Here is a 110,119-nt window from a genome sequence, read left to right on the forward strand (position 1 = left end):
GTTGCTACAGTGTCTTGTGTTCGAAGATGAGCTGCAAAGGTCACCAGAGAGATCCCCTGGCTTACCGCAGCAGTGCTCCATGAATGAATGGCAGAGGGCAATGCTGTGTAACCCACGTGCTCGTTTCTTTCTTCCACCAAGCGAGAACTGCCATCCCACTATTGGAACTGGTTGTGAAATACACTACCAAATACACTGTAATAGTTGTTGTAACAGCTCTGTTTACTTCCCATTTCCTTTTAAATTAACAGCTCTACTACTATTCAGATTGCTCTCTTTGCTGTGAGCTCTATAATCAAGTTTTGGCTATTTTAAACTTCTTGAGAGTATGCAAATTCTCCAAGCTAAGACTAATGGTGTTAACAGAACTTTGCCACAGTTGCAGGACAACTTGGCATATTCCTGTTTTACAAGGTAACCCACAAGAGCATTGAGTATTTTCACAGCGTGACTGTTGTTGAACTCACGTGGAAAAAAAAAAAGCAACACTGCCACCACCACTCTATTGGTTCAACAGTGGCAAAAAAATGGTTAGAGTACAGCTCCTGTCACACCCTGCACCTTCTTCTGCATCTCCACTTGGTTTGTGGATGGCTGAATTATTAAAGATGAAACTTAAATGCAGTCACTCCAGCAGCAGATCTTATTTGTTCTGCCTCTAACATCCTGTCCAACAACTATAGAGGGAAGAATAACTTACAATTTGTAGCATAAAGAAATGTTGCGTGAGAATGCAGACAACACAGAAGACTCCTAAACATGACACTGGGTCACTCAACATAAACCCTAAGCATCTGCAGATTCAAATCAGAAAAACAAAGTTAATAACACAGCTTAAGAGAACTAGGCATCAGAATAACAGACATGCAGACCAAATCTTTCCTCTTTTACAAATCCCCACCCCCCAGACTTATTTCAGCTCTTTGTCTTTATTATCTGCAGCTTTTAAAGCTAGTACTGCAAACACTTGCTGTTCAAAAACAGCTTTCCATTTTCTGAAGGATTCCTTGTAAAACGCTGCAGTAGATGCTCATGCAAGTCACTGGCTATGAGTTGGCAAGACCTAGCTGCTTCACACTTTCTCTTGTAAATACTGGCATTAATTTTTACCTAAATTCTTACCTCTCCTGGTAGATATTTGTTCTCTACAAGACGCTGCCTTATTTCAATAAAATTGTTGTGGCCTTGTTTAACCAAAAACCTCCAAATCTATGAAATAAGAATGTGACAGTCCCAACCATCACCACAAAGCCTGCCAGCTACGCTCTTTTGGACAGCTGTACTTGTTTGAAGCAAACCTCTTCCTCTTGTGTTTGCATAAGGTTTGTCTTAATTAGGCGATATTACAGTGACTCATGTTGGGCTTTAAGGGACTGCTGGAAACAGAACAATGTGCAGTAGAAAAGGAGAACCCAACAGTGTTACTGCACTTACCATAAATCCTAAGGACACGCCCCCATTGCTTCTAGCTATGAAGGTAAAAGCAAAATTATAGAAAAAAATGTCTTTAAGGGTAGAGTATAGCTCTTAGACAGTCCTCAAGGATAAAGCAAAGGGAAGCATGACACAGAGAATGGAAAACGAGCGGAGTAACCATTAAAATCATCCTTACTCCGTCAAAAGTTGATGTAACTTCTGGTAGCCCCTTTCCAAGGCCAGGCTCACGGGCGTAGCGCCTTCGTTGTTGTGGATGCTGAGCGCTCCTCTTCCTCCCGGCTGCTGGAGCAGAAACCATGTCAGCCGCAGCAGACCCAGCCTCACCGCGAAATGCATCAGTGTCTCCCGAGGGATGTTCTCTGGGAATAAAGAAGGAAAAAGAAATAGGAATTTGCAGGCTGCAGTCGAGGTGAATGCCATTTCCCCACATCCTTGCTACTGGAGACAAGCCATGCACACGCCGAGGACTGCACAATGGCTGGCACGAAACTGGAGGTGCTGACAGCCAAAAAGCCAAGGAACCTAAACACTGCAGCACCTGGAAAAACACGCTCAGCACAAGCTGGCTGTGAAATCCAGGAGAGACCAGCGCCTGAAAGCAAGGGACTAGCTATGGTGGGACTGAACGTGCGCAGGACCTCTCGGGGTAAGACTGAAAGACCACAGAAGTCAACGTGAAAAGAACGGCTTCATGGACAGCCACGACTACCACAAAGCTGCTCTATAGAGCCCGGCATGTTCGGGTGGGTTTTTTTTATACATCCAACCCCTTTTTTTCCCCCATGCCCAGGACCAGGTTTTAGGAATGGACGAGTTCTGTTATTTAACGGGACACTGATTTGTCCCAAGGCATGAAGAAAATGAACTGCAAGTGAAGCACATATGCAGAGCGGTTATAAAAGAGAACAGTTTAGCCTCTCATATAGACATAAAAAAGTGAGGGTTTTGATTTCCTGGTTTCACTGTGCCTTAGACCAGCTTTTCTCAGCTTTCCACAGTAGCTCTGTAATTCTGAGTAGCAGCATTTATAAACTAGTAATCTCCTCTGCTGCTTTTTATGTTTAATAACCGTGACCTTCTAATTTGGTAAAAGTCACTCTTGAGCCTAAAGCTTTCATCTCGGAAAAGTGTCCCCCTCCTCTAAAAGCTGCAGCCCTACAACTTTGCTCTGAAAAGCTTCAACCAGAAATGGGCTCCAGATGCACTGCTGAAATACGGCACTTGCAGATCAAAGCGTGGTACTTCTGTAGGGAGGGCAAAAGCATTTGGGTTAAAAAAACTGCAAGAAATACAAATTTGTTCTTTTAATTAACAAACGATTTCAGTATTGACTGGCAGCAACAACAACAAAAAAGCACCAGCTGGGTCTGCGTAAACAACGCCAATGAGCACGCTTGGTATACCTTCAATATCATAGCGATGATTTATTTGGGTATTAATTTGGTCGCCAGCCAAACCTATACAGTAGGTTTAAAAATACAAGTGTATAATGCGTCTAAGATTTAATTAAGTATTTTTTCTCCAAGAAGCATGCCTCAAGAGAAATCATCTCTTCAGCGGGCTGTTGTTTTTCTTGCTCACTTTCTTAAGGGACATCATTAAGACCTTTAGTGAAGAACGAAGCAAGAAGGGGGAGTTCTGCCCTGCCCGACACACAGTTTTTCCCCACTTTTTGGATCAGTTCCTGAAGAACTAATCTGTATTCAAGAACCAAAGCTTTCTGGCATCATCTCTCTTCCATATGACTCCAAATTGGGTTTCTGGGCTACAAACCAAGCCTTCCTCCCTAACCTCCTCTTGATTACCATAAAGCAAAACCACGCTGTCCTGAATACACGAGTACGTCTGAATGGAGGTTCCAGCTGATCAGAGGAAAAGGGAATAGCTGAGCTCACTAAGAGACAAATTCTCAGCCTGTGGGAGAGTAATGACAAGGATTTTGGTGTCAAGTGCTATAGAGTGCAGCGCTTTAGAAATAAACAACCAACAAGTTAGTTAATCAACAGCTGCCAGTCTTGGCCTTAACGAATAATGAAAAATAACACACCCTACAGATAAGACATAAGGGGAAAAACTACAGATGAGGTTGAAAAAAGGAGGAAGTGTGGATACAGGTTGTACTTAAGTGGAGTGAAAGCAGATGCCCAAGGTTTCACTCAGGGAACTTGTACTTGCACAAAATTCCTGCATTAGTTGTAGGAATAAACTGGCAGTCAGCTAGCGTAATTAAAGCAACACAACTCTTCCTGCTGCGGATGTAGGAAGCACAAAAGCACTTATGTTGGAGCAAATGACTGGTGTCCAAATAAAGAACGCGTTGCACTGGTCTGACCGCATCTGTTCCAGCAAGGGAGCTCCTGCTCTAGCTGCTTTGTTGGAAGGGGACATCATCTTCCTTGCTGAAACGGATACCCTCGCACCAAAACCGAGCAGGGCAGACCTGAAAAGCACAAGCACGGACTCCCAGGTCAAAATCCTTCCTCCTCCTTCAGCTGAGAGCTGCATGGTTAGGCAGCAGCAACTTTTACACCCCAACTGACAGTTCGCCAGCAAATCACACACCAGCTGCAGGCCTTGAAAGGTGCTGGCAGCTGCTCATCCCACCCCTGCTCCAGCTGGGTGCCCCTCCCTACCTCCTATTTCCAGAGAGGAAATGCCCCTCCCGATGTCCCGAACCTTCACGTGAGTTAAGCTGCTCATTTGACTGCACTTTTTGAACATCCCACCCTTTTCCCCATTCTTTTAAAACAATCTTCACTATTGTCAGACTAGTGGTTGCAGGTGGCTGGAGGTGTCTACAAACGCGACTGAACGGTCGTGGCACTGCCCCAATGCCTCTGAGCAACAACGGCGTGCACAGAAGACGTGTACAAGACATGGCGTGTTGCCATCCCGAGCGTACTAAACACACAAATTCACTCTCCAGGCCCAGCTGAAAGGATCTGCCTGACATATAAACTGGCCCGAGGCCATCCTGACAGATGGGCATGGATGATGGCAGCACAGAGACGAAGTACTGCGCATACAACAACTGCGGGGCCCTGGGCAATGGCTTTAGAAGGTTTTGGAGTGTGCAAAACTTGCACAGCTACAGTGAAAAGGCATGTGCCATCTGGGGACTGGATTAACTACTAACATACAGCGAAAAATACATTTGCCTGTGTACGACATTGCTCAGAACAAGCCAAGAGCGGGTCTGCATTGAGCATGGGAGTGCTGCGGGATGGAGAAGGGAGGGAGCCAGGCAGCATCCCTACAGCCACCCTACCTCTGAAGGGATGAAGCTCGTACCACAGGACATTGGAAATTCAGCCAATGATTATAGTGTCCTGGCATGGTGTAAAATGCCTTCTCCAGCTATGGAGAACAACAAAAGCTTTAACAAGCAATAGCCTGAGCTTTTTCTCCTACCGCACGTCAAGCATGAGCTTCTCATCTTAAAATGGCTGTTCTCTGAATGTCAACAAAAAGGTTCTTGCAATTAGGAAACTGTGGAAATACAAGACACACGATACTGGAAAGGCCAAGATTGTTTTTGTTCCTTTCTCGTTTCCTAGTAATAGGCAAGAGTTGAAACATATGATTATTGTCCCATAATGGCAGGGCACTCTAATCCAGCTGGCAAAACAAAAGACTTTAGATGTATTATTTTTATGTATTTTTCTTTGCAGCTGTGACACATGAACAGACGGTTTATCTGGGTAACTAAGGAAAAAAAATCTGTACAAGAACATCAAATGTACTTTGCTAACTGTAAAGGATTAAAGTTTAAGGTGCTATTATCACTAAACAAAAAAGCATTGAAGAGGGAAAAAAAGCAGTTTGGGTATGACACATCTGAGAACACAAACTGTTCCTTAAGTAAAAACTTTCATTTTAATCCTGGTTAAAGAACAGTAATAATAATAATAAACTATTCCTTTTTGAAACCTGCTGTTTATTTAGAGTTAGGCACACCAAACTGCTCACTTTGTCCTCCAAAGCCTGAGACAGCTCATTGAGGATGAGAAAGCCATGGACGGCAACAGCTCCAAGAATCTCACACTCATCTTCCTGGGACAGTGACCTTCACTTGTTTCTCAGATGAAATCACGTATTCTTGGCAATTCTGAAATCCACCATCAAATCTGGCCTCAGAACTTTGTTCTCTTTGTTTCTGGCTGGAAATGTTCTCAGTGCTCAGCTCAACCCTCGAGAAGCACAGGGAGCAGAGAGCAGAAACAAGCTGTCACTTTATGCCGAGGTCCTGCACGAAGGCTTGAGAGACAAGTACCAAAGGAGGGTCAAGGCGAAGACACTGTGTTTGGAGTTTCGAGTTCAGTTAATAAAACGATGTGCGGGTAATTCTTTTTTAGTCTTATAAACAATACATTTTTCAAAGCACACCAAAGGATCTTCGTGTCCTCATTCCCACTAATATCTAAGGGAACAGAAACGCTCTCCTGCCAACGATTTCTCAGCCACAGACCGAGCAGTACATTTCAGACACTGGCTGAGCAAGAACAAGCATTTTCTGCTTCACATTTTCCACTGCAGAGGGCATTAAATTTAGGTATGGAAAAGATTTTTTTTTCATCATATCAAGTGCTGATGAACAGAGCACTTTGTGCGGTAGGCTCAGAAAAGGTCATGCCGATTTCTAATATACAGTCCTCTATCAGAGGGCAGAGAGAAAGGTGGGAAGCAGACTGGAAAGAATACAAAACCCAAAGAAAAGAACGCTGGTAACTATTACCCCGAACGCATTCAAGAAGAAACTATAAGAGGAGTGCAGGAGATGAGCAGATTAAAGCTTTATGTCAGAGAAACATCTTCAGCCACATCTCCGTAACATGCTCCAACAGAAAAAAACGTTAGCTCCTAATAACCAAATTTCATTTTAGTTATTTCTGGAAAGCTTTAAAAAGCCTTTTTTAGGCTTCTTGTTTTTCTCTTTTTAATGAGGCTTTTTTTGTTACTTTCTCTCTTCAGACATTCTCTCTTTCTGTATTCTGTTGGGATCTTTCTGATCTCTCATCCTGGTGGCCTGTTGCATTGCACACTACAGTCCTACTGGTTTTGATGCAAAGTTATCAAACCTGCAACGCAATCCAGACTATTCCAAACTGGGGCAAAGCAACTTCTTCTCCACCGACCTCCTACCTGGTGAGCTCGCGGAGCTTTATTTCTTAAGGAACGCGTATTGCACAGGGATGTTTATTATTCAGCGCTTCTGGGAAGCCGTACGCATTGAAGACGTCAGCAGCTGCATTCCTAAAGTCAGGGAGATGCTACGGGTTTTATCTAGTAAGATGGCCTCCCGGTTATCCGCCCGCATCTAGGGCTATCTCGCAGCTCATCAAAGGGCCGGCTTCTCCCCGCGCTCCCAGGGGAAGGGCTCGCTCTCCCGGCCGATCGTCACAGCGCTCCGAAAGCACCATCTTGAAAAGCCCACACCGCCAGAATCGTAACCACGGGTCTGGATTTCACCACTTATTTTGATGACTAAATTGACGGGACAGTGTTTCCTAAAAGACATTTTGAAAGCGATCTGTTTACTACTGATAGCTAACTCAAGGATTAAGCTCTGTAAGCTTTTCATACCTGAGCCTTAGATCCTCCCTAATTTTTTTCCTGCCTTTTTTCCCTACTGCAACACAAACAAGCCATAATCATTAGTTCTATCTCCAAATACTGTTTTCATTTTCCAGTTAGTTTCTGTTTAATAATTTAAAATAGAAAATTACAGTCCTGTATTTATACTGCACATACCCTCAGAATACATATTAAATTTTGATTTCTAGATATAAAGTGTAACCATCTGTTTGGTTTTAACAACAGCCTTCCAAATGTCACTGGGAACAGTAAATAACCCTACCCTCAACAACAGTAACGACCACGTTCTTTAGAAAGTTGCGGTGCACTTGCAGTAATTAAGACTGACATGATTATACAGCACCTGAAAGTAATGCTGTGTTTGGAACACCATGGTAACAAAAGCAATCCCTAATTACGGATAGTCTGAGATACATTTTTGGATGCCATTTGAGTTCCCGCAGGTTGACAGAGAATTAAAAGCAAAGCCCAGGAAGGGACGGTGCAGGGCTGGGGGTAGAGCAGAGCGCTGACGACACCGCGGACCCGGGGCAGCAGCAGCACGAAGGGAGGAGGCTAGATACCCGTGCCCAAGGGGTTCAAATGCTCTCTGGATTTGGAATGCAAAGCCTTCACCTGCCCAAGCAAAAGCCCTGCCTGGTCCCTGCAAGGCAAGGACATGCTGCCGCCCCAGTGACACGGCACCGGGTTGGTTGGACTCGATGATCTTGAAAGTCTTTTTCAGCCTAGGTGATTCTTGGGTTTCCTCCATCTCCTGCAGTCTTGGCACGTACCAGGCTTTCTTTCACTGTTCAGATCACCTAACCAAATGGTCGTGAACCTTCTGTCTGCTCCCTGATGGCATCAGGGAACTCAGGTGCTCCCACCCCTGGCTCAGTACGGGACCTGTACTTTCTTCTCCCAACGTCCCATTATTGGCACAACAACAGCTTAGCATTCCCTGTAAAATGTTTTGTATCTGTGGATAAACAGATACTTAATGCAGAGTTACTGCAAGTCTTTCTGGGGTCTTTTCCTCTAAACTAAGGATTGAAGGCTTCTCTGAGGTCTTCTGCAAGTAGCAGGTGGGAGGCTGCACCCCAAGTATCCCACACTGCAGGTGGAGCTGTGGAGAATGAGGAAAGTAAGAAGTGGTGATTGGGAAGGCAATTTAGAAGTCAGATGTACAACATCCTGAGACCAAACCAAACAGCAAAAACATAGCCAACAAATGCTGCTACTGGAAAAGGACCAAAACACCACAGCTCCCTTCTCTGCTTTCTAGTCAGTTCCTTCCACACAGGACCAGAGCGTTGATCAAAATGCCCCAAAACCCAGCTACACCCTGTGAGAGCAGCTGACACGAGGAAAGCTTGAGAATAGGCTTTATACATAGCCGTGTATTTTAATGAGGAAACTACTCCATAAAGAAATTGTTAGTTGGAAACCTTATTCAAGTCAAACCATGACCAAATGAGAAGGGTAAGGAATTAGAAACAAGAAATTTGGGTAAGAGTATCATCTTCCCAGAGAAAAGCAAACAAGGAAAGCTGTAAGGTGAGACCACTGATAAACAGTTTCAGCAAAAGGATTCTGTTTTCTGAACTCGCTTTTCCATCAGGGATTCACGAGGTCCAACCACTGCCCTCCACCACACGAGCATCGCTGTCGGTCGCTGGTAAGACCAGGCTGGGTATCGCACTCCACGCTCCGACTACTGAACAAAAAGCTTGTCATCGAAGTCCAAGTCCTACAAAAACAGTCTGGGGCTAAATGTGGCACAAAGGGTTCATTCAGAGCTTACTGAGGTCCAAATGAATCCACTTTTTTCAAAGAATTTTAGGTGATGAACAAGGGAATGTGGTAACAGATTATTCTAGTCTTTTACATTGTACCAGAGCAGTATAAATTAATTAATACTGTTTTTGAACAATGTTAATCAAATACAATAAAATTACCGTATAGATTAATCAATACTGCTGAATGCATGTAATTTGGGGGCAGTTTCCTTTTAAGCAACAAAAACTTTTGCTCTTCCAGACCAGTGAAAATAAAACCAATGAGAATACTGCAAACGAACATATTGGGTTTTTGACAATGCTCTGATGACAACACAAGAAGAAACGTTGATTTTATTTTCAATTTATTTCAATGAAAATGATGTTTAAAGAGATGACAAGAAATAAATGTAAAGAATATCTAGTGTGAAAGACTACTGGGATTACGGAGACCAAACAAACTTCTCTTGTTGAACAGCAACAGCTAATTTAAGTAGGTTACGGACAAAAAAAAAAAAAAAGAAAGGTGTTCCACTGGAATGTTTGCAAATGTCCTCTAGCAGTTTTAAATAATTTTAGAGGTATTTTTAACCCGCAGCTGAAACAATGTGTTCTTAGCAATTTGGCTATAAGAATGCACCATGCCTTTAATCTTACGCAATGGCAAACCCTTAAAGAATGAAGGCCTTGGTCTGGCAACCAAAACATAAGCAAGCACACGATTCTTGCATAGCTCTGGTGCAGAGCTATCCTGCACTTTTCCTTATTAAGTGTTACTTCTAGCATCCTCTCTGCCCTTTGGGGTGTGACAGCACTGAACTCGCTGTCCTCTGCTGGAAGACTTAGGAGTGGGTGAAGGAAGCCCCTGCCCGGAGCCATCCCCTCCCCAAAAACCAGCACCGAACCGTGCTCAACCCCGGAGCGTGTACCCAAGTTCATCCTGCAGAAAGGCCACAACCTCCTACCTCTCTCTAGACTCCAGCCCTTCAAAACATGTCCCTTTAAACATGTTTTATAGCAACGGCCACCTCCGAACAGCGCTTCCCCACCACGCTGCTGTGCCCGGAGAGCTGGCTGAGGCTCGCCGCTCGCTCCTGCTTTCAGAGGTTTTGCTGAACAGCGGTGTTTTGTTTGCAGCCCACAAGAGCCCATAGAGACATGCCAGCTGAGAGGCAGCGCGAAAATCTTTCACGAAGGGATCTGACATTCTCTTTTGTTCTCATTTCTACAGTATTTTCTCCTCCGAGAAGGTTACTTGAAGTATCCGGCAGTGACATTTAGCAAAATGGGAAATATGAATCAGGGGAACTGTTGTAGGTAGTGAGGCAATGCAGGACGGGCTGGCCCACTGTAGGGGCACAGGCCAGAGCATGCAGAATTGTTCTCGTGCTCCCACAATTTCAATCTGTGCTATGCTTTTTACTCTCCAAACCCCAAATTAACCCACAAGCACCACCAGAGAGGGGCGTTGTGTTTCACCACAGAGCAGCTTTTCCTAATGCAGTTCTCCATCATGAACCAGAGACATCTCTTCCACCTCGTTCCACCAAATTAGGGTTATGTGACCAAAAGGATGATTATACATACAAATCCTTCCTGTCACAATCACAAGAATTCCCCCAAGTTCCCCGTGCATAATTAGCTCACTGAAAACGAACCACCAGATAAATCTGCCTCTGGACAAAAAGCTGGTCAGGGGATGAAAACCAGACCAAGTCATAAACAAACTGCCCTTACACAGTTACTCGTGAAAGGACTCACTGCAACGAACATTTTAGAGCACCAGCACTCTCAGATGGAAGTTGCGTTTCCTGCCATGGTGTCTGTTCCCTCACACGAACGCATGCCTGCAGAAACCTCGCACGCGGTGCCAAAATGCGCAGCTCCCCCACCTCACTGTAAGATGTAACAGATGCTCCTCGGGTCCATTAGCATTCACAGCCCCACACCATTGTGACTTTCAGGCACATAAGTGTATGCTGAGCAAATCAGTGGAAACCCTACGGCCTGATTTCCCTAAGTACTGATTTTCCTAAGAGTAACCGAAGTCAAAAAGAAAAACTAGATCTCGGCCTTCCTGCGAAGTCAGCAACACTTACCAGCTTCAATGGAAATGTTCATTAATTAACAGCGCTTTGCCAGTCTTTGACTGTGTTTTCATCACTTAAACAAAATAGAAATGCCTGTGTTATCACAACTTTTTAAAATGCAAAAAGAAACATCAGGAAAAAACTACCAAGTGCTTATCTCCTGGTAAACAGACAACAGCGTTGGAATTTCTATCCAGAAACCACTAAATATGATCACATCTTTGAATGTCTCCTAACACTGCTTCAGCTGCCTGCCCATGCATTCATGTTTACAAAAACAGTCAGAGGAAAAGAAAGCGGAAAAAAAAATCCTGCAGAAAACCCCGTCAGGGCAAGCAGAACCGCAGCCTCTGTGCTGAACAAACCATGTCCCATTCCTCTTCCAGTGCTTGTGCTGCTGTATCCCATAAAAGATAGCGGGTGCCCCACAGCCATGTTCCTTATGTGAAACTATTTGCCAAAGTACCCCCAAAATTTACAGCAACAATTTGTACGCACCGGAACTAGCCCCACAGTGCCCCAGTATGCTTCCTTAAAGCTCTTCTGTGACAAAACCAGCAGATCTCCAAGGCTATGGACATGCTATGGGGGCATATCAAATGCTCCCACTCTTCTGCTCTGCAGTTATCACAGACTTTGGGCCAGCACTGACCTTTATTTATAAGCTCAGTAGCCCTCACTGCTGTGGTTGAGGGCTAATATCGGTCAGGCTTTCCCACTTCTACTCTCTTTTATTTGCAAAATTATCCAGGCTCACTTTGGGGAATATCTGTGTTCGCTCAGACGGCCGTACAACCAGGGATGCTGCACAAAGCCTCGGGGTGCTTGCACACCAACTGTGCTGCCCGCAGGCGGCCAGCCAGCTCCTCCAAGAGACATTAGATGTGTTTTGCACACATCGCATCCCTTTGCACCTGTGCTGTAAAACCAACATCCATCAAAGTGCCGAGGCTGTGTCACAAGGCTAATATTCCCCAGGACATTAACGTCCCTACACAGACCCATTTCTTTCAGGAAATCTGAGAAGCACGATGCTGATGCATGCATAGCACCGCAAAGACACAAAACCCCCACCGGGCTGTGTGTTACAACACTGACCTCTTACCACAGCATGCCCTGTTTTACAGCAGAAGACACAGAGGAAACATCGGTGCCTTCTGCATTTCAGGGTGTCTGAAGTGCAAAGCACAGGATGCAGAAGATGCAGTAGGATACAGGGTACATCATGTCCCACCTCTCCGCACGAAGACCAACGCATATTTTGAAAGTCATGTGGATGGCTCCCAAAGCAGATGACTTTTTCCCTCTCCTCCCAGCCCCATCTCACGCGTGCCCCCATGCTCCTCACCGTTCAGGGACTGGTCTGCTCCCAGCACGTTCCATTCTGCCGGCAGCTTCAGGTGTCGAAATGCCAAAGCCACTTTCTCATCCAAAAAGTCCACGTCGGCAGCGGGTGGTCTTGACCGGTCCAAGAAGCGGGTGAAGATGAGTGCCTGCTGGTTCCCCGCGCAGGTGGCCAGAAACTGGGCTGCGTCGTAGGCTTCATCCTGGATGAACTGGAAACTCTCTTCTGCCACGACCAGAATGGGATGGCCTTCTTTGGAGGCACAAAGTACCACCTTCACCGTCTCACAGCAGTCATGGCCTGCAAAATAAAACCAAGGGAAATGGTATAGGAGAGAGAATCACACATGTTCTTTATATTAAATCAGATAAGCATGAGTTATTGAGGGTCACAACTCTATATTAAATGCTTTCTTGGGAGTTTACATATATTTGCAGAGACAAGTGTTTCTTGTAGATCTTAAAAGGAAAAGATGTGTAATTCCTCTCTTTTTATTTGTTGCAATATAAATCCATAAATACCTAAGCAGCTCTGATCTGACCAGACTATTTTTGATCAGCTACAAGTAAATTCAATTAAAGATTTTGCCAATGCACCAATGGAAGTTATGGTCCAACCAGCTAGATTACGCGGTCAGACAAGATTTTCTTTTCCAGCTCCATAGGACTCGGGAACTCACCAGAAACTAGAACCCAGGTGCTGTGAAATTGCCTACTCCAAAAGCTGTCCCAGCACTTGGCTCGGACGACAACCACCGCGACGTCACCTAACGCACAGACCTACAAAGCAGCGATCACTAGGAGAGCACAGCCTGAAAGACAGAAGTAAAACTAAGCTGCTTCTGCTAAATAAAAACCTGGAAATGGCCACTTGCCATATTTGCCAAACGAGGCGGGTGGAAGCTCGGTAGCTTTATTTAATTAGGGCAGGTGAAGCAAAAGAAAGGATATCTTGGCGTGGCAACAGTTTTACTGACCCAGAAGCTTGAAAAATAAAGTTTAGAGGGGAAAAAAAATCTTTCAGCGATTTAAAAAGGAAAATATACTATGTGCCCAACACAGCCAGCACTGGCAACTGTCAGACGTGCCCCTTCAATAATAAGGTTCGTGCTTCAAGCCCACCGTGCGGCACAGCTCCTTGTTCCTGTGTCAGCCTGACGTCAGCGCTGTTTTTGCCAGAACAGCATGGACCCGTCGCTAATTACTGGAACAGCTTCTTTTTGCCCATGACCTCAGCATCCTACTACATTCATGAAACCCGACTTAATTAAATACAAAATGACGATTTATTTTTAAAGGCTTGAAAATGCTATTTAAGCCCCTATTTGTGGTCAGTGGGAAAGTTTCCTTCTTGTGTCAGGGCCCTTCGCCGTTGATTTCACTGACAAAAGGAAAATATGTCCCTAATCTCTGCAGCCATTCAGCCGACCTTCCAAATCTGTTGAGGCTCTTGGCACCCGTACAGGTTTGTCTGCTGAAAGAGGCGATCCTGAAGTTAATTGAAAGGTCAAAACTGCTATTAGGACACTGCGGGCAGCACCAAAATTGTCCGAGATGAGGCTGTGCGGCTTCCTAAGGAGAGCAAGTGCAGCTGGAACTGTATCAAAGACAAATGACGTGAAAGCTGAAGGAATAGACAAACTAGCACTGATGTTACAACTAAGAGTAAGGGTGAGAAGTCCTTTTTTTGCTGTTCTTTGGAAGCTGTGGCTAAGCCTCACTTGGAGAAAAGCACGGGATGCGGTGAGTCCTCGCATCCTAAAGCAGCGAGGACTTGGAAATATTGGACACGTGTTCAGAGTTCAGTCCGTCACCAGCTGACAGGACAGGCAGTGGCAGAGACCTCGGTGGCCCAGAGGAAGTCCATGCACGAACTCTATGCATGAACACAGCAGAAACCTTGAATATTCAAGGCAGAAGGTGCAATTTGGGGGGAACTACCCTTTAATGCAGTTCAGAACTATACATCCCTCCCCCTATACCTTCTTGCTTTGCTCATCTTCCTTTGAATATCAGAATAAAGAGCTAGTAAGACTTACTGGCGTTGTTTAAAGCCTCCACAAAACCCCGAGCTGTACGCAGCCTGAAGAGCACCGTGCTATCCTACGAAAGCTGACTCAAGGGCTGTGAACTTGGCTCTCCCTCATGCAAAGCAGTGCAAGTTCGCTAGAATGCGAAGTTAAAAAAAAATCCTAATAAAAGATTGCCTAATAGCATGAGAAAAGCTAAACCTTTGATTTTTATTTTTATTTTTTTAAACTATTTTTCTCTATTCCCCTAGGAATCCCATCTGCAAAACACCCTAGAACACAGCCACTCTGCCAGGAAGCCGGCTGTCCTTCAGGACTGGAGCTGGAGGCAAACACGGCCACCTAGCAGTCACGGAGAAACACATCAGGACGGTCCCTTCCTTGTGAGGAAGCCAAACAACCCTTGCGTGGGGCAGCAAGAGCTCAGTCATGACAACAACTGGAGAAACCTCAGTCAAGAAACGTGGTCTCCTTAAACGGGCCCAGGTGAAACGCCAGGCTTGCAGGAAATTTAAGGAAATGCAATTTAGGCTCCTGCAAAATGAATGCAGGAGCATTCAGCGTGACACAAGCAGAGGTGACAACCTCTCCTAACTCCCACCAGCACCTAACGCAGCCTTGAAAGCGAGGTGACAGAGCCGACAACCCGGGTCTATCTGATGGGATCAAACGAGCATCCCGCTAAACCCTGGGGAATGCTCTTCTGAAGGGCAACCCCTCGTGAAGCTTTGATGTTCTCCTTCCCCACATCCGAGGAGATGTCAGGCTCGGGGGGGAAGAGTCTGGGACAGGTTCTGACTTTGGCAAACAGTTCAAACGAATGAGGAGCAATAAATACGATTGCTCAAGAGGTCTCTGCCCCCTGCTTTGAAACAGCTACAAGGGACGTCGTAAGCAAAGGGCCCGAAGAGCCGAGCGCGCACACACGACCTTCTGCATGACCCGCTGGTGCGGCCGGGCTTTGTCCACATCAAAGCCCTGCTTCCTGCGCCTGGACCAGCAGCTGAACTTCAACAGCCCCTTTTCCCAGAGCACATCGAGCAGCGTTAAGGAAAAGTGAGCTCAGCTTTCTGGCACTCTCAGGAGATAAGTGGTTATCATCTGCGGAACAAGCCCAAAGCTGTTTTTACGAGGTTAAGTAACTTGCCCAAGATCAGAAAGAGCTCAGGGCAGTGCCGGAACTGAGGCTATTGCTCTGAATTGTCTCCTTTCTGCTCCAGCGGGCAGACAGTGGGGTTTCCTCCTAGCATGGGGTGCCACAAGCACCAGGGCGCCGGCTACCCGCCGCTGCGCTCCCCTCCAGGAGCGGAACAAAACCCTTCTGACTCACCACAGAGGTGAAAAACCCGGGTGCGTCAGGGAGAACGACGAGCCTATTTATAGGCTGTCTGTAAAGGTTTGCCTTTTAGAAGGCTGAAAAACGCAGGGGGCTGAATAAATCACGCACGTGGGTGCACCCACAAATTGCAAGAGACATCTCGGAGCTTTCGAGCGCGACTGGGTTTGCAATGCTGCACAACGCTGACTGCCTTCCGTCGCCTCCACAAACCTGGACCCCTGGCCAAAACAGCAAAAGCAAGTGGTTAAATCCTGAACACGGCCACACTGTTATCATCCAGCAATACTCCAACCTGAATTTGAACTCCTCCAACAAACATGGCAGTGGTTTTACCATGCTGATGTCTCAGGCTACATGCTGTTCTCTTCTTCGTACAGTTTTTGCCACAGTACGAAGTTACATCATTTCTGTGCTAGCCTAACCGTGACAAAAGTCAAATCACCCACCCCCTAATTCTTCCTCTATTGCATTTTACCCCATTTCTCCTTCTCCTCCTCGGTTTGTTGCTCCAAATTTAGAAGCACTCGACTACTCGGAGCTGTTCTTAGCCGTGCCAACAAACTGCAGGAAAAACACAGAAATTTTAAAACTTTCCACTCTATGCAGCAATGGGCGCAGCGGTTGCTTCTGTCATGATAAAGTGAATTCCTCATCTTCACATAAACCCATACTTTAAAAATTGTTTAAAGCAAGACAACAGCTCTTCAATTAAGGAATTCCTTCCCGGGCCACTCGGTGAAACTTGCTTTGGGCAATGCACAACAACAAAAAGCGAGGAACGCGGGGTTCTGGCCTCTCTGTGCTCATCCCTGCTCAGATGAGATGCCTCGGTCCGATAGCGCTGCCTCATCAACGCAATAACGTTGCAAAACAACGAGGAGGATAAAAGGCGGAGGTTGGGAGCTGTGAGGGCTTGGCAGACAGGTTAATGTATGGTCACAGACCTGGCCGGCCAAGGGACACCCGTGTCATTGACCTGGGGTGTGGTTGAAAGGGTGGCAGCGGGACCCTCAGCAGGCTTCTCATCATTAAACAAGGCACACATGGAGACGAAATACTGTCGCTGCTAAACAGAGCTCTTACTAAAACATGATTTCATTTCCCACTGCTCTCAAAGTGGAAATCCTGTCCAAACCTCCTATTTTCAGAATTCACATTTGAGATAGCAGACAATGGGCCCCCAGCCTGGGCGGCTATTTAAAGCCCTGCTGGAAGCACGTGTTTAGGTTTGCCTGGTAGGTGACTAAGGACCAATTGTGCTAATTGCATCCTCGGAGTTACCGTGGTGGGGCTGAGCCTGAAGACATCTCATAAGGAGGTTTAAAAGCAGGACAGGGAAGACAGACAGCAATCCCCTGGAATAGTTTGCGTTTGCATCCACCAGATGTTGCCATCTGGTGGCTCGTAGACAGGCACGTCAAGGGATCTCTCTCCCATGACCATGTGAAAAAGAACTCTTTTCTCCTTTAGAAATCCCAAATTCTGGTTCTGAAAACTAGAGCCTGTATTTGAAGTGCGTAGGGGATTTACAGATATTGTCTTCCCCCTTGCATCACAAGAGACCTTATGAAATACACAGGCGCTGTACCACTGACGGACGGGAGCCTTTTTTTTTTTCCATTTTAAACCCTGTGCTACTCATACGGAAAGTGTAGAAAGATTTTTTAAGGTCCTTTATGCTGCAGAGGTTCTTAAAAATCTGAAGAAGTGTAAGACCCCACACATTACCTCATAAATAATTTCAATGCAGATTCAATCACTTTTTCCTGTGACTGATGTCATCTCGAACTGGCATCATTTCCTTTTAATTGCACTGCCTAGCGCAATTAAGTACACCAAAGAGGACGGACTGCAAAAAAAGTCTTCTTGGCTACACTGTTTTATTCTATTTTAGGTTTTTTTTTGTTTCATAATTAAGAGTATTCTAACATCCACAACTGGTACTGCCAAGTGGTCATTTGTTATGCAAGTTGTTTACCCTTTTGGTCTACCAGTGCAAAGATTGTAATTCATGAAATATAGCTTTTTCTATGAAAAGTCATTTCCTAGTGGAAAACAGAATCTGTGGTAGGAGAGAATAAAGCATGAACATATGTAAAGGATTTCACAGTAAAATAGAGGTTTGAAATGAAAATATTTCCAAACTAATTGAAATTAATTTCAGTTTACCCTTTCAACTAGCAGAAAGGAAGGAAGGAAAAAACAAAGAGCTATACGAATTCAGAACCACAAAAATAAATAAATAAATAAATAAATAAATCAGAACCTGCTTCTCCGCCCGAGCTGCACCCTGGACAGAAAGCTGCCTGGGACTGGGCCAACTGGAGCTCACAGGAGGGTTTTGGCTCTGGGGAAATGGCTGGCAGCTGGGCACTCTTGCAGGACACCTCGTGCCTCTGATGCTTCTCCTCCTCCCCTTTGATATCCAGGCAATGATCCCCTACCTTTTGAGGTCAACCGACGGGAAAAAGCGGTGTAGGTCTTACACCGAACGGGCTCATGGCCATATAATGCATCGCAACAGCATCACACCTCGCAGAATCACCTTACCTATTGTTTCGGTGACTTGGCTTACAGACGTGCTAGTTCCTTCCCTTCCCCGGTCTGATTACGAGCTGCTGCAGCATTGCATTTACAGCACCTACAGTACCTGTCTCTCCCTATTTTGCTCCACTGGGCTCCCCGGTGCTTCCCAGCTACCACTCTTCTAGCACAAAGCCAAACCCGCGCCAGATGACGCAGCCACAGTTGCAGCACGCCAGCTCACAGCACCATGAGCTTTTTTCTGCGAGCTCCTCCAAGTGCGGCTGGGGAAGTTCTCCCCAAATCCACCCGACAGCTTGCTGGTCCTGAGCTGCCCCCGCTGCACACTGAGCTTGGGGCTTTTGACTCATTCGAACGAGGATGAGGTCGCTCTTTTTTTGTTGTTTTGTTTGCCGGACCATGCTTTAAGGCTTCATTTATTTTTGTTTTCTGTGGGGGAAAAACTGCTCCAGAAGCAGAGGCAGGAGATGAGGCTGCTGCCTTGCAATCAAGTTTCACTTCCTTGCTTTGACAGACTTTCTATACAACCATGCGCCACTTGCTTGGCCATTCGACGTCTCCACTACCCTCCCTACCCTGCAGAGATGCTGGGAAGAAAACTGTATTAGAGATTAAGACAGGCTTAGTCACTACAGTAACAAGGACTGCATCATTTCAGCAGCAACAACAGTTTAGCCACAGCAGCAGAGGTGCTATCACTTCTCTGTATCCTTCCCTGCTTACACTTTGTATTTTCTTAATTCACAAAACGCAGTGTCCATGCTTTGGTAAGTAATGATATCCAAACCAGAGAAACATTCAGTGCCACCGCATCTCTGCCTGCCACGCAGATGGACCTTAGCAGGGGAAGTGCCCGATGAGAGTGCTTGAAATAGTTCTGCACAACTACTAAGTACCTCTGGTAGAGAGGAAATCTTCTTAAATTATGGAAAATTTGAACCAGATCATTTGGAAATTGAAGCATCTTAATAGTCACAGTAAAGCAATAGCAAAATCAGGTTTTGGTGCCTTTTCACCAAGGCAAACAGAAGCTCAGTTACAGGATACAACCCGGTTTGTTCTTAGTTTGGCAAAAGAGCAATTGGAAGCACACAAAAGATTCACTGCCCAGTTCTTGCGACTCAGTAGTTTGTTTTGATGTTTTAGTTATGAACGATCAATCAGCTGAGAACCTGTTTCTTACAAGGGGAAGCTATTTCCCCTAAATTCCTGACAGAGCCAATAGCGGGGCAGGATAACCACCTGTAACCACCCATCCCCTCCGTCAGAGCGAGTACAAAACCATGGGTATTATTCCATCCCTTGAGTGATTTCTGAATCTACATTTAGTGACATATTCAGGTACCTTTCTCAAGGCACTGAAGCTGAAATGATACGCACCTAATTACCTATAAAGGATTAACGACTGTGCTGGGCTCCTCTCAACGTCCCTACTAGGAGCTGCTAAATTCTGTTGATGATACAAACAAGGCAGCAAACCAGGACACATCCTACATCCCTGAAGCCTCTTGGGTCCAATCCTTGCCTCCCTTTTTCCTACAGTATGACTCACAATCTTACTGCATCCGTAGTGAGCATTTTTTCCTTACTTTTATGTCACTTTTATAGTCTTTTCCTGTCCAAAAGACTCTCCTACACACGTGCACCTGGCTATCAGAACTCAAGGTGCCTCCGCTTCAGGCTCGATACTTGCGGATTGACAGCTGCATGTGGTAAACTTACACTCCTGCAAAATAACAGCACAGTTTTTAATCGTCTTCCCTGCGCGGGGAAAGGCACCCAAAACCGCACGTGATGTTCGAGAGATGCTCTAGCGACCGCAGCAGAGAGGGGGCACAGCCACCCCAGAAATTCTTGACATGAGCCATGGGAAAACGAAAGCCCGTTCTCTCTCCTTATAAGTTTGTGCAACTCATTAATTGTTAAGGCACTGATCGTGGGAGGCTCCACGGCACCATCCCACGAGCAGCACTGCCAGGGGCACACCATCAGCCAGGGAGCCACACGCTGACAGAGGATACAAGCTAATTACCAAACAGGGTGCAAAATCTAATGTCTTAACTGAACATTTTCTCTGAGGAGAAGTTGCTCCCATAAATTTACAATCTGATATCCTTTCTTTTATTATGAAATAAAAAGCTTTTACTTGAACAGCACTGTTAACTTTATCCATCCGAAGTTTAAAGCCGATGATAAAGACAGGGTAAGGCAGAGGCAGGTTGCTCCACTAATTATATAAAATGCTGCAGTCATTTGACTGCAGTTGTCTGCTTTTCTTTAGGTAAGCCCTTCTGGAAATCAAGAATTTTCACATGCAAAAATCTAGGATGTATTCTGACAGTTTATATTTCCATTTCATTTTCCTTAATTTCTCATCTAAAACCACCTTGAGTTGTTGAGATTTCTTTTTTAAATGTGATTTCCCTTTGAAAGCTTTGCTAAAACATTCTACTTAATTTTGGCACCAGACGTAATCAAATCATTTCCCTTTCTGCTTCTTACACCCCCGTACTTCACCAAAACTACTGGCAAAGTCAGAAACAGAAAAAAAAAATATATCAGTCTTTTGTCTTTACATTAGCTTTCGCAGAACGCCAGCTCCCCTGTAACCCCAGCTCCCTGAAGGACCGCGTCCAAATCCCCTTGGGGACTGTATGTAACTGTGAGGCCTTGGGAAGAGGATGAGAGAAGAACCACGAGGCCAGAGGGGATGCAGAGGAGGTTTGAGGCTGGCTGGTGGAGGGGCTTGGCTCAATTCTTGCAACTCAGCCCTCCTTTCATCCTCCGGAGCCCCGCTCGCCCCTCCGGCAGCTGCAGCATCCCAGGGATGCGCGACTCCTCTTGCGGCACGGAGGTAAAGGCAAGCTGCTCCAGGCCGGGAGGTAAAGGCAAGCTGCTCCAGGCCGGGAGGTAAAGGCAAGCTGCTCCAGGCCGGGAAAAGGACAAGGTTTTGGTTAAAAGCTGCCTGCAGAGTTTACTGGCACAGCACTTGCTGACTGCCCGGGCTCGGGTGTTAAACAAGGGCTGGGCTCCCACACACCGCCTCTTGCTGATGGCTAATCCTGCAGCGAGGTCAAATAACGCCAGCCGTGAGTCACCACAACCATCTCCAAGGCAACTGGCTGAATTTACGATGTAAACACGCGATTACAGACCCACTGCAGGGTGCAGGAAGGAGAAGGAGGAAGAGCTGGGCTGAAATAAGTCATGCCTGTATTAAAATCAGAATAGTCGGTGCCGAAGTAACACTGGACAAACACATCTGTGTCAGCGTGATAAAATGATTCTCTCCTCCCTGTTTGCTTCTCCTCAGCGTCTTCTTCACCACTGAAGGCTTTTTTATTTTTTTAAACTCAGGTAGTTTCTCCAAAATGAGGTATGAGCACAGAAGAAGGTGCTACAGCATGGTAGCTTTACATCTAAGATGTCACCTCTTCCCTCGCTCTGGCTGGCAGGCACACAACTGCCCTTCCTTGAGGTCCCTGCTCAATATTTGTCTGATCTAAACTGCATTTTGGGACAGCAACCATCCTTATGGAGCATCCCACACAACAAAATCACAACTCCACTGAAACTAGGGAAAAAAAAAAAAAGAAAAACCCGCTATAAAACAAGGAACAATTGAGAGCAATTACCTCCCTTCCCTCTGAATCAGAAGCGGAGTCAGATTTCCCACCTATTCCGACTAATGGTGACAAAAAGAGCCCCGGGAGCCCGCCCTAGCAGCTCCCTTAGGTTTGGGGCCAGCAGGACATGGGAAGAAGCAGTGGCAGGGGATGAGGCACGGCCACCAGCCAAGCCGTGGCACAGAGGATGCCCGGGCAAATGCTGTAGGAAAGCATTACTGCTGCCCGGAAATCCCATGAAGTATTCTGGTTCCTTCGGCGGCTGAGGACGAACACAGCATCTTTTCAGTTCCTTTCTTGGCAATTTGGCCGCTCGGGTCCCTGCGGGGAGATGAGGTCACCGCCAGCAGCGCTGCCACAGCCCCAGCGCGCCCCGCGCACACACGGGCTGCGAGTCGCTGGGAGAAAACAGGCGGTGACCTAACCCATTGCACCGGCTTCCAGGAACCAGGACCGTAAAAAGGCTTCTCTTCCCAAGCAATAATAACGACCCCGACAGCACAGAAAGGGGACGGAAACGAGCAAACGGGGTGGCCAACTCTTAGCCGCTAATCGCCAGGAGGAAACGTCGTATTTCATTAGCAAAGCCCTGCGCCCAAATTGTGCTTCATGCACATCTCTTAAAACAAGTCACTAGACAGATTTAAAAATAAATAAATCACAAAACCAAGCGATACACTCAATCACATCAGCTATCCTGCATGCAGTGAAAATGTCAGACGCTTTTCTCACACTCGGATCAATGTGCTGCATAGCAACAAGTCAGAAGGAAAGGTTAATGGCAGGGACCGCAGCCTGGAACATGCCCATTCCCACGGTCCTGAAGTCACCGAAGGGAAACGCCGCGCTGATTTGCTTTGTTTTGCTTTAACTGCACGAGGGCTTAAAAAGAGTGGTGGGCTTTAACGTGAAAAACCACTCTGTCTGAGCTCCCGGAGCTGGAGGGATGGCACCAAGCACCGCGTGTTTGATTGCCCCTGCAAGAGAGTTTCAGAAGTGCTGTGTTCGAATGAACTGCGTGGCAACGTTTCAGGGAGAAGGGCTGTGTTTCACCAGGCCTATAGTAAAGAACATCACCACGTTAATTAAGCAGATCCTAAGCACAGACAGATCTTAACGAGCTGCACACCACTTGGACAACAGCATCTCTAACCTTGTAAATGAGTCCTCCAGTATCTTGCTCGCATTTAAAACCTGATGTTTTTTACTGTGTGTAAATATAACTTTGTATTTTCTACAACAGAACTCCATAGTTACACATTCAATAACTGCCACCTCACAGTCATGTAATTCTAGTGAAGTCAAGCAAGAGATCTTTAAAAGGCAAAAGCAGTAATCCAAACCACACATCCTACTCTCAATGGATGTGCAAATGAGGAAGAAGATGACCAAAACAGAATTACATTTAAATCCACTTGAATTAACCAGATATCGTGGATGGATACACTGGTACGCAAAAGAAGGCAATTGTTTACCAGGAGAAATTGTCTCCAGGCTCCCAGGATTAATCTTCCTTGTGCTTGTGCAGTGTTGGACAGTTGACCCGGTGAAGACCAAGTAGAAAACTACATCATCTTCAACTTTATCTTCCTCAGTCAGCTGCACAGTAATAACAGAGTCACCCTAGGAAAAAGAACAAAAATATACATTAGGTTTACATTCGCAAGAACTGCATGAAATAAAACTTCTCTACCCCCAAGGCTGCTGCTTTCTGTTCCTGCACTCCTTTCACATGACTTGGGGCCCACCCTACTTTTCAGATATGCAAGTCAGCCTTAGCACGCCTCTTAGCCGGACTGTCAAGCATTATAGCCAGCCAACCAGCCAGCAAATATGTTGAGCACAGCTCTGGGAAGAGATACGTAGAAATCTCCGGGGTATGTTCAAAATAGCAACTTAACATGGGGAAATCATGCCGTTTCACTGAAGTCTGACAGACACACACCCCGCACTCAGTCTTTTATAGGCACAGACATGGATGGATACACACTCACAAATATATGTATATACACATCCCCCCACAAATAGTTGGCTAAGACAACAAAACAGGGCTAGCAGCCTAAAATTGCTAATCTTCACATAATTTGAACAAATTAATTCCGTCATTCGTTTCCCCTGCCAAGCTAGCGACTGTGCTGACAGCTCCAGTGTGACCAACTCAACCCCTGAATGCATCTCATCCTCCATCAATGAACACAAAGGCATAAAAGGTTTGCGTCTGCTGAGGTTTCTCCACCTGCCACGAGGAGCAACGTGGATGCAAGGACTCCAGCCGACTGTCACAGCCAGGCAACGAAGCTGCACCCAGTGGTGGCTGGCCCGTCTCTGCAAATTGGCAAGGGCAACATTGCTGTAGCATTACTGCATTATTTATTTACTTTATTATTTTTTATTATTACTTTATTAGGCCTGCACATGAGATAAATACTCCTGCTTAACTTCGCAGAGACTTATTTCAGCACCTAAGAGCTGCTGGGAGCAAAAATGGTGTACACAGAGGGCACGTACGGTCATCACTGCTAACCTAGCACAGGATACAATAAATCCACCTGCAATTCCTACACCTGTGCGGACAGCCAAGGAGCAATACCCAACAAACTAAGCTTTCCCTGGGGAAGGGAGAGCAGGGAAGGAGGGTGGCTTGCAGTTCCTCCACCACTAAGTGAAGCATGCTCACTTGATCTGACAACCCAGCCTCTATCTGCCTGAAGAAGAGTTATATAAACTACAAGACACCGTCAGCAACAGACTGGGAAGTGACCTTCTGCCCCATTTCCCTCAAAGATCAAAACCAGTTGGATGCCCCAGTTTGACACCCCAGCTGCGTCAGCCAGCTCTCGGCCGCCACGCCGTTCAGCATACGGTTACGGCTGCAAATCTGGAAAGGATTTTTGTTGTTATTATTTTTGCAGGTTATGTAATTCTAATTTGCATAGCCAACAGAACACGCATGCCGCTCCGTTTCAAACCTTCTCCTTGAGATCACTCAGTTCATCCCTTCTTTGTCAAACACAATTACTGAAGAAAAACCCAAGGCTTCCAAGCCCCCCCCGTGCACCCATGCTGCGGCAGCATCGCTTCTCACGCTCTGTTTCAAGCCTCGTCCATCGTCTCCCTCCCTTCAGCTCCTTGCATGCCCCCGCAGTTTCCCCTCTCCAAGTTCGTGCCCAGTCCTCCTCCTCCCAGCTGGTACCTCTCGCCAGGGCAGCTTCGCACAGAATACTGCTTTTGATAGAAACGAGGTTTGTCAGGGCAAGTGCAACCAGCCTCCGGTCTTAAATAAAGCTATGGGTCAGTCTTGAAAGGAATAAAACCATGACTTCCAAAAGATAAATGGAGCAGGGAGTCTAGTTTGCATTTCCATGGCTGCGGAGTTAGAAACAGAGGTTTTAGGAAGGTGCCACATCATAACACCAGACCAGACTTCCACTGTCTGCATATATACAATGTTGTATATATTCAGTGTTAAAATAAAAACAGGTACAAATAGAAATGAATCAAGCTTTACACTCAAGCATGACCAGTTCACATGCTGAGCTGAAAACTAAATATCCCATTGCAAGGGAACGGATCCAGTTCTGTGCGGATGTTCAAAAAACAGCTGAAGGTTTAACCTGCAAAGCCTTTGTGCTTTGACTTTTATATCCGTCCTTATTCAAACTGTTCCTCCCTTAAGGCATGAACATACAAAGTACTTAAATGGACTTAAAAATGCAGGTGACATTTAAGGATACTCATCAACAGGGCTGATTGTTTAAAGCAGGGTCTCTTAAGGGGAATTTTTATTTAACTCGGAACCCAAGAGCAGCCAGTCCAATTCCTGTGACATAAAAGCAAACCCGCAGAGCACACGTGTGAGAAGACACCTGCCTGTACGTGTGAACCAGGCATTGCTAGTACTACACTCAAATTCCTTTTAATTTGCAGCATTACTGCAAAAGATAACTTTTATGCTTTGTTATCAATGAAGGAAGCAGAATAAAAAGGTTAATACAACACGGTGCCTGTGTCAACACAGGTAAGAAACCCGAAATCTGTTTAAGCTGAGGCTTAACAAGACTGATGAGCTCCTCAATCATACAGATACCTGAAGGTGCCGAGCAGTCGGACCTCACTGTGAGGGTGGCCCTGCTTTGGGGCAGGAGGACAGACCATGTCCTTTCCAGCCGAGGTGACACGAAGCCCCACCAGCTGGCAGCAGGCAGCTTTTCGGCTGTGTCTCCCCAGCACTTTATGGAGGGATGGTCACCACCACCCTGCTCCCTCCTCCTGCCCTTCTGGAGGACCCAGCCCAAGATCAACGGGAAAACCCCACTATCCTTATTACGACAGCTGAGCATTAGTATTATTTTTCAATTAGAATGTTGTATTGCCTCCAAATATTGTCAGCAAGATGGATAAGGTGCCACCTAATGGCAGCGTGCTTGTTTATTCCCAGGTGTCTTCGGAGCTACCTCCCGGCTGCGCTACGCGCGGCTCAGCTCGCTGTGCGTGACGTGACCGGGGACCAGGAGGAACAAAGCACGAACGCAGTCCTCCCTCGACACACGTTTCTCTTCCCAGCTATTAACAACTTCGCCGTTCGCTGCCAGCTTTCATTTAATTTTAAAACGTCACTTCGAGACAACGTATTTATTCGAAAAGGAAATAGTGCACAGAGCAAGCCTCTCCCTTTCAAACATTTTTGGAGTTCAAGAAAATCGGCTGCAAACGCAGCCAAAATTCCTTCGACCCACACAGAAGAGTTTCCAACAGCACTATTGCGTTCAGCCTCCAAAAACATTTTAATTGAAGTATGTTTACCTTTATTCATTTAATATTATCCAAAAAGTCATCTGTTCAGTATCACTGCCACACAAGGTGGTTATTATAACCCTTCTTTCATCCTGAACGGCTGGAACTGGAAGGTCAGGCTGCCAATATCCCTTTGGTGAAAGTACAGCCAGATCAAAGCCATTCCCTGGAACGCTCCAACAAATAAGAATAATTTAATTTCAAAACTAGTTTGGATCGACTAATATTTACTTGGCTTAAATCCCATTGGAAATGAAAACATTCCATTTTTGTCCATTCATGAAAGAGGTCACCCTTGCCTTCATTTTGATCTGAAAGCCTCTGAAAAAGCATTTTGGGTAGCTGTAACGTGATGCAAAGAGCATGGATGCCGCTCTTTACTCGAAAAAAACATTCCCTTTCTCAAACTGAAGGGGGGAGGCGTACGGTCCGCCTCGTCAGATGACTGATGTCTTGGGAAAACCAGGCCTGGTCCTGGGCTTTAAACCACCACGACACAACTCAAAGGGATGTCGGCGCAGCCCGTCTCAGAACTGTCGGCTTCCTTAAGGCAGCATAAACGCATCTACCTGTAAAAAGGCCCAAATCCAGCTACTGGGTCTGAAAACCAAAACCAGAAAGCGGCAAGGCACCTGCTTGTCAGCACTGGGACAACCGCACCATTTCAGGTATTCATTTTCAAGAGCCACAACTACAAAGGCACCCAGGTTGTGCAAAGTAGGGGAAACGCGAAGTAATCCTGCCTTCTCTCTGAGGGTCGGTTTCTGCGTCTGTAAAGGTGAGTGATTTATCTCCACAGGAGTCCTTACAGATGACATTAGCAATATTTGCAAGTGGCAATGAAGCTGACAAGCTTTAAGCTGAAAAGAATTAAGATCACTTGCGTTGTTAGCTCAGAAATAATATCCGCCTTCTAACAATTGCTTTAACCTTTCTTTGCCACTTCAGGCTCTGGAAATCTGGTTTGGGGGAAGCGGTCACAGAGGGTCCTGTACAGCAGGACCACGAGGGACAGCCCTTGCAAATGCAAGCACTCAGACCTCAGATGAAAAACGGGACTTTAGCTGGCAAGGGGCAGATTTCCCCAGGGGACACCAATTCTCCCGGCTGCAGGTACATTTCTCCAGCCTACGAAGGGGCAATATTCTTAGCTTGCTGGCGAACGGATTTTAAAGTTTCTACCAAATAAAATAAAAAAAAAAAAAGCACGCTCTATTTTTGTATGTGAAGCATGTGATTTCTAAACTTTTTGCTCTCCTCGTTGATACTGGGAATTGTGAAGTGCATTATCTAACCCATTAACCACCCACTCTGACCTCCCTCCACACGAAGTCTAAAAATACTTATGGAAATTAAGCACGTGTTAGATAGCAAAGCTGAAGCACTCCAGCGTTGCTTTAGCTTTCTGCTTTCAGTGAGAAAACGCTAACAACTAGCAACGCCGCATTTGTTCTGCGCAAAAAAAAAGCCAAATTAACCGCTGATTACCGCTGCCATCTCTGGCTGCTTTTTCATGCAGGTAAAACCTAAGCAGTGCAGTCATATTGGACAGAAAAATCGATGTATCGGATGGCTTAGAGATTCACATGCAAGTAAAGAAACCTCTCTGCAATATATTTCCTCCTGCAGAGATGTTGTAGAAGTCAGCGATCTGATGCTCTATTAAAGAGGCTGGATTAGGCTCTGGATTAGATGAGTAAGCGTAACCTGCCACTGTAACAAGTTTTGTTTTGTTTCCACTGTTCATAACATGAATCAAATTCTTGTTGGGTCATTGCTTATTGCATTACGTTAGGACGCAAAAGGAGAAACACGCTTTTGAAACAGATCTTTTTTTCCTTCCCCTCTGGAAAGCTCCAAGCAGCTCCTAACAGAGTTGCTCTGTACCAGGACGACAGACCCAAAATCACAGCTGTGGCTTCTTCCTCCTCCTTCAGGGAATTCAGGTTCATCGGTACCTTCGTTTTTTTAATTCTCAGGTGGAGGTGGTCCCGTTCTTACACCAGCTACAGCTTGCCACAGAATCAGGCTGTAATTGCAGCAGGAGGCAAGTCCCTTCACATCCCTGGGCTTTGAGCTTCCCCACCAATGAAATGGGAATACTGGGTCAAACTCGCCGTGTGTTTTTCATGCAAATGGCTTTTAAAAGAAAAGGTGACTCTTCAATTATATCCCACTTTCTTTGGGAAGCGCTCAGGACCAGGAACAAATAAGTTAAACAAAATCAAAGGGAAGGGCGAGACAATTCCACCTAAACCCAGAACTGTAGGATGCTCTGAAACCAGCTGGAGGACAGAAAACGCAACAACAAAGCCCCTTTAGAAAACGCAGCAGAAATCATCCCACAAGAAAAGCAATAAAATACAACCGTTTGGATCTTCTATGATCTATTTTCATTCATCTCTGCCAGTAAACTGTATCAATGGCTTCAACTCCTGCTCCTGGCAAACCTTTGCCTTCAAAGTGCCACCCATCTGGGCTGAGTAACCCAGCGCATCCCTCCCAGCTGAGGTTACCTCGGTGTGGTGCAAACGTGCTGAGCCCCCCCGAGAACAACATCTGGAGGGGATGCCACAGCACACAAACACATGAACACCTCTACAGAAAACAAAAACAGGCACAGATGCACGGGCTCCCAACTGGGAGGGAGACAGGTGGAACTGGGGACAGGTCCTCCTTCGAAACATCCACCTTTCCTCTCTGCCTGCACGTGGGGCATGTTGCGTGTGCATCTCGCTTCATCTCAAGTGCATTTTCCTCCTTGCGAACGCTGTTACTTCAGGCCCAGGTGCATTTTGAAACACCCAGCCCCTTTTGCAGATGTGGCCATTTATCCCACAACCCCTCAGCACTTGTATATGTAAACGGAATGGAGCAGGGAGGAGGTCGGAGATATGTTACAGGGAGATAAGATCAGTCATTACAGGCGTCCTCAATTTCACCAATATTCATCGACTTGGAGGAGCACTTGCGAGAAAATTCGTATCAAACACAGTCCATTTTGCAGAGCTGCAGGCTCCAGAAACAAAAGGCAGTGCTGTGTCACCTGCCCGAACACGAGCAGCTCTAGAAATGGCTCCTCACGTGGAGATATCCCCCCGATAACAGCAGTGACCCGGGTCAGCAGCGTAAAGGAAGATGGATGTCGCTCTGCCGGAGTGCTGCAACCTCTCTCTCCTGCAGATAAGACCTCCAGGGAAAGACTCCAGAAATAACCAGAATGGCAAAGAGCCAGGTTTGGGATAGGGTTGGGTCCTTCCTCATGGCCAATGGCTGCAGACTCCTTGATCTTAAAGGAGCGTGAGGCAGAGCTTTTATTTTATTTTTATATTTTTTTAAGAAAACAAATCACAAAGGAAGACAACAAGAATGACTTCCGTGGTTAAAAAATAAAAAATAAAAAAAAATCATAGCCTCCAAAGCTAACTTTATTTTCCCCTTAAATGAACAGCAGCGCTATTAGTTGTGCCAGAGCAAGGTTTCAGGTTAGCATCATGGAGGCTGAGCCCCTCTTTGATGAGGAAGACAGGTTTTGCAATGCAGTCTCCTGCCCTTAGGAAAACACAATCGTAGACCGTAACTGCTTGCCCACAGGCCACCAAAAGAGCAGAGCGATGCTGCAGGTTGTTCTGCCAGCCCCCAGAGCAACTCGAGGTGACACCTTCCACATTTCATTAAGGCTGCACCGAGCCAGCCCAGCTCCTCTTCCAGCGTCAGCCACAAAGCCACAACCAAAGCACTGACTTGCACGTGTAAAATAACCTTCTCATCTCCAACATCTTCTCCCCCTCAAGGTGAGGAGGAATAGGGTCCAAAAATAAGTTTAGCTTAGCACACTGATGGATCAAAGATTGACACAGGAGACAAAGAATGGACACGGGGTCAAAAGACCCTTTAGCTAAGACTCTTTGGGTACGAGGAGCACGTGGAAAGACAAGGACAACTACAATAAATGCAGCACCGATAAATAGTCCCCGACCTGGTGCTAAGGGAACAGAGGCAGCTGCGATGGACCAATACTTACAGATATCAGAGGAACTGCTGCTTCCAGGCCCAAGCTGGCTCGTGCAGATCCATCCTGAGTGCAGCTTGTGCTGCTCACCTCAACTGTCTGCAGAGCACACAGCGTTACGGCTGATTTATCAGAGCGACCTCGCAGCTACGCCATGTCCCACGCCACTTCAGGTGTCCAAATCTGCAGCAGGGTTTGTTTGCAAAGAGATAAATGGTGCAGGGAGACCAGGGAATGGATTTCCTACTCCGAACCACTGTGAGCAACACAAACTCCAACAGAATTGGATACACTTAAAGAAGTCCATTATTAGCAGCCCACGTCCTTTGACAGAGCGTGTCTACATCTCCAAATCAATCAGCTCGGTGATGAATCTTTATTGAGTGTCAAGAGACTATTATGGGTATTACACACGCAGTAATACAGGGGATCTCTACAGACTGCCAGCAGAAAATCCATCAAAGTAACAGGATCTCGTTAGCACTGAAGATGACACACAATTTGTCTTTATGGATGTATCTTTATGACACATCACTTAGGCGCACAGAGCCGGGGAAGTTACTAGAACGGGTGGTACACAGCCAAACAAGGTGTATTATTGCTTCAGCACAGGGCTCCACAACCTCTGGAGCACTTCCATCACCAGCTCTTGTTCAGAGCATCCTGAGGGTCTCCACAAGGTGCTGTGCTGGGCAGACAGCCTTCACTAAACTAACCGGCCAAGGGCACTTCTGATGGTTTTTAGCTCACAGGAGGACGTGATAAAAATTAACAATAACATTAACAACAGAATGGCAAAAATCAAAGTTAAGTTGAAAAATAGGCAGGATGAGAAAAGTGTCATTCAAAAGTTTGTTATATACTAGGGAAGAAAATCTAGGGAAGACCTACTCTGATACGAAGAATAGCTGGGAACACGGTTTTATTGTGTGGCTGGAATTGGCAGTATAGTGAAGAAAACACTGATTTATTTTCATTTATTCGAGCAGTTTAATATTGGCCAGGTCATTCATTTAAAACACCGTGTGCTTGCTGTCATGGCCTGGACTGCTGGAACAAGCAACTATCGACAGCAACCCCAAACCCCAGCCACACCAAGCCCCACAGAGCTCTGGTCCAGAGAAGGGGCATGCAGGGAGGAGCACAAGCAGAACACACTGGAGGTCTACCTCTCCTCTAAGCAAGTCTCCATAGCAGAATATCCCCTCTGGTACCATCCAGTTTCCACAGCAAGTGCTGATCTTACTCTTAAAAGAGTTTTTGTCAGAAACCATGGAAACTACTACAATTATTTCCCATAAAAACACACCCAAATTGATGGGAATGTCTTGTTCTGTCCTCTTTCTACAGCCTCTTCTGTTCTTCACTACATTGTAAGCAAACTGAACCACGCGTTTTATTAACAGCAGCTTGAGTGATTGATCCTGCTAATTGCTCACATAACAACCAAAATCGTAGAGCTTGGAAGAAATAGCAGACAGTCTGAATGCATTCAGTGACTAAGAAACAGAAATCCAGCTATTCTCTTGGCATCAGAGAGTTGAAGAGAGTCACAATTCCTGGAAGATAAAGTACATATGATGACACGTTATTTGAAACAATCTCCTATCACTGCAGTATTTTCACAAATAGTCTCGATGGAAAAAAAAAAATCAGATTTGAACACTAACATTTGAAGGCATAAGATAGAAGGACAGTATTTTCCTTGTACTTCAGCATCCTCTACAGTACAGTAAGCCCCTCAAAGAGACACAGCTCAGAGTGCGTTTTAGAGTGCTGATTTTCCTGCCAGCTGTGAAATATCTGCTTCAGCCTTTAAATATCTCACAGCTACAGTACTTGGAGCTACCGTGATGCCTAAGACTTTTTAAAAAGTGACATTCCTTTCTTTTTTTTCTTTTTCCATGAGAGAACAGAGACCATTACAACCATTACCTTATTGAAAAGAACCCCCCAACCACAACTGCTATGCAGAGGAAACTTTTGCAACACTGAGAAGCAGCGCTTTGAAACAGATAGAAATGCAGGCAGCCCTGCAGAAAGCAGCACCGAAAACACGTCCTGCTGCATAGCTGCCACTTGATGGCAGTGCACAGCATCGATCTTAGCAGAGAGCAATTAATCACAGTTTATTTTATTTCCCACTTATGCACAATATGGGATTGCAGGGGACGAGTGCTTGCAAGCGCACCGCATGCGGCACAACTTTGTGAACCAGGGCACTGCAGGTAGAGCAAAGGAGACCAGGAGCAGATGGGCTTTTCACAGGAGATTTGAGAGCTTAATTGAAAGCATCACACCTTCATCAATTCAGCATCTTCAAAAACACCCTCGTGTTAGCTTTGCTGACAAAATTGGCTCAAGCCTAACAGTTCCCAAAATGAATGTCTGCATTTTGTTACAGAAAATAAAGCAGGGACCTGCATCTTGACAGATAAGATAGGAAATTTGGTTGGTTGTCCTAAAGGTGATGTAAGAATATTTATAAGCTATAATAAATATATTCCATTGAGGAAGGGGAGTTTAAGAGCATTTTCATCCTCTTAAACACCAAGTGCTGATCTCCACTGATCAGGAGGGAAGGCACCACAATCAGCCAGCACTGGGCTTGGGATGCAATCTGTCAGCATCTTTCCAGATATTAATAAGCTCATCAGCGACTGCAAGACATAAAGAACCCTAAATTCAGAGCCTACGAGATATAATCCAGTTTTTTGTTTTTTTGTTTTAATTAATTTATTAAAACTCTTAGGGTGACAATATAAGGATCCTTTTTGCATGTTTGCACTGGGGCACAGTTTCAGAAAACAGGCTGAACCAACCTAATAGCACCGCCAAAGAGGGGATTATTGTCTTCTCTACTTTCCCACCCTTTCCCTGTACCAGCTCTAGCATTTTCCTTGTGCAAGTCATATTATTTGAAGATCACACGTAATGCTGCCGAGTAATGGTGACTGAAGGGCAGAACTTCAGACAGCGAGCTCTCTAGACTCCAAGCTAGGCCACTTATTGCACACCAGCACATTCGTACACACTAAACAGGATCACAGAAGCAAAGATCAAATGGACAATTATGGGAGGAGGGCTTGGAACCCAAATCACCAGCATTTTTATTTTGGCTAATAGCGAAGAAGTGCAGAGAAGAGACCTCTGAGCTACAATTTAATCCATGGCTCGTCTCGAAGAAAGGCAATGCTGATGGTCAGGCAGCCTCTTCTCAATTCTCCAGCTAAAACCGTCTGCAGTAAATCCATAGAGGTGACCACTCAAAAGAAGTCCTACACTAACGTTGAACGGATCTTGTGAGCTAGAGGATGCCTCGTCTAAGAGGAACAAGCCAACAGCTGTGTGATGACCCATCTGAACTACACAGTCTTTGTTGGGGTACCTGAGAGCCAAGAAGCAGCAGCTTGCCACAAAGTGATGCCCAGCTCAGGAGGCAGCTGCTGATCCCATTTCAGCAGAAGGGGGGACTTCTGTTGCATGATGTAGACCACAGTTTGGGAAGAGGAGAACGAAAATAATTTGGATCAAGGACTTAAGTAACAAAAAGTCAACAAATGAGGACGAGCAGTTTAGGGAGGATATGATTTTGCCTGCAGAATGAAAACAGAACCAGGAAAGACGCAAAGTGCTCCTCTCCAAAGTCCGTCTGATCGGGTGCCCCAACCAACTTTCTTAAAACCAACCAAGAAGCAGGTTCTTCCACAAGGAACACAAGCAAATATTTTATTTGTAAAGGGTGCTCAGAGGCCTTCCACTCGTAATTCAAAGACACTTTGAAGGTGGGGCAGCAAACTACTTTGTCATTAAGAAGAACTCAAGTACCAACAAATAAAAGACAAGAGGCTTATCAGATCCTCTCACGGCAGCACGGAGCTGAACATCAAGGTTCATTCTCCTCCTGCCTAAGGACCTCAAAAGAAAGTCAGACAGGGCTTCTGTATAGTGCTTTTCATGAGAAAAAAGGTTTCACATTAAAAGCACACTAGGTATATTCCACCTTTTCTGCTGGGCTGATCTCAGATATCTGGGCATTGCAGTGGCTTTTGTGACCGTAGATGTCACTAAGAAAACAAATTCAGCATTAGTAAATTAACTAAAACATAGCTGCCAACCTAATAGCAACGTTTTACTGCATTAGGACTATAAAGGTATTTTATTTTCTTCTTTTGCGCCCTTGGTAGAGATTTCTGAAGAACAGTAATTAACCAGCACATAACACTGCACAAGCCATACCTGGGACTGTCTCAGACATGACAACAACCTGACAGACACCCTTGTCACAAGCCTCAAAGCCGTGTCGTGCTTATTTTCTTTAACCCTTTAATATTTATTCAAAAGAGGGTTCTTCTTAAAACACAAACATCAGAGGTTATCACAATTACTCCTCCTGAGGAATACACATGTAAAGGGCATTTCGTTCTGTGTGAGATATGCAAGTGAAAGAAATTTATTCCTATTAGAAGCATTACTCTTTTCTTCCTGTTCTAGATTAAAGCTGACACACCGGGAAACCTACAGCAATTCACTCATTAACAGAAGAGAGGAACTACTGTACCCAAAACCCAGGTTACGTTAAGAGAGGGTCAGTGCATTCTTGCCGAAGCTTTTGAAGTTCATACTTCATTAAGTTGCACGGCATTTTGGCGTGGAAGTGAGAGCTCTCACCTCTATCAAAACCTTCCCTGAGCAACTCTGCAGGTCGCACAGCTCCCAAGTGGCAGTTTATACAAGAGACTCAGTCCGCAGACCTGATTAAAGACCAAAGTCAATGGGAGCACTTTTATCAATTAAATGTTCGCCCTCCCATACAATCTCTGGGTATGACACATTTGGCTTTGTCACTCCAAATAATGTGGACACACCTTAGACAAACCGAGGAGGAGTGCTGTGATTTAGAGCGTTTGTTCCTTTTAATCAAAAAGGAAAAGGAAAAAAAAAATTGCAGTGATGCATCACCCTTCTCCAGCTGCTAATCTTTTCCACTTCACACCCACTGATCATTATCACGGAGAAAAAACACTCCTGTCTTAAAGACAGATCTAAGGTTGCAGTCTTGGTAGTAATCAAGAGAAGATGCCACTTAATGCTTCACAGCTCACCCCTACCTGTCACCTCAGTCCTGTTCCAGCACTCCCATACCCAACGTTGCTCTCAGGTTATACTACTAAAAAAAAACAACATCGATTTCAGAGTGGCAGAAGATGTGAACGGGTTAAAAGAACGATCAAAAACATTAAAATAACCCTACAGCTAGCAGCCGGTGAGGCTGCTGAGTACTTCTGAAGTAAGACTACCAGGATATTGTATGCAACTGAACTGACCTTGGTCATTTACTCATGTGCGCTCCGTATTTACTGAAGTTTCGTTAGAAATAAGGACGCAGCTTGTGATCCTTGATCCTTCTGTAATTAAATCTCCTGCTGAATACTCTCCTGGCTTCTCAATTAATGCTAACATTTATAGAAAGATCAACATTTTACAAAACTCCTTCCCATTTTCTTTCTCTTGCCTGGATTTTAGCAACAGTAGTATTTAAGCTAACTGATCGATATAAATTATTTAATTTATGAACAGAGAACTTCATTTACAAATCACAACAGTAAAAAGGCCACTTAAAAATAAGGCTCTATTACTCAGAGCAATGCTGATCCCTTTTTTCCTACCCACGTACTCCTTGATGACCTGAATATTCCAACAACGCGCTGACAACAGCTAGGGAGCACTTTGCAATACTCGGGCTGAAATTTTGACTTGTGTTGGTAGACATACAACTTCCATAACAGGGTGAAGGCCAGAGAGGCCACTGCATGTATTTAACCCAAACAAACAAAACTCACCTCCCAGCTTCCTGCCTGCCATTAACACAAGACTTCTGCAACCTTCCCATTCCACCCTGAGCCCTGCCAGGGCATGCTCAGCCCTTCAGCTTTGAGACTCGGGACTTCCCGAGTGCACGAAACCCCAGACAGACCAAAGGCAAGCTTTGAAACACTGTCCATCACCCATTACGTTGTGCTCAGTAGGGTTCCCGTATCAATAGGATGGCGCTGAAGCACAAGAGGGGTGTAGGTAAAGCCACCTTCAGACATAACCTAGTACCTAACATCAACAGGGATGTTCCTAAATGCTGTCCCAGGAAGACAGCCCAAGGACCAAGGACTGCCCAGCCACATGGACTTTTTTTTTTTTTTTTTTTTTTGCACATCCTGCAGTAAAATGCACTTGAAGAAATCAATGTATGTGAAAGATTTTCAGAGAGCCCTTCTTCTACAGAATATCCACAGTTGCACCCCAGACTATGTAAAATATGATCCATACAATTACACACTGGGAGAAAAAAACATCCAGGAGAGCCCTAGCACAGAAAGCAGAGACACTCACCCCAGCCAAGTGACAGTTACTTGTCATAACCTTGACCTGTGCCACTGAAAGAGCCAGGAGATAAAGCTTGGCCCTGTTACAGCCCTGTGCTGTGCTGATTACGGACTGGAGACCACCTCTGGATTAAACTCAAGCTTGTATCACAAAGCTTAGGACCACTGCTTTAACAGGGTGAATTCAACCCTTCATCACGGCTACGTGAACTGCAGCACACCTTTCTGAGGACTTCCCAGCTCTTCTACCCCGATTCTTCAGAACCCCACTGACGGCAGCAGATAAGATTAGAGCCCATCAAGGCGCTTCAGGAAGGAGGAAGTGGGTTTGGGCATCTCCATTTCAGATTCACGCCATGACATTAGGCCACTGGCGTCGTCCTTTATAAAAACAACTGCGTGTTGACAGCCACAAGGCTCAGACGGCTGCTTGACCCTGGCGTTAAGCATCTCGCGCCGCGGTGAACTTGTGCCGTGCTATATCGAGGAACGCCTCGCTGCCCTATCTCTCCTGGCACGAGCTGCTCCGCCTCGTGACTGTGCTGCTGGCACGGCAGGCACAGCACCGAGCCCAACCCCTGGGTCGTTTCAGATGTGGAAGCACCCTCTTCTCCCTCCCCCGCAACGTTTCGGTTCCAAGTATATTGGGCATCTTGGGTTCCCAGAACATCATTCAGAATTGGAAGGCACGAATCTGGGCAATTTGACGATCATCAGATAGGATGAAATGTGCTCTATCTGATAGGCTTCCAGGAACTGACCCGGAGACAGTATTTTTCCACTTTCTCCTCCCAAAAGTAATGCTGCTGTTACCAAACGAAGCAGTTTCTGTAAGACAGATTCTTGTATTATTTCTGCTCACTGGTCAAAGTCTGCGCTTTACAGAGAGCTTTCAGGATGAAATTCACGCAAGATTTAGGAAAGAAAGAAATAAAATCAAGTAATCTTGAATCTAAGCTATTGGTTTAAAAGTGGAAGAGAATAAAGGATGCACTGCAATAGCCCTGGACACAAAAGGGTAAAACGGGGGAAGCGAATTTCCTAAAAGCAGACAAATGTAGGGAGACCCCCTGACACGTTTGTATGGCTTGCTATTTCCCGTCATTTATCTCACAGAGATGAAATTCATCATGGGGGAATTCATGGGACACTATTCTCAGCTGTTTGAAAGCAAGCTGAAGGAGGAGCCTGTACAAGGAAAGTAGAGTTATCACCGCTTTGAACAAGGAACGTGGTGAGGGTCTGCTATCCACCTACCAATAGCCAGCCCACAAGACTGTTGGGTCTGCCTTCTGAAACAGGAACGTACCAGGAAGATACATTTTTTCCTTTATGTTCTGCTCACATCTAACAACTCTCTCAGATGAGCTGTGCTGCCAGTTAGTACCGCCAGGAAAACGGAAGCCGATTTTAAAACGTACATAACATCTACACTGAAAGCAAACAGGAAGACTAAACATTTGTTTTCCAAGGTTGTTGAGTTTTTCTTTTTATGTTTTTCTTTTTCCTCTTCCTTAAGCTACCAGAACTTGTTTGTTTTGAAAGGGAGCTGATCTGCGTATACACCCGGTCACTGGAGGAAGGGGAGAAGAGAAGAGGGAGTCCATGTAGTAATAAAGTTGTCATGAACTTATTCCCATAGCAAAGGAACAGAATCCCAAGTGTCATACAACCATTATTTTCCACTTTGACCTTAGCCAAGTCCTCCTCACCGTCACGTGGGAAGAGGACTTTTAAATCTGCCACTGAAGTATTACACACTGAATGCAAAACCACACAAACCGGTGGGAAAATAAACTAAGTCAGAAGATAAGACTGGGAAAACAAAGCCTCCAGATTAGGTAAGTCATGCACTGCTCAAAAGACGTAAGAATAATTTTATCCTGCTTTCTGCCATTCATATATTTCTGCTGTGGCATCTACAGCACGTAGCTGCATTTAAGTTTCATCCTTTTTTAATAGGCCCCAAGTTTAAATGAAGTTTCTTCAAAGTCACCCTGCATTCAGTATGTTTGTAATTTAACACATTTCAGGCTGAATTGAGTTTCACAATAACACAGAATATGGTGGCCAACTCCAGGAAGGCCATTTTGCCAAAGTCAGATCAATCCACATAATGTTAATCTTGCTGCAGGCACAAGACCTAGTATAGTAGGTAGAAAATACACACTAATACAATGTAGTACAAACTTTCAGCTGGTAATTAGGCAAAATTTGAAAGCTTTCATGAAATTAAAGGTCAATATAATCTACTGTTTACAACAAATGACACTTTCCAAGACACAGCTCAATTACCTGACCTCACAGTCTCCCATTCCAACCCCTCAAAGCTCTATTTGCAAGCAATTTTTCCTCCAAATTTTCCACCTCACACCCAGCTCTACCCATATCAGCAAGGTCTGTGGGCAGGACCACAAACCCCGAACAGCTTCACCGGCAAATCCTGCTCCGTGCATGGCAAGGCACTGCAGAAAGTAAACGGTTACGGCCCCGGCTGGCAGCTTTGGCACAAGTTTCACACACATGCATACACCCCCACAAATTCAGGTCTAATTTGACAGTCCCCATATTCTGCAACAAAGCTGCTATTCAGGAGCGAGAGGAAGCTTGTTCCCTATTAACTCAGCCATCGAGGTTACGAGCTTGCAGGAGGCTGACGTAAGCCATGCCCTGCTGCAGGAGTCGCAGCGCAGCCCAGCTCTTCGCTGCTTCCAGTTGCTCCCTGCCACGTTTAAAACTCTGAGCAGAAAAATATCAGCACAGTGGGCGAGTGCTGCACACTGGGACGTCCTATTTTCCACTCAGGCAGTTTCCTCTTATGGCCTCTTAACGCATCAAGCCATTCACTCCAGTCATCTTTAGGGAAGAAAACAAGAAAAAAAAAAAATAGCAGGGGGATTCCTGCACTACGCAGGCTACGTGACAGCACTACGTGTCAGAAAGCTTCCTGAAAATTGGCTCCTTGAAAGACAGAGGGGCTCTGTAACTTACCTGGGGGTTATCACCGGGCATTTGCAGTACAACTGAACAAACACAAGCAAGGTCTTCGGGGAGCAAAGCGTAAATGAGCAGAATCACCAGCAATGGCCAGGGGAAGCATTTTATGGGAACAGGAGGAAAGGGGAAAAAACATTGAAACTTTGTACTCACATATAATGGAGCTTGCTGTGGATTAAGTTTCATGACCTCAGAACACTGAAACAAAAAAAGAAAAGACAAATTTAAGGCTTTTCTTTGTAAAATTTTAAGTACTTCTCTATAAGCTGCAGAATGTTAAACTTCCAAAGCAGTATTAGTGCCCACACATTACTAATAGGCACTTTTACATGGCAATTTGCTATTTTCTCTCTTTCAGACCATCGAGGTTCTGTTACACTTTTTTTTTCATTTATGCTGACATCAAACAAAGATGATTTTAAAATGATTTGCAGGGAAAAACGCTCCTCATCTGAACCACTGGCCTTGATGGCACTGGAGATACTCCGAGTCACACTGCCTTCCCCTTCGCAGCCTCCTCCGTTCACCCCTCCTCCAAGAAACGCTGCTTTTGATGACAGTTATCAGTCTTTAATTGCGCATCTGTCCATACATCCCCCCATTTCCCACCCAAGAATGTCTGTAAGGATTTTTTAGTTCTCCCAGCTGTGGAGAAGTCCAACTTTCCCCAAATTCATTTGGTGCCCTTTTTTCCTCCCTTCCTAACTGGACTGCGTTTAAGAAATATCTCAAAACAACGTAAAAATCAGACCATCAAAAACACACCTTAAAAATTGAGCGAAAACGTCCAAAATAAACAATGCTTGTGATTTTGCACGAGAATTTTTCACAGTCAAGAACTACTGTTACTCATCCTACCAAGGTGATTTTAGTCCAGAAACTTTCCTCTTCCAGGTCTGCCCCCGGAATTCCAATGTAACCCAGGGCGAGTTCCCTGTATTGAGCTCTGAATCAGCTCAACCAGCGTTTCACTTCCATTAGTTTCTCCAGTCTAGCAGCAAATATTTTCCCTAAATGAAAGTTTTCATTTAATGCGTGCATTAAGCAGTCTGGATCTTAAGATGAAAGAATGCAAAATGATTAAAAATGGATTTTTTTGTTGCTGCTCTTGTCTGCAGTGCTAGTACTGCTCTGCAAGTACTTCACCCCCCTTCCAAGAGGAGACAAAATACCACTCTGCTATTCCACACAACAACACAGGATCTTGTTCATACTTTACTCCCGTCCAAATCCCGCAGTTTGCCTTTAGTGAGACAGAAATCAAACCACAGAAGAAGTTTTCTTAGCTGATTCCAGCCATTCTCGCTCCCTCACACGCTCTCCTTATTTTGCAAAGAAGCATTTTTGCACTGGTTATTCCGAAGCATCCAAGCTACCTGGCAAGCCTGCCCACGGAAACCCCACGCCTCTGCAGAGGTCCTACATCACCGCCAGCGCACAGATAAACATTTTGCAAGTTTCTATATCTATTGGATTCATACTTATTTTCAACCTCAGAAGTCCTTTTCCAACAGCAAAAATGTCTTAAAATGGTTACGCTTGATGGTTTTCCCTGCCTTTACAAAGAATTACTTGCTTGTGAAAATAGGGGACTGATAGCATTTGGGCAGGTGAGCTCCAAAAGCAGCTTCTGTCTGCCTTACAACGTGCTCCTGCTACTCCAGTTCTACTGAGCTCTCACCTAAATAAATAAATAAAAAATAAAGTAAATCACACAAGCCCTGTCTATCTGCCTCATGACCTACCTGAACCTCCCTCTCCTGTTCGGGTTCCCCTGTTCAAGATGACCGGGTTCACAGTATTATCTGCTGAGGGCTTTTATTGTGTCTTACAGAGATTAAAATAGACTTGGAAAAACTCCTTTCTAAGCCCAACTCATGGTTGGATTTTTTACAAAGTCTCATTGCAACAGACCAATTCCCCTCACGAAGCAAAATCAAGCCCTGCAATCCAGCTCAGCAATCTGGTAGTACTTGGATGTGATTTTAAAAAATACATTGCTGCAGAGAGGCAAAACAGTTCTGTCTGGTCTGAGAATGTTTAAAGGGAGTTATTATAAAGCATCATTTTCTCACCATTTCTTTTCAAGTCTTGACAAGTACAAGAACAACTCTTCTTTTTGCTGATAAAAGATACAGCATGATATATCTTCAAAGTCAACAAATCTAAATTTTTGCATTTATAACAACTTTTAGGATTACTCTTTATCCCTGAAATTCAGCCATAACTCTACGCTAGCAATATTACGACTGGCCTTCAATAGAGATAAGGTGCAAGTTACAGGATGTCGCATGAAAAATTCTGGAAAACAGAACACGACAGGCCTGTATTTGCCCAGGACACCACAGGCAAGTTGCATATTCTCCTCCTCAAGTTCCTCTCCATTCCTAATAATTAGTTTTACTACATTTTCATCAGCCATTTTAGTTTCTCAGAAGTTTGCTCAGAGGAAAGGAAGTTATTTTAATGTACTCAAATACATTCCTCCTCCCTTCGTTAGCTAACAGCGTTACCTCTTCCACATCAAGGTCACAGGTATGTTATTGTCACGACACAAAACACCTTCGTTGACTTGCAAGTTACATCCACGCTCGCTCAAACCACCAAATTAACACTCTCAGCGAGGTCACACCTCGCTTTCGACTACAGCTGCTTGCCTTGCTGAGACAAACCCACGGGGAACGCGCCAACTTCTCCCACCCTGCGCAGGAGTCCCACCACCACCCCATCCGTCCTGCCCCGCGTGTTCGCTCTACGCACTCATCGAATCAAGGCTTTCAAAGAAGTCCAACCCGCAGCCTCAGGAAATAGGCAGGAGGGCTGTAAGTGCAAGCCTGGGGCACGCACCGAAGCCCAACACGCCTGCTGAGAGCAGCATTCAGCGTTCCCACTGCTCGTCCCCTCCCTGACGCAGGTTTGAGAAGCAGGAGAGCTGTTGACAGAAGGAATCAGGTAGCTGAGCTAGACTTTTCTTCTCCTTTCTCGCTGACTGCTTCGCAGGTGCTTTAGCCTGCCCTTTTTCAGCAAGGCCAAGCACGGACCTGCGGTACACCAGAACTGATGCTTCTGGCTTGACGTTGGGGATGCAGTGCCATAGGATCGATCAGCAGCAAGCCCCCTCCCTGCTCTCACAGCTTTTGTACGAGGTGCCACTCCAGCACCTACTGCTGACGCTCTTCACGCCTTTACACACAGGAGGAAGCGTAGTTCACGTGCTCCATCCCAAGGTCTGCTCTGCCAGGCTTATCCAAGGTGAGATGCTGATACACTGCACATCGTGCCTGATACATTCAAGCCATTTTAGCTGAAATTCCCAACGTGCAAACTCTGCCCAGCCTCCTTTGATGAAGTTTTTCCATCAGATCACTTTTACAGAGCAGACAACATGCGCATTAATAAGAATTAATAAGAATCTCCCTTTTCAGATCATCGGTGAAAACCAGTAAAAGAATTTTAGCTCAAGCAGACTGAATCAAAGGCACCAAAGACGCGTAGAGCAGAAGGGTATCCCATCGACAGTGAATTTGGTTTCTGTGCTTCAAGTAACGAAGTGAGCTGCATCCTCCAATCTCTGCCACCCGACAGAAAGGCATGTTGTACCGCTCCGTCACCTTCCTGGAAAATGCCTGGCTGCAGCTGAGTAGAGACAGAAACGGGAAAGGGGAGAAGGGCACGGGCAGGTGCACGAGAGGAGAGGATGAGCCGGCGTCCCAGACTCCCCCTGGGTAACCTTATTTTGTGGGAGAGATGGTTTTGGTTGAAATGAAAGCGTAACAAGTCACAGAGTCCAAAAGAAGTGAAGAGTCGATGCCTAAGGAAGTGAGAATACTGACACCGCTCATCAGGAAAAAAGGCGAAACCCAGGACTTCAAACTCATGACCAGTTTTTTGGTTTTTCTTTCCCTTTTTTTTTTTTTTTTTGTTGGTAAGAGAATTTCATAGCAGCAGCAGGGGTCTTGTCAAACAAGAAAATTAAAATTCTGGAATACTAGTTGGCCTTCACATCAGTAACTTTAATAAAATGATTTAATACTTCATAACATACATGTCAGTCCCATTTTTCAAAGGATGCAAACTTAGTTTGCAAGGAGACGAGCAGGTTTGGAAGATATTTCATCATGTTAGGAAGTGCTTTGGCAAAATCATATGAGAAAAACTGAGTGAGAGGTAAGTCTGAAAGACTACTTTGTGTCACCAAAGGGCTACATGGAGCTTTTTGGAGGAGTGAACTTGCCCAGCCAGGGGGTAGGCAGGCAGTCTCTGAAAAAGCTTAATATGATAAGGAAAATTAGAACAAAAAAAGGACCAGCCAGAGTTATTAAACCAAGATTCATAAGGACCCTAATCTAATCAATGAATAAGTTGGAGTACTCCAAGTATAAAATAGAATTCTTTTTTTTTTTTTTAAATGCAAGGCTCTTTGGTGTCAAAAGCTGAAAAGTTATAAAATATGTTTTCTTCTACATTAATTAGAGAAACACATCCTTTGAGTTGATGCCCGCCCTGTGCCCCAGAAAGCAATTCCTATCTTTTTGGCCTGGTAGCACACTTGCTCTATCAGATAATGTTGCCTGCAAAGAGAATACCTGGCCCTGCTGCAAGATCGGGATTTGGGCTGTACAGCAACTGTTCTGGAAGCCAAGCTAGCAAGAAAAGGCAAACGCGAACCCCACCTCCACCCTTGTTTTAAAGGTCTTCAGCCTGCAAAGGTTTGTGTTGTAAAGAAAGAGAAAAATCGCATCCATCCTGCCTTTTCCATCACCAAGACAAGCTCATTTTCTGCAGGCAGGGCACACGCAGCCTGCAGAGCGAACACGCAGACGTATTCTACCAGAAACAATTGTTGCATGTACTCAACCTAAAAGGCTATTTACGAAGGCAGAAAGAAAATGACAATGCCAGTCACGGCCAGCTTGGAAGGGCTCAGCTTCCTCCCCAAACACGATTTGTTACGGTGCTGGAGCAGGCAGACAATGCGATTACTCTAAATGCTGTCTCTTGAGAAAGCCTCCAAAGCCGCGACCGCACGAAGAGCCAAACCATTTCACGTGAGCAATGGGCATTTCGGCGTCAGGCTCCCCACGGTGGGGGGAAAGCTCCGAGCATCCTTTGCGCAGCTCCCACCCAGCACAAGCCCTGCTCTGGGTACCCTCGTGGCAGCCAGCAGCACTGCTGTGTGAGCAGGCTGTCACCTGCGGGGGAATAAAACCATCGGGACTGGTCTGATCCTGCCAAATCTCCAGCAGACGACGTGGTCGCAGTGCCCAGAACACAGCGAGCACCCGCCCAAATACATCTCGTTGCACCCGGAGAGCATCTTCTCAGCTAAGTATCACATAACTGGCTTATGAAAACGTAACTGGAGAGAAGTATTTCCATCACATACTCATCACAAAGATGGATTTTACAACACAGCCTCTGGCACTGACACGTCCCACAGCCCCCACGGCTGCCCAGCACCCAGGCTTACTGCGTCATCCCACGGGACTACGTGGAGATCCTCGATGTTAACGAAAGGAAAGGCAGCCTTCCCATAAATCCACTTACTGAAACATTTATAGAAAGTGAACAAAAGGAATCCATCTGACAGACTCACCCTTTTTTCCTGCCTGTATGATTAATTATCTATGGGCACATTCAGATGTCCCCAGATGTTGAGTTCTTTTTTTTCCAGTAGCACTTGCCTTTATATTCATGCGCCTTCTCACAAACAGCTGAACCTTTGGGATTTCAATGTCCACAAGGTTTCTGACAGGCTTTAGGGCCACGCAGACATTTATCTTGCAGAGGTTCTGGAATTCTATTCCTTTTTTCCCCTCAGGATACCACAGTGAAATCCCTTGTGTTCGCAAATTTTGAAGTAGGACGTGAAATAAAAGTCCAGGTTCAAGCTCATAAAAGCCATAGTGGTTTCAGGCATTACAAAGAACTGCACAGGTCAGTAAAACCGAAAGGTATTGAAGCCTTCTCAAAACAGGAAGGATACCTTTCTGCTCTGTTAAGCATTAAAGAACAAATACAGTGAGTGCTCTTGAGCCTCTTGTAGAGAAATACCGTGTTATTTTGCACAAAATGAAATGGAAGAGGACAAACTGCTGTGCTTGATTTCTGTGGAGATGGTAACATCTGACAGGGGGTGACAAGAGGCACTGAAACCATTCGGTATCCCTGTGGGATCCCACCTCTCCCCTCTCCTCTCCTTTACACACCATGCACATGACTAAATACTCTTCAGTTTTAAGCGTCTGAGTTTTTCAAGCTTTTCAAGTTCTGTTTTAAGCTTTTTTTTTTTTTAAGGCAAACTTCAGTTTTAGATACAGTTCGAGTCTAAGTTTTGCCAAATCTTACCTTAATCTTAATACTTTTTTTTTTTTAATTCTTATTTTAGCGTTTGATTTTAGAAACAATGATCTGTATTTGCAAAGCTTCAACCACACGCTCCCAGCTGTACAAAAACAGCCCCAGCCATAAAAAGCTTGTGGTTGCGGGTAGGAGAGGACAGCCAAAAAACACACGGAGAATCTGATGAAGTTACAGATCTCATGGAAGGCATTTGAACAGATAAGCAGAAATGCAGAGAAAGCAGGATGACTTTCCAGTTGTAACGGGCACTGCATCACAGCGTTGGCCAGGCTGGGAGTCAGAGGAGGAGGTTTTTTTTTTCCAAACTGTAACAGAATTTGCATCACGCAAAAACAGCTCTGTAACACTGCAGCGTAGGGATGCCAGTCCTTGTAAGGACTAAACTTTGTGATTTCAGGGGTCTAGAGGAACACTGCCCTGGGTACCCCAAAGCACATATATCCCACAGATATTTGAGCTGCCCTAGGTGTGCAGATCAGCTGGAAGAAAGCCAGCCACCAGCAGACTTTGGTGGCGTTGCAGTGCCATCGACAGATACACATGGTGGGGTAACCTACAATAAAATGACTTACAAGTACTCCTCAGATCCTCCCTCTTCAGACAAACAACCCATAAGCTGCAAAAGAGTTTAAGGAAACCCACGGATTACGCTCACCATTCAGCTGGACCCATCTGGATGTGATCGGTGCTTGCTGGCACCACGGGCAGTCCTGCCACTGATGTGAATGGGATGGGTGAGGATCGAGGAGCGCTGCACCGCGGGGCCACAACACAAAAATAAAAGCAAGCTTCCAAAACCATAACCTCAGTCAGCAAGGCACCGCGTCCTCACGGGCACTCCCAAACGCTACGGTTTTACAAAACGTTAATTTATGAAGTGCTTAGAAATATCAGGAGGATTGGGCCCCCAAGTGCTCCTGGTGTAAACTACACGAGATAAACAGAGGCAGGAGGAAACAGCAAATGCGGGGCAGGCGGAAAGACAAGCTGGCCACGTGCAGATGAATTCCTGCTGGAGCCCTGAATTTCATGCAAAGAACTAAAACACCAACATATTTTACAGGTTTATTGTTCTCCCCTGGCGTCAAGGAAATCTCTAAACCAGTGAAATCTCCTTTTCTTACGAGTGGTATGTGACATTACCATGCTGTGCTACCCATCAGTCTCCACTTTTTTGTTACAAGATAACTACAATTTGAAAGAAGGACTTTCTTGTTTGGGTTTGGGGGTTCTTTCTTTTTTTTTTTTTTTTTTAATCTGTAGTAAAAAAGTCTGAAAATGGGAAGAAACAACATTAATTTTACTTACATTGTCTTGTCTAGTATTTTTGCTGGGTATCTTCCTGCAAAGTTCAGATCTGCAATAACTCACTCTCACCTGGTGGCGTTGGGTGAAACCCTAGGTTGTTTGCACACTTAGTCCCATTAGCTTCATTCACACTGAAGGGATACCAGGAATCACTATTCATAAAATGACCAACATTTCTAAATGATGTATTAATGTCCTCTAACGTGCGAGCCAACAACAACAAAAAAAAAGAGGGCAAAACCTACATTCGGTTTAGGCAGGAGAAATAAACCAATAACCCAGTTCTTCAACTGTGCACAGGGAGAAATTTGTATAAATAGAGCAGCTGCAACTGCAGTGACTAAAATAAACCTTAAGACAGGAGATGAATGTATATGCTTCCGGGCATTATATTACCAAAAGCAGAATGACATTCCCCGTAGATATACCGATGCATAATTTTACATATCTGGTCAAAAATAGGAGGGTGGAGGAATTAGGCAAGTAACCCATCCAAAGGTTCCTTTGCGAGCACAGAGGTAAGTGAAACCACCAGCAAAAGCCATTGACTGCGGAAAGGAGAAGAGGTGAGGAAATGAGAAACCTCTCCTCAAAGGTGTGGCAGTACGGAAGTTCCCAGTGCACGGCAGTCAGTACTATCGCAGCTGAGTAGGAAAGCGGTGAGCTTAAAAAAATATCCCAGATATTTGTGTACAATCATTTGAATTCATGTAACTTGCTGAAGATTATGTTTTGTCACTAAATTGATTGCTTATTAAAAATAAATCCCTCGCGCAGCATTTCCACAGGTGATGCTGCTTCCCAGCTGCATCCTGTCTGCAAACAAAACCATATGCTGCCACTCAATTACAAATACGGAGGAGTTTCTCTTGGCTGCGAGCGATGGAAAGGAGGTTTAAACGCATTTTGTGTCAGCCTGGCTCTGCTGTCCCTCACCTCCGAAGGACCAGAGGCAGCCCTGCGAGTCGCCCTCTGGAAAACCAGGTGGATGCAGTTGGCTTTAACAGCACAAAAAAAGAAATGAAACTTTCTGATGACCTCCTCCCCAGCAAAAGATTGAAAAAGAACTACAAAATCAGCCCCCTTTTAATTTTTTTTTTTTTTTTTTTTTTTTAAGTTTTGAATGCTGTTGGAGAGCTCAGCACTGTGGCCTTCGCATGCACCAGCCCAACAAACAGAAGCCCGAGAGTTGCTACAGCAACAGCTTAATAACTGCGTAGAGAGCTTGCTGGAACGAAAGCTAACAGAGCGTCACTGATTTAATTGACTGATGATTTAATAAAACGCTCTGGATATAGATTAACTCGCTTTGCTTAATGTAGCTCGGCTTCCTGGTGGCAGGAACGGACCCGTGCTGTTAATGGCCTGAAGCCTGGTCTGGACCATGAGGCTGTGGTTTCGGGTCACCCACCTCCCAGCAACGTGGTTTCCTGCTCCCCAGTTTTTCCAGTTATCCTCCTCCAAATAATGAAGCTCCATACAAAGCTAAGGAGGCTGTACAGACATAATTAGATGTACACACACACACACACACACATATATATATATATCAATAAGCTCAAGCTTTTTCAGTGCTATTCCCACTCCCTTCAGTCAACCCTTTCTTGCTCCAGGGATGAACACCTGGCCGAAAAATTGGGGTTTCAGGACTACATGTCTTCTTTTGCACCACTGATATCTCACAATTGTCAAAAATCATTGAATGGGTTACTGAATTCCTACCCAAACCCTGGAAGCAGATCAAGGAGCGTGGGGTTAATCAAAGCAGCAGCATCCCCCGTGCCCAGCAGAGGAAGGCAGCGATCTCTCCCAGATGCACATCTGGATTCTTCACTGCCATCACTAGACAGAAAACCCGCACAAAACTCCAATCACTGTGGTTATCACCCTACAATCCATATGCTCAATTTCAAATAAATGAAGATACTGTAGAAGCTGAAACAATAGAGTAAAAGGTTTATTAGCTAGCTCTAATTATACAAACTGATCTCATCCTCTTGTCATAAGCCTCTTTCCTGTGTCCGGAATCTATTTGTGCACCATAAAGACCAGCCTTTTGTAAATGTACAAGGGTCATCAGCACAGGGCGATTAATTTCACATTTTACAATACACACATGCTGTCAAACAATTCACTTGTAATAAGATACAACCCTGCCTTCACCTGTCAATTTTTACTTTAAAATACTACTAAAGGCAAACAATAATTAAGATACCGATTCCTAAAATCCAAGCAGCATTTAAAAAGTAGCTACCGTGTTGCTGTAATAAAATAAAAAAACACAGGCCCCATCTTCAGCTCAAGTAGCTACATCCTAATAAAGTTAAGACCTAACAGTTGACTTGAATTAAAGTGCAGCATGTACGCAAAAGCACACGTATGTTTATACTCAAATTAAGTCCTACAACAGGTTCTGGGGCAGCTGTTTCACGTAGGCATGAAACATTTAGCTCAGGCTCAAATATTAACCGCCAGAAATCCTCAGCAGACCTTTTCGATGCCTCTTCAAATGAGTAAAACCCAGCTGATACCTTTTAATGCACTCCGTGGCTTGAATACACGTTTTGGGAGTAAATTCTTAGGAAGTCCTCAAAGATAAACCACGTTTGTAAGAGCTATTACTGACTTTGGGTGCTTAGCTCCTTGAAAAGCCCCAGTTTTCAAAGGAAAAGTAAATCCAGTATTGTCTGCAGAAATGGGGTCCAGCCCCAGGTGTGCCAAGCCAGGCAGCCGAAACAGAGAAGACAGACTGCAGTTGGTTACCTCTGGAAACGGAGACGTGCTTTACAGCACCTACAGTGCCTCCAGCTGCACAGTGCCAGGCAAAAAGCGATGGGAAGGGAAGAGCAGGATTTGGGGAGGATTTTACGCAAGGGCATAAAATGGATAAGCCTGACGGACAGCTGTCACTAGCACTGAAACGCCCGCAGTGGGAGAGCCTTTAGCCATCGAGCCCCAAACTCCTGACTATAGGATGTGGCCTTACATTAACTTTCTCCACCTTACTGCCCTCCAGACTCTCAGTGCTGTGCTATTTTAAGAACTGCACTGAGCAATGATCATTTCTATATTACCCTGTATGGTTTGTAGCAAGGAAAAACAAAAAACGAGTGCTAGAGATGAGCGATAAGACCTCCTCCTCTGTGCTCTGCAAGGCACGGCACTGGTACTGCGCTCCCAAAAACGCAGGCCTGGAGTGGAAAGCAATTCACGAGGCCCAAAGCAGCACGCACATTTTTATGATGACAAATAAGAAGCATTTCCTAGCATGTGCAAAGCAGGTCATTAGCCAGTACATATTTAATAACCTTAAATGCCAAAGCCACAGCTAGAGTTGGAAAAACTGGCATCAAGAGCAAGATCCAAGAGACGCCTCTACTCTTGTTTTGGTCAGAGTTTCAGTACCCAATGTTTTTCTGCACTTTACCTTTCTGAGGAATACATGACTCGCTTTTCCATCTAGGCTCCCTTTTCAAATGCTCCAGCTCTCTACATCGCAGATGTACTCAGGATGTGTGTGCTTGGTCCTTTTTACCAAAAGAAGAAGCCTCACCAGAAAGTCCAGCTTTCCTACTTGAGCCCCTGTGATCACCCCATTCCGTGCTATACAGCACAAAAATGTCTGCCCCTGCCAGATTAAGAACCGTTTCTTCTTAAGTGCTCTTTTTCTTTCAACTAATGCAATTATAAGAACATCCTCCTCTAACAAATACTTTATTTAGGTAGCTGCAGAATACAGTTGTTTTTCTGGAGCATCCAATCTGAGGCACGAATGTCGTGAATGATGTGCGTTTTTCATCAACTCCTAGCAAGTGCTACCCACTCAAAAATAGATTCTACCCAATTTCACCACCTCACCTGGATTCGAGCGTTTCTGCAACTAGCCCACAAGCAATAAAGCAAGCTTTGCTAACTGTCCAGCTTCGCACCTGAAACCATTTCTTCCGGCAGCCTTTACAAAGCAGTCTTTCAGGCTGGCCCCTGAGGAGCCGAATGGGTTAAGCGCCCACAGGTCCCAGCCGCACCAGTAAATCATTTATTACCCCAGCTCAGGGACAAGCAGCTATGCAGAACCGAGAGCCCACGCTGCGCAGCTGTTCGCCAGCCAGGCAGCTCCACGCAATTATGTTATAAGGCAGGATTAAATTCGGGGAGTGGAAATACATCCCTTTATTGCTGGTTTGCTTTTTGGCTTTTGGTTCTTGTTGTTTGTTGGTTTTTTTTTTTCCCCTCTTCAAGTTATGCCTATTTTAAATATTAGAGTTCATTAATGAGAAGTTCATTAAGCACTAACCACTGTACGAATGAAATGAAAAGATGATCATTACAAGCACAATTATGGAAATACTTGACCAGCAGGCAAATTAAAAAGATACAAAAAAAAGGAAAGGCTACGAGGAATAAGGAAAGCCACTCCTAAACTCAAGCACAACTTTTTCCAGGTCCTTCGGAGGAGGCACACCCAAAAGCAGCCGCGATGCAGAGGCTGTTCCCAGGAGGCCAGGTGAGCAGCGCCCGCTGCCTGCACCCGGGGACCGCTGCCGCTGGGCACGGCAGAAATCAGCCCTGGGATGGGTCTGGAACCTTCCCCTGCAGCAAGCGCTGCTCATCCCAAGCTCCCGTGCTCCAGAAATGAACAATAAGCTAAGAGACTAATGGCAAATCAAGCCACAAGTTGCTTCTCGTGTGCAGCAACCGGCATAGTGTATTCCTCCTCTAACCATGCCCCAGCACTTTCAGCTAGCGAGCAGCTGAGCTGATGATGGACTCAGGGACCAGCCCTCCACCGGCCACGTCCTCAAAGGAATTATTTCCCAGCAAAGTACATTTCATTCATAACTTTGCCAAAGACTTATTTTTTTCTTTTCTTGAGATCAGAAAATAGGTTTGACTCCCCTGCCGAACCCACTGAAAAAAGCAAACCAAAATAATCACAAAAAAAACCTTGTCCCCCTAGAGTAACGGCAGTTTATGGTTAATCCACCCAGCTGCTGCAAGAGCTCAGCAACGCCAAATGACTCGGACCCAGCGCTGCTAAACACGCTGCTTTCAAAGCCCCAGTCTTCTCGGGCTCTACCATGGAAAACGTGAGATGCTGCAGAAGGCAAACAGGTTAGACCCAGCAGGAGACAACGCAGAGGAGAAAACTCGCATGCAGTGCTTTTCCTCCCTCCTTTCCTCCCTCAGCAGAGCCCAAGCACCCATTTCCAAAGAAGACTCTCGCAGTTTCTTTGCTTCAGGCTAGCAGCTTTTGCCAATTCAAGGCTTTTTGGAGAGCATGGGTGTAACTGCATGAGTCAGAGCAGCTCCTGACAGTCCTGCAGTAACCGTGCGTTAGCTTTTAGGTCAGATCCATGCCCTGATCTGGTTCACCGCACCGAGAAGTGCTCGGAACTGAAAAACAAGCCCTGGGCACCCAGAGCGCCGCAGCAGAGAGCGCAGGGCAGGGGGCACAGCACCAGCAAGGAGCCGTCCTCACAGGGAAGCCAGCCCTGTGGAGCTGAGCTGCCATCCAGACCAGCTTCCAGGGAAATCCTCGGGCTGTGAATGCCGTAACCGCCTGTCCACCCTCAGGACATGCACTCAGTGCCTTGAAATAACAGGGAAGAGCAGCTGGTGCCCTAAGCATTAAGTGCGATTTTATACCACGACATAGGCTTGATGGAAAGGGCGAGACCATGCAGAACCGCTGCAAGTTCACTTGTGAGAGCATAATTCTTCAGGAACGCCTTCAGTACTATTCATACCATTCTTTTATATTTATTTATTTTCTAGGTTGTGGTTTTGGTGGGTTTTTTGCTTCTTCTGAAAAAAAAATTATTTTATGGCAAAATAACCTGTCGAGCATCCCCTCTTGCTATCAAACAGGTAAGCTAGGCAAACCCATTCTCCAAAACACCTCGCCTCAATGCTCACTCATACCCGAGAGAGCTGCCAAAACATTTGTCCTTACTTGAACTGCATGAAGCAGTACCGTCACTCCAAGATGTCCTTCAGGGCCTTCCCCCAGCGAGCACAGGGCAGGACACGAGGTTCAGCTCCTGCAAAAGAGGAAGGAGGAGTCAGTGGGGTCTGGCAAGGTGGGGGGAGCAGTGAGGCTGCTGGGGAGCCTGGTTTGAGCACCCACGCCAGCCATGTAACACCTAGGCTGATGGGGATGGAAGCCACAGAATAATTTGGGTTGGAAAAGACCTCTATCATCAAGTCTGACCGTTAACCTAGCACTGCCAAGTCTACCACTAAACCATGTCCCTAAGCACCACATCCAGGCATCTTTTGAATACCTCCAGGGATGGTGATTCAACCACTTCCCTGTTCCAGTGCCTCACAACCCTTTCAGCGAAGAAATTTTTCCTAATATCCAACCTAAACCTCCCCTGGTGCAACTTGAGGCCATCTCCTCGTCCTATCACTTGTTGCTTGGGAGAAGAGCCCGATCCCCACCCTGATACAGCCTCCTCTGAGGCAGTGGTAGTGTGATAAGGCCTCCCCGAGCCTCCTTCTCTCCAGGCTAAACAACCCCAGCTCCCTCAGCTGCTCCTCGTAAGACTTGTTCTCCAGGCCCTTCAACAGCCTCAGTGCCCTGCTCTGGGCACCCTCCAGCACCTCAATGTCCTTCTCGTAGTGAGGGACCCCAAACTGAACACAGTACTCGAGGTGCGGCCTAACCAGAGCTGAGTACAGAGGGACAATCACCTCCCTGGTGCTGCTGGCCATACTATTCCTGATACAAGCCAGGATGCTGTTGGCCTTCTTGGCCCTCCGAGCACACTGCTGGCCCATGCTCAGCCGACTGTTGACCAGTTCCCCCAAGGGCCCTTCCCCCCGGGCAGCTTTCCAGTCACTCTGCCCCCAGCCTGTAGCGCTGCATGGGGTTGTCGTGCCCTGAGTGCAGGACTGGCTCTTGGCCTTGTTGAACCTCATCCAGAACCTGCCGATCTCTGCCTTGTGGCCATAATACAGGAGGTACCCATAACACAGGAGGCACTGTCTTCCAACAGCAGCCCCACGCACTGACCTGGCCCCAGACTTCTGAGGGCTCAAAGCATGGTGGCCACTGGCCCACCAATCCGATAAATAAACCCCAGTGTGGATGCCTTAGCCCTCTTACACGAATCGTAACCCCTCCAGGGCAAACTTCAAACTATTCGTGAACCCCCGTTATCACAAGGCATTTTAGAACAGGCAAAAGCACCAAATGCAGGCAATGGCAGGCGATAGCTGGCAGACAAATGGCAGATGAAGCCCAAAATCAAGCAACAAGCCTCTGCCAAACCCTTACAGGCTGCCTACACTTTTCCACAGGCAGATTTCCTGCTTGAGGCAAAGCCTTCCCCTTGCTCCAGCCCCAGGGCTGAGCCAGGTCTACGGAGCACACCTGGAAAGAGCAGTCAGAGTGGATTGAATGGCAAGAGGAGCAAAAGCACCGGTTGTGATTTTGTTTATTAAACACTGTGTGGGAGATTGCATTATCTAAATCAAAGCCATCGGGGCACCTCAGGCCATCGTTTGGTTACCACACCGGGAAGGTCTGCGGATAGGCACCCATCACCCCAACGCAAGCGCGACGCACCGCCTGCTCCTGTTCGACCAGACGGAGGAGACGCTGCCCCTACGCTGCCCTGCCCGGTTGGGAAAGCATCTGTAATCAGGGAATCTCCCCGCCTGATCCAACCTGCCGAGTTCAAAGCGCAATTACAAGCACATCAGGAACAATGGCAGAGCTAGTTACTGGATGGGGAATCAATTGTGTTCAGTGAATTGGCTGGGGAAGGTACAACACTGGGAGATGATGCATTGCAAAACAAGCCTCGTTCATTCATCCATCGCAAGCGGGGTATAACCTGAACGCTGCAGTGTTGGTTGGACACCTGTGCTTTGAGAGCTGGTACTGAAACTTTTATGTTTTCTGCTGGCAGGCTCCTGCTGGGGAACGGGGAGAGCGTTTGGTGAGGCGCTGCAGGGCACTGCCTGCATAAAAGGCGTTTTACCACAAATATACACTTCAGCACTTCATTTCGAATTGGAAAAAGAACAAAGTGTACCCTCTTGTTCCTCTTAAAGCATCGAGGAAAAGAAAGAAAAAGAAGGAGCCCATGACTGTGCAACAATTTCTTAATTCTGGTGTCATACATTTCTAAATTATACTTTTGTGGCAAACTACTGCAGCAGCAAGAACTACCTGAACTCTTCAAACCCAGGCACGGGAAGCAAACCTTCTTTGGATTCATTAACCTGTAAAAAACACCCTCAGAGTCACAAGCCAACAGCCTGGAACTTCCCTCCAGCATTCTTGCAGTGTTACTTGCAGGACCGCATGTTAAAGCACGGTTACGGTTTGATAAAGCAATGATTAACTACGTTAAGTAAGCAGCATTAACCCAAGGCTCCTGCTAGCGAGCCCACGTTGATCTGAGAGGCTGGGGATCAACACCTCTCTCCAAGGCACACGCTACTACAACACAGTGGTTTCACTCGTTTGGGAGACCGACAGCTTGGCTTTCGATACCATACAACACTCGGGCAGAGAAAGGAGGGGTTGTCGCTACTCCTGTGAGCTGGCAAGCAACACGGGCATAGATAATGCTGGTAAAGTACACAGTGAGTCTGCTGTGAATCACTGCGGGCTTTTCATCATATCCATTAAGGAATGAGGGTGTGTATACGGAGACGCACATGCAAAACTCACTTAGATGTTTGTGACTTGGAAAGTATTCGCAAGTGGAGAAAATCAGCTGGTTTCCCAATAAAAAAGCAGCAACACCAACCGTAAAATTCTTACAGGTTGTTGTTTCGTTTGCATTTATTCTGGAGGATTTTTTAGATTAGTATAGAGAGAAGCAAAGAAGATTGAGAAGTCTCATGATACACTTTCAGTTGCGTATGTAAACTGTATAATCAGTAAAGCTGTCCAAATCAAATAATTCATTCCTTAAAGGTTTCTCCTCCCCACGGAAATGCTATGGGATAACTCCTGCATGTGTAAGCACGCTTTTAGAAAGAAAAGGTAACTCCTGGGGAAATGGGCAATTACATATGTAATTCTTTTTTCAATAAAAAAGCTCTTTTCCCAAAAAAAGAGTCTGTTAGCTTCGAGGTGATGTGCATCCTTACAGGCAGAGGAGTCGAGCATCAGCAGATGCTCTCTGCACACTTCTAAAAGAACCGAATGACCGCAACTGCAAACAGTGAGAGACGGAGTTAGCCTGTGTTTAAATCACACCGGAGCAGTCAGCTGGGAAGGGAGAGGGCGGAAAAGGGCAGAGCAAAGGTGGGCAGAAGCAGCCAGCAAGGCCCTCGTGAAGGCAGGTGCTCAGCAGGAACCAAAGCATCCAGACCTCGGGGGCAGTTGCTCACAGCTGGTTCTCTGCAGAGCCCAGCCAAGCGAGCAGAGAACACCCTCCCTGCCAAAACACAGCCGTCACAGAGGAAACCACTTCCCAGCTTGTTCTTTTTTTTTTTCCCTGAACACAAATCTATTCTCTCATTCTGAGAAGCATTACTTGTTTTCTTCTCTGCACACTGATAGTTTTGACACGTAGAACGAGTTATCTCACCATCTGTTTGTAATTGCAATAATGAAGCTTTCAACAAACCCAAAAACCAGCACCAAGAACAGGGCACTAATGGCCTAGGAGATGAACTGCTCGTTATTTTGGATTATTTGATACAGCTGGAACCTTTGGATAGCCAAGACACCCAAACACGGCCAATCCTGCAGCTAAGACACCCAAACAAACCTCTGGAGTATTTCCGAGTTTTGGCTGTCGCGCGTTACAAAACCTCCTCGCAATTTCGTATCAACTGATGTCAAGGAAAGCCCTGCTTCCCCTCCTCAGCTCCCGGCTGCTGGATGCACATCTGCATGCTGCTGCTATCTTGCTGCTTTTAATACACAGCCTATACTCAGCCATCGTGATGTTCTCATTGCAGGACGCCCTCTTCCTGCCTCTGCTGAGCCTCCCAGGAAAAACTGACTCACAAGACCTTTTTGGAAGTTTATCCCATGCTCTGAACCAGGCTTCCTAATTATTTAGGGAAGGGAGGCTGGACATTTCCCACAGTCACATGCTATGGAGCCACCTTGGGAGCAGCAGCTTCTTCTCTTGCTCTACCGCAGGGGAAAGCCAGGCGGGTCCCACCGAAGCCGGAGAAGAGCAGCACAACTCGGTGGGACGTAGCAATTCGCTATGGCTATGGACACACATTGGCAACAGAAATGGGAAAATAAGAATTCCTTTGCCTAAAATCCGCTTTACAGCTGTAAAGGCAATGCGGATCCGCTAACCACTGCCTCACACTAAATTTCTACCAGCACACCAGAGGGCAGAACGCTGCTCATCACATTTACCACCCACACCCCAGGTTCCTCCAAAATTAAACAGTGGATATGTTTTGCTTAGAGGGGAGTATCTGACATGGCAAACTGCATGAAGAAAAGCTAAGAATTTTAAAGTAAGACAAGGTTTCTTTCCCACCTCTTGGAAATCAGAATTAGTGGATTCTAGTTAACGGCTCAGCGTTATTGTTTGCTGTGCACTGCATGCAGTGGCGTGACATATAGATGTGTTTTATTTTCTTTCATATACACTGAATTTTAGCCTTAAGCTCCTTCGAAAGCACTTCCTTGAACCTAATGATAAGGGTAGAAAGATACATATTGCAGGCAAATACCGGTACCTAGCGGCCACTGACACATCAGTACAGCCGTTCTGCTCCTGCTGGCGGTGCAAGACACCAAGTGCAAGCACCGGTCTCTGCCACGGCCCTGGCCAAGAGCAAGGTCCCAGCACAGAGCCCCCAAGGCAGCAGCATCCCTTCGCCAGGCTGTCTGCAGACCCCACAGGTAAATGCCGGGAGGGGACACCCAGGCTCAGAAAATGAAGCGAACCACCCAGGTGTCACCTCTCCACCCACGTGCCCGCACATAATGCCACCCAGCATCCATGTCCCCACGCAGGTGGCTTGTCCCCTGCCCGCAGAGGAGCTGCTCAGGGTGCCAGGCTGCCCGGGTCTGCCAGGCATCACAGGATTACACTGTTTCACTGCTCCAAACAACATGTCACCGGAGCTGCGTAGCACCTAATTATATAAATGAGATCTGTATAATGTTCCTAAACCAATAATGAAAGAGAAGGTCCAGTGATGCAACAAAAATCTGCAACCCGGCGCTCAGATTACAGGCGGGTTGCACAACAGCTCGAGCAATTACGCGGTGAGGCAGCTCCTCAGACTCGTATCGGGGATCACGTTTTCCCGGAGACACCACCTGGCTCCGGCCATGTGAGAAGCACCCACATCCCCGCATCAGCAAGGAAGGGGTGAACGGGGAGCACTCTGTTTAGCAGCAGTGCCATCCGCAGCACAGCACAAGAGATGCTCCAAAGCAAACAGCCATCCCTTTTCCCCATTCCCCTTTGCCAAATTCGCATTCAAACTCGATAGAAACATCCAAAGCCTGTCCAAGAGCAGCGCTCGCCCCGTCCAGCGCCAGGTCACGTTACGGAGCGGGCACCGCTTCCAACATACCCCCGGCAGCGCCTGCTGCTTCTACAACCATGGTGACTTCTGGTCCCAGCTGCAGCCCCGTTTCAGAAAGCATCATCAGCACCGGGTCTACAGAGGGAGATCGCCCAAAAACTGCGACAATGAATGCGGCAATTTAGCCCTTTGATGAGCACTCACAGCACGAGCACTTTATGTGGAAGAGAATGCACATACCCTGAGATTTCCAAGCGTTGTCTTTTTTTTCCTTTTTGTGAACAGGTTCAAATACTTCCAGATAATATTGATCTCTGTTCGTAGCATTGGTACGGCGTAACCGAGAAATCATTTGGCTTGAAGTTTTCTTCTCTGCTATAGTGAGCTTTTATGTCAATAAACACGGTACTGAACTGCAGTTCGGCGGCATAATTTTCGTTCTTCCTGTAAAGTGGTCAGGTGAAAAACCCCGTACCAGTATCAGGGCTGAGAGGCATTATTTGGGCTTTCAAATGTGGTTAAGTGCCGTGGTCAATGCAGGTATTGAATACTGAGGGACTCCAGAACTCACTTCCATGTCTCGCCCACCATCCCTCCTCCGCTCCCTGCCGTCAGGAGGGCACTCGGCAACCGCTGTGGGCTCCGTGGCTGCCAGCCGCGGGGCTGGAGATGAATGGGGCTCTGTGCGACAGCAGGCAGGGCTCACACGCCTCGTTTCAGAGATCGCTGAGGGCTCTGAATGAAGCCTCTGGGCTCACGCCGTGCCAAAGGGCCCGCAGCTTGTTTCTGGGTGCGCTGGCACACGCTGTGCTCCTGGCCAGCCAAGCCCTGGGGAAGCAGCCCGGGCAAGCGGGCGCTGCACAAATATCACCAAGTATGAAGCAGCAAAGCTGGGAGAATTACATGGCATTTGTACTCTGCTTCTTTATGTACGGGACCGTTTCTCCAACAGCATAACTTATCGCAGGGCACTGCTACAAGCCTTTTTCAACAGCAGCAGATCAGGCACTTCACATCATTGGGTGGCTGAAAACTAACAGTGTGCAGCCATGGAGCGCCTTTTCAGGGGGCTGTCTGATTTGCTTTCATGTAGCTCAACTTTTTTTTCCCCCTTCTCCAACAAAAAGACCATTTTCATTCGGTTGCTTTTGTTTTTTTCCTCCCTCTCAGGATGCAGAGCCTTGCAACAATATCTTTAAAGAGCCAGGTCACGGTAACACAGCACAGAAAAGCTGTGTTTTTCCAAGCAGAAAAGCGAGGGCCATTAATAAATTGCATGAGCACATCACAGAGAATTTGCCTGACAACCAAACAGCCCAGTGCTTCAGTAATTCATGGGGAGGAAGTCCAAGCTTTTGCAACCCGCAAAAAGATTTCCAAAACAAGCCTGCAAGCATCCATATAACCTGTGTCCAGAACACTGACATCAAATATTGCCCCAAACCTGCCACTGCCCCGCACTCATGCAGCGAGATTGGATGCTGGCTGTGCCTGCACACAACTCCCCTGGGTTTCCCATGAGGGATGGAGCAGCCAGAGCGTGACCTACTCCTTATTTTCCCTGCAGAACACACTCCTCCCCTTTATCAGTGGTGAGTTGCAACCAGTTACAACACTGGCACCACCGTGACTTCACCGGCATCCTGAAGAAAAACAAACACAAAAATAAATGACGGTAAGGCTGCGGGTAGTCGCCAAACCCTGCTGTGGACACACGGGCAGTTACGCAGCTCTGCTGACACATCTCCCCGTACCTTCCTTGGCAGACTCGCTCATCTCTCCTCCTAACCATCCCCTGCAGCAAGGCATCTTTGGTTAAAGCAATGACGGCAGGTTTTGCTCAACAGACTGCTCCCCCCACCCCTTGAAGTACGGTGGAGTATCTCATCGATCGGTGCAGTGCAGGAAAAACAAAGAGTTACAGCTGACTGTAATTGCCGATACACACCCTTTGGCCACTGCACCTGTACCTGCCTGCTTGTGCAACAGCCTGGGCGTCAACAGCACCAGCAGGCACTACCCGAGCACGAACACAGGAACGCAGCAAAGGCACTGCCCACATTTCCACGTGCTCACAGGGTTTCCGACACGTATCTGCCCATCTGCACCTGTGTCTGTGGTGATTCACCCGCTGCAAGCACAGCCCCGAATCATTTGGATCTCCCCTTTCCCATATTCCTGCAATTGATGCTAATCTGTTTGCACGTTGCCTGCCTTCCCCAGGACTTGTCATGATCCTGCACAACAGTAAACAGGGTTACCTTGAACAAAGCCAAACAAAAAAAACCCACCAACGATATTTAACTGGCCTTCCTGAGCTGAGAGGGACTTGTCAATGGTATGCACTGCCTCTTCAGCACAGCACCCTTATCAGGACCAGGAAAGATACTGCTCCTTGTGCTGTTTCACCTGACCACAGCCAGCTTGAGGCAGCACATTTGATTACCATCTGACCCAGGACTTGTTTTTTTGCTAGGAATAGGGAAAAAGGGACAAAGCAGCACACAGAGATAATAGCTAGAGGGAGCCGAATACAGTTCTAAAGTCCATCTGGCCAACAGCCCATATCACAGGCACAGGCTGTCCTCGTAAACAGGCTGCAGGAGTCATCCCAGACCCACCCCGGGGCAGTCCTGCACACGCAGGAATTACCCACACACACACCACGACGCACACAGCGATGGTGCTGTGGCAAGGCCACAGCGTGTGGAAAGCACCGCGGCTGCCGGGCACACGCGTGATCCTTGCACGGGGCACGCACAGATGCTCGGCAGCGTGACTTACCAAAAAGCTTTAGGGCCACAGATTTAATTATCCTCTGCCTGCTGCTCCAAGAGCATACACCCCCTATTCAGAACCAGAAAGGAATTGGTGAGCTTAGCAGCAACAGTAGTATGCAATAAACTACCATTTCTTGGGAAGGGTACCTGTCCCTAACCATAACCAGACAAACCGGCAGCCAGTCAGTGTCTAAACCACTTGTCTATTTTTAGGACACCACTTTGCTTGGTACCTTGTTATTTTTTTCTGAAGGAAAATGTTTTAAGGCAGGGACCATGCCATGGTATTTAATATTTTTCTTACCTTGGGTCAAATACCTTTACTCTCCGTGTTTTTCATTTGTTGATGCTTGAGTTATCTTTTCCGAGATAATGATTTCACTTTTGTTTCTTTTTTCCCCTCCAGGTGCCCTGCCCTGAACAACAGCAGACTTAAAGGTAGGTATTACTCCGCAGATAACATCTATTGCTAAACACCACTTTTCTGATCTATACTTACGAAGCGCTCCAAGATATGCTCAATTAAAATGCTCACCACGATGTCTAAGGGCACATGCGCTTTTTCCATAGCACACTTAGGACTAGGAAGGTAGATTCATGGCACGGAGAACTGCGACACACAGATGTCAACCCACCTTTTGTGTGCCCTGCACACAAACAATAAGTAATAATATGCTTCAGATATATAGGAAAGTACTGGTACTTCTGCAAACAACAGAAAACAAAGGTACTAGAACTTAATGCCTGTCCAGAAATCTAAACAAAAAATGAGTTTAGATTTTAAGTAAGCATTCTGACAATCTCCACGTCTTCTTGATCCGTCTAACCCACTTCTTAATGTTAGTAAATGCTCATCATGCTGTTTCCCCACAAAGAGAAAAATGCAAGGGGTACACAGAATAGGGCTACACAGTTAGCACTAGAGGTTGCTAGAGATCACAGATAACTGATCACATCATAGTAAGTGTTAGTGTCACAGGTGAAGACAGTCTGCTTCATGAAGAATTATACCCTCACACAGGCTTTTAAAATGCCTGCTTTAGAAGGCAAATAAATCTTACAGCTCTTAGAGTGCCCATGAAAGGCTTAACGCTTAGTGGTGCCTAAGGAAAGCCTGGTGGGCTGAAGGACCCGAGGGCTCTCCCCACGGGCAGCAGGGAAGGACTTTTCATTTACATCTAAGGTCTTGCTGGTGACGCAAAAGTAAGAGATCTCCTGAGAACTTCAGGTGGAGGAAGGACAAGCAGCAGAAGCCGATTAGCTCCCAAGCAACAGAGATCTCTTCGTGCAAATGTCCTGAGTGGCAAAGGGCTAACAGGTATGCATGTGATTAAGAAAGAATGAAAAGGGTGGTGGCAGACAGGGAAAGAGAAAAAACAAGTTGTTTCCCAGAGTTTCTACAAGATTAACATCTACCTACTGACTACGCTTTTCCTTTGGTATGTTACGCTGAGAGGCTGTTTCTGTTTTGGGCCTCTTCTGAGACAATGTTAGGGTCAGAAGAAATTATTAGGATCATTTAAGTTCAATTGCTTCTGTCACAGGCTGACAAATTTCACCCATATTTTCCACTCAAGCCATAACTTCAGGATTAGCCCTGTCTGTAAAGGCTCACAGGAGAGATTCAAAGTTGGAGGCCAAGCCCAGTAACCCCAAAGAACTTGTGTTCAGCAACTTTGCCGAGCAAGAGCTTGGAGTACAGCTGTTTTCCTCTGCAAGTTCCACCTTCCAGCTGCCAGAGCATCGGGAGAGGAAAGGAGCAAAGTGCTATGGCTGGAAACAAAAGCTCAACACGGAGATACAGCAAGAGATCAAATCTCATTTTGCTGCCAGAAAACGTCTGCTCGTGAATGCACTCATCTAGCGCCTTCCAAGCATCACCAGAAAATTAGGGTTGGACTTTCCTTTTTCATCCTCAAGGCTACGGAACAAAGTTGTAAGCCACCCTGGACTAAAAGCTCCCTCCACACCTTTGAAACTTGAATCTACTTTCTCTGACCTGATTTTTGAAAAACCTCACTCTCTGCTGGGAGTAAAACACAGGTTCGTGATTTGTATCTTGCATGCTCCGCCTCTGAAGCTCCTCTGCTGGCCCCAACCATTCCTTAAGCAACTGAGGAAATTAAATACAAAACATTGAACAACAGGGAGGGTCAGAGTTGAACCAACAAAGACAAGGAAATTGCGAGTTAAGCCTCCTGTTTTGCCCTTGATTCACCTTGCTGTGTTCAGCTACTGCTCTGTTCCCAAATTCCTCCTCTCTCCTGCCACCACAGCAGAGTCTACGCACAGCAGAAATTCGGACATTAGGCCTTGATGTAAAATCATGAGAAGTTTAACTGGTTTGGAACTTTACAAAGCCAGCCATATTTAACAACTTCTGATATAGATGGTCTTATCCCCAAAAGGTCAGAGTAAAGTGACTCATCCAACCCCACTGTCCCAGCCCCACTCCCCACCACCAAAGAGAGGGGCCCATTCCCATCCCAACCTCCACACGAAGGCCTCAAGTGAAGCCCACCCACTGCCAAATGGCATTTTCCTAGAGACTGAGGGCACCAGGGCAGGGAAGAGTCCCACCACCCAGTTTTACCCCTCTAAAAACTGGGCACAGGCTAAGCTGGGCCTACAGCCCAGTCGGGGAGATTTTAGGGCAGGGGAAGCATGCTTTGGGGTGCCTGTTCCCTCACTGCTTGAGGGGAGGCTCTGGAGAGCTTGGATAGTGTTTGCCTGGGTTTTTAGCTGGCTGACATCAAAGGAGCTGAATCTCCTCGTCCCACAGTAATCGCTAATCAGTTGCTAAGAAGTACGCACTCGAGGCCGCTGGAGAGCCAAGGCCTCGATGCCTTCCCCATTGCTCAGCAAAGCGTGCACTGCTTTCAAAATAAGCAGGTCACCGAGGTCGGTGGCAATACCGTCCTGCTGGTATTAAACAGGGGATGGAGCTCGCTGCTGGATTAGAAGGGCCAGTGCTCAGCCCCCTGCAAGATTATCTCAAGAAAAGGAGAAGGAAGAGTCCAAGAATAACACAATCTGCTCCTTTAACACCTATGGAAAACTTGTTTTTTTTCTTTTTATTTGAATAGAAGGTACCTGTGTGCACACACAAGTGTGCTTATGTTGCCTTAGAGCAGATTCAACTACGTGTCAGTGCTTCCTTAAAGAGTTTAGAATCAACTTTGATAAGAAAGCCAAAGTTTTATCGAACATATTTACAAAACATAAGAAATCCAAACAGTTGCAGTTCACACGGATGAAGGATCAGAAGTTTCGTAAATCAAAATGTGAGTTATTAAAATACAATAAACAAATGTGTAATGCAAAAGGATATGCAGAAAAAAATTACTGTCTTGAAGGCTATTATTTTCACAGACACTGACACTACTGGAAATACTTGGAGGAATAATTGGGGATTTTTGTTTGTTTTGCAGGGTATCTTACAAACATTCAATGACATAATGCAGTCACAGGCTCTTGAGCAAGACCATACAAACTATACCTATGTTGGCTGTTATTTACTCAGCATTTTAAATCTTGTCACATAAATATCCACCAGGCAGTGAAAGACACTGGTCCTCATGACAGCTACAGGTTAGAAATCAACAGACAACTTAAAAGCAGTCAGAGTAGAAAACTGCAGCACCCTGAAAAGATTCATGAAAGCGATCTTTAGTCTTTTTCATCACCCAAACTCTCATTACAAGCTCATCTGTTTTTTAATTCCTGTTAAGGCTCCTACAGCAGGACAAGCCTCACATCCCACTATCTTACACACAGAAGAATAAAGAGGGAGTGATATTTATCTTCCTGTGAAAAAAAGATTACAACCTGAAGTGTGAAAAAGCAGCAGCACCGGTAAACTGGCATTTTCCCTAATTAAAACAAAAAGCAATGTTTAAAATAGCCTCCAAGATGATGAATTTTCTTCAGTGATAGTATATAATATTTACAGTCATAGTCTGTATTTGCTGCATTTTATTAACAGATTAAAGAAGTTTCATAAAACTGTACAGAAAGGCACTTCAAAACCTGTACATGGAGAACATGTATATATTGCACAAGAGGGAGAGGATGGGCTACATATCAAGAGCTCTTATGAATTCAGGAAACACTAAAAGCATCTTTTATCCTCACTGTCCCAGGGGAAGGATCCAACACTGCACATTTTTTCCAGTTAAGCAGTCATGTCCTTTCTCAAAGCCTACAAGCTTGTCTTCTGACCAGAAGCAGCTGATTGCTACCATGGGGCTTCTCCGGAACGTTTTAAAGAAGTGCCAAACTACCAGCCCACCAAATGACTTAAAAATACAATTCCAAACATTGCTCCACTTCTGTCTTTTAAAACAACAAATCTTCTCACGGCACTTTAAAACTAAAACCCCGAGAAGCTGAAAGCTTAAGAGACAAGACTACCATTCGGGGGACTGAAGATGTGGAAGACGTGCTGGTAAACTGCTCTGGGAAACATCTGCATCACGCAGGGAATGCAAGCCACTTGGAGAATCCAGCCGGGTCCCTGCTTTGCATTTCCTTTCTCAGCTGAATGTACCATTTGCCAAAACTATGCATTTCTCAACGCTTTCCAACCGTAATTCAAATCCTCTCTTTTACTGCTAGACTTATTTTCCCAGAAAGATCCCCCAATCCAGTCCCTGCAGATAGATCTTCCATTGCCAAATCAGAGACGTACTTTACTATTACTACTATTTCCACAAGCATCCAGGGTGTTAACAAGCAGCATATGCGCAGGGATGAGGAGAAGGAGGAAGTGAGATAAAAATTTTTTCCTTGCTATGAAAGTCATCTCGAGCTTCCCACGAGTCTGATTCCGCGCACACTTGCGGTAAGGCAGGTTGTGTTACTCTCTTGTCCAATGGTTGCTATTACTGGACCTGGCAAGGCAGCATGTGACACAGAAAAATGCAGCTGCATTTTTGGCTTGGAAGTCTCTAACAAGCCTGTGAGGCGTGAGCCAAAAGGCCCACATAAAAGCAACGGGGAAGAATGCAGATTCATTCTTCTTTTTATTGTAAGCATGTGTGGCTTTACTGCACAGTCCCGATGCACTTAGGCACAGCAAAACGGGGAGGAAAAAGGACACTTTCCCCAAACAGAAGTCCTTTAGAGTTATGAGAAGGGAGAAGTCCCTTCTGTCAGGTAACTCAGGCTTTATCCACCCCAAAGACCCAGGTCATGTACATACGGGGCAGACATCCTCGGACCACAGAGCACCTGAGCCCTGCCTCTGAGCTACATGTCACCACAGGACTTGGGGTAACGTCTTTTAGTTTACAGAATTCCTCCCTAAAAGCCTGGACACCCTCACCTGAGGTGAGGAGGCTGAGCTCTCCGGCCATGCCATCTGGCACTAGCAATGAAGTCTGCAGTGCAACAATCCTTGTGCCTCAAATTTCTCCATTAAAATATGTCATCGCGCCCTATTTGTTGCTCTTACCTCTCAAAACTGATCAAACGTTTCAACCTCTGGTTTAAATGAAGCCAAACCAAACACTCCTCCTTCTTACCCTGCTTACAACTGGGATGGCAAGCAACGGGCAGAAGAGAGTGTGAGAGCAATCTGGGCTGTGCTCTGAAGAAAATGTCCCAGGACTCCTCGTTATGGGTAGCTCAGGGACACTGGAGGCGAGCAGCTGTCCCCACAGCACGTCGCGCTGCCCACCTGCGAGCAGCCCGGCACCGAGCCAGCTCGGCAGCAAAAGGCTGGAGAGGGCATTGGAGGGGGAAAACAGGGCACCAAGCATTGCCCTTCAGTGCCGACAGGCAGCATGAGCCCGGCTTCATTTCCATCCTCAGGGGATGTTTGGCACTGAGTGGATGGAGCATGAGAGGAGCTAAAACAGAAGTAGACACATGAAGCATCACACAACTGATAGCAGGGCACCTGCCAAAGCACTTGCTCTGCTCTGTCCATCTGCTGCATCAATGTAACTCACCTGGGGAAAGAGATCCATTAGTCCTTTCTTCTCCCCTAAAATAAAGCTGAAAAGCCAGCACCTTGTGTTTCTTCCCTTTTGGAAGGCTCCCATCAGCGAGCCATCTCTCACATCCAACTTCTCTCCCCTTAAAAACTAGCTTTGATCGTGCTGGCCACATGAACTTTCTCCACATCAGCAACCATGACAATTAACTTCTGCAACAGGCTCGTGCCTTTCCTCTCAGGTACGCCATGTTCCCGGGGATGTGCTGCTGGTACAAGGCAACACAAAGCAGAGGTGCAGGCAGCGGTGGCGTGGACTGGAAGCAAAGCACCCTCAGGCAGACAGGAAACACCTACCAATTTCTGACAGAGGATTTTCCAGCCCCTTCTAAGCCAGAGCAGCAGGAGGGAAGAATGCTGAATATAACCCCGAGCATTCTCAGGGCAACAAGAGGAACAAGAGCAACAAGAGGAAACTTTCTCAGACAAACGTCACCAGAGGCATCATGGCTCAAATGGAAGCGGTGAGCAGTCTGGGGGACTTCTAACAGCACTGAGAAAGGTACTCAACATATTCAAAGAGGATGTTAAAATACAAAAATGCAGGTATACCCCAAAGCAGATACGATCATGGAAGCTCAATGAAATCGTACCTCAAAAAAATTCATAGAATTTACAAAGCTGCCATCCTGTAACTTCTGTTCCCTTTGAGCACCCAGCTCTGTTGAGCTGCCGATAAGAACCTCTCAGTTTTGTTTTATGTGAACAAGTTGCCCGCTTCCATCTCATCACCCTCCAACTGTAATGCAAAGGAAATCTGTGAAGGCAGATGCTGGGTCCTTGGGTCTGAAAGGGCCACCAGGAGGTCTCTTTCGGGAGTAGGAACCGACTCCCCCGTGAAAAGGCAATTCCCAGAAACGAACGTGCAAGCTCTTTCTTTCCACTTCTACCACTTCCAGTATCTGTGTACCAGTGCTTCGTTACTGCTGGGCATTGTAAGGCACGTACCAAGTCAGAATTCGCAGGCAATGTTCAACCAGCCGTGCTTCTAGTTGGTTAAATATTGTACGACAAGCATACCCCAAACTGTCCTTTTGGGTGCTCTGTGCTAGGCAGCCTGCAAGCACTACAGAGAAACACTTCTGGATTTTGAAAGACGTCACAAGCTTTGCCAATGCTCCTTATTACTCTTCAGGAAATGACAGGCTCATTTTCCAGAATGATAAAGTCCAGTGAATTCTTCCTAAACTGGATGGAAGTCTGAAAGCTTAACAGACATAATAAATTTTGCATTATCTGTATTGCTGAGCTGGTCTTACACAAATAAATACATCTAAATTAGGCTACAATCTGTAAATCCTCCTTCATGTGAATAGCAGCTCTGACTTTAGTGGGGCCACTGCCTGAAGTCAGAGAAAGAGGGGTCTTCTCTTTTATATCATGTAAACCATGGATGAATTAAATTCCTCCCACACAAAGCTCTCACATAATCCCTGCTGCAGCTTGCTCCTGGCTCATATGTTGAATATTCATCTCCACACAGCTTCAAAAGGTGTAAGCTTTTCAGCATCACTGTTGGGCTTTTTTTTTTTTTTTTTAATATGAGGAATGTAGTGTGAATTGAAAGAAGTTTTTTGTGTTCCCCTGTAATGTAACAATATTTCTGCCCCTTGCAATTAAAAAAAAATATATAGTCCGGGAGCATAGCTAAAATGTTAAAAGCACTAAATATATAGACCTGGAAGATTACTCTTTACCACCATCTCCAACACTAATACTTCTTCCAAGTCTAGGGCTCTAGGTAGCAACTGTGCATCAAGGCCATGTTCCCACCTGGTCAAGCTTATCTGTCATATGCTTTTGGTAGCGCACAGACCACACATCTTAGAGGGTCACTGCAGCACAGAAGCTAACCATAAAGGCTGACAACAGGAAAGAAAGGACAGGGAAGATTTTTCTAGTATTACTTTTAAGAGCAGGCAAGCATCATTCTGCATAATCATTAGTGCCAAAAAAACACCTTACATCATTCAAGGGGTCTCCCCTCTTGGCATAAATTATCATATTAAAGGAGACAAAGGCATGAAGCATCATCTTATTTGCTCCCATGTCTCCTCTATCTAGAACCTAAATTCCGAAATTACTCAAATAGTCCCAACACTGTACACTAGAACTAAAAAGTCACGGAATGACACCAGCAACCTCCGGACGCAGTCTGGCTTTGAGGTGCCAAACACTCTGTCTTCCTCTTCCCCAGGGCTTGGGAAGAAGCTTGGAGAAACAGCAAGCAACAGAGGCTGCGCATGTGAGCACGGCAGCGTTTCTGCAAGGCAGGCCTGCCACCCCCAGCCACCTCCTCCTCCTCTGTAAAGTCCAGTTCAGCTCTACAAAAACACCAGCTGGATGGAAGGCCAAACACACCCGAGATTTAACTTAGGTTACAGCGTGCATGAGCTTTGCCAAATTTATAACTTCTGCTCTGAAACCCCCAGGTGTGTGGCACTTCACCCACCCCACAGTGCAATACAAACATAAGTTTAGGAGAAACTGTAAGTGCAACCAGCTCAAAGGAATAACAGCAAGTGAACCCTACAGCTCTTATATTCACCATTCACTCCCTTTTCCCCTTACTTTCATGCACTTAACTTGAAATATCAACCTGTGCAGCATGGAGAGCAACAGACAGGATTCAGGGATGTTTTGAATAATACTAGTAATCTATTCCTTTACCTTTAAGTGTAGCATGCTTAACTAAAGAACAGATTAAGCAAAATTGGTTTGTTAGTTGGAACAAGGTCAGCTGATAAAAATAAACTGCAATCTTAACAGATTTTTCCTATCACGTTGCAACGACTTGAATACCTTGTTTCAGTATGTAAATGTGCGGAGGTCATGGCTGAGCCAGTGTTCAAATAAAAATTACTCCACGCCATCACACGTACCCCAGGCTCTTGTAACTCCACATGCAAATAAAAAGCAGCAAGTGTTTCCCCCTCTGTTTCCCCCAGCGTTGCTGTCTCATGCACCCGTAGTTCCAGCAACCACACTACGGCCAAGCAGCTCAGCGCCTTTTAGAAGGATTAACTTCTTAAACAAGCACCGATGGCAAAGGGCCAGCCCCAGGCCAGCAAGATGAGCACAACGCGTGGGCCGAGGCAGGTGCAGGACGGGAGACTGAAAGATGCCCTCGCCGAGCTCACCTCCCCATCCACAACCCAGCTCTCAGCAGGGTCAACCCTCAGTCTACCAGCCTGCACGAGGCTCGGTTTGCTTGCCATGCATCATTCCTCACTAGATCTATGAGGGGAAAAAAACAAGAATTTGGTAACACGTGACTGGAAGGAAGGTGGGAAGGAGCACAGCAGCAAGCACGAAGGGCATCCAGAGCAAAGTTTGACAACGTTCATGCCAGCTCATGGCATTGTCAGGATTTGAGGAATACCAAAAATCAGCAGAGCATGCAAACTCTCCAGGCCCTGCCACATTCAGCTTGCTCTTGTCCCACAAAGACGACGGTGAGGCAAGTCCAGATTCTCCAAGAGACACACTATTTCTGCGGCTCAAAGACGCCTAGGGATGCTGGATGCAACAAAGCAGAACAATTTCGCTTTGCAACAGGCACCAGTTTAACAGGAGATAACCCAATTTAACAAAAACTGTACAACTAACTTCATCCCTCCTTCCCTTCCTCTCCCAGCCCTGGGAAAAGCCACAAAATAAAAGTTACTGCTGCAGTAAGCAAACAGTAATAGCAACTTAACCACCTGATCTATTCTCCTTTCCCTTCCTCTCAGTTTTATTTTAAGAAAACCCATACAACCCCACAGAAGGGTCTCAGCATGGCAAAACGTTCTCGGCTTCGCTAGACTGAACACAGATCGAATTTAGGATTAAAAGCAACTCGCTGTGTGTCTTAATCCAGCAATATCCAAAATCAAGACAAGCTGGTGGACTCGGCTAGCAGGACTTCACAATCTGAGCTGTGCCACACGCAATGCTGCAGAATATAAAAGAATTCTTCCATATTATCTGCTTGTAACACAAGGGTAGAGGCAAGGAGCTGAACTGGAACACGCAAAATAGGTAGGGACAATTCGCTCATATTTTCAGTGGCATGCCAAATACTTCAAATTTCACAAGAAAAAGTCTGTCTTCTGTAACTCATCCCTACTCCATTTCACTTCATTCAAAGTGTGACCGACATTAGGAGGCCTGATCAAATTCCTTGCTTTATCCACGCTTGAATTAAGGCCTCGGCTCCACAAGGGGAAAGCAGACCGAGTTACATGAGCTTTTCTTCCACAGGACGTCAGCCGTAAGCACTGGTGCCAGGGCCACAGGTAGCACAGACAGACCCAGCGAGCTTCGGTTTGGTTACAAACAGAGGGGATTTGAGTTTTTGGTGACGCAGGTGATATTTACGCATCTCTAGTTAGACATGGTATATTAAACATATTAAAAAGTCCAGCCTATTCTGATCTGACAAATGGGAAGTTCTCCAAAAAATAAAACCAAATAAAAACAGAAAATAAAACCATGCTCAGCATGATTTTTCGGTTGCCTAGTGGTGATAAATAAGTTCCAAAACATGTACAGGTCAGATAGGCAATGCAAGCTCCTCACAAGGGCAGCGGCTGCCGTTACAAGATGGCTGCTGCAGGGGGAGCACCACATCTGGCCAGGCCTCCACACCCATGAGGGTGAACCTTCACCAGACTTCTGGACAAGTGTGTTCTCGCACCGTCCCCTGCCACACAGGCAGCACAAAAACACTTGTCTTGTAGCGTGTGCCCACACGCGTGCCCATCTCTGGCCTCGGTTCTGACTGCCACCTCAAAATCTTCTCCAGCTCCAGGGATCTCCATCCACACCCTGGGGAGAGGAGCAGTTGACGCTCACCCAACCCTTCCCCAGGGAAGCAAATGGAAATCCAAATAGTTTCCTTCAAGGGCAACTGCCAGACCTCCATCTAGCTGGGAGAGGAGAGGGTGGACGGTGGGGGAAAGGCTTTGTTTTTGTCAGGAATCAACGGCCAACCTCATGGGCAAGAAGGTCAAGATGTCCATGGGCACCACTGAAACATGCCAACAGGGCAAGGGGAGGAAACAGCCACAATTAGCTTCAAAAGGGCTGCTACGGAGGAGATGTGGAAAAGCAGGGAAAAGAACTACTAGATTTGCAAAGGACAGACTGACAAACCCGTGGCAGGAAGGAGGGTGAGGAAAAAAATAAATAGATCGGTGGCTTTGGTCAAGTGGGAGGAGTGAGCAGATCAGGGAAGAACTGGGGCACGGAGAACCTGCATGACTCAGCCAGGCGGCTGCACAGCAGGAGCTGGAAACTTCAATGCTTAAGAGCATGCACACGCAAATGCAATAATATTTTATAATCCTACAGCACTTTTAAAGTGCTCGAAGTGCTTTATATATATTAATGAAACAGCAGTACCCATGAATCAGAAGTATAAGGAGGAGATACAGCAATCTCACTTAATGTTTAACTATGATAACTCGGGAAGCAAAAGGTACTGTTAAGTAGTCAGATATCCACACGTCTTTTCAAGTCCCAAAGAACCCTGGCACAATCCTGCAGCCAAACTGCACGGCAGTGAAAGAAACCAGTGTTCAGGATTTGAATTCAGGCTCCTTTTTCAGCATGTGACCTGATGCCTTGCGCGCTGCAGGCATTCCCACTTCAGCTGTCTCCATCAGCCGTGCCTTGTTCACCAGCCAGCCCTGATGCAGAGGTCATCTTACCAAACACCAACTTTTTATGGTTGTAAATTGGAATTTTGTGCTTGAATTGTCTATATGCCACCCATAGCATTGTGGTTGCACAAATTCAGCAACTTCATCTTAAAGCTCATGTTTTACAACATGAATTTCCCTTAAAAATATCTATCTATATATTTAAATCACTTATTAGATCAACTAGACTTGCCAAGTTTCAACAAGCTACTCCACTTTCTCAGCTGCCTAATTTCAAATTCACCTTTACATATAAAAGGAGGCAAAAAGTCATCACTGCAAGTAAGTGAGATGTGATGCTTAACATCAAGGCTTACTCTGAGTACACTTTACAATACCAGCTGAGGGCCAAGAATCATGAATTCACTCCATAACACAGGAGAATGAAGGAAGGAAAAGGAGGAAACCTAGCCAAAACTTGGAAATATGTATACCCCTGATTAATACAAGGCTACTAGGAAAACGCACATATGAAGTCACACCTTGTTTAATAAAGGGTAAAAGCCAAAGTCTACAAGAGCCAAATTGAGCTTATTCTGTGCAGTGGCAGACACTGAAATAGAGCAACATTACTCTTTCAACATTAATAAAACATGTTGTATACAGAGCATTTTTTCAGTCCTTGAATCCTTGCCAGCTCATAAGCTTTTCATGGGAACGTTGAAATGGATGTCGATCAGAGCCATACCCATATGAGTTTTACATTTTACCACCACTTTGAGGCGAGGGCTTTCCCTCAGCCCCTCTCACATCTGCAAATTTGTAATTTTTTGAAAAGCCTGATGAGCTAAAGCTCAAAACACTCTCAGCCTGTGAAGATACATGAATTATGACCTGAAGTCAAGCCTTGAAAGCACTATGAACTCCTCTACCCAACAAACCGAAGTTCCTTGGAGGTAAAATTTTACATTTTCTATAATGAAAAACACTAGCTACTTGGTAAACAAAGTCAGAGGTCACCTTATTACCCAGAACACTACATTCTCTTTCTCCTCCCTCCCCATGCTCATCAGCATCTGCCTTTTCCAAGCCCTAAGCTTAATTTTTCATAAAGTTAACACTGATTCACAGAAATACAGTGAGCTTGGAAGTGCTGGCATCCAGACAAGTGCTCGATCATTTTGTTGTTGCATCTAATGGGATAGTTTGAACTTAAACCGAGTTGAAAAACTTTATTAAGACAAAGGGGCTTCTTGTTTTCCTTTCTAGCACACCAATTAAATACAACAGACTAGCATGGAAACCTCTCTACAGTGTTAGGATCTTGGAACTACTCCCACCCTCTAACCCTCTACAAGACGTTTTGCAGCATGCTATCTGCTATTTTACCCTTTCCAGTTTAAAGGTTTTGATTCGGACTCAAGCTGTATCAAGCCAACTGAGGTGGCAAAGTTCTGCTGCACTATATATATATCCATTATATATATCCATCCTATCATTGACACAAATTTTAAGAGGTATGAACTTGGTGTACAACACCTTAACTTCAATAAAGGGGGCAAAAAGTGAACAGCCTACGTCCAAGTAGGTCTGTCTCTCAGGTCCCTGGGCTGGGAACATCAGTGCTTTTGTATACCAACCTTGTTTATGTTTATTTAAATAATGACAAATATTAGTTTTAAATTTATATTCATTGCCTTGTAAGATGCCTCCAATCCTATCAGGATAAAAAGCTTATACTAAACAAAACAGTTTGTTTATACTACTGGTACATCTAATAGGAAATACTTAGAATCCCACATGTTCAAAGCAGGACAAAAAGCACAGCCTCTCTCGCTGCAAAGGGCTGCTGTCTCTGGCTACCCAGGGGCCAGAAGGGCCACATGCAGGTCACAAGGCTTGGAAACACAAGTTGAGAGAAGCTGCTTTGCAGAACTACGGAGTCCACCGAAAAAGTCACATCCATACTGAAGCCTGCAGAGAAAAAGCAAAACAAAACCAAAAACACCCCGCGCTTTGGCAGGGGTGTAATGGCTACAAACGTGGGAGAATTAAGGAAGGAAAACGGAGGAAAGCTAGCCAGAACCCAGAAATACACATGCTCCTGGTTAATACCAGGCTACAAGGAACAAGCAGATGTGAAGTCACGCCTTGTTTCATTCAGGGCTAAAGCAAAGGACTACAGCAGGCAATCAAGCTCACTTGGTGCAATGAGAAATGCTGAAATAAGAGTTTAAAGACAGCAAGACGACCACCGCAAGTCTTTCCATATACTATTTGTTATTCACCACTCCCTTATTAAGCAAAGTCCAAAACAAGGATATTTATTCTGCTATTCTTATTATTCCTTTACATCTACAAACACGTAGAAGTCAAAGGTTTAGTAACTGTAGAGAGCCCGGTGCCTAGATGCATGTTGATTTCTGGCAGACTCAGCTGAGTGGGACCTACAAAAACTAGCAGGAAAATTTGGGGATTTTTGCATGTCAGACAGATAATCGTAAAGTAAATTTTAAGATGTGGATAGATAACAAAAACTATCACTATTCTATAAAACCCTGTATCTATTATCAATAACTGCTCCCACCGATAGCTACTTGGCAAAACCTGTCAGGGCACAGCACATCCTTACGTACATGAGCAGGAGGAGAGGTCACTTGCAGTATGCAGCCAGACCCAAAGGTGCCTGAGTTGCATGGGTACCGCAGCTTACCTCAACAGCCCCAACACAGCAATATCGCAACTTTTAATCTTAGAATAAAGAAAAGGATGTTCAATAAAGCTCAAAATGAGTTTTAATGCTACCTTGAAATAATTGCTCATGCACAAACCAGTTACCAATGTAGGCACTCAAGAAGGAAGCAAAGACAGAGCACTGGCCTTCAAAACATCCCGCGCTCTCTGCCCTTCTTTTGAAGCACATTAAATATATGTTTCTACAAAGGCATTTCTGTGTATCCAGGCCCTGTATTTTGCCTCATACTGATTTTGTACTCTGGATCAGGACCGCTCTTACACTCTGTGCAAAAACAAGCAGAGCAAAGCTCTCCCTGTAGCTGATGCTCCTCTGTGCTAGGACCACAAGCAGAAATTGCACGAGAGAAATACTTAAAGTCGTGGGTACTTAGAGAAATTTCCTCCACACATTTTACACACCCTCTTGCCTAGTGACTGAGCCAACTCTCCTCTCTACCTATAAACTGCAAAAGCATTTCCCCAGTTTGTAGATGAACGACAGCAAGTCAGTTTTTGAAGGGGGAAGGAGGAGAAAGGCAGCACTCAAAACTCCAAGGATTATTTACGAATAAGCTGGAGCCCTATAAACTTGGCTATTGAAGAAAGATAATCTTCTCTAGCTTATGCCAAGTGGGTCAGACAGAGGAAGAATCTCAGCGATCTTCAAAGTCAAAGCAGATGGGGAAGTGAATAAGTGCCTATGTGAGCAAAGAGGAAACAAGCTTCTGTTCATTTTAGCTTGTTCCAGAGGTTCAGTTTTCTACGGACCGTCAAAAAAGGCAATCATTTAACTGACACGAATAGAAAAAGCTCACTTCTGTAACAAATACTGGGAGAACTGCACAGTAGTTTCTTAATTATTGCTATCTGTGCAAAAAAAATCCCAGTGTCTGCAGATTGAGAACATCGCCCAGCTGGGCGGTTGGAAGACAGGTAAAGTGGGGGAGACGTGCTAAGAGGCAGAGGCTCTGAGAAATGCTCTTTCCTTTGTGAAAGAGGCAAAAATTCTCTTAGAAGTATCATGAATGCTTCAGTATCGTTGATATTTATGTGGCTGTAAAGCAAGCTACAATTAAAGCATTTTTAAAAATTAACACGAGCTTATAGCCATTTTTTTCCCCTTTGAAATTAAAAAAAGAAATAAAAGCAACAGTCCACACATGCCACAGAAAGAACATACATTGCATTCCTTAAGAAGCTCAAGCTGACCTCTTGGTCCTTTCTCAGGCTTTACATCGCTAGACAAGATCTGGGCCAAGACCATTTCCATACCCAGGGATGCATCTCTGTCTCAGGCTAACCTCATAATTCAAGTGGTGAAACCTAAAACCAACTAATCTCTCCCATGGTTGCGCTTGTGGGGCTGGGAAACCCTCCATCTGCCTCAGCAAAATAAAAAGACCACTGGATGCAAAATAAACAGCACATTAACCACACAATAGCCCCTCTAGTCAATGTGTTTCATGCCACCCACCAAGGGCAAACAATTTTCTATCAGATCTGTCCCCCCAAAAAAAAGATGTTTCATACTTCGAAGAAAGAGTGCTTGTGCAAGCCGACAACATGCAACTTCTTTTGGCTCTGTACCAAGGAAGGACTCCCTTCCTCTCCGCATTCCTCAGAGTTTTGCAAACTTTCTGGAGTCAGAAGAACCCTGAAGGAGCACAGAAATATAATTTACCACGTTGCTTTTTTACCAGCCACTTTTGAACTCACAGTGCTGCAAACAGTGGAAGAAGAAAGAGTTTTTAGTGGTATAATTTGGTGGGGAGACAGAGAGAGCCAAGGGCACACTGAGGAGATGCTGGTTTTCCAAAGAAAACCTCTAAGAGTAACAGGCATCCTTCCTCCACTTATACAGGAGGCGGCTGTGACCTACATCAGGGATTGCACTGGTGTCTCCATGAGTGCATTTTAACCATGACTGCTGCTGGGAGAGCTGGAGCTGGAAAACTGGCAAGAAAACTCCCCAGAAGAGGCACCAGCAAATTCTGGATACACGTCTTCACTTACGCAAACTCCAGTGATTTTCAGATATTCAGGCTGGCTTGTCTGGAGCACGGACAAAACAAGAACAGGGATATGAACTCCTTGCTCAGCTGTGTGTTCATACCTCCAGAGATCTGCTAAGATTAGAACTGTGATGGCCTTATGTGTAAGGGTGGGCACTTCAAAGTGAAGTTTATCATTTTTATTTATTTATTTTTTACTATTATCGGTTATCATCACAAGCCAAAAAGTTAACCATCTTGCTTTAAATAACTTCTTACCATGACAGCTACGCTTGTTAGCAAAGGTGTCATTCTGATAGCAACTTTACATGTTTTAAGACAAAAATCGAGGATTCGCCCATACCTCTCTCTCCCCCATCTAAATAAACAAATATTAAACTTGAAGCAAACGTAAAGTTACGTTTGCTGTAAATCAGGCTTTTTCTCTGTGCTATGATATAGAGGGGGAAGAAAAAGTACAAGTTAACAGAAACATCAACATTTTAATAGCATCTCCACAAAGATTTTCTCTTCTGTACGGCACATGCATTTGACCTGGGTCAACACAGCAGGGCAGGGAGCTGAAAAAGGATCACCTGATGAAACCGAAACACTCTCCCTCCGAACTGCACTGCAGGAATCACAGCCGAGCACCCCGACCGCAGCATGCACAGTTAGAGCCTTCTCGAACAGCACACAATCCGTGTCAGCAGAGCAGCGCTCATGCAAAACTCAATTAAAATAAAGGAGTGATGATCCTTCGGAAAGCGTAGGGCTTCACCAGGTTTCCACTGTACCAAACAAAGACCATCTGAGATATTAAAACTGCTGCAAAAAAAAAAAATTATTAAATCAAAAGGAGGAAAACAGTGTCAGCCTCGTGTGCATTTCGTTGCTGAATAATGACAGTGTTTACCTTTCCAGCATAAAGCATTACTGCTCTGGACCCAACTTTAAAGCAGAGTACACGACAGAATTAATTATGTCCTTTCCTCTTAACTACCATTCCCCGGGTTATTTATTAGCCAGCTCTGCATATATTCATAGATGTGTCTAATATACAAAGTTAAAAGGCTCTGCTCCTCGGCTGGCTTTAGAACCGCTGCCCAAACGCTCGCCTGCTTGGCGCAGCCTGCTCCCCGGAGCGGCAGCGTCAACACGGCCCCAGGCTGCAGCCGGGTCACCCCCGGGCTGCCTGGCAGAGGCCACAGGCAGGTGGAGGAGACGCAGGGGAACTGCAAACACGCTGCAACAGGCACACGTGTCCATGTCCTAGGAGTGAGGCGTCGCTAGATCCCATGCACGCCCTCCCAGCCCCAAGCAAGCAGTGGTGCTGACGGAAGAAGTCAGAAACCAGGAGTTTTCCTGCACGAACGCCTTCCCCACGCAGGAGGAACACTGGGCTCACTGCACCCTCCTCGTTCTGACAGCAATGTGAGAGGCAGGGCCGTGGCACAAAAGTCAGGAGCTGCTGCTGCTCCTGCACCCGGAGGAGCAGGGCCAGTCCTGAGCACAGAACACAGCTCTGAAGTAAGAGCCCACCCCTCCTGCTGGTGGGCTTTTGAAAGAGTTTCACCTCACCCTTCACCTTCCAGCAAGACCAACTCAAAGGCGCAAAGAGCACGTGAGGAGCCGAGCTATTTCAGACGTGCACGGCTCTGCTGAGGTATTTTCTGTGAACTGAAGAAACGTGCAGGATGCCGGCATGGCCAGCACCAGCCAGGTCGTACAGCCCATTCCTGCCTGCAGCTTATCAGCCGCCTGGCACAGCACCCAGCAGGACTCCAGGGCCCACCTTAGTGCAGACCCCGCAGCTGGGAGGCCACCAGCCAGGGTCTGTGCGTCTCTGGAGAAGGCGAAAGCCACGCCACGTGAGACACCAGGAGTTCCTGGCACAGGAACGGCAAACAGATCCATTCGGGAAACTTAGCTAAATGGAAAACCAAAGGGAATCCAAGAGCCTCGCTCGAGTTTTCCCTTTTGCTAACCAAGTTTTTTAGAGCAACGAACGCCAGGGAGAAGCAGACTGAAGCAAACTCCTGGTTTAGGACCGGATTAACTTCACTTCATTGAGGTCTGTGATCTCGAGGGGCCGAGGCCAGCAGCTTACACGCGAAGCAGCCACTGGAAGCAGATCAAAAGGGAGAGAGGGTGGGTACAGCCAGGGACCCGGCGGCACAGAACAGCGAGAAAGGAAAAACCTTTCACAGGCACTTCTGTATTTGTTAGCATAGATGCTAGGATTCTCTATTCCCGTCTCAGTGCTGCTGTCACCATTTGGCCTCATCCAGGGTTACAAGCAACTCCAGCTAAGACATCACGGAAGCTGTGTATCTGTAGGTGAGCTTGTTGCCTTATGTCAGGGATCCACCAAATCTCTCCATCACAAAGAAAGGAAAAAACAGGACATTTTGGCACAGCAGCACACTGTCGGCCATCGCACAGACCACTACTGGGCTATTTAACAGCACAGGAGCAAGATTTGCGAGGGTATTCAGAAAAACACATCTCAAGCTTTCTGTGATTTGTCCTCACCGTCAAAAACTGCTGCCTAGAACTACTGAGGGAACAAGGGAACAGAAGGAGATGGAGGAGAAGTGACTGCAGATCTGGAAATACTAAGACTTCTGTTTCTTAACAAAATGACGTTAAGAAATACCAATAAAACAAGTTGGCTTCCAAAAAAAAGAGAGAAACTTTAAAAAAAACACAGACTTCTATAAATCGATAAGATGATGCAGTAATATGCAGATGAAAGCTGTATTTCATTATTCTGCACCATGTCCACTTCATTTGATTAAATTAATAAATGAGGTCCTTATGTCATACTACAGGCATTACCCTACTTTTGTTTACTCCATCTTTCTAGCCCTAACCACAGCACATGCAGTGCAGCTGGCTGGCAGCTTACAATTACAACACAACATGCAGAAGTAGTTAGATAGGGGAAGTGATTCTAAAAAAGACCCACAAAAAAAAGTCTTGCTTCACTTACCTAAGCAAAGTTGTCATTTGAGAGTCTTCCAGTACTAAAATCCAAGAAAACGGGTCTGAAACAACACAGGAAAAGTGCTAAATTTTAGTAAAGAAAAAAAAGAAAATGCAAGATTTTAGTAAGCTCTCATTTACTTTCTTGTCCTTGGGACACGAAGTCAGTGATCTAAAGAAAAAGGAGTACATTCGCTACATCGTACTGCATTTCAGACAGAAATTTGTAAGCAAAAGCTGCTAATCAGGGAGCAAACGTATCAGAAACAACAGGACAGATTTTCCACTGGTGCTGCCAGTATTACACCAATGCAGCTCCTCAGATGTCAGTCATGTTGGACTGTGTTAAAACTAGCGTTATCTGGCAGACAAGTCGGGCCTAAGGCAATTAGCCAAGCTGCCCCAGTTAGATTTTCGGTCATTTGTTCCTCTGTTTGCCGCGTGTTGCTGGATGCCCAGGCTGTGGGGTGGGAAGCCAGGAGGCATCTCCCACCCTCGTAGGGCAGAAGGTGGCAGGAACCAAAAGTATGGCTCATCAAAAATATCCAAACAATGCCAGGGCTTAATTGCAAAAGCCTGGGGCAGCACGGCACAGACCAATATGAGGAAAGCTGCTATGTGCAAGAATTTACCCCGGGCATAGAAATCAGACGGCTCGGAAGCGGAGGGCAGCGGGAGCATGTGGGCACTACCAGGTCCCCTCGCAATCACTGCTGCACAAAAATCCACTCAAGGCTTGTTCAGACTCATGAACTCAGACTTGAAAAACAAAGCAAAAAAAAAGCCTAGCTGAATATGGATGACTACAGGCCTCCAAATCAAAGAGGGAGTTGATGACTATTTAAGAGGAAGAAGTCCTTGCTTGTTCCAAGATTAAAAACTTATAATTCTGGCCCCGACTGAAGCACCATCATTCACCAATCTGGTACAATTTCGTCGGGCTGATCCTGCGCTCAGACAGACAGGCCATTATCAAGAGTTCCTCTATTCATTTCGCTTCCTGTTAGCTAGTGAAAGCCCCTTTTATATGTGCTCCTAGAGAGGCTGTTAAAGCCAGGGAAGACTTTCCGATGCAGAAGATAAGGTAGTTGGATTTATTCAGGGGAGGAGGAAGGGAAGCTGTACGAGCTGATTACAGCTGCTCCAAAGCAAGAAAAGTGGAGGTTTGCAAGAGAGAGGTAGGAGACAATGGATTTCTTATTAATAAGCATTACACCAAGAGCACTGTTGTTAGTGTTCGGCATTACCTCTCCTGATATTCAACTACAGGATCAGGATTTTATTTTGTTTAAAGTTAGCATCACCAAGCATGCACGTAGTTGAATAAATCAAAAATAAATAAACGGACAAGGGAGAACAGGATATTTTTAAGAGATTGAGCAAATAAAAAAATAAATTAAAAAATTCAAACAATTCCCAAGACCAATAGGACAAAGTAGCCAGAGTCAGAGGGAAGACACTGCCTAGGAAATGCTCTCCAGATTAAGACAGTTCATGTGCAATTTTCAGGGTCAGGTCCTGTTCTCATCGCAGACATGAGCGCTCAGACTTCAGTGGAGCAGGATGGTGATTTCCACATTACTTAACATGTGTCAGCAATTTTAAACAGTTGCTTTGCAGATTCCCAGAGCTAACCAAACAAACCCCACCACTGAGAGCCTGGTATAGTACTTGGCTGATGAAAAGCTGCCTGGAAACTCTATCAAGATGCTGAAAAACATTCCCCCTATTAATGTTCAAACAATACGGTACAGTTACAATTGTTTTAAAACGTAAAAAGATGGAAAAGCAAACAAAAAACACATTTCTCAAGTTTTGAACGGTCAAGCCAAAGAAGCAAACCTCTACCAAAAGTCAGGGCTAACAATGATGGTTGCAGGGGCAAAGCCAGCCTCTTCCTTCCCCTCTCCCAGACTATTCTTCTCCAAAATAGCTTGCAAAATAAACAAGAATCAAAACACCCACAGCAGAAAATAGCATGCAGCTTCAGAAGAAACCAACTCGGCTGTCCTTCATTACTTCATTCATTCCAAATGGACATGAAGTTGTTAACCTCTTACAACGTTAAATGAAATTAATGCAAGCAAAAATAATGAAATGTTTTACTACACTTTTATATGGGCAGGAAGACGTAAAACACAAGGTGATGCCTTTTGTTTGTTTGTTTTTAAAACAGGCACCAATTTGAATCAGACAGGGAGGGAGGGAGTACAAACCTCCAAAAGGCAGCAAGAAGGAATAAGCATAGCTGGCATGACAGAAACCCAGCAGAGATGGTCCACAGGTCCCCTCGGGGAGGGTAAGGTAGGCATATACATAAAAAGGGACAAGGCTGCCAAATCTCCCCTCGCACACCAAAGCAGACTGCACGACAATAGTGGGCTCAAAATGCCGTGAAGGTTCCTGTTGTCTCCTTCGGGACATCTCTCCCAGTCCCAGCAAAGACCACTTCCACCAGCACCCCTCGCTCCCATCCCCTTCCAGCAACCACCCACCGCAAGCAAAAAACCAGAGACACAACAAAACCCGGGGCCCGTCTCGATCCGTTTTCTCCTTGCAGCTATTATTAACCTCCTGCATGACTTCAGCACAAAACATACGGCCCCTGGAGCCTGCTCCGCGCTCAGGTAATTTCTCCGTGACAGAGCAAGGACCAAGGAGCCAGGCGACAACAGCGGCTTCCAGCCCAGCCACCAGCAGGCCGCTCGTCAAACCTCAGCTGGGGCTCACCCTCCTCGTGCCGGGCCGAGGCACAGACATTGCCTGCTGCAATCACCAACTTCAGTCACGAGCTAGTTGCCAAACGCTCAGATTCAGCGGGGATTTCACAAAAAGCTGCCAAATCTCAGATCCCCCCCCACAGCAAGCGGGAGTAACACTGCTTACCCATCTGCAGGCACTCTTTGCATCGCAACGTCCGAGGAGCTAATACGCTGTTATAAATATACAATGCACAAAAGCAATTGTTCTTATTACTTAATTTGCAGTTTAACACCATTAATAAGGGTGAGTTTATCAAAACACAAAGGGTGTTGCCTATGGTGGGAATGTCGTAATAGGATGACAAGACACAGCCTGCTCGTTCTGCACGTTTTGTAAGATTGTTTTGTGACAGGAAAGGCCCAACAACCCTTGTTGCACCAATATTTAATTAAAAACAAGAGAAGAAAGTACACCCAAACCTTTCCATTAGTTTTCAAGTCCAAGGAGTCCAACTCACTGGCAATTTGGAGCTGATGAACCACTGATACTCATCGCATTACAAGGAAATGAAAAGGCACAGACTAGATGGCTCCCTGGTCACAACAGGAAAAAAAAGTCACAATAAGACCAATGCCCACTGTCACTTATCTGGACGCAGCTAATCTTCCTTCAGTTAAAATATGACTTCACTCATGTGACAGTTTCAGGAAACCCAAAGCCGAACAGCTTTGCTGGGCTCTGATGTGTGACCTGCTGGTCTTCTGCAAATCCAAGATTGGTTGTTGTCATGTGCTTTGGGGTTTTTCCTGGAGAGCCCAAACAAATGCTCTTACTTCTAGAGACCAAGCTGTGGGTTTTTTCCTCCTTTACAGGCCTGGATATGGATGCACAGCTATCTAATTTCTAGCCTCTGTACCGTTAACAGTTATACTTGGAATAGCTGTGGCTGAAGGAAGCAGAAGATTTCAACAGCAGCTTCTTTGTCGCTCCAAGGATCTGCTCCACCACACAAGCCTGCAATTCCAACGCTCTTGATATGTTGTGAACACGGACACTTACCAGCAGCCGTGCTCAGCACGACCACCTGCATTTCCCAGCGGGTGTTCAGTCTGCAAGCAAAGCTCAGAGACAAGTCAAAGAAACCCCCAAATCAGAAAGCAAACCCAGCAGATTCAGCTGAGACTTCCCAAACTTCTGATGCTCTGAAAGTAAGGACTGTCCCTCTCGCCTGCCGAGAGGAGCTGTAGCACACGCTCGCTGCTGCCAGGAGGGTGAGAGGGCCGCCAAGGCATGCACAGAAGGTTTGTGTGCACACAGAATAAACAGCCTCTGCTAAACTCCTGTAACCAATTACCAACTATTCTCCACAGAGAATACAGCATCTCCTGGCTGCTTACCTAATCCTCAGCCCCTCCTCGAGCTGGCTTTCAATTCCTAAGTCTTCCACTTCGCTTCGGAAGCGAAAGATGAATGAAGCTGATTCACCAGACATCCTGGCTGAAAAGGCAAATAAAGGTGCTGCAAAGTCACCAGCCAGTCACTGCTGGGCAATGAATTAGCAGCAGGGAGCTGTACCAGCACCAAACACCAGCACAGGTGAGCAGCCCCACTAAACATACCCGAAGGGCCCTCAGCAAGGCTCCCCCCAAATCTGATCGGGGTCTGCACGCCAGGAGCGGACCTGACCCGAAACACAACTGGGGACTTTCTCTGCTCGGCATCCCAGCGCTAAGCTACCCCGTGATGCTAAGCAGATGCATCTTGAACATGCTGCTTCCTCTCATGTAAGGAGGGGAGACGAGGAAAAAAAAAAGTCAGAAATAGTACTTATCAGAAAAAAGCAAATATTTTAAAAAGTACTGCTACTGTTTGTAGAAAGGCCTGGAAAATAGATACAGCTGAAGTTCCCTTAAACACGTGCTCGGTTTTTAAGCTGCATACCAGTCAGTCTGACAAATGGGCTTAGCTGGGATTGCTCGAACGAAGCCGAGGGTCCCGCGCCCCCTCCCCTTCTCCTAAGTAAGCGAGCGAGAGTTTCTGGCAAAGACACTGGTGTGCGAGATTTTAACATTCCCCCTTTCCATAAACAGTCATACATCAAGCTCTAAAAATTCGCTTCACAGAAACATTTGTGCTAGTAAAACTCAATTATTCTAATACTTGTATGACACATGCAGGAGGGGTGCATAAAAAGGTTATGGTGAGCTCATTTAAGAATTTAAACAAGTGCTTGATAAAAAGTTTTTGAATTATTCACTCAGCTCCACGATTAAATCAGGCTTCCAAAGGAGCCTTTGAACAACAGCACAGAAGAAGCTGTATTTATAACAGGAGGGCAGCAGTGAAGTTACCACGGTGTCTCTCAGGGAGAGCCATTCATAATTGCAGAGGTAAGCACACAGCGCCCCGCAGGATGGACCAGACACTTGGGGAATTTAGACTTTTCCCTTTCTCAACTATTCTGTTATGTCCCCAGAGCTCTGGGGCCAAGGCAGCTGAAGACATCAGTTCGTCACCCAGTGATAAACTTCCACGGTAAGGTTACGCACGGCTCTGCAACTCTCTGTCCGCGAGCTCCCTGCATACAAACCGATTCTTTCCAAGCCTCTGAGCCCCCTTGCAATACCGACCATTTCTAGAGAGAGGAAAAGCTGGGGACTTGGAAGAGATAAAGCGAGTGGTGCTCCACTTATACACACGGCCTTTCCCAACCTGCTTCCTTTCTTCCATTCCTTTTTCTTCCACATCACAGGCTGCTCTCGATAGCTCAGCTCAATGAACGCGAGCCAAGATTTCCTCTCAAAATAACCGCTCCAAGACAACTTCAGCAAGGAACATCACCTACAGAAACAGTCCCATTTGCTTATCATCCCCTATATGCTTTTCATCCCCTCTCCGACATCAGTCTGATCCCAAATAAACTCACGGGCCAGTGACACAAGGTCACAAAGCTACAAAAGCCAGGGTGTCCTCCTGCTGTGTCCAGAGCGGGCAGGACGAGCCAGTATCCCACATACCTGCCGGCATTACTTAAGTGGCGGTATTTCCTTCCCTCCAGCCCTTTCACTAAGTGCTCCAGTTAAGTATTAATGAAGTGCTTTCACACTCTGTCTGTCTGGAGGAGAGGTGGGTGTCACCTAACCAGCCTCTCGAGGACAAACACACCGCTCCTGTGCTCCTCCGGGACCACTGGCAGAAGGGCTTCTGCAGCACGTGGTCGAAGGGCAAGTCTGGGGGGAGAAGCATGAGCTGAAAATACCACCTCAACAAAGAACACCCAGCCCGGAGACAGCAGCAGGAGACTCACCTGAGCAGAACCAGCAGCACGTCAAACCAATACCACCAGAATTAGCCCCAAAAAATCTCGAGGAAGGCATCTTGCTCTTTCAGAAGAAATGGTGTCCGGATGCTTTGGTTTTGCTATCGCAAAGCCAAGCCAGGAACAGTGCCACCAGCAACACACCTCCTAAAGCCTTTTTGTTGTTGTTTTGTTTTTCGGGAGGGTAATTTCGGGTGGTTTTTTTTTTCTTCTTCTTCTTAAACCCTTGTGTTCAGTTCTGCTCCCGTACTTTCCTTCAAATACCCACCCACCTCCTCACTCGCCTGTTCGTACAGACCTGGCTATTTGAAGCACTGGTTTTCCTGACTGGGCTAAGACCAAGCACCTGCATCACTGCAAATGTAATTATGGCACAACACCACGGCTATTTGTAGACTTCCTGTTCATCAAATGATATTAGTGTACCTTTGCCTTGAGCGATTATTTACAGTGCTGGAAATCCTGAAGAGACACTAGAGAGGCAGCAGCAGCAACCCCCCGGCGTTATGCAATGACTGTGTTAGCTTTGAAATGACTCAGAGGGGAAAACAAAAATCAGAATAATTCTTTGTAAATCTGTCCAATGAAAAGAAGAAAAACTAATTCACTTCAAACTCTGGATTAGCCTACTCCAGTTGATACAGGGAGGCATTTTACACTTCTGCTGAACTGGCAGCTCAAATTCAACTACAGGCTCCAACGCAGGCTTTAAGTCAAATTCCTAGGCAGAGTACAGCCCTTATTAGCCTGTCTTCACTGTAATTTTAATCCTAGTTAATTCTGGGCATGTAGTTTATGTTATGAATAACCCACTTTTTTTTTTCAGAACTGGATATATTGCATGTAGACTTACTCTCTGGCTAGCACAGTTAAGGTCTCCCTTAGAGGAACAATATTTCACATATTGACAGAAAACAAACAAAAAAAAAAAACTAAAGTTTTAAAAAACATGCAAAAACATTTTCATAAACGCATCACATCCAGCTGTTTTAACTACTACGCCCCAAGCCCAAGAAAATCTAGCCATGCAGTCCTGCTTTAGACAGAAGCGATGCAATAGAAAGATTTTTGACCTTTTTTAAAATCTTAACGAGCTTTGAAAGCGCTGCCTACGGTTTACAGGAAGCCTGCAGCGAGCACAGCACAAAGTCTGCATTAGAGTCAAAGTTGCCAACGCTACCGGTACACAAAACTCACCCATTTCGGCACCAGCAGCACTGACATCCTGCAGCAGACCCGAGGCTCTGAGCACCAGGTTACTATCTCTCCTAATCACAAAACATTCGTTACGTGTTTCCTGCATTATTTGCATCATTTCTTGGACTTTTTTTTTTTTTTTTAATGCCCACTTAGTAAAAAGCTACCGACATCTCCCACTCAAACTCGAGAAAAAGGACCAAGAGCATTGACAGGGTGGTTTCCTACCCTCCTTTCTGTGCTCGCTGCTACGGTTTCGTGTAATTTCCTTCTCTCCCCCAGCCCTGCTCAGGACAAGGTTTCATGCACGAGCAGTTCAGTTACCACCGGGCTACAAGCCTGCAAATGAAGGCGTCCTTTCAAGCGAAGCCCGTTCAGATAATAGGACTAGGAGAGCCAGGCAGCATTTCCACATTTGCCGCATCGGGGCCACGTGAGGGGTTGTGATTTGAGCGTGAAACTCGAGCGGGGAAGCAGGGGCTGGGAGCAGGGCCAGATCCTGCCCGGAGCAGCAGATCTGCTCTCGGGGGTCCCCAGGGCAGGTCCCTCGCTCCGTCTGCGTTCCCACCTCGCTTCAGGCTGGCTCCACACCACCGCCTCTCTTTTATTGACTTGCACTAAAATCCTGACAAAGAAGGGGAAAAAAAAAAAAAAAAAACAAACACAAATTGCATGCTTTAACCTCTAGGTTTTCCTCCATTTTGTCTGGTTTACACAGGCAAAGGCGAAGGCGAGCTGCTAGGACTCGACAGCACGTAGGGCTCTGCACAGACCCAGGCTCCAGGCTCGCAGCTGCACGAGCGAAGCGCGCCGCGGAGGGCTCGCAGGCAGATGTTTCCAGTCAAGGATGCTGCCAAGGAGCCGGGAATGCCGGGTTCACTACCTTGGTGTTATTTACATTTCTCAACATCTAGCAATAACCATGCCACGAGCAGTTGAAAAAGGAAAACGCGGAGCAGCAGGGGAGCGTTTCACCACAGCCTTCGCCGAGGGGGAAAGCCAAAAGCCGTTTTTATTCCGATTTGTCAACTTCGCCTTGTGTCATTTTGCCCTGCGAGCCACCAGGCGCTTTGCAGAGCAGCCTGAACGTGGCTCGTGTCACCTTCTCCTTCTGGCTTCCGGAACAAACTGATTTCTTGCCCAGTTTCTCCTCCAGTAAGTGTGCTGCAAACCAAATGTTCCTGAGACCAAACCTGGCACACTCTTGGCTAAAAAAAAAAAAAAAAAAGGAAAAGAAAAAAAGAAAAAAGAAAAAACCACCTTAGAGACTGTTGGGAGGGTGCACTTCGGTGGCATTCATCCAAACCTCAATCCTGAGACCCAGCAGGTTTGCGAATCGGCTGCCAGATCCAGTCTGGCAGCTGGAACAGCTCCGCCACGCGCTGCCCCGTCCACCCAAAAACACTGCAGCTTTATGCACAGAGCACGTTTTGATTCGACAGCCTGTCCCGAGGTGGCCCCAACAGCAAGAGATCGGGAGAGAAAGGGCGACGGGGGAAAAGCATTTTTTCACAACAGCTTTATTATCCACTGCATCCTTTCTGAGCCCACAGCAGAGGAGGGGGCCAAAAAAAAAAGTCAGAGCCCATTTCTATTAAATCAGTATTTGCACAGGCTTTTAAGGGGTTCTGTGCTTCAATTTTTAAGCTGCACGCTCTGTATCATGTTTCTTTTAAAGCGTCGTGCTGGCGAACGCTGCCCAGACAGGGAACCTCTCCTGCAGGGAGCGGGGCTGCCCTCCTGCCACCACGGCACGCTCCCCTCGCCGAAGCAAACCAGACACTAATGCTATTTATGGATCCCATTGCAGAACTAGACAGGCTTCCCAGCCACTATTCATCAATGCGCAAAGAGGTTTTACTCCACGGCGGGGAAATCTAAGGGAAAAGAAGCCCTCAAGTTCTGCCTTATTTCTTTTAAGAAGGCATGCACTGGAAGAGTAGCGCAATAATCAACAGAGAAGAACGAGACCTGCAAATAAAGGTTGATCACAACTTTGGGGACGACAATATTTAAAAAAAAATAAATTAATTTCAAAATAAATAAATAAAATAAAATTTCCTAAAGGTTTATTAGGGGAAACCAAGCATCCATGGAAAACATGGTCAGCAGATGTCACTCCCCTGCACCCCGAAGACAGGCAGGGAGCTTAACTGTGAGATCTCCCCTGCCTCACTGAAAAGCACTACCTCCGAGCTTCCAGAGCCATACAGCAGGACAATACCCACCAGCACTGCTTTTAAATATTAACACCACAGAGCCCGCTGACTCGCACTTCGGGGTTTGATTGGGAAGGACAACTTTGTTCTACAATCATTTTCATAGAAGCACCTTTGCATTTAAAATGCCAACTGTAAATGCATGTGCTGTTCACAGAAAGCACCCCCGAACAGGTAATTTGATATGCAAGAAGTTTTACAAAGCTCTCAAAGAGCCCAAGGACATTTGCAAGGGTAGATGCAAGTTTAGAATGAGTCTTAGCATATCATCAGCAAAAAACAATTCTATTCTTAGATATCTCCCTTCGGTGTTTCCTGTAATCTTCCCTTTTTTTTTTTCCCCTCCTACTCCTTTGAGAAACGAAGTTGTTTGGTTATTAGAAAAAAAAAATATGGAAGAACCTGTTCTGCAAGGCATATGAACAAAGCAGTATCTTCCAAAAAAAGAAAAGCTCATTCAAAAGTATGTAAATATTAGGGCTGGTAACACAAACAATGAAACCACAGGAAACACAAGAAATTAAGAATAGACCGGGACTTATTTGATTTCTTGGCTGCTGGATGCATCAGAACTTCTCCGGGCTGGCCATATCAGATTTATTCTCTGGATAACAGAGATCGGAGAGTTGACACAGAAAGTTTAAAGGGGGAAAACAAAATCAGCGTCTGGCCTGATCCTGCCCGGGCTCCTTGGCAGGCACGGGCACCGACCACTGGGCAAGGCAACTACACCTAGGACCCAACACGGTACGCACCGGAGGTGAGCCTCCTGCACCCAGCAGTGAATTGCAGCCTTGCTTTGAGCAGAAGTTAGCAAAAACAGCCACTCGTGCTTCACAGCACCCTGAACACATCCAGAAATCTGCTCCTGAATGAGGAACGGCTTGCTAACGCTGAAGCAGAGATGACAATTAGTTCCCAGAGCGTAGGGTGGTCCACGCCACTGCCACTCTGCAACTCCCCCTGGCTTGAAGGCACACATCCGTAGCCCATCCATGCATTTTCCTGCTCAGACATATTCCCAAAATCCCTGTAGCTGCTAGACACCTGTGTAGCAGCATCCCTGGTCACAGGAAAGTATCATGAGAGAGAGCAAAACGTTGCTCTGCTGAGCATCACGACCACGCTGCAACAGCTCCCTGCTCTTCATTCCGACTTCCATCAAGCACTGAAGCAAACCCCATCCTTCACTCTCAAGTTATCCAGTGGCTCTGATCCAGCATTAGCTAGGACAGCCAAAAAAAAATCCTTAAAAAGAAAACAGTTTAGCTCCCTCAAAGCAAACATCAAGTGATGCAGCATTCCTGAAGACAAAACTTAACAAGAGTTAAAGCACGCTTCCTCCAAACGGCCCAAGTTTTCTCTCGGCACTGGAATATCATAAGCCCCAGGCATAAATACACACAGGTATTTATGCAAACAGTATTGGTATTTTTTTATTAATATCAGAAGCAGCAATGAGACAGGATTTTTAGTAAAAGTTGGCAAAGATCACAAATTAATTTCTAGAGGGAGGAAAAAAATATGTATCTTCCAAGCAGAGCATAAAAGACTTTCTAAATTTACACTCACTGAACACCCTTTATCATTTTCAGACACTTCAAACACTCACTCGTTTTGTATAACGCAGTGCACAATAACTGGGTGATTGCCATTTATCTCAATGGCATCTCAAAGCACTGACTGACACAACAGAGGGAATGGGTCACGCAAGCAGCTAAGCAAGGAAAGGCTGGGAAAGCACACGTTTTGCAGTTTCAGGGAGATATACGCATTTTCAAGCACTTTCTTTGCCACAACTCCTCCGTGCTCCTCAGGTAGCTCTGAGTTTTCATTTCAGGGCTTGCCGTCAGTGTTCTGAAGCATCAGCATTTTGTACGCTCGCTGCTGCTGGGACAGGATCTCTGATTATTCTCAGGCAGCCCGATGACTTCTGAACTTTGAGATGATAAAGCAAGAAAGTTACTGAACACTCACATGCAAGTCGATTGGCTAAGAAAAAGCAGCACAAAGTCCTGCCAAAATCCTAGTTAATCTGATAAAGCCAAAACCAGGGAGGTCTTAAGCACTCTTTTCCCCCGTAGTTAAAACCGAGCTAATTCCAGCTGCAGAAGGAAGCACGCCGCGTTTTGCGGCACACCTCTTCAGCAGATACTGCACCTGAAGAGACGACCATTTACCACCTTCAAGCTACTGCCCGTGAGGAAGCCATTAGAGTAAAGAGTAAAATACCCAGAATCCAGGAAGATGTGGGACTCAGACACATGAATTTCACAGATGGGCAGACGTCGCTTGTAATCCGAATGGAGGAGGGAGAAACAAATTAACGACATGTACGTGACAGGCAACTTGTTACCTCCCCAGCACTACTTGGATTTTCCTACATCCAATGCACTCTGCAAACAATTAATCCTCTTAACGTCCATGCAAACATATTTATTACCCACAGTCGTAGCTTGCAAGCTCTTTAAGCAATGAGCTGGTTCTTTTTCTAGCTTAAAACAGGGCTCAGTACAATTGGGACCGAGGCTCTGCCTTAACTGCGAGCCACACGCTCCCATCACCCCGTTCCCCCCAGCATTTTCTGGAGGCGACGAGCAAGACGCCCACTCGAGACGCAAACAAGCACTGGTAACCTCCTTAAAAGCGCTCAAACCCTCACCCTCCGTGCTGCACGCACCCTCCTTCAGGCGACGACAACCAGAAGACTCATCCAGAAATTCATTAGCGGCCGTGGCCAGTGCGGAGAAGCGGCTCTGAGCTCAACCCACGTTGCACAAGTGGCTGGGCACGGGTCAGTTCTTGCGCCGAAACCCCCAGCGAACACCCCCAGCAGACCTGCAGACGAGGCATGATTTATGTTCCTGGTGGTGACTGCGCTGCTTAATACAGGAAAACCCGCAGCTACCCAACGTTTGCAGCAACATTTCGCCTTGCATCACACAAAAGCACGAAGAGTCACCTGGACCTTGTGAAATGAACGCTTGTTAAACAAGCCTTCCCTCTGCAGCAGTACAGGGAAAGGGGGTTTAAGTCTTCATTTCTCTAGCCAGCCCTCGGCTAAGACAAGCTACCCTCTCTGCAGCTGCTAGGAGAAGAGAAAGTGTAAACATTTACATTTAATGCAACGAAAGGTTTGCTCACCACCTCGTGTAACGCCGCGCTCGCAGACAGTGATCACTCATCATAAAATGGGTGGAGCGGCCGCAAACCACTCAGCGATGGAAAATCTGACTCCCTTGTCAAGGGAAGCTCCTGCCCAGGCTGCAAACCCCACGGAGACATGCAAAGCGCTGTCGTTAATCCCAGTGTGGGAAGTCTTTCAGCTACGGATGCAAAAACATCTGCTACGTAGCATGTGAACCGGCATATTTTACTTTCATCTCCAGGATCAATATCTGTACTGACTTAAAGAGCTTCAGATCAGACTGCAGGAACTGTTTTAATCTAGGTCACACAAACTCATTCATCCCCGGTTTGTTTAAAAAACAGCACTCCTCAAGCTCAAAGTGCAGAGTTTAAGACGTCCAGTGCCATCAGCGAGGCAGCCTTGTTGCCACACCGCAAGATTTACGAGAGCACGGAACAAACCCAACAGAATTCACCACGTAAGACCTTAGGTACGCGGCGGCGTAAGCCTCACTCCTCAGCTGACTCACCGAGTGATGCTAACCGAGAAAGGGGCAAGCCCCGGTTCTGCTGTGATCTTACCCGTGGGTTCAGCGCTGTATGCACTCACGCATCAAGAGAAATTGCCTTGTATACCCACCACGTCTTGATATCCCGTCACCCCTTCCCTCCCCCAAAAAAAGTCACTTCCCCCATTCTTTAACACCTGCTTCCTCCATCCAAGCATTCATTGTCCAAACGCTATTATGGGACCGAAGGCTCCAGCATCCCAGAGGAAACTCGGGAGGAAAACCAGTCTATAAAACGCGCAGTCTCCATACAAGGCCTCCCCATTCACTGCAGTAAGCCCAGACCTCGGCATTCCCTATTTTTCCCCTTCCTTACTATTGCCTCCAAGGCTCGTCCAGGCGCCGAGACGCACGTGCCAGGAAGCCGAGCGTGCCACACGTCCTGGGACCCAGCCCTGCTGCGTTCGCATGTGAGGAGGGAGCTCAGCCCTGCAGGATGCTCGCAGCCCCTCCGCCTGCCGGCCGGAATACCTGCGGGAAGCAGCATCCTCGCGTCACGCAGGCCAGGCGCCTTCGCCCATGGAAGAAAGAAAGGGTGAGTCAGTAGTCCGAGTCTGGAGGCAGCCGGGTTTAAAACAGCTGTTCCGTGCCAAAATACTTGTTTGTAATGGTTGTATTAACTGTAGCGCCCGGGCTTACCTAGCAGTTACACCACTGGGGGCAGAGACAGGTTGGGAAAGAGATTTACTTTCCCAAGTAACTTTGCCAGAAACCTCAGATACAATTTAGATGAAGCTACAAAGGCCCGTCACAGGTTTTAACATAACTTACTGCTCCAATCTGCATTAGTCATGGGTGATAAAAAGCACGGAGCCACATGTGGGACTGAAACACCACACGTCAGGTAGTCTCTCACCACCAAGTTCTGAACATCGCCATCCAGTGCCATATACCCTTCTGCTCTGCTCCAAGACGATCACTGTAAATCACACAACAAGAATAAGTCTCACCAACGTTCATTATCTTTATTTAAATGAAGTAATTCATCACCTATTTTATTTTCCCTCCCACTCAGAGGAGAAAGAAACACACCTGAAGTCACTGCTACAGAAGGAAATCCTTAAATCCTTCCCTTTCCCTTTTCACTTTAAACAATTTGGGGAAATCTCTCATCACTTTTTTTGCAAATGGGAAGTTAAAAGCAGTTCAACAAAAAGACTAAAAGCTAGCAGCATTTGTGAAAGGTGGAGCAGACACCGGAACGAAGTTAAAAAAGATAGATTTTTTTGCAGCTGCTCTAGCAAAGGCTAACACTTCATACAGACTATAAGAACGTCTCACAACCGCTTGAAATTAAGATGTAGGGGATCAGTTGCAAGTACCCGTGCTCATACATTTTAAACAGCATCTCAGAAGCGCAACTACACAGGATCCACCTCACGGACAGGAGCAAGCCATCACCATCCCACCAGTCCCAGGGAATCTACTGGAAAAGCGATGCAAGGATTAACCATGCAAGAAAACCGTGACAGTCTATTTGTCGCATTTGCTGATTAAAAAAAAAACACACACCACTTCTGAAAGACAAGAGCGCCTAGATGGGTAAAGAATTTGTTATGAACAGGGCAGGTTATGGAACCACAGGAAAAAGGGTGAATTCTGTGTCTTTATGAAGACAGAAGAGGCAGGAGGTGCCATACTATACCCTCATACAACATGCTCAGAATATATTTTGTTTCAAGCCCTCAACACTACATCTGTAGGAGGTGCCGACAGCAGTTTGAGGGGTATTTTTTACTTAGACTTACTCCAAGCCCATGCACTATATTTGAGAGGCTCCCAAACAGCTCCATGCTTGGACTGCAAGAACTCCATTGCTACTGCAGCAAGGATTTTAGTTTTTTCTGTTGCGAAAACCACCCAAGAAACTCTTCCGCATCCAATTTTCATGGTTTTTTTTACATATATATATATAGATATGAAAATCTTGTTAGACTGCATGACCACATCATAACATGGGATCAAGTACAGCTACAACAGAATTAAGGTTTATTTCCTGCAGGTTATCACACTGCAAACTTTTTAAAGACCGTTGACTACTTAAAAATATTTGTGATTACACCCTCTTCCTCAGCAACTTGTAAGTGTACCTAAAATGGTTATAAAGGAAAAAAAGATGATAAAAATGTCAGGGTTCACTTTTGCAGGGGACATCTCTCCTCAGCCTGCCCAGAAGTAATGGCAGTCTTCGGGAACTTTAAAAGGAAACAATTTAACTTCTAACTCACTGGCTTATCTCAGAAACATCTATCTCCTTAGTCATCTTCACATGCTGTAAAACAGGGATGGGCACCGCAGTCAAATGCCTTCTTTGCAATCGGAAAAGCACTTCCAAGGGTGCAGCTCCAGGAGAACTTCCCTGAAGGAAGCACCGGAGCAAGGGCGCATCTCCTGCCGCTGCCCCGGCGGGCACAGGGTGACGCGATGCAGGCAGAAGGAACCATTTGGCTGAGCTTTTCTCCACCAGGGAACTGATCCGAGGTAAGAACTGTACAGAAATAACAATAATACCAAGTTATTCTTGACTGGAATCAGTGTCACAGCCTGGTTCGTCTAATAGACCCGCAAATAGCTGCGTGGCCCGGCTGGGGAACAGGAACAGGCTGCTTACAGCTACGGCACACAAAAGAGCTCACGAAATTGCAGTCCGAGGTTAGGGTAACCCTGACAAAGTTTTACCTATTGCCTGCTTCACCACAAGCTCTGGAAAGGAATGAAGCTGTTTACCGGCTTCGTGGCGTCACGGCGTATTCGTCACGTAGACAGCAACCGAGAAGTCACCCTGCTGGCGTGGCAAAGGGAATGGGCCATAAATATAATAAAGATAGATGTTTTTCACAAAGATCCGTACAGCTTGAACGCAGCAACAAGTTCCCAGCCTAGCTGCTTTCCCTGGAGTGCTGCCATCATATTTTCTTATCGCTAACCAAAGTAACTAACCAGCTAACTCCAAGTGATGTGCTTTACCTGCCAGATCTACATAAAAGTCATTTGCAAGGGAGAAAGGCAGGTTTAAAAAATTAAATAAATAAAAAGGCAAGAGGACGGTGTGCCACATCCGTGGCTTTGTTTTGAAAAGCAGCGAAGAACTGCGATGCCAGGCTGTGGCACCACGATTCAAGTGTTTGAGTATTCGGTAAGTACTAGGAGTGGCTGATTCCCTCCCCACATCTAATCGTTGTCAGCAGTTTTCAAGGGGGAAAAAAAAAAAGAAGGTGAAAGGCAACTAAGTTCTTTCGTAAAAATCTGATGGTGTCTAACACCCTAACAAAAAGTTTTGGTTTAGAGAAGCGTGGTGCCTTCTGGAAATGACCGTGCAGGTGGTGCATGCCAGGCTCCCAGGCAGGCTGTATCCCCCGTGGTGAGCCACAGCCAAACTGTATTTACATCCAGAGCTACCAGCTGCTCCACAAAGTCACTTATTACCTTTATCCCATGGGTGACCATTGCAAGCGAGCAACAAATGAGCACTTGGCACCCGGCAATCCCAAGCTGCAGGCTGCGAGGTGCTTCCCACCTGAGCTGCGCGGCCATTCGGCCTTGTGTGTGCCTGCAGACAGGATGCTGCCGACCTTCCCCTCTGCCTGGAAAGCAGGTCAATGCTGCCAAACCACTACCCATCAACCTGGTAAAACACGGGGCCACGGTCGCTCAGGGAGAGCAAATCGCACCCTTACAGCCTCCTGCACTACCCAGCCTTTCACCCGAGTCGTTAACTGCTGCACGCTGCCTCCCACCGCCAGCAAAACCAAAACCAAAGATTCTCCGTACTTATCAGCTACGTGGGTCAATTTACTGCAGGCTACTTGTTGCCTGTGTGGGGAACCCCTACAGAAATAATATTTAATAGCACTCGCGTAGATTGCAGATAACGAGCTAGAGCACTAAGTAGGAAGGCTTCCAGGCTGCTTCAAGGACTGTTTTATAGGCAAGTGGAACATCACCAAATACCGGGCAGAGAAAACTGATCTGTTCGCGTCCTGGATACGGAGCGGAAAAGAACTAGGTACAGCATGCACAACAACTTCCACTGACCATTTCTGTGTTAAGCAGCTATCTGTTATAACTTCTTATGCCAGCAGAAGGCTCTACGAAAGCCCCCCCGCCCTTGTAACACGGCCAGTAAGCCTACCAGCGTTTTTCTCCTCTGGTATAATTTATAGACCGCTGCCCTACCTCATGCTTTGGATAGAATAACCAGATTCCTTTAACAGCACTTAATCCCCCTCTCAGTGCAGGAGTGTACCCTGGACCAGAACACGGCTTAGTCAGGAGCATATCCTGCTGAGAGATTAGCAGCAAGTTCTGCATGAGCCCGCGTCTCACAGCTTCCCCACACAGCCTATGTTTAAAACCCTCCATTTACCTGGCAGGGCTCTATTTGTATGAAAAGCTGAGACTTTTCAACTGCGTTTTTCCTCCTCTGCTGCTGTGGGGCTGTAAATCAGGAACACCACGCTCCTGCCTGGCTATCTGGCCACGGCTATCCCCCATTCCTCCACGCATCGCCATGTCCTCACCTTTTGGACCGTGCTGACCATCCCTTGGCCCCCCGGACCTGGTTGCCAGACACGGGCTGGAGCACGGGGCCGACACGATGCCGCGCTACCTGCGGGGAGGCTTGTAATTCAGGCTGCCTGCAGAACCCGTCTGCCTTGCCGAACTCCACATCCGTGCCCTTCTAGCAACAGCCCCAGGCCAGCCTGTCTGCCCAGCGCCGGGCAGCGCCGAGAGGACAGACGGGAGACGCGCTAGGCTCACGCCATAAACGCAGGAGATAGGTACATGTTTGAACTCACGCCAAGGGACAACGCATGCCTGGGTTATCCTCGCCTTGCTTAACGCACCCATACCCTGCTGCGAGGCCTGGAAATCAAAAAAAAAATAAAGAAAAAAAAAGGGTCCAAGCAAGATGTCTCACCACGAAAGGTGACAGCCTGGAACCACAGTGGTATAGCAAGAGCCTTCTGCATGAACGAGTGCTCCTCTGCAACAGACAGCTTCTGCCCACAGACACTGATGTTGTGAGATTAATGTCAATCTACACCCACTGTTAGGATATCTCTGAATAAAATACACCTCCTCTAACACGGCGCTAACTGAATCATTCGTGCCTTACCTTCACGGGACTGTGCGGAACTTGGTTCACCTCCGCAGTTCCCCTACAACTCGGCAAGGGTGTGTAAAGCACCAAAAAGCACACCAGGCAAGGGACGGATTTTCAGCTGAAGAGAGTCACCACCGAGGGAAATAATGTAGTTTGGCCTTTAAAAACCACTGCGATTACATGAGCTGAAACTGCCAGCGCACGAGGCACTCACAGATCTCAGAGCAACTGTCTAAACTCAGCGCTGAAGCTACATGCTTTACATATTTCTACTGCACCGCATATCTCCATGAGCACCTAAAGTTTTATGGCTGACACGGATTGCAGGGAACACCACAGCTACCAACTGTCCTGCACGAGCACAGCATTCATAATCCCTTTATCAAGACGCCGTCTGGTCGTCCACGATCAGCACAGAACACCCTTAAAAACTTTTAAAAGCACTTTTTCGCTCCCGAGCTCCAGCTAACGTGCAGCCCTGCGAAGGACACAGGGCAGAACCCATTACAGAGGTCAGCAAAACTCGGCTCCACTAATCCCAGCTCCTTTCCATGACTCGTGGGGATAACGCAGCCACGGCCGGTGGATTAACCGGCTCGGACAATTTGCAGGTTAAGAAACGAGCACGTTTTCACAATCCTCGCCCAGGAACCGTCGCATTGGCTTTAGCAGAAGCGTGGCTCCCCTCGAGCACATTTTCCAGCAGCAGAGCGACCCCACACAACAGCCCCCCAGCCACGACCCCCTGCCCGACTCCAACAACCCACCGAGCCCCAAAGGTGGGAAAAAAGAACAGAGGAGACCGATTGAAAGCCCGGATTACTTTCTCAGCTAAAAACCAAACAACCTAAGACACAAAGTTGCATCGGCGAAGCTCGAGGTTCTGTTTTCCTCTCCCCCCCCACCAGCACATCAATGGTTTGAGTAGCGAGGAAGAGGAGGGAGGCTGGGGGCCAGCCGGGGAGGGTGTTTGCGCGTATATATGCGTGTGTTTGCGTACATACGTGTGCATTTACGTGCCTGTGTGTGTGTATGTGTGTGTATGTGTGTGTTCGTGTGCTCACCCCCCGCAGCAGCCCGGGCACACTGCCGGGGGTCGCCCCCCCCCCGGGCAGCCCGCAGACAATAGGGGCGGGAGCAGGCGAGGCGCGCCGCGCCAGGAAAGAAGCGAAAAGTAAAGGAAAAAAAGTGAAAATTAGGAAGAAAAAAAAAAAAAACACGAGAAAAAGACACGCGAGGGAGAGGCTGAGCGGCTCCGCACGAAGTTGCGCGGAGAAAAGCCCCGAGGAAGAGGAGGAGGAGGAAGGGCGGGGAAGTGGCCGAGGGACCGGGGAGGGGCAGGGGGGGTCCCGCAGCGCCCCCACTCCTCCACCCCCCCCCCCCCGAAAGACCCCCCCTTTCCCCCTAACCCCCCCTCCCCATCCTCCGCCAAACTCCTCCGGGGCACAAACACTCACCGCGGCGGGCGGCTTCGCCCCTGGCAGCAGCGGGGCCGGGAGGGAAGGGAGAGGGAAGGGGACGGGGAGAAGGGAAAGGGAGGGGGGGGAAAGGAGATGGGAAAGGGGGGGTAGGAAAGCGGCCGGGCCGGGTGCTCTCCGCCCGGGGAGGCGGGCAGGAAGGAGGGCCGGGGGCTGCGGGCTGCGAGCCGAGAGCCGCCGCCGTGCCCGCCCCCGAGCCGCCAGCCCGCATGCGCCGCCCCGCCGGGCCGAGCCGAGCCGGGCCGAGCCGGGCCGCCCCCGGGCAGGGGGCACCGAGCGGGGGGGTGCAGCCATGCCCAGCCGGGGGCTTGGTCTCGGTTGAGTTTCAGCCACCGGCCCCGGGATAAAGTGGGTCTGTCGGGGAGTGTCACCCCCCCGGGCCACCTGGCTGGCTGGCTGGCTGGCTGGCCCCGCTCGTTTGCCTTGCTGCGGTTTGGGTGTTTCTGAGCGTGTTTCTGGTGCGAAAGGACGCAGGGAACTTTTTTGTTATTTTTTTTTAATATTTTTTTTTAATGTGCTGTGGGTTCGTTTTTATTTAAAGGGGATACTTCCTTCCCACGCGCTGGACGTGAGCTTTAATGGCTTGTTTTGCGTGGTGGTACGTTGCTGGCGTGCCCACCTCCTGCAATGGAAAGGCCTCTTCCAGCACATGCTGTCCAGCCGTGAATGCGATCTGCTGTACGCAAACACCACACATCAGTTCCTAGCACAAAATCGAGCAGCTCCACTCGTGCCCCACACGGACAGCCCGCAGCCCCATCCTCCTCCAGAGCACCTTTCCACAGGGCCCGCTGCTCTGTTGCATGAGGTGTGGAGTTTGATCAAGGAAGATCTCCCTCGCTGTTCCCATGCCTTGCCCCGGAAGATGGTGGAAATGGCAACCCACCGTTAGCAGACGTATTCATGTGGCCTGTGGTCCGCGTGTGGCTAGGTTTGAGGAGGCCTCTGGAGAGAAGATGCACGATCTGTTGTGGCGGTGACCTGCCTTCAGTTAGCGTTTATGATGGAAGCTCTTTGGAAATGCGTTCATGTGGCGGCCCAACGTTTCCCCTCAGCTTAACCTGCTGCACACGGATGCATCCCGCTAGCCCTGGTGGTGGCCAGGTGATCACAGCCACAAAGACTGCAGCCACGCTGTTACTCATGTGACTCCTGTTGCACTAAAGCTGGGCAGCCTCACCTCACTGCAACCGACCCCAAAAACACCTGGTATACTTCCCAAAGAGACTTTGCTGCTGGCCAGAGCGCTGCACAAAGGATGTGGGTAATTTCTGTACCTAGTGTGCTCTCTCTGTAGAATGAAAATAATAACACTGACCTGTGTACAGTGGAGATTTCCTGCTGAAAATGTTCTGCATGAGCGTGGCATCGTCTTCCAAGCTATGCAGTGCTGATCCTGTTTAAATCAACTGAAATAATAAAAATGTTTTCAACCCTTGTGCAACTTGATCATTTGGAGGCTGGAACATACCATACGCCCTTTTAAACCAGGATGTAAAGCAATAATTTTTCATACATGGCTCCAGCAGGGTGAGGCACCTGAGAGCAGGGATACTGGAAATACCGTTTCATTTGCCTTCCTCCCATCCCTGTAAGAAGGGCGTATGAGAGGAACACTCGGAAGTTCCCAGACTAAAGAAGAGGGGACGGCACAGGATGGCTCAGGAAAGAGCACCATCTAGTGAAAAGCCACTTCCTGCAGAAACTCTGTCCCCTGCGAGTCTCCAACCAAACAATGACTAACCCAGCCCAGCCCAGCCCAACCTACCTCATAACATGAGGCAATCAGGAGGAGGTAGCATGGTGACAGATAACAGGTGCCTAAAATTTTCCATAACACACGCTATGCGATCTGGAGCTTTACCCTCCCGGCCGTCCATCAAGGGAATGTTTCTTCTCTGCTTGGCGGCCCCAGCCTGGCAAGCCAACCTCTGTCTGTGGCTGCCTCCCTGGGGCTGGCATGGCCCCAGTCCTGCCGAAGGCCCTAGCCATGTCGTGGGGATCAGAAGACAAGCAAAGGGCCTCAAATAGTTCAGAAAGGCTTTGCACATGAGGATACAATGGTAATCTGCAAGCGAGGCTGTCCAGGAGTGTTTACCACAGTCGTAATATTCCAGGAGGCAAGGAAATGGGCTTAGAAAACAGAAATATCAAGGAATCTGTGAAAGGAAATAGTTTTAAATTTACTTCTGACAGGCAGGAGTTTCAGGGCGATGACTCCCCGCTGGTAAATGGGGGAATTTGGGGGGATTTTATGTGGTGGCTGAAGTTGCGGGCAGATTGCCGAGTCAGCGTGCTTCCAAGCACAGTTCTCCTTGCCCTCTGCTCAGCGAGGTGGGGTAGCACAGCTCCAGCACTGATGCCTAGGGGGAGGCCACCAGAGCTCAGACCGCGCAGCAGCAAGGCGGCGGGACCGACCGATGGGCCCCGTCCTTCACAGGAGTTCTGACCCTTTCGCTCCAGGAGTCAAAAAGGGGGTGGAGAGGGTGTAATTACAAATATTTCTGTGAGACTGAGCTTCTCCAGGGCGCCAGGCGTCGGCCATGACTTATGCGGGGAATTACAAAGGCGGGAAGGGACATGGGTTGAGTACAGAGCTCCCTGAGGTGCCAGGCAGAGGCTCAGGCCCGGTCACAGCCCAGGCTCCCCTACCCTACAGAAGGGTTCATAAGGCCTCTGCCCAGGACCAGAGCAAGGAAAATCTCCACTGCCAGCCACTTCAGGTGCCTGGCCATGTTCTCATCAGCACATCTCTGTGCTTCTGCCTTCACCAGGATGTAGTCTGTGCTCTACTTATGCCTTTCAATTGTTTCCACCCCCAAATCCTTTATCTCAAAATATCCTGCCTGCACCCACGTATAACCACAAACCAAAAAAAAGAGAGACAGTAGATGAGGGGAAATTTGTGTGGCAGCTTCGCGGATGCTAGCCTTCTGACAAATCATTTGCCTTCAAATTGTCTTTGACACTGGTTCCCCCATGCCGTAAGTCCAGTAAATAAAAATCAAAAATAAAATATATATGTAAAAAAATAATCAGATGTTCTTTCATTGCTTCTTTCAGGGTTTAATTTGTCACAAACGTTGTTTCAGGGCTCCTTAATTCTTGCTCGGGAACTAGATTTAAGTACTAGTTGCACTCGCGAATGAGAATGGAATTTGGATCTGCACAACATAATCTGAACATTTGTGTGTAGTGGCATGAATTAGCAATATGAGCGCATTGTTCCCATTTGCTGGAAATTAGCTGTCCTTGCAACTGAATAGAAAACAGAGTTCAATGTAATGATGGAAGCAGCAACTATTAAAGATTTGTTTTCATCATGTTTAAGCAGCTACAAAACTGAGACACAGAACATGAATGTGGCTGACAATCGTGTGCCGGGCTTTCTTTGTGTTTCTCTTTGAAGCCGGTGCCTGTAAAATGAGGCAGTGGTAGTTGAGATAACAGCAGCCACACCTGAAGAGATTTGAATATCATTTTACTTCTTCACTCTCTACCAATATCATCTGTAAAGTCCTGTGAGCTGAGTAATCTTTTCTGCAAAATTTTTGCCTGTGATTGAGAGCAGCCTTCAGCTGAAGCTTCCCCTTTCTTGGGAAGGATGTATCGCAGTCAACATGCAAAAGTCCTCAGTAAGTCACAGTCGTCAGACATTGGAGTTCGCCCTTAGGACAGGAGATAGCCTGGAATGGGTGACAGTGATTAAAAACACCCAAACCATAATGCAAGCACTCTTGACCCACCACGCTTAATTCATGAAATCAGAGGAAGTTCCCCGTGGTTCTTCTGCCCCTCTGTGGGAAGGCTGGGGGGCTTTGTGGGAGGAGAAGGTGGCGGTCTGCACCTCGCTGTCACCCGCTGCGGTCTTCAGCTGCTCGTCACTGTCCTCTCTGACTATTTCTCAGTGCTGGGAGGCAGTGCTTATCAGCCGGTCATGCAGATGTCCTTTTCGTTAGTGGCTCACTTGGGGGGCACCCCTAGCAGGCCCACGTCCACAGCTCACGGGGCCCCTCTGTGTGCTGATAAGCTGTGCTAACACCAAACCCTTAAAACTCCCCCTTAGGTGTATTATTGGAAGCCCTGATATAAGCATTACCTTTCTCTTCTGGCCAAAAAAGTACACCCACATGCATCTGTGGCTGGAACAGATAATTTTATTTTACATTGTATTTGTTTTAACTGTTCTCAAGACCAAAGAAATCATCTCGTGAGCTCTGTGTTATACCTCTACATGCTGCCTTGCTTGGTCTGTACATGCAAGTCCCAACCTGTTAACACAAAAATGAGAAATAAAAGCAACTGCTGGGCAAGAAGAGCTTCACAATCTGCTTTGCCATCATGCAGGGACAAGGTGTGTCGCAGAGAGTGCAAAGTGTTGCAGAGAGGTGACAATTCCTCCCCTTTGCCCTCCTCCTCTCTGTGCTCAGAAATAACAGCAACTGTACCAACAATAGCTTGTACAGCCTCTTACTGCCTTACTGCCAGATCTTTGGAGATCTGAGAGAGTTTGCATGTCCCAGCAGAGGCTCGAGCCATGCCTGAGGCTCGCCCTCCATGCAGCCCGGTGGGATAGGTGTGAGATGGAGCAGAAAAGGAGGGAGGAAAGGAGACCTGCAGGCTGCAAACTGTTACCTCTGTCTCCCAGGGGATTTTTTCTTCTCTCCACACACAGGCTCTTTTGCACTTCAGCTTTACGCTTCGTGCTTTTTCAAAGGACACCGTTAACAGGCATCTGCCCTGGCCATCTTGTTCTTTTCAGTATACATTTTAATTTAATACTATTCTATTTCTGTCTTTAGCAGTGGTTGTTGTCCAGTTACGTGCAAGGCAAGGGATAGACAAGTCTATGCCAAAAGGCTTTATTGAAGTATCAGAAACCATCAATCAAATCAATTTACAAAACTGAATTATGTGGGACCCCAGGAGTAAAAAATGACAAACACAGAGAGTTAAATTGATAGCAGACCAGCATAAAAGCTTTTAGTCAATGCAGGCTATAAAATTAATCAAATGCAGTATACTCCCTAAAAATTAGAGCAGTTTCCTCATCCCCTGCACTCTACTCAATTTCAGATCTGAATAACATACAAAGTAGATTAAAGTTAATCAATACAGCAGATCCCACAGTAAAGCAACTAATCAAGAAAGCAACACATACATTTGCAACCAATTATTTATTACCATCACCACGTGTGGCCAGGATGTGAACGCATATGGCATCCCTGGCTTTTCTTGAACCGATGCCAAAGCTGATGGGTCTATTTGTTTTTTGTGGGGGCCACTAAGAGAAACCATCAATGGCTAGGGCATTTGGAGATATTTGCTTGAACCTTGCAATTATTATGAAGGGTGCAGCAGGCCAAAATTATATCTATAACATGGTATGCAATGGCATATTTTTCTCTGTCTAGGACATGAGTGCTCCATCTCTGAGTCACAGTGCCCAGGTTTTCTTTCTGGATCTATGTGGACTAGGTAAGACTTCCCAAGTCACAGTTGGAGTGAGAGGAGAGTCCTTCAGGCATTGGGAACCAATACCCCATTGGTGGTAGCAAAAATTTCCAGCTTATCCAAACGTGTTAACACCATCTCCCCTTCCTATCCTTGCATTAAGCTCTTTCCCAAACTTTTCCTGTTGATATTCATGAACTTGCCACTGCATAATGAAAAAGAAGCACCAAAAGAGAAGGCAAACAGGGAGCATGTGTTTCATCAGAGACTCAGACGCAGCCAGGGAACCCACGGCTCTGATCGATGACTTCAGGCACATTCACAAAACCCACGGGCTGAACATGAGCTGCTTAAAAAACTGCTCGGTGAATCTCCATCACCAGCCACCCACCAGCTGTTTTGCCAACACCAGTGTGTTACAACACGTACCTGTAGCAGTTTGTGGTAGTTGGCTTCGTACATCGAGAACAAAGTAGACTCCCTTTACTGCGATTTCCAGTGCTAGAAAGCCAGCAAGTTCCTCTCCCCGCGTCGCCAAGCCCCATTTTCTCGCACACAAGCTCTGCACCCGTCGCCAGTCAGCCCAGCTCTGCAAGATGACATACACCCGCCAGATGGTCCCAGCACTTCTGTACCAGAAATGCTGATGTGCACAGGGGTCAGCAAAAATCCACCGTCTTTTCCTCAGCTTAACACGCTTCCAAATCACAGGGAAGTACAAAAGGCCATGGAACATCACTCTGTTCAGCAGCACGAACAGTTGGCCTGTCATCACGTGCAGATCTCTTGTGACAGTGGGTTAAAATAACTTCGGTTATCAGGAGAGGAAAAGAAAGCTGCTTCACCATGCAATGTAAATGAATGTCACGTGGATCCTAGAAAATTAAAGATGCTTTGTGACAAATCCTAATGACAGGAGGGACAGTGGGGACTTGGGCATTCACTGAGGGCTGTGCTTGCATGCAGCAACTCAGCATAATGCCACAACATTGCCTCTGCCCTTCCTCTGAAGAGTTAACGCTGAACATACGTGAATAGGCTATGGCTTTGTCTGGGAGTTTGTCCCCATTGCCAAAGGAACTTGTTAAGGAGAAACCAGGTTCCAGCCTGGGACAGCCACCATGAGAGCATCATTTCTCCTTTCTCCTCCTTGTTCAGCTGCTGTAGCTCTGGCTGCTGGGGCAGCCTGGGCTTGGCTGGCTGCAGGCTGCAGCAGGCGTGGGGCTTGCTGCGGGGCAGACACATAGCAGGGCTGGCATGCTGGCTCCTCAGCGGCTCCCCGTGCTCCTGTAACGCTAGACCTCTTCTCAACCATTTCTCAGCAGCCTGGGCTAAGGAGCCCATCACACTGGCGGTGTCAAGAATGGGATACGGCATCTCTGGCATCCCAGGCTGGGCAAGTTGTGTTTTGCAACACACACTGATGTGCTTTTGTGTGGAAGGGATCTATTTCACACTAAGCAGCCGTCACATGGTATTTTTGATCGCCACCTGTAAGCAAATCCAAGCAAAGCTCATTCCAAGGTCAGCTGGGTATTTCTGAAGACTTAACTCCAGCCTTGCAGGCTGCAGAGCGGGCCACAGCGCCGGCCATCTAAACCTCTGCTAGATCAAACAGAGACAGAACTGAGCCACACTGGCAAGAAATAGATTAGGATCAAACAGCCTCCTCTGTCCCTGCATTGACAGGTGTCCTGGATGTCATTACAGTCTGCAGACTTCTCCAACTAATGAGGTCTTTGTCTTCACAGTGATTATTATTATGTGTTTTTCTTGTTGGTGGTGGTGTTTTGTTTTGTTTTGTTTTGTTTTTCTTTTTGGCCAATACAAGGCATTAAACCTATTTGAGCTTCACTATTAGTGAAACTGATTCTGTATATTACCATTTCCTCTTTCTTTGTGGCCTTGTGCCTTCCCAATTTGGGGAAAGGGTGCCCAGACCAGAATATTCATATCAATGCCTAACCGCAAGCACCCAGCCAAGGTCCTCAACCTCAAACAAACAAGTCCTGCGCCACATTTCCCTCCCTCCTGTGACTTCCCACCTTTTGCCATCTCCCCATTTCCCTCCTCCCTTTGCTTTTCTCATGGTGCCAGAGGACATACCTGCCTTCGGGAGCAAGGTGGGCAGGGGCCGTGGCAGCAGCTCTCTTGGGTAAGCTACCAGCCCTGGGAATTCGTTTGTGGCTGAATAAATGACCCTGCCATCTGAAACCTCCACCAAAAGGCATGTTTCCCTTTTTTATTAACTTCTCCATTCCCCCACTGTCTGCCTGGGGTAGCAGAAAGTAACTCATGTGCTTACAGCAAGAGATCAGAAAGTTGAGAGCCTCCTCGTGGAGGAAGATCGCTTGGCAGAACAGGAGACTAAATGCCTAGTATCGTAAAAGTCTCAAATACATAAAACAGTTGATGCTGCACAGAAAGACATAGCACTTAGGATGCTTCTCTTGCATAACTATACCCTTCAAAGTCCTTTGCTTTGATTTTGAGCCTTTCTCTCTCTCCTTTATAGTCAATTTCCAAATGTTGGCATTCATTTTCTCATGTTTGTCACACACCAAGAGCACTGATGCATGTATGTATTCAACCCCAAACCACATCTGAGGGTTTAGTGTTACACGGGGAGAGAATCAAGTGAACATCCTTGAAACTGTCTGTTCTGCCACGATGGAAGTAGAGGTGCGTATAGCCAACTTTGTCCTGAAAAGCATTAGGTATGTTGGTGTGGCATTAACATCACTGTTTCTCATTGAAGATAGTGAAATTACACTTTTTACAAATTGGGAACACTGTTTATTTGATTGGCTTACGAAGAGCTGTTGAAAGCCTTAATGTACGTAGACAAACAGGTCTCTTCCTCTATTGTTTGGCTGATTTGCACACAGATCCAAATATCAATAAAACTATTTGTAATTCCTTTACATCTGCATAATTGTTAAAACCACAGACACTCCTGCCACACCAACTATCTGATTCTGAAAGTGAAACCAGGAGGCTCATCTCTCTGTGCCAACACATGGTCACATCAGGTTGCTCCTGTAATCACAAGAGAATCCTTTTTCGACTATCTTTAAAATGAAAAGAGGAACTGAGTTATTCTCTCAGGTTTTGTGGCAGCCAGAAGAATAAAGCAGACACTGTAGTTGGTGCTGAAACCCCTGTTTAAAGACAAAAGTTTCAGGCCAAGAGGTTACAGCTGTGCATGTAAAGAACATGCAAAACAATCAAGACTTCTTGTTGGGCGTATGGAAGGCTATTTTGAAATAATCTGTATTTTAAAAACAAGTTTGTAACTAAGAAGCCACAAGCAGAACTTGCCTGCTCAATTGCTGTGCCTATATACACCATCTGATAATTGCTTCTGCGGATGATTGTTTAGATATTGAACTGTTTATTCTTATGCAGAATTTAATTGTGCAGACTTCTGCTGATGGAAGTGCAAACACTTCTTAATAGCTGGACCTCAGCTGATATCTACAGTCTTTGAATGGCAGTGAGTTTTACCATGCCTCATTACCTTCCGATGAGTCGTGGCAGCCCCCTCTATGCACTCTGATATTGCTGCAGGGCCTAATTTATCACGAGTCTAACTGAGAGGGCAAGAGACAGAAACTTAGCAGGCCATGGAGTGTTTAGATGTTTGTGTAATATGCCTCTTTGATAATTATTCTAAGAGTGAAATTGAAGATGTAGACTAATCACCTTCCCTCACCTATAAAGGGTG

At 46.4% G+C, this 110,119-nt stretch overlaps 1 protein-coding gene across 1 annotated transcript; it reads right to left on the reverse strand.

Annotated features, from left to right (window-relative positions):
- Positions 1 to 6,395: 6,395 nt before the first annotated feature.
- LOC121076098 (A-kinase anchor protein 13-like) lies at positions 6,396 to 101,111 on the reverse strand. The gene is made up of 7 exons (XM_040570149.1): positions 100,918 to 101,111; positions 81,225 to 81,279; positions 53,570 to 53,657; positions 40,099 to 40,143; positions 23,238 to 23,385; positions 12,228 to 12,524; positions 6,396 to 6,944 (listed from the first exon to the last, which is right to left on the reverse strand). The coding sequence occupies exons 4-7, from the start codon at positions 40,129 to 40,131 to the stop codon at positions 6,922 to 6,924; spliced, it is 501 nt and encodes a 166-aa protein (XP_040426083.1). The 5' UTR covers positions 40,132 to 40,143; positions 53,570 to 53,657; positions 81,225 to 81,279; positions 100,918 to 101,111; the 3' UTR covers positions 6,396 to 6,921.
- Positions 101,112 to 110,119: the final 9,008 nt, after the last annotated feature.

This window comes from Cygnus olor, chromosome 11, assembly GCF_009769625.2.
Source record: "Cygnus olor isolate bCygOlo1 chromosome 11, bCygOlo1.pri.v2, whole genome shotgun sequence".
NCBI classification, from domain to species: Eukaryota; Metazoa; Chordata; class Aves; order Anseriformes; family Anatidae; genus Cygnus; species Cygnus olor.

Excerpts from the sequence above, each read along its gene's own strand:
- LOC121076098 (XM_040570149.1), bottom strand. The coding sequence starts at position 40,131 with ATGAAACTTAATCCACAGCAAGCTCCATTATAT. Across the intron at positions 23,386-40,098 it reads CACAGCAAGCTCCATTATAT|GGTGACTCTGTTATTACTGT; the intron begins GTGAGTACAAAG and ends TCTTTTTCCTAG. Across the intron at positions 12,525-23,237 it reads CCTGGAGACAATTTCTCCTG|GCCATGACTGCTGTGAGACG; the intron begins GTAAACAATTGC and ends TTTATTTTGCAG.